This window comes from Myodes glareolus, chromosome 10, assembly GCF_982192425.1.
Source record: "Myodes glareolus chromosome 10, mMyoGla1.1, whole genome shotgun sequence".
Classification (NCBI taxonomy): Eukaryota; Metazoa; Chordata; class Mammalia; order Rodentia; family Cricetidae; genus Myodes; species Myodes glareolus.
Genome location: NC_142035.1, coordinates 61,949,922 through 62,072,580, shown reverse-complemented (window position 1 = coordinate 62,072,580; position 122,659 = coordinate 61,949,922). Strand labels below are relative to the sequence as shown.

Below are 122,659 nucleotides of genomic sequence, written 5' to 3'. Positions count from 1 at the left end.
AAGGTGAATAGCACTGCTGCTGGGTAATCTTGGTGGAATTAAATTACATTAAATGGTCTCTGTAGCTTTTATTTGTAAAGTCAATATGACAAAGCATTCACTGAAGCCCAATAGGCCCCTAATATCTCTAGGGTAGAAATGAAACCAATATATCTCCGTGGGTGCCAGACACCAGGGCAACTCCAACTTGAAAATCCCAGCTGGGAACAATCACACCCAAGTGAGGTTGCCACCAGAAGTGATGATGCATGTCGGAGGAAGAACAGAATGTTCAAACTGTAGCTGGAACCATGACAAGGCATTGCCATCTGCCATAGAAGCCCCATCTCCTGAGCCTTCAGACCATCTGCACACCTGCTCAGGCCTGTCACGTGGGTCAGAGGGGTGATCATGCCATCATTAAAGCCATAGCAAAAAAAAAAAAAAAAAAAAAAAAAAAGAGCAAAGGTTCCAGAAATAGCTTTTAGCTGCGTCATGTCGTGACACTGATACTGCCTTAAATTTCCTTTCCAGGAAAACACACACACACACACATTTGGAGGAGAGATTCATCAGTTGGGAGCTTCGATCTACATCGGGCTGAAGTGTCAGTGTGATCCGAATTCCTAGACCACCCGGTCACACATAGAATATCAATAAGTTGTTAAAGGGGTGTCATAGCGCATGCTAAGCAGACCATGTAGACCTGAAAGCATAACAATTTCTGTTTGAACCATGATCAGTGTAGGAACCAGACCTTCTCAAACCTATTCGTATTTCACCTTAAGACTCCCCTTCCCCAAGTTACCAGAAAAGAGAAGGCAAACCCAAACAGAAGCAACTCTGAGACCAGTACAGTAAGTTCTCACAGAAAGCCTTGCACGTGAGGGACAACTTTGCCCCTCCTGGCCCTCAGTCCTTCAACTAGAGATGTAGAATGCCATAAAACTCATAGGCCTGCCCAGGGTGTTTTAGGAAGATGTATCCTCTACTTAGTGGATCTCCTCTAGAAACAGGATCTTCCATGCTGAATATTACAAAAGGTCTCCCCAACTCAAGGTGACTCCCCTTAAGAATAACTAAGTGATTGACCGCATTCTAGGTAACAAAGCAAATCTCAGATACAAAAAAAAAAAAACTTGGAATAACCTCATGTATCTTATCTGATCATCATGGTTTAAAATTGGAATTCAACAGTAACACCAATTTCAGAAAGCCCACAAACAGATGGAAATTAAACAATACTTGCCTGAATCATCAATGGGTCAAAAAAGAAATAAAGGAAGAAATTAGAGACTTCCTAAAATTCAATTAATATGACTACAACACACCCAAATTTATGGGACACAATGAAAGTAGTATTAAGAGGAAAGCGCATAGCACTAAATGCCTACATTAAAAAAAGCTAGAAAAATCCCACACTAGTGAATTAATAGAACACCTGAAAACTCTAGAACAAAAAGAAGCAAATTAACCCAGGAGGACTAGACGGCAGGAAATAATCAAATTGAGAGCTGAAATCAACAAAATAGAAAGAAAGAAAACAATACAAAAATATCAATGAGACCGAATTAGTTCTTTGAGAAACTCAACAAAATAGGCAAACCTTTATCCAAACTAACCAAAAAGCAGAGTAAAAATATACAAATTACCAAAATCAGAAATGAATAGGGGGACATAACAACAGATATGGAGGAAATCCAAAGAATCATCAGGTCATACTTTGAAAACCTGTACTCCACAAAATTGGAAAACTTAAAGGAAATGGACAACTTTCTGGATAAATATCACTTATCAAAATTAAATCAAGACCAGATAAGCAAATTAAATAAACCTATAACTGCTAAAGAAATAGAAACAGTCATCAAAAGTATCCTAACCAAAAAGAGCCCATGACCAGATGGTTTCAGCTCAGAATTCTACAAGATTTTCAAAGAAGAACTAATACCAAAACTCCTCAAATTATTCCATACAATAGAAACAGAAAGAACATTGTCAAACTCTTTTTATGAGGTTACAATTACCCTGATATGCAAACCATACAAAGACATTACTAAGAAAAAAAATTACAGACCAGTCTCACTTATGAACATTGATCCAAAAATACTCAAAAAAATACTGGCAAACTAAATCCAAGAATACATCATAAAAATCATCCACCATGACGAAGTAGATTTCATACCAGAAATGTAGGGATGGTTTGACATACAAAACTTTGTCAACAAACTGAAAAAAAAACAATGATTATCGTGTTAGATGCTGAAAAAGTCTTCAACAAAATACAACATCCCTTCATGATAAAGGTCTTGGAGAAAGCAGGGATACAAGGAACATACCTAAATATAATAAAGGCAATATACAACAAACCAACAGCCAACATCAAACTAAATGGAGAGGAACCCACAGTGATCCCACTGAAATCAGGAACAAGACAAGGTTGTTCACTCTTTTCATATCTACCATATCTATTCAATAAAGTACTTGAGGATCTAGCTAGAACAAAAAGACAACCAAAGGAGATCAAGAAGATGCAAATCAGAAATGAAGAAGCTAAATTCTCACTATTTGCTAATGATATGATAATTTACATAAGAGATGCCAAAAAAATCTATCAAGGAACTGCTCCAACTCATAAACATCTTCAGAAATGTAGCAGGATACAAAATTAACTCAAAAAATCAGTAGCCCTCTTTTATAGAGATGATAAATGGACTGATAAAGAAATCAGAGAAATATCAGCCTTCACAATAGCCACAAATAACATAAAATATCTTGGGGCAACTCTAACTAATCAAGTAAAAGACCTATATGACAAGAACTTTAAATCTTTGAAGAAAGAAATTGAAGAAGATACCAGAAAATGGAAAGATCTTCTATGCTTTTGGATAGGTAGAATTAACATAGTAAAAATGGCAATCTTATCAAATGCAAGCTACAGATTCAATGCAATGCCCATCAAAATCCCAAAAAAATTCTTCACAGACCTTTAAGGAACAATACTCAACTTCATATAGAAAAACAAAAAAAAACCAGGATAGTCAAAACAATCCTGTACAATAAAGAAAGTTCTGGAGGTATCACAATCCCTGACTTCAAACTCTGCTAAGAGCTACAATACTGAAAACAGTCTGGTATTGGCATACAAACAGACAGGAGGACCAATGGAATTGATTTGAAGATCCAGATTTCAATAACACACCTACAAACACCTGATTTTTGACAAAGAAGCAAAAAAATTGAAATGGAAAAATGAAAGCATGTTCAATAAATGGTTTTGGTATAACTGGTTATGTCATGTTATCAACATGTAGAAGAATGAAAACAGATCCATATCTATTGCCATGCACAAAACTCAAATCCAAGTGGATCAAAGGCTTCAACATAAAACCAACCACACTGAATTCATAGAAGAGAAAGTGGCAAGTACACTTGAACGCATTGGCACAGGAGACCACTTCCTAAATATAACCCCAGTAGCACAGACACTAAGAGAAACAATTAATAAATGGGACCTCCTGAAACTGAGAAGCTTCTGTACAGCAAAGGACATGTTCAGCAGGACAAAATGTCAGGCTACAGAATGGGAAAAGATATTCACCAACCCCATATGTGACAGAGGACTGAGCTCCAAAATAGAGAAAGAACTTAAGAAATTGGTCATCAAAAGAACAAATAATCCAATAAAAAAATGGGATACAGACCAAAACAGAGAACTTTCAACAAAGAAGTCTAAAATGACTAGAAAAAAATACTCAACATCCTTAGCCATCACAGATATGCAAATCAAAACAACTCTGAGATTCCATCTTACACCTATCAGAATGGCCAACATCAAAAACATAAATGACAACTTATGCTGGAGAGGATGTGGGATAAAGGGAACACTCCTCCATTGTTGGTGGGAGTGCAAACTGGTACAATCTCTTTGGAATTCAATATGGTGACTTCTCAGAAAATTAGGAAACAACCTACCTCAAAACCCAGCACTACCACTTTTGGGTATGTACCCAAAGGATGCTCAATCATACCAAAAGGACATGTGCTCAACTATGTTAATAGCACCATTGTTTGTCATAGTCAGAATGTAAAAACAACCTAAATGCCCCTCCACCAAAGAATGGATAAAGAAGATGTGGTACATTTACACAATGGTGAACTACACAGCAGAAAAAAATAATAACATCTTGAAATTGCAGGCAAATGGATGGATCTAGGAAATGTAATATTGAGTGAGGTAATCCAGACCCAAAAAGACAGATATATGTAATCACTCATAAGTAGTTTTTAGACATAAAGCAAAGAAAAACCAGCCTACAATTCACAAGCTCAGAGAACCTAGACAACAATGAGGACCGTAAGAGAGACATACATGGATCTAATCTACATGGGAAGTAGAAAAATACAAGATCTCCTGAGTAAATTGGGAGCATGGGGATCATGGAAGAGTGTAGAAGGGAAGGGGGGAGAAAGGGAGGGGAGCAGAGAAAAATATATAGCTCAATAAAAATTTTAAAAAGTGAGTTCTTAGTTTCCCCTGCCAAAAAAGAATAACTGAGTCTTTTAACTTGGGCATCGGAGAAATAACAACAGATATGCTACTTGTAAAGATTCGTTGAAATGTTTATACAAAGAGTAATATACAGCACTTTTCTATTCACCCAAGTGTTTGATAGAAAGACAATACAGCAGGTCATGCTCTGAAGTCAGCCATGTAACCTGAGCCTATGTAACCTGCCTATGTAACCTGAGCCAAGTCCCTCAAGCTTCCTAAGATACTCTTGTGTATAAACGGAGAGTGATAACACACATAAATCAATGCATATAAGTGAAAACACACATGAAGTGTCTCTTGTGATATCTAGAGCATAGTAAGACCTGGAAATTATAGCTGCTTATAATAGACAAATAAAAACAAATGTTTTCCCCAAGAACCACTAGACCCTAGAAATGTTGTCAAACATGGCACAAGTATCTTTGACCATTTAACTAAGCTAATGATCTTTAGATGGAAGAGGGGAGTTGGGGTCTTGATTATCACAGTGCACCCTAATGCAATTGCAGGTCTATTTATGAGGAGAGCAGAGAACCAGTCTACGTACACCCACAGGCACACTACCGTTCACACACATGTGGGCACACATACTCACACAAAGGTCATGGGAAGATGGACACAGATAGAAATGTAAAGTTCTGGCCTTGAAGTCTAGGATATTATCACAGACCAAAGCACTTCTGGGAAAAGAAAGAAAAAGACTCTGGAGTTGTAGTCTAGTCAACACCCTGATTTCAGCTTCATAATATTGATCATTGAACCTAGCTACTCCAGAACTGCAAGAGAATAAATTTTTGTCATTTCGAATCATGCAGCTTAATGTTACAACATCCTTGGAAGCTAACAGAACATTGGGTATGGTGTTCTTTTTTTATTTTATTTTTTTTATTTTTTTAAGTAATTTTATTAAATTATAAAAGTTTCCATTTACGCCCCTCTTCCCAACACCCTCCCACTCCCCCCCCCTCTCCTCCTCCCTCTTTGTCCCTAAGGTCAGTCAGGGTTTCAAGCCCTGTGGGAAGTTCAAGATCGTCCCCCCTCCCTCCAGGTCCAGGAAGGTGAGTATCCAAACAGACTGGATCCCAAAAATCCAGTATATGCAGAGGAAACTAGTCCCAGTGACATTGTCAATGGCTTCTCAGAAAGACTCCGGGCCAGCCACATTCAGAAAATCCGGCGACATTCAGAGAATCTGGTTGGATCCCGTGCTCGTTCAGTCGCAGTCCAACTGCCCTTGGTAAACTCTCATTAGATCCGACCCCTTGTATCAGTGGGTGATAGCATCCCTCGCAGTCCTTCGTCATTTTCTTCCTCCTTCTGCTCCTCATTTGGACCTTGGGGGGCTCAGTCCGGTGCTCCAATGTGGGTCTCCGTCTGTATCGCCATCCATCGCCAGATGAAGGATCTATGGTGATAAGCAAAATATTCATCAGTATGGTTATGGGCCAAGGCCGGTTCAGGCACCCTCTCCTCTGTCCAGAGAACAATCTGGGGATCTCTCCTTGGACCTGGGATCCCATATATAATCAAGTTTCCTATAAACCCTAAAATGACTCCCTTAGTTGAAATATATTCTTCCCTGATCCCATATTCATCCTTCCTCCCTTCCCCCCATCCCGGTCAACCAAGCTTTCTCCATTCCTCCCCTACTCCCTTCTCTCTAACCCTCTCCCCTTCCAACAACCCTCCCTCCCACCCCCCCATGCACCCAAGGTTACCTGGGACTCTTGACTATTTCCTACCTCCTGGCGGATAGCTAAATAATCTTCATCAGGTTCATCTTCTTATTTAGCTTCTCTAGGATCACGAATAATAGGCTCAAAGACCTTTAAATTATGGTTAGAATCCACTTATGAGTGAATACATACCGTGTTCCTCTTTTTGGGTCTGGCTTACCTCACTCAGTAAAGCGTTTTCTATGTCCATCCATTTGCATGCAAAATTCAAGATGTCATTATTTTTTACCGCTGAGTAAAACTCTAATGTGTATATGTTCCACACCTTTTTTAACCATTCTTCTATTGAGGGGCACCTAGGCTGTTTCCAGGTTCTGGCTATTACAAATAGTGCTGCTATGAACATAGTTGAACAAATGCTTTTGTAGTATGCTAGGGAATCTCTAGGGTATATTCCCAAGAGTGGAATTGCTGGGTCCTGAGGGAGATTGACTCCAGTTTCCTGAGAAACCGCCACACTGATTTCCACAGTGGCTGCACAAGTTTGCATTCCCACCAACAATGGATGAGTGTTCCCCTCACCCCACATCATCTCCAGCATAGGCTATCATTGGTGTTTTTGACTTTAGCTATTCTGACAGGTGTAAGATGGTATCTCAAAGTGGTTTTAATTTGCATTTCCCTGATCGCTAAGGAGGTTGAGCATGACCTTCTTATATATTTGTATTGAGTATCTGCTAATGTATAGAATAACATAGACACAAACATACCTGGGTAAGGAATTTCGTCTGTTGTGTGACTTTTCCTAGGGACCAACAAACCACTGCTCACAGGCACAGGCAACAGAGCAAAACACACACACACACACACACACACACACACACACATCATAATTTCTGGCTGAGTGGCTGTCCTGGAACTCACTCTATAGACCAGGCTGACCTCAAACTCAAAGATCCATCTGCCTCTGCCAGCCAAGTGCTGGAATTAAAGGTGTGTGCCACCACTGCCAGGTATGAAGTAAAGAAATTTAGAAACCTCCGGAAGCTCTCCAAACTTCCAAAATCCATAAGGCCCTGCTCTGAGGTTACATTTTCAGTAACTTTAGCTGGAGAGAGGAGGCTGTCCCACCTACACTGCTGCCAAGTTCCCCGGGAGCTCCAGGGATGTTACTTCCGTGAGCAGTCATCCATGCTGGGCTGGGTCCTTTGGAGAAACAGCTGACTTTGAGTCAACCATGTTCATGAAGGAAACATTCACCCATTCTCCCATATGTGACCCGAATCTACTTCATGAACCCTGAAAGTTTTGTATACTTTCTTCTGGAACAGAATGCTCCCATTTAGGGGATAGAGTCATACAGCATAGGCATAGTTTATCTGTGTGTCTCTGCCTCAAGATGCAAGTCTGCAATCAAGCAGGCTCAGGGCTGTGTTTTCGTCCTGAGGCTTGACTGAGAAAGAAGCTCAGCAAGACTCAGTTGTCACAAGTCACTGGGTTGAGGGCCTCTGATTACAATGGATGTTGGCAAATCCACCCTCAGTTCCTTGTGTCCTATGCCTCTCCACAGAACTCTCCACAAGGCAACTGGCAGCCTCAGGTGTGTGAGGGAATGAAGGTACAGTCAACTACTTTGGTGACTTCATCCCAGACTGCCCACATTTTCTTCCCTTTTTTTTTCCTTTGCACCATATGAATACAGAGAAATTGGGGTACATAATTAATGCTAGGTCACTTCAAGATTCTAAAAAGGAGGAAAGTTGTCAATTAGAGGAGAGCATACCTCATGAATCTAGGAGGCAATGGTTATGACTTATTAGAAAGGCAAAACCCCAGCACACCGGCAATGACAACTGCTAACAAGGAGCCATGGGAACTTTCATTCATCACAAATTGTAACAGAAAACGGTTCTGCCTGGTCAAATGCCTTAGTTAGGGTTTTTCTATTGCTGTGACAATATACCGTGACCAAAAGTAACTGGTGAAGAAAAGAGTTTATTTGGCTTACACTTCCTGGGCTGGCCATTTTTACATCAACTTGACACAAGCCAGAGTCATTTTGGAAGAGGGAACTTCAGGTGAGGAAACAGCACCACAAGACTGCCTTGTACATTGTGGTCCATTGTCTTGATTGATGATTGACATGGGAGGGTCCATCTCACTGTAGATGGTGTCATCCCTGGGTTGGTGGTCCTAGGTACTATAAGGAAGCAGGCTGAGTACAGTGGTATATTATTTGTGTTTTAATGAATAAACCTTGCCTAAAGATCAGAGTACAAAGTTAGCCACACTTTAGTCCGCCATACAGGCTGGGCAGTGGTGGCACACACCTTTAATCCCAGCAGCCATACTAATTAGCCATAGAGGCCAAGCAGTGGTGATGCACAGCTTTAATCCCAGCACTAGAGAGGACTAAAAACGAGAGGAGACAGGTCTCACTCTGAGGATTTGGGAAGGCAGGATTGCCCATTTTTGTTTGGAGGTAGAGGTAAGAGCCAGTGGCTGGCTGCTTTGCTTTTCTGATCTTCAGGTTGAACCCCAATATCGGTCTCTGGTTTTTTTTTTTATTAATCATGCTATATTTGGTGCCCAACAGTTTAGGTACAAATTCACAAAAAAGCCATTTGCCTGTGACGTTACAGCCACCAGCAATAAACCTTATATCTTCTTCAATATCAGCAGGAAATTTGGTAAGACAGTTGGGAATTCTTAAAGGAAAGAATTAGTTTAAAAAGAAAGTTTTCCCCATATTAAAAAATTGTAAATACCATTACATTGGAGGGATTTGTGTCTCTGTATGATAGTATGCCGGACAGTTTGAAAATGGAATGATTAAACGAGAGAATAACTAATATAGGTAGATTTATGTAATGTCAACTGTAAACATTATCAGCTTTATCATTTTGTTGTATCACTAAAAATGATATAGGCCTTAAAAAAACAAAAAACAGAACACAGAGATATTCAAATCCAGGCAGAGGACTTTAGTGGAGAACCAATTTTAGCGTTACATTATAAGAATAGAGAGGAACAGCCTAAGGATTTCAAATAACCAACCTTAATATATCCAGTAACCATACAGGAATTGCCAAATGATAGGGTAAGAGCCATTTGGCTCCTGTGTCAATGTTAGATTTAAGAAGATTCAAGGAAACATAGTCCCATATGGCATGCATTCACCTTAAACTCATGGTCAGTTTGTAAAAGAATTATCCCTAATGAGTGGATAGAGTTGGTTAAAACTGTTTTAGAGCCTGGTCCACAGTTACAATGGAGTAACTGGTTCGGAGAAGAGGCCAAGACTATTAAACAATAGAGTAAAGCTAGGAGTATGGAAATCTCACTAGATCAAATTATCAGAGAAGAAAATTATGCTACTGTAGAAAGGCAACCTCTATATGATGGTCACATCCTGACCTTATGACATGCAACAGCTCTGAATGTTTGGGACAGAACTGACAAAGTAGGAAAGAAGATTGAATCATTTACTAAAGTTAGACAGGGTCTAAAAGAAACCTTCATAAATTTCATACAAAGATTGATATCAGCAGTAAATAGAATGATACCAAATTCAAAAGCTAGACAAATAATAATTGAATCTCTGGTTTTGAAAATGCCAATTTTCTATGCAGAAAGATAATTGGACCATTAAAAGCAAGGTCAGCACCTTTGGAGGAATGGATGCGAAATACAAATAATATTGAATCTCATGACCATGATGATACTTGGATAGGAGAGGCGATTTCCAGAGACTTAAGGAAAAATCAAAATGTTAAATGTTTGAATTGTGGCAAAAAAAAAAGGTCACCTTAAAGGGGACTGTAAACAGAGCAGTCCTAGAAACAATGTTTTTCTAAGCATAATCCATTCAGAATGCCCCTCTTTTCTGGATTATGTAGAAGGTGAGGCAAAAGCAGGCATTGGATTAATGAATATAGTCAACGAGGAATACGCAAGGTAATCCTTTGTCATTGGAAAAGTCCATGTGGGGCCTCTTGCAGGTCCCTATCCCAAATCTGGTTCAGTCATTCTCTGCCATCATAGAGAAAACTTCTTCTCAGAGCTATTAAGGAACCTGATGCCTATTGTACAAAACCATACTGCTTTGGATAATAGAAGAGCTATAGAAGAGAGAACAAAAATTTCAGGAAAAACCATAAACTTCTATAAATGAACAAAAACCAAAATTTAAAAAAACAAACAAATGATATTGTCATCGAATGTCCAGTAGACACAGGTGCGGATGTAATAATAATTTCATCAGAAGCTTGGCATCCAAATTGGCCTCTTTAGGATGTAAATTGTTTAGGAATCATAACTTTATCTCAGGTAAAGCAGAACACAAGATGGGTCAAATGCATTGGGCCAGAAAGACAGATAAGAATATTAAAACCATATGTGGCTAACATAGCAATGAATTTGTGGGAACATGATTTGTTAGAGCAATGGAATACTCAAATTAACATTCCCTCTATCTTAGAAACAAACCATAAATTAATGTATGTTTCTGGGAAAAATTTAGAAGGTTTTATAAAGAACAGTCACTGACCATTCAACTTGTACAAGAACTGGGTACAACAGCTGTCAATATTCAAAAGGCATCAACAGCCCTATCTTTAAAGTGGTTGGCAGACAAACCTGTATGGGCTGCACAATGGTCTTTAACAAGAGAGAAACTGCGGGCTTTAGAACAGCTGATACAGGAGCAACTAAATTCCCAGCATATTGAAGAATCAACCAGCCCTTGGAATTCTCTGGTATTTGTTTTTAAAAAGAAATTTGGAAATTGGAGAATGGTAACAGATCTAAGAGTTGTTAATAAGGTGATTCAGCCAATGGGCTCTCTACAGTCTGTCATTCTTTTGCCTTCTCAATTACCTAAAGGATGGCCTCATATAGTTATTGATTTAAAGGTTGTTTCTTCACTATACCTTTACAACAAAAAGATAGAGAAAAATGTGCCTTCATGGTGCCTATTTATATTAATTCTCGGCCTGCTAAGAGATATCAAAGAAAGATTCTCCCATAGAGAATGTTAAATAGCCCCACATTGTGCCAATAATTTGCAAGACAGACATTGGAAATGATAATATAAGCAATTTCTTCAATCTAAAGTTTACCATTACATGGATGACATTTTATTATCTGATTCAAATGTAGATATTATAGAAACAGTGTTTGAAGAAGTAAAGAAAGTTTTGCACTATTGTAGATTACAACTTGCTCCTAGAAAAAAATGCAAAGAGGAGATATTATTGAATATTTAGGTTATAAAATCGTTTTACAAAAAATTAGATCCAAAAAGGTATAAATTAGGAAAGATCAATTGCAAGCTCCAAAGATTGCTAGGAGACATTTCCCATGTAGGACATACTATTGGGATAGAACCTGATGACTTGATTAATTTAAACAAAACCTTAGATGGTGACAAGGACTTAAATAGTCCCAGGAAATTACCAGCTGAAGCTGAGAGAGAATTGGATTTGATTGAAAAGAAATTACAGAAGGCACATGTGGATTGGGTGGATCCAAATCTTAACTGCATTCTGGTCATGTTACTCTCCAATCATTCCCCTACAAAAATTTTAATGCAGAGAGAAGATACTATCTTAGAAGGGATCTTTTTATCACATAAACAGAGTAAAAAAATAAAAATTTATGTGGAAAAGTCTCTGAGTTAATTCTAAAAGGAAAATTGAGACTTCGTCAATTAGCAGGAATAGACCCAGCAGAAATCATAGAACCTTTTAATAATGATGAAATCGGCAAATTATGGGAAGAAAGTGATCCCTGGCAAAGACCTTGTAGTAATTTTTCAGGAGAGATTAAGAACAACCATCCCAAAAGCTAAAGAATCCAATTTATAAAGAGAATTAACTGTATCCTTCCTCACAGTGAAGCCCCTACATTCTATATTAATGCAAATAAATTAGGAAAGTCAGGTTACAAATCAGAAGATTTAAGAAAAGTGGATCAAACCCCTTATGATTCTGTCCAAAAGTCCGAATTATATGCTATTCTCATAATACTAAGGAATTTTAAAGATCCTCTCAACATAGGTACCAATTCACAACATAAGAAAGAGTTGCTTTGCATATTGAATCACTGTATTTATACCAGATGATACAGAATTGACCTTATTATTTATTCAGTTACAAAACACAATCAGTAATAGGAATCATCCCATACATATAACACACATCAGAGCCCATACTGGTCTGCCATATCCTCTAGAACAAGAATAAATGCAGAAATCGATCAATTGTTGATTGGAAATGTGCTGAAGGCCACAGGATTTTATTTTTAAAAAATCATGTCAATAGCAAAGGTTTAAAAAAAAACTTTACCATTACATGGCAACAAGCCAAGAAAATTATAAGAAAATGTCCTACTTGTTCTTTATACAACCAGACATCACTGCTTGCAGGAAGTAAGCCAAAAGGTACTCAAAGGAATGAAATCTGGCAGATGGATGTGTTCCATTTTGTAGAATTTAGAAATTAAAGTATGTACACCACACGATTGATGGCTATACAGGTTTTCAATGGGTAAGTGCTTTGAGTTCAGAAAAGGCTGATTCAGTAATCACACCTTAGTTAGAAATTATGGCCATCATGAGTACACATAAAGACAAATATTGCTCCACCATATGTCCGTAAGAAAATAAAAGTTTTTTGCTTATTGTAATAAAAAGCACATTACAGGTATACCAAACAATACTACAGGGCAGGCAGTTATGAAAAGATCAAATTAAACTCTGAAGGATATGTTAAACAAACAGAAAGGAAGGATAAGATCCCCAGAAATAGACTGCATAATGCTTTCTTAACTTTGAATTTTCTAAATGTTAATGAGAAAGGAGCAACAGTTACAAAGAAACATTAGATAGTAGAAAAGCTACAGAATTAAATCAGCCAATATACTTTAAAGATGTGTTGATCTTAGAAAGGAAACCAAGACATGTGTTACATTGGGTAAGGGATATTGCTTTTGTTTCCACAGGAGAAGAAAAGCTACAGATACCAACAAAATTGATAAATATTTGATTTGAACAAGAGACACTTTTTCATTAGAAGGGATGATAGTTCATCAAACACTATGACCATTTAATCTAAAGTAACCTACAAAACTAACAAATGCTTTTCATTTGATAAGATATAACTTGCCAAAAGAGAATCTCCCCAAAGTTAGGACTGAGAAAGGATTTTCTTTCTGTCTTTTCAGGAGAATATAGATATCCAGCTAAGGAATCTGAAAATCATTGAACAAAGATATCTGAAGAAAAAGAACAAATCATTCAGAAAAAAATGCCCTAAGAAAAAGAGTAAATTGATCCATCGGTGAATCACGTTTCCAACAGGATAAAATTTTATAAATCTTCCCAAGTGTTTGTTTCTGCTGTTCTCTACAGACATATAATGCAAATTGTCTTGTAGTCTCAGTCCAACTAAAGTTTAAAGGTGGCTTTGAGGTTAGAGTGTGGCTTTCTCCTTCTCTAAACCCAAGCATGCTTACTTACTAAAGTGAAATCCAAAATCTCAGTCTCGTATCAGAAGAGCCACCTGATATGGGGCAGAAAAAAAACAAATATTTAAGGACTACTTCATTGTCTTTAATCTCATAATTCTTTGGTTTTATATTGACTCTTTAACAGCTTTTCTTAAGGTATAAATTTTATAAGATTAATACATATGTAAATATTAAACTTTTTGACATAATATTAATGGTCATATCGAGTGCTAATTAATTCTAAAAAAGGTTTAATCTACCTTCCTGTGCACAATTTTGGGTTTGAGTCTTTATCAGTTCTCTGCAGTGAACCATGAGCATGCCTAACAGTGACCTTTGAAATCTTCATGAGGAGGATGGGGTCCTACAATGATTGTAACATGAGGGGCCAGCTTGTTGGGGTTTCTGTCCCTCCCAGTACCCCAACAGCCATCAAACAACAAAGAAAATAACACAGAGTCTACATTAGGTTATAAACTGATTGGCCATTAGCTCTGGCTACTTATTAGTTCTTATAACTTATGTTACCCCATTATCCTTATCTACTTTAGCACATGGCTCCATACCTTTCTCAGCTGGGCAAGTTACATGCTGCCTCTTCAATGATCTGTGCAGGAGTGGCAGAAGAACCTCCTTGTTTCCCAGAATTCTCCTGTTCTCATTGCATCACCTCTACTTCCTGTCTGGTTTTCCCACCTATACTGCCTGCCTGGCCAATCAGCGTTTTATTAAAATATGATTGACAGAATACAGACAATTCTCCCGCATCAAATGATGATTTCTCCAGGACTATAACAGCACTCAGCTGAAAAGCACCACCTAAAGATCAGCTTTGGACTACAAATTGCTCAGAACAACTTCGAGGTGACTAGCTGAGATGATCCAGCCTAATAGCTGCTCTAGCCACAGGACTTGAGACAAACCCGGAACTTTTCCATGAGCAGAGACTGGACAGCAAACAGTACAGCTACCTTTCCCAGGAATTGACAATTAAACCAATTTTTTCTTTTTAGGATTCCCCTAAAGATAACACCAGCCCTAGACAACAGAAAGTAAATTTAGGACTATAACACCCACATTCCAAAGGGGGGCTAGTTTTTTTTGATCATTCAATTGAATATTTGTCATTGTTTAGGGGGGTTGGTTATAAATTGTTATTGGTTATGGTCAGGAAGATAGGTGAAGAAAGAAGATTAGATGCAGAGTTCTTGTTTTGAAGAGAAAACGGGGGAATATAGATATAATAAGAAAAAAGGGTAAATTGTTGAAACTACTTTGAAAAGAAAAAAGGAGAATACAGATATAATAAAATTAAAGGGGAAACTGGAGAAGGTAAAGAAGCATGAAGAAAGTGAAGGGACAGCGCTAACTCCTGCTGGGGTCCTCTACTAGTCACTGAAGTTGGGTCACAGGATCCCCAGGAGACTATTCCATCCTTCGACTCAGGGAAATGGACCCCAGATCCAGATCCCAGCACAGTGCCTGATGTTTGGTACCCTTCCCTGATCACCCTTGGACTGTGATCTTTCCGAAGAACAAGGGGTGCACTGGGACCCACAATCTGGTGCCCATACCACCCATCTAGAATAGTCTAGGTAGCCAGGATTCCCCAGTTCTCCAATCGCAGGCTCATCCCAGGTCCTGCTTGGTCTCTTTTCCAGGGCAGCGTCTCCAAATGAGGCCTGAGTCAAGAGTGTCCTGTGCCCGAGACATCAGTGGCAGACCAAGGCAGCTGTCTCTTTAGAAGACAAAGCTCAGATATAGGGTTAGAGATTCCTCAAGAGTCTTCTTAGCGCTAAGTGAAACCAAATCTGGGGCGACAAGGAGTGACGTGAGGATGAAGGCTTCCGTCTGACACCAGGCCCCACAAATGTAAGAAGCGAGCCTTTCTGGAGAGAGGCCCCAGCGTTGCCCAGGCTGGCTGCACTCCCGACCAAACGCTGACCCAGCTGCTTGGACGGAGTACCACTGTACCCGTCATCTGCCGCCAGAATGCGCCAGGCCATAAACAACAAATGCCACCCTGCCTCAGACGCTGCCAGGGCAAATGCCTCTGTTAGCCTGAAGCCATTGGCTAGCAGGCATCCTGTCGGCACCTTGTAGCCAGCCAGCTCCTCCAGTCCACCTGTCACGACCACCATAAGTCCTTCAACGGTGTGAGAAACACAAGCCTCCCCGGGCCTGTCCTTCCTTCTAATCTTACTCCAGCTTGGTTCTGCCTCTTCCCGGAAGTCCTCTTGACCAAGTCACCCACCCTTCTCAGATTCTGTCCGCAATCCCCATTCACGTAGACGGTCTTCAGTGCCACAGCTTCCCCCCTCAACCCCTCCCAACCATAGGTGGCTGACGGTCCTGCCACCCACATAACAGGGAGTGGATACACATCACTTTTTTTTTCTGTCAGTTGCTGCCACAGACCACCACCCTCTCCCCTCTGTATCAACGATCCTCCCCTGAGGTCTTCAGACCATCGTCCGGAGCACCGCCTCTCCTGGTTCCTGCTGTCTGTCGTGTGCTTTCTGAGTGTTTCTCACAGGTTTCAGCCCTAGCTCGTCCTTGTTAACGGACTTTCTTCTCTAGCTCTGTTCAGGAAAATTGTTAGATTCTAGACGACCCCCGAGAGCCATTGTGACGATCTACCACGCATTATAGCCCCTTGGCTTCCACCCTCATTCAGCAAATTGGATTCCGCATCCAGTCCTCCGTAGTCCCCGCAGCTGTTCTCTCCTTTATTTACACTGTGATTGGCCAGCCTACAATTGCTCCATCCCAAAGGTGCTTTGCAGCTCCTCACTATTTCAACCCAGCTTCCAGTCACCCCTGGTTAGCATTAGCAACAAAACACTCGACTGCGTCACCTTTCCATTTCTTCAAAATCTTGTAATTCCTGGAAATTTTCAGTCACTTGAAGGAAGTCCCTCATAATTTGGCCTTGGCTAACCTCTTATTTTCCAGGCTGATACATACACCTTGCTTTTCAGTCTTTACTATCCAACTACCCAGAGGGCCCGTCTCTCCTCTTTCCTGACCTCCATAACTCAACCTTGAAAATAATTTGACTTTTTAATTAGTTTTTCTATTTTAAAATAACCATACCGTTTCATACAGTTCTCAAAAATACAGAGATCACATGTGTCCTTTAGCCGGTTTCTCCCAGCAGTAACTTTCGTCAGAGCAATAGTTCACACAGCATCATGCAGCACACTGTCACAGAGCCCAGGACAGGCAGTAGTAGCAGAACCAAGTTGCCAGCAGTGCTACGGTCAACACTTAGAAGACTTACGTCACTGCGGGATTCCTCCTGCACCGCGTTCCTATGTTCGGAAGCCATTAGCCTTTTCGCATCTCAAGAAGGCTATAGGGACCAGCGGTTAAGAGCACTGGCTGCTCTTCCAGAGGACCCAGGTGGGAATCACAGCAACCACTTAGCAGCTCACAGCTGTCTATAACCACCATCCCGAAGGATGCAATGCTCTCTTCTAGTCTCTGCAGGCACTGCACACATGGGATACATATATACATAGTCTTACACACAAAGCAACTTTTTAAAGAATGTTATATAAAGGCTGCTGAGACAGCTTATCCATTAAAAGCCTATATTGTCCTTACAGAGGACCCAAGTTCAATACCCATATCAGACAGGTTACAAATGCCTATAACTTGAGCTCCAGGGGATCTGACACCCCTCTGACCAAATTAGGTATGTGCACAGAAATACACATATACTATATATGAATAATAACAAAGTACCTTTTAAAAATACTATTAGATAAATAATACAGGCTTGTGACCTTTGAAGGTGTTTTTCTTTTTCTCTTAGTAAGAGTCTTAGGAGAATCTTCTGAGTTGCTAAGTATCAAGAGCTCATTCTTTTGCCGCCAAACAGTGCTCCATAGAGATAATCTCTGGGATTCTGTATATGAATAAAGTTACAACAAACAACTATATAAAAATTTTTGTGTGGGTGTGAGCTTTCATATATTAGGTATTAGGGCCCAGGGGCAGGAATGGGCGGTTCTTCCTTGTCCTTCTGGGAGCTAATGGAGGCAGGAAAGAGTTCTTTCACCCTCTACAACGCTTGACCAAAGCGAAGTAAGTAGTGACTAAATGCTTTTTACCTAGTTAAATTGATTGCCCGTTTCCAGCTGGGGCAAGCTGGCTTGTTCTGTTGTTTAGTTTGTTTGGTTCCCTTTGGAGTTTCCAGGTTGCTGACTTCTTCATATCTGTGACGCGCTCCCTGACCAGCAGGAATGGACGGTCACAAAATCAAGAATCCTTCTCAATCACAATTTATTAGAGCTCCTTGCTTGAAAGGGGGAATGGGGAACAGGGATGACGAGAGAGCGAAAAATCCAAAGACAGCCGCTTTTCTAGGGTGAGAGGCTCGAATGCTGATTGGTTGATGCCATTCTACTAGGATCCAAGGCCACGGGACAGGTCAGGAGACCGAGTCTCTTGAAATGCAAAACAAGGCTCCAGCACACCGGCCTAAGGCGGCAACATCAAAGGATATGTATACCTCCAGGCTGTAGGAGTGCTGGCACTATCTGGCCAAGGCCACATCCAGGCGGCTCCCTACAGCTCCTCCTTTTATTGTCTTTTAGAGCAATAAGGCAAAACTATTTTCCAATCTGGTCCCCACCTCATGATGTGTGGACTGATTAAAGAAAAGAAAAGCAAGACACACCCTTCCCGTGCAATGGGACAATTACTTCCCTGGGAGTGCTAGGGCTGTGTCTGCACACCCTCCGCCTATGCATACCTTCCTCTGTGCCGTGGGACTATCTGGTCCCTAGAGGGTGCAAAGGCTATGCATGGCTAATTGCCTGTGAGCTCTTTTGAGGCTGAGAGCCAAACCTGGGGTGAGGATACACATTCCAAGACTGCCAAGGCTTGTGCCACAAAGACCTTGTCCCTCCTCACTTGGGCTAGCAGGTAGCACACCAATCAAAGACATACAGCACTTCCACCTAGACACAGCATGCCAAGGATATCTCTGCTCCCACCCATCCCCAAGGAGGGAGAAAGGCAGAATAGAGTCAGTCAGAAAATTGTTAAGAGATAAGAGGTTGCACAGGGTGCTGCTCAAGGTGATAACGTGAAACAGTTGCTCTTGACACCGCCCAGAGGGTCATCACTGGCACGAATCTTCCACAGCAGGACACTCAGCATCCACTGGATCATCTTTCTTCTTTATTTCTCTTGTCAGTCTCGTTGGCACCCAGATTGGATCTTCACGATTCTGAGGGAAAATGCAAATTGCTCCCCTGGATCTGGTAATTACCTGATCCGGTCCACACCATTTATTAATCAATACATCCTTCCACATGACCAAATCTCGCTCTGTAGAGCTTTCAAACAGGGCATGCCTGTCTGCTGCTGTTTTTCCAGCAATATTTTGAATTAAAAAATTAAGTGTAAAGAGTGCAAGAGAAATCCTTTCTCTGGGGGAAGCTGCTATAGCTATTCCCCCTTTTTGCTTTCGCAAAATTTCCTTTAAATTTCTATTTGCTCTTTCTACGATACCCTGGCTTTGAGGATTGTATGGTAGGCCAGTGGTATGTTCAACTTGTAATTGCTTGCAAAAGGCTTTAAAGCCCTGTGAGGCATATGCTGGGCCATTGTCGGTTTTTAAACGACTTGGCTTTCCCCAAGCTGCCCAGGCCTCTAAGCAATGCATTTTTACATGAGTTACCTTTTCCCCTGCCAGTGGGGTGGCATGAATTATTCCAGAGCATGTGTCCACCGACACATGAACATACTTTTGTCTGCCAAACTCCGAGATGTGAGTCACATCCATTTGCCAGAGTGAGTTTGGCTTTAACCCCCTGGGATTTACCCCAATATGTGGGGGATGTAACATGGTCACGCAGGAGGGACAGGCTTTTACTATCCTCCTGGCATTTTCCCTAGAGATCTTAAACTTTAAGCGAAGTGTATTCGCTGGAACATGATAAAGCTGATGGAAATCTCTAGCTAGCTGGAGTGAATCTGTAGCCACAAGGGCGAGTGCTCGAGTAGCACCATCAGCTTGAGCATTAGCCTCTGCCATAGGTCCTGGCAAGAGAGAATGGGCTCGAATATGAGCAACATAAAAGGGATTTTCTCTTTTTAAAATATGTTTTTGTATTTGTAAAAGAATATTAGACACTGTACTTGAGCTGCGAATTGAGGCTGCAACCTCAAGAGAGGCCACAGCATTGACCACATATTGTGAATCTGAAATTAAATTAAATGGCTCAAGAAATCTCTGAAACACCTCCAAAACCACCAAGCACTCAGTGACTTGGGGGGAATCAGGCCGAAATTGAAAGACCACAGGTTTAGCATTTCCTGCCACCAGAGCCCCTTTTCCGGTCTTTGAGCCATCTGTATAGATAGTTAAGGCTCCTTCTAATGGGTGGGGTGAGGTAATCCTGGGAAAATACACCAAATTTTTCTCCACAAAATTTATTAAGGGGTGCCTTGGCACATGATTGTCAATAACATTAGGGAATGCACAAAGCAGGATAGCCCAGCCATCTACTGTGGCTGTCAAAACTTCTACCTGTTCCCTCGTATAGGGAATTATCAACTTGTCAGGCATTCTCGCAAAGTGGGCTAAGCAAAGCTTTATTCCCATTAATGCTTGGCCAGCCACCAATTCTGGATAATATTGAACAGATCTTGCTCCTATGGAATTTCCATGCATCCACCAGAGGGGTCCATCTTGCCATAACACTCCAGTGGGATAATTTTTTGTTTTGAGAATGCATAGCAAAATTGGTAAGGATGGATTCACTCGCTGTAATTGAGCTGTAGTAATAGCAGATTCTACCCTCTTAAGGGTCTGCATTGCAGCCGGGGTCATGGCTCTAGGTGAACAGATATCAGGATTGCCTTCTAAGATGGAAAATAAAGGCAAGAGCTCAGATCGAGGTATATTTAGATATCCTCTAATCCAATTTATATCTCCCAGCAACTGCTGGAAATCATTAAGAGTTTTAAGGTGATGGGTGCGAATAAGCACTTTCTGAGGCCTGATGCTTTCAGGGGTGATTATAGTCCCCAAAAATTTCACCATGGAAGATGTTTGTACTTTATTTGAGGCTATGTGGAGTCCTTGCTCCTCCAAAAGGGATGTAACCTTTTGGAAAACTTCCTTCAGGGTCTCCTGATGTGGGGCAGATAATAATAAATCATCCATGTAGTGAACAATTTTTACCGTAGGAAATTGTCTCCTAACAGGACTCAATGCTGCATCTACATATAACTGACATATGAGGGCGCTATTGGCCATTCCCTGAGGCAAAGTTTTCCATTGAAACCGAGCATTGGGTTGCTCATTGTTAACAGATGGAAGAGTAAATGCAAACCTTTCCCGGTCCTGGGGACACACGGGAATTGAAAAGAAACAGTCCTTGATGTCCAAGGAAATTACAGGCCAATTCTTTGGTATTGCTGAAAGCAATGGAAGACCCTGCTGGGCTGGGCCCATGACCTGCATCTGAGCATTGACTGCCCTAAGGTCATGCAGTAACCTCCAACCTCCAGAAGCCTTTTTAATCACAAAAATAGGCGTATTCCAACGCGATACAGAATGTTCTAAATGTCCTAGTTCTAACTGTTCTTGTACTAATTGTCTTGCAGCTTCCAGCTTTTCCAAGGAAAGGGGCCACTGAGGGACCCATACCGGCTTATCTACTAGCCAAGGGATGGGCATTGTCTTTTGTGTGGAAGCTACAGCTTCAGTGGCCCCTATGAAAAACCCAAGCCTTTTCTATCTAACTTGGAGACAGTCTCAATAGGATTCTGTCTACCTTGGAGACATTTACCAAGTCCCTTATTGGGAACATAGCCCTGACGTGCCATCATTTGCTTACTGGTATCAGAATAATCATTTGTAAGTCTCAATCTCATTTGAGACTGCACATCCCTGCCCCATAGGTTGATGGGCAAATCAACCACAAAAGGCTGAAAAGTCCCTCTCTGATCTTCTGTTCTCCAGACTAACTCCTTAGCACTTATATGCGGTGTTTGTGCATACCCCAGCCCTTGAAGGGACTGGGAGGCCTGTTGTAAGGGCCAGCGTTTTGGCCATGCTTGGGATCTGATGATACTTTTATCTGCTCCAGTATCCACTAGGCCTGAAAAAATCTTTCCTTCTATTTCTAAATTTAAGATTGGTCGCTGATCAAGCTCCAAGGATAAACAAGCCAAATCTACTCCCATGGGAGCAAGGCTTTTGTCCTTTAAGACAAGCCCCTCCGCTGGAAGCTTATTACGCCCTGAAGGCAGAACTAAGAGTTGAGCTATTCTGTCTCCTGGGGCGATGGAAACTACCCCGTATGGAGAATGGCAAAGAATTTTAATGCAGCCTTCATAGGCAGGGTCTATGACTCCAGGATGGACTATCAGGCCTTTCATAATTGAGGATGAATGTCCCAAGACTATGCCAACATTATCTTTTTCTAATGGCCCAAACACGTCAGTTTCTATGACCTGAACTCCCATATCCTGAGTTAATAGCAGTTTGGAGGTGGCACAGAGGTCCAGCCCTCCGGAGCCTTTGGCTGTCCTTCTTGTTGGGACGATGGAGTCATCTCGGGGACTGCCATCGTGTTCTGAATTGCCCCAAATATTTTTGGGCCCTGGGTGCATGGGCCCCTCAATCCGTTTTTTGACAATGACTGAATAGGCATAGGAATAAGTTGTCCATTTATATCCCTAGCTGATCTGCACTCATTAGCCCAATGTTTCCCTTTCTTGCATCTGGGACAAATGTCTGGCTGCCTCTGCGATGTTGCAGCTGAGAGCCCTGAAGAATCTGAGGCATTATGACTATTGGGACATTGTTTTTTGAAATGCCCCAACTGTCCACATTTAAAGCATGCCTTTCCCTTATCTCCTCTGACACCTCTGGCAGCAGCAAGCACAGCAGCCGCCAGCCCTGCATTGGTTAGAGGCCCCCCAACTTCACGGCAGGCTTTGATCCAGGCTTCTAATCCCTTTCCCTTTACTGGACCTATTGCTCTTTGACATTCCTTGGTGCTCTGCTCAAATATTATTTGCTGGACAAAAGGCAATGAAATATCTAAATTCCCAAACATTCTTTCAGCTGCCTCTGTCATCCTAGCCACATAATCAGAGAATGGCTCTGCAGCACCTTGAATAATCTTGGTTAAGTTACCAGCTGTTTCACCTTTATTAGGGAGTGATTTCCATGCTCTATAATGAATCTCACTAACCTGCCTATAAACCTCCCAAGGATAATGATTCTGATTTCCAGCAAATGCCCCCTGTCCAAGAAGCATATCAGCCGTCCACTCTGGGTGGCCACTTTGTATGTTAATGCGCTCTTGGGTCTGAGCCTTGTCCTGGACTATAGATTTAAAATCCAGGAACTGCCCTGCTGGAAGAGCTGCTCTTGCAATCTCCTGCCAGTCTGTAGGAGTCAGTGCTACTGTAACAATCCTTCTCAATAATGCGATTGTATAACTGGCATTTGCTCCATAATTTCTCGCAGCTTCAACCAAATCCTTCAGCTGTCTGTATGGGATTGGTTCATACCACCTATTGTAATTCTGTGGCTCCTCAAAAACAGGAAAGGCAGCAGCCAGTTGCGACCAAGTTTGCCTTCCTATGAAGCTGTGACCTTCTGTAGCTACCTGCTGGTACATGGGTGGAGGGGCGGATGGGGGAAGGGCAGCAGGAACTGGCGCCTCGTCTCTTCTGCCCTTTGTAGTAAACACATCAACATCGCCCCGCCTCCGGCTACCTTGCTGCTCTTTCTCGGATTTAGCCGTTCCCTCTAGTTGTTCTTCCTCCTCTGATAAATCTAAATCTACAAATTCTTTCACTACTAAAGCTATGGGGCTTCTCTTCCCCTTTTCTCCTTTTTTTATTTCCGGATCCTTATCTTTTAATTTTTCCTTTTTCTTTCTAGGCCTACACTCTTGTTCCTCCTTCTGATCTGATTCTGAAAAGCTGTCCTGATGTTTCTGTAATGCCTTGCGACCCTGTTTTAATATCTCTATATTACGTTCTTCCTTCAAGCAGTCCCGCACCATCCTCCAAAAAGGAAGTGTGCCTCTCCCAATATTTCCTTCTGCTTGTTCCAAATCCCTGCCTAGCTTATTCCAAGATGGTAAAGTTAGGTCACCTGAAGCTGCAAACCAAGGTGAGACATCAATAATGTCTTTTACGATGTTAGCGACAGTGCTAGAAGAGATCTTTAAATCACGCTGTCGCAAAAGTGCCTGGATTGAGCGATAAATCTCCCTGGGGTTCGAACTGGCTCCATAAGAATTGCCCATGGTGCGTACTTACCCCCTGGGCTAAAGAAAAAAAACCTCCTTTTTACTTACAAGGAAGTCCTTTTAGAAAAATGCTGCTTGATCTACTGCGGACTTAGTTTTACTTTTGACTAGAGCTGTAGTCGCAGCAGCAAAGGCACTCACCACCTGGTTAATCACAGCGCAACCCAAAGCAACAGAGAAGAACAAATGCACACATTACCACTCTGGACCAGCCTTAGCAATCAGCTTACATCTGGAGGATTTCCTGACGTCAGTCACCGCTCTTTGTGTTGAGTTCTGAATTCTGCTCCCTCCTTGGCTTGTTCAAATCCGGCGTCCCGGTTTTCAGCACCAAAATGCGACGCGCTCCCTGACCAGCAGGAATGGACGGTCACAAAATCAAGAATCCTTCTCAATCACAATTTATTAGAGCTCCTTGCTTGAAAGGGGGAATGGGGAACAGGGATGACGAGAGAGCGAAAAATCCAAAGACAGCCGCTTTTCTAGGGTGAGAGGCTCGAATGCTGATTGGTTGATGCCATTCTACTAGGATCCAAGGCCACGGGACAGGTCAGGAGACCGAGTCTCTTGAAATGCAAAACAAGGCTCCAGCACACCGGCCTAAGGCGGCAACATCAAAGGATATGTATACCTCCAGGCTGTAGGAGTGCTGGCACTATCTGGCCAAGGCCACATCCAGGCGGCTCCCTACACATATCCAGAAACAAATTTTTAAAAAAAGCCATGAAAAGTATTACCAAGTCACCATTTCTGGAGTCATTGGCCACTGTGCCTTCTCTCCATCTTCCAAAGTTTCTTTGGGACATAATGTCCTGGAATTGTGTTGCTTGCCACGCCCATGCATATGTGCATGTGTGCATGCATCTGTGTGTGTTTGTGCATGCGCACATGAATTCAATTCCAGGGATCAAGTCCAGGGTTTCATTCCTGAAAGGCAAGCCCACTGAGGTACAGTTCAAACCCATGTGTGTAGTTTTTAATTGAACTTAGCAGAGGAATGGGGGTAAATACAATTATTCCATTGACTTTGCAAAAAATCTGGTGCTTAAAATACATGTGTGTTACATTTCTATCAGAAAAAAATACATTTTTCAGAGACTTAGCTCAACCATAAGCTCCTCCAGAAAGCTCTTCCAGGTCTCTCTGCCCCAGGTTAGACTCCCTTCCTCTCTGTGTCCCCAGAGTCACCAGTGCCTCTTGACAAAATTGTCATACTGTTTTGTAAATGCCTGTCAAGTTGTCCATCTGCACTAAACTGCCACCTTGGTGACTGCATGGACAGGGCTTCTTTTGGTATTGAAACCCCACGGCCTGCAGTCATGTCTGACATGTGATTGCCACTTCATTTGGAAAAGCACACATGCACGTTTTCCTAATTAAAATCTTCATGAGCGTGACTGGTAACTCTCATAGAAAAGTGGTCACTTGGTTTGTTACTAGAGATTGTGCAGCCAGGGTTGTCAGCCTCTGGAAATAAAGCTCTCACAAACCGTCCTTTGGTAAAACCATCACACGTCTCCAGCACCTTCCACCAACCTGCATTTCCACCCACCAGAAGACACACGCATCCCACTAAGATGAGACAAGGACAGATCCTAACTCATGTCACACCTTGCCTTCCTCCACAATCTTTTCTTTGACCACCTTAGCCCATTTCCCACAGTAAGAAGGCAATTTACCTTTCAAATAAGAGGGTTTTGCTTTTTCTTCCTAAGCATGCCGTTGTTGCCAAATTTCCACACCTATATGTTACAAGTAAGTAGAAATAGTGTCTCTCCTTAAGATATGTCATAATGTCTTATGTATATACTTGGTCTCAGTAAACACTCATTCTTGGAAAAATTAAAATTTAAATGAAGAGTGTTTGGGAAGGACATTGTTAAGTCATGAATTAAGATGCTCGACTTGAGGTTGGAGAGATGGCTCAGATTGTCTGTCCTTCTAGAGGAGCTGGATTGATTCTCATCACCTACACAATAGCTTACAACCACCTAAACTCCAGTCCCAAGGAATCTGATACCCTCTTCTGGCCTCTGTAAACACCAGGCGTGCATGTGGTTCACATAAATACATTTGGACGAAACGCTCAAACACATAAAATAAAAACACTTTTTTAAACTAAAAAGATGGTTGACTTCTCCTTCCAGCTCAGCTCCTTACTCAGTACTCACGTTGACTCGGTACTGAGTCCTCCATTCTTTGCTTTCTCCATTGGCAAACCGGGAAGAAAATATGACCATTACAAATGCCTTAACATAGACTTAAGCTTCGTGGCAATGAGTTAAGTGGTGTGTAACGGAATTGCTTGTCTATGCATTTATCAAGGGCAGCTCAAATTATAAGGTGCGTGGGGAGCAGGCTAATCAAGTGACTTCAAGAGCTCAGAAGCAAATCACTAGCTCCAGACTAGTTCAGTCTGTATAAGGCTCCTCTGGTGGGAGCTGCCCTCTGAGTTATGCCTGTCTTAGGCACGTTGGCTGGTGCTGATGCTGTAATCAGCAACTTTCACAAACTACATCTCTCTGCCTGCCCAGACTTGGTTTATTCCCAGACTGATTTCTCCATGAAATGCCTTAAATCTAAGTACTTAGGAAGAGAGGATAGCACAGGTTCTGTTTGTGGCGTCATTTTCTTAAGAAACAGAATAAACAGAGTCAGGGTCATTTGCAGATGCATGGAAAACATCCTTCAGAATGGCAGGGAGTTGGGTATCAAGAGTCAAGGAGAGCTGGGCAGTGAGATGACTCACAACTAAAGGCATCTGCTGCCAAGGGTGAGGGCCCAAGTTCAATCCCAGGAACCCGTGTAGTAGAAAGCAAAAACCGATTCCCGCAGTTGTCTTCTGACCTCCACATGCAAACTGTGGCACCGCATATTCACACAGGGGTAGAGATGTGGTGATGGGACAATTGGCAAAGCATTCACTGCATAAACGTGAGAACCTGAATTTGATCCCAGAACCCACATCAAAAAGCAGTTGGCAGCATGCACATAGCACTCGGGAAGCAGAGACAGGAGGATCCCTGGGGCTTGCTGGCTAGTAAGTCTAGTCAAACCAGTGAGCACCAGGCTCAGTAGTGACTCTGCCAATAATAATAATAATAGTAATAATTACAATAATAATATAGTAAATATGGAGACACTTTTGAGGAAGACACCAACATCAACTCAACCTCTGGCCTCTGCACATATGCACAGACATGCACAAATGCTTACCGCAGAGAGAGTCAGTCCCTAAAGCATGGATAGGGACGCAATGAACCAAAAACTGGTTGGGAGACAGTTCCAGAAATCTGCTAGCCCTGACAGAAAGGGCTCTGCAGCTCAGCTGGAACAAAACGGTGAGGCCTCTGGTCTCAAAAACCTTCCTCCACAAGGATCACAGAACTGGGGTTAGAGAGCTGACTCAGCAGTTAAGAGCATTGGCTGCTTTTCCAGGAGATGTAGGTTCAATTCTCAGCACCCGCATGGTGGGTCACAACTAGCTGTAACTCTAGTTCCAGAAGAACTGAAGTTGTTTTCTGGCCCCTGTGGACACACACAAGGCATGCATGTGGTGTATAGACATGCCTGAAGGGAAAACAACCATATACATAAAGTAAAAGTCTCCAAAAAGTTTTTAAGTCTTTTTTTTTTTAATAAATCACAGAATCACAAGAGGTTTCCTCCTCGATGAACAAAAGGAAGTTCAAAAGCCCTTCCAGAATAAAGACTTGACTCTGAGCCTGTGCTCAATGGAAGCAAGCTTTGGGGCTGGGGATGTAGAGAAACCTTGTCATTATTCAACAGAAAACAATTTTAGCAGCTTCTGTGGGAGGCAAGGAGGGAAGAGGGGCTGATGAATCAGAGGAGCTTGGGTTTATAAAATGGCGGTGGGAGGAGTGATGATCCGGGAGAGAGCAGCAAAGGCGAAGCTGCTCAGCTCTCTGCTTTTGACTTTAATTCTTGAACCCCAGTGTCATTCATTAGGCGACCCCTAGAGTTTGTCATTATGTAAACATTATCTGCAGTACAACAACTCGTGTGTACACACAGTGGCTACCTGCCGACGATTCACAGTTTCAAAGAGTGGAATCCAAGAAAACAGTATCTTAAAAATGGAACACATTACTAGCTCAACTCTCCCTGAATAGAGACATTTGACAAGTGCATGGGGCATTAGCATGCATTTTTAAACAGGAAGCTTTTATACCAATAAAGAGGATGTATTGAGTGGTTGTTTTGTTTTGTTCAGGTAGATTTGCAATCATGGAATGTTTTGGGTAAAATAGTGACTACTTTTCCTTTACCACCTCATAAAAGTCTCCATAGGCGTCCCACTGCCCGCCCCCCTCGACTATTGCCTTCTGGGATGGGTAAGAGTTCATGTTTATAATCCCTAGGAACTGATTCATTTCCTACCTTCCAGCCTCTATGCCCAGAAAGATTCAATCCATGTTTTTAAGTTCCCCTCTCCTCAGGACCAGACCACTTGAAGCTAAATCAACTTCGCTCCTCCTATTATTGTTACTTAGTTTCATTAGCAAGGCTCAAGGAGTTCCTACCCGGACCTTACAGCTGAGCTTTGACCGGCCCATCCCTGTCTGTCTGTTACTGGTCCATTCTGATCACTGTCAGAGCTCATTTTGCTGAAGACTTTGTCATCCACTGCTGGCTGAATCAGTCTCAAGTTCTAGCCTCCTCTCATCCTAAAGAGCTCTTGGCTTCTATTCTCATTAATTCCTGTTTGAGTCACCACTGATTCAATTTTAACATCTTGATCTCTAAATGCTTCTCCCAGCCTCCAGACATGCTGCTCTCTGAAAGTATGCTCTACTTTGCCACCGTAGCAATCATCCAAGCAACCCATCCACTTTTAAAGCCCTCTATTACCTTCCTCTTGCTCCTCAAATAAAACTTAAACACCTTAACAAGAACAAAAGGCTCGCCTTGACGGGACACCATTACCGCACTGTGTGCTTCCTCCCGACCCACAGCCCTCTCCATCCTAGACCCCAGACACATTTGTTCTCTACAAACACATCAGCTTCCTTTTCACTGAACTCCTGCCTGGAAAACTGCCTATTACCTCTCCTCCCGTCACATTCCGGATAAGATGGAACATTTTCAAAGAATCCTTTCCCTGATTTACTGAAACGTGTGCTTTTCTATGTGAATGTGTATAGACCCATATATAAGCGGAGACTGCACTTTCATTTCCCGGCCACCCAGACTTGAATAATCACACAAAAAATTGTATCAATTACACACTGCTTGGCCAATGGCTCAGGCATATTTCTAGTTAGCTCTTACATCTTAAATTAATCCATTTCTATTATTATATATTTTACCATGAGGCTTGTAGTTTGTTCTCTCTTGCATCTTGGGCACCTGGATGGCATCTCCCTGACTCTGCCTTCTTTCCTCCTCTCTCTCTGCTTGGATTTCCCGACTTGCTATATTCTGCCCTGCCATAGGCCAAAGCAGCTTCTTTATTAACCAATAGTAATAAAACATGTTCACAGCATACAGAGGGGAATCCCACATCACCTGTACTTGACGCTAATGCATTAGTCGTTTTTCTTGTCATTGCTCTAAAGATAGGAGTAACTTGGAGGAAAGAGTGGTTTACACTCACAGCTCCAGAGGGACAGTCCATCATGGTAGGAAGGGAATAGCAGAACAGCCCTGGTACATGCCAGCAGAAGCTTGTGGCTGCTGCTTCATGTGACAGCAGATAAGGAACAGAGACAGACCTAACCTTATAGGTCCTCTCCTAGGTGCTTACATCCACTAATGAGATCCCATATCCCGGAGGTTTGGTCATCTGCCCAAAGAGGACTGACAGATGAAAATCAGGCACTCAAATGTGAGCCTGTAGAGGATGTCCAGGTTTGTGACAGCAGTGATGCTGATAAGATGCTACCAGTTTATTTGCCTCTATTTGGTCCTTATAACCCAGGCCACATCCAGCTACAACCTGCACAGAAAGCTACAACAGAAGGCCTTCAGTCCACTGTTGCCATGAGGGTGATAAATCTGGGAGCAGCTCTCTTTTCAGTTATCTATCTTTACTGTAAAATGAATGAATCCAACAACATGATCATTCAAACCCTTTTCAAACAGTGTTTATTTGAAATCCTTCCAAATGAAAGCCTTAGGATTAGCTGCTCCCACTGTGTTAGAACAGAACACTTAAGTTTAAACAACAATTAAAGAAACAGACATGCCTGTTGACAGAGCTTTCTGTCCTGCCTGGTTCCCGCAGTCGTTAAGTCCCAAAGAAATCACATAGAGGTCTACGTTAATTATAGACTGATTGGCCTAGTAGCTCTGGCTTTTCTTATTAACTAATTCTTACATCTTGTATTAGCCCATTATTCTTGTCTGTGTTAGCCACATGGCCTGGTACCTTGTTTGGCGAGGCAGTCACATCTTGCTTCCTCTGCATCTGGGTAACAACTGCAGACTGAAACTTCCCTCTTCCCAGAATTCTCATTGCTCCACCTCTACTTCCTGCCTAGTCACCATGCCTATACTTCCTGCCTGGCTACTGGCCAATCAGTGTTTTATTAAAAATAATACAAGCGACAGGATAAAAGACCATTGTCCCACAGCACCCCCCCTTTTTAAAAAAAAACAAAAACAAGAACTCTGAATCTAATATTCTTTGTTTAGCTTTTCTCCTGACCATTATCCATAACAACCTGTAACCAACATTCTAAACAGAGAATGTGGGCGTAGTTTTCCAGGCTACTTCTTGCTGATTGGGGGTGCTGATAATCTTATGGGGACCTAAAGAAAACTTATAATTATGACCAAGTCATGATTAAAGTATCCTGTGAGTCTTGTTCATCTCAGGCAACAGTCTTGAGTCTATTCTGGATGTAGAACTCAGACATCTGGGCCATCCACTCCTATCGGAGATTTCTCAGGGGGTCATCCTTGATCAAATCTTATTTTTCTTAACCCAGAATGAATCCACAGCCTCTCATCTCCTGTGGAAACAAAAGCAAAACCTCTTCTCCAAAGTAACATACCTTTTGACTTCAATTTTGAAGTCAAAGTATTTTCAAAATACCTATCTTAGATTAATTCAGAAGCATTTATAAACAAATATCTTTTAGTAGCTATTTCTCCTTCCTCAGCATTCAAACAATTCAAAGAGAACATAATAACACACAGTATCCAGATTCTCTGTGTGTTTTCCATCTTTACATGACTTTATTTTAACCTCTATTTCTTTTATTTTTATTTTTTGGCTTTTTGAAACAGAGTTTTTTTGTGTATCTTTGGCTGTTCTGGAACTCACTCTGTAAACCAGGATGTCCTTGAAGTCACAGAGATCTGCCTGCACCTGCCTCCCAAGTGCTGGGATTACAGGTACGTCCCACCACACCTTGAACTCTCAGAAATCTGTATGTCTCTGCCTCCAAAGTGTTGGGATTAAAGGTATGTACCACCATGCCTAGAAATGTTTAGTTGTTATGGTTTGGACAAGAGATGTTCACCAAAAAGGTTTATGTGTAGGAGGTTTGGTTCCCAGCTGATGGAACTATTGGGAGGTGGTTGGATTATAAATGCTTTCACACCTATTTGGTCAGAATGAACTATTGGGAAGAGGAAGCTGTTTAGAGACAGATATCTGGGAACATGCTTTTGAAGGCACATACCTTTTCTCTCTGTCCCCTGACTGTCACGAGGTCAGCAGATTTTGTCCTACCTTATTCTTCCACCACGTTGTTTAGCCAGTTCTGCCACACCCTTCTGCCACAGTGTTCAGCTTCAACACAGTCCAAAAACAATGGCACCAACTGACAGGAAAATGAAATTTCTGAAGCCACACAACAAAATAAATCTTTCTTATTTTAAATTGTTTCTCTCAGTTATTTGTTACCGGGGGGAAAAAAAGGCTGACACAGGAAAACTGGTAGACCAAGAAATGATCTATTGTGCATACATCTGACCCGGGATGGAAAGAAATGAGGGCCACCAGGACTTGGACTGGAGGCCATTTGTATTACAGTGGTAGCAATTCTACTTATATTTGTCCAGGTCTTGAGACTTTGTAGGAGGCCAAATTTAAAGATTATGAACTAAACAGTATTGTGAAGGAGATTTCAAGATTGCAAAGCAGAGTGCTGTTCAGGTGGCCGCATGGTTGATGCTGACAGCCTTTGTCCAAATCGATGGCAAAAGTAGGGCAGATGGATTTTGAAAATTTGTAGTGGGGTCAGATAAAGTATGGTTCCTGAAGAGATTAATTCACAGAGCAATAGAAAAAAAATGCCTTAAGGACATCCCAGGAATTGGTTGAGCCCTATTCAACGTGGACTCAAAGATACAATCATTTGGCAGACCCACTTTTAAGAAGATAGCATAGGGGCACCCTGCTTCCCCAGGACTCATTTCTTCATGCTCAACTCCAAACATGCAGAGGCCGCCATGTTCTGAGAGGGTCCCGCTACTTCTTGAGTTAGTAGAAAACTTGCTTCCCCCATGAGATTTTAGATTGGCATGAAGCACCAGGAATTAACATTTATTTTGCTGGATTCTGGTTCAACATCAGTTCCACCCCCTCTTTTCTATGCCCCGTTACTCTCTATCAGAGTGTGCTTTTCCACATTGGGTGAATATAAGTAATTTTTATTTTTACGGGGACTTATAAAGAAGCATCTCAGATGAGCTGTGGAATGTAAACTTTGTCTCAAGTGTCATGAATTCTGTACTTGACCTTTGGAGCTGGAACTGTTAAGGCCATGAGGACTTTTGTATTGGGAGATTGACATGAGACCCAGGAGTGGAATGCTGCATTAGTTACTTTTGCAGTTTCTCTAATAAAAATACTCTCACAAAAGCAATTTAAGGGGGAGATGATTCATTCTGGCTTGCAGTTCAAGGATACAGTCTATCCTGGCAGGGAAGTCATGGCAGTGGAACTAGAGGTTGACTGGTCTCATTACAACCACAATCAGGAGACAGGAAGCAGAGAGCTTTCTTTCTCTTTTATTTCTCATTCTTTTTAGGACCCCAGCCCAGGGAATGGCACTACCCACAGTGAAGATAGATCTTCTCACCTTGCTGAACTTAACCTAGATAATCCCTCAAAGGCTTGAGCAGAGGCAAACTCATTGGTGGTTCTGGCAGTTTGTTTCCTGGGTGAGTCTAGAGAGCATCATGGTAAAAACAGACATTAACCATCACAGATATTATGATTTTAATATGAGCGTCCCACCAAAAAAAGGCTTGGGTTGAAGGTTTGGTCTCTGATTGGTGACACAATTGAGATGATCAGATTATAAAGGCTCTAATTTCATGAATGGACTGAGTTATTGATGAATATTTATCTGAATGGACTCTTAGAAAGTAGGGCTTCGTCAGAAAATGGAACCGGGATGTCTCTGAGAGGTAGTTCTTGCCTCTGATCGCTTCTATCTTTTTCTGCCCCTCGGCCCGTGAGGAGAGTAAATTTCCTCTGCCACACCTGTCTGCCATGGTGAACTTCCTCTTCACCACAGGTCCAGGAACAAGAGAGCCAGCTATTGGGGTACCTTAAATCTTCAGAAGCCTGAACAAGATACGTTATCCCTTCTTGAAACTGCTTCCCTTAGCAAGAGACAAAAAGAAAAATAAACTTTTGCAATGTGAGAAACTTTTCTCCAAAATTTCTCAAACTTTTTTCCAACATTTCATACTCATGCTTCAGAAAGGCACTGTGTTCCTCTCCAAGTGCCTTTGACCTTGGTGCCAGGTCCCTTACGAGACCCAAATTCTCATCACTCTGGAAAGGGAAAGATTAAGACACTAACAGATTCAGAGTCTAGGCAGGGCTTGGTCTCTGCCTCCAAGATGACTGCTGTTTTGTTTGCCAGAGGGACAATCACTGGGTTCTCACATGGCAGAAGGAGTAGAAGGGCAGAAGGAGCCTAGCTAGGCCATGCCAGTCAGTTTATGAGGTCACCAATCCCACTGATTAGAACTCCATCCTCATGACTCAATCTCCTAAAATCCCCACTTCCCAACATCATCACATAGTAATTTTCAGCACAGTTCAAGGGACCACATTCAGATCACAGCTCTGGATAAGACTGTGTTTTACGTGGACAGAGAACACAATGCTCTTAAAGTAAGTCCTTGCTCTCAAAGTCTCGGACAGCTTAGTGAGCACAGTGTGACTGGCAATGTAGGAAGAGTCACCACACCTAGGCTATTGGGTGAGCACCAAGGGAGAACACATCACTATGGCGTTGCTTCCGGAATCCGTTTGTGTTGCCTCGTTAGTGTGGAAGGGTGAAACTCCTCCTAAACATCAAGATGGAACACTGAGTCACTTGCAAAGCCTCTTTCCCTGGCTCTGCCTCCCCAGACACCCCCAGGGTGCTGTTCTTAGACCTCCAGTCATTCCACCTCGCTTTCCCAGCTGAATCCACTTACTCCTACTGTTCAGTGTCTACCCAAATGGCACCAACTGCAAATGCTTGCATCAAGTTCCAGTTCCCAAAGACAATGTCCATGGTACCCGCCAGAGGACTGTCAGGAGGTGCTATGGATTCACAACAGGAAAAACTGCCAAAGGGCCCCTCCGCTCTACAGGATCTGCCCAAGCCTGACATAGCCATACCCAGGTACCATCTGGAGCCTACATAAGCTTCCTTTCTAGTTGATTCTCTAGAGGAAAAGCTGAGCCACTTTGTACATACCCCAAGGTGTGAAGGTAGCTCTTCGTTGAACTATAGACTGTAAGGGGCCACCAGGAAGTCGCCGTGGCGAGTTGGTGCCAGCGGTCCTACAGCCTGGAGGTATACAGATCCTTTGATGCTGCCACTGGGCCAGAGAGCCTGGGGCCTGTGTTTTGCATTTCAGAGCCTTGGTTCCCTGACCTGTCCTGTGGCCTAGGGCCCTAGCAGAATGGCATCAACCAATCAGCATTCGAGCCTCTCCACCCTAGAAAAACGGTTTGGTTTCTCGCTCTCTCTCGCTTCCTGCTCTCTCACCCTCTCTCCCTTTCTCTCCCTCTCTCTCTCTCTCCCTCTTTCGTTCCCCCGCATTCCCCCATTCAACCGAGGGCTCCAAATAAAGGCGTGATATGGGAAGGATTCTCGATTTCGTGGTCGTCCATTCCTGCTGGTCAGGAAGCGCGCCACAATAGACCATCCTGTAGGTGGCTATCCTCAGCATATATCAGGAATGGGGAGGACTGTACAGGCCTGAGCATTTTCGTGTAATTCTGGCATGAAGCTTGGAGGATACCATGAAAATACATTCTAACACAGGTAGGTACATGGGAGACTACAGCACTTGACTGAACTATGTAGTAGTTTGATGAATGACTTTTAAATATTGAGACATAAGGGGTATGAGATCTCATTGATACCCTTTAATCAAGTGTTAGAAATAGAAGCAGAGAGCCCGGACACCACAGACTCCCACGTTCCTTGTCTGTCTTAGCTTGGTGTGTTTAAAAGGTAGAGACAGAAATATGAAATAACACACAGTCTTCATGAGAGATGATTGCAGGAAAACAGTGCAGATAAGAGAGAGAAAAAGAGAGAAGTGGGGGTGGTGGAGGAAAACCAGAAAGCCGACGAAGAGGTGAGATGCTTTGGGGTACCTGGTTCTGCCAGAACATCTGAAGGTCTGAAGGCCTTGGGCCACCCAAAGTGTGGAAATGGGAGCGACTGCCCTACATTTCTTTCCTCTATTGGTGGACGATTTGTACTGCTACTGCTGATTCTCAAAAAATTGGTGCTTGGATCCAGAATGCCTCAAAGCAGAAGGCAAAGACCAGGACATTTAGAGACAGGCCAAAGTGAATGGAAAGTGTCCCGGAAGGAATGGTCTGCTCCAGCCCTGGTGAGAAACAGAGGTCCAGAAGAGAGGAAGCAAGTCAGATGTGTTCTGCCCCCTCCCTCTTTCCCAGCAAATATTCGGTAATTATCCGATTTCTTGTCTTTATTAGCAATGTCACTAATGACTCCGGCTTCCAAGAGGATCCTGGAGTTGTCCTCCCTTCTAGTACCCATGTTCTTAGCCTGTCAGTCTCAAAGCCTTGACAAAGCAGCCTCTCTAGAGTTCCTCAACTGGGGCCCTCCCTCTGCATTTGCCTCCCTCTGACTTCGCATAGGCAATTGTCAGTCCATTGAAGGCGCTTTCTCCAGGCCAATCATAATGGAAGACCACATGGTGATGTCTCCTGCAGGCAGCATGAGCTGTCTTGTCTAGAGCATCCCTCTGAGCCATCTTCCTCAACTCCGGTCTCATCCATGGACCACTACCTTTGCAATCTATGACCTAAGTACTCTTCTGTCTTAGGACACTTGTGCATGTGCCCCCTTACTATGAAGTCAGGTCAAAATTCCATACTTACTCATAGAACCCTTCCCTCTTCCCAAACTTCCCTCGCATCAAGTTCATCACACTCACACACGCATGCACACACACATACATACACATGCCCGCACACTGCTCCAGCCATATCCAGCTTCTCAGCATTCCCCCATATGCTTACAAACCTATATACTAGTCTTCACACTACTTAGCAACCTACATATCATCTCTGCAACGTGAACCCCCTCATTCCTACACACCAAGAAATCCCGATCTAACCAAAATGCCACCTTCTCTGCCTCCTCGGAGATGATTCAGTGCTAGCCCCAGTGGAGCACTTGGCTCATGGTATAATTATGTACGTCGATGACTCTTTCCATCTTTGGGAGAGCCTCCCAGTCAGGACTAATGTTTTCTTCATCCGTGTATTCTTGGTAAGCAGCCAGTGGCGAGCACAAAACAGGGCGGCATGACTGTCAGATGAGTGAGTGCAGGAGAGATCGAATGCTGAGTCAGCCTAACACACTGCTGCACACACCTCCGTACACCTGCCTCACTGAAGACACATGGAAACGGAGACACTGCGGAGGAGATGTCAGAAGATAAACACCGCTCAAGGGTCTAATGCCTGGACACGCTCTAGAGGCGAATCGGGTTGAAAGTGAGCTAAGTCACTGGTGTCTCTTGTGGCAACACCAGAGGTGTTAATGTGCTGTTCAGCACATGTACCACAAGTAATAGCACAAAATGAACTGGAATAGGCAGGCCCAATGCTCCAAAAATTGTCTGGTACAGGCTACACTTAAAAGGGAAGAAGCCAACAAGATGTTCAGAATCAGCTGTCTCAGTTTTATCCCTTTCACCGTCTATGCGTTTTTACCATATTTATTCCAAACCCCGCTCCACAAAACATCCTGTACTTCAGACTGATAAATGTAAAATTAGCTACGTTTCTGTTTGTCTGACAGTCAAATACTTTTCTTAGTGTTAAGAAAACATGTAGGGGGCTCGGAAGGACTGCTTCTTGCTCTTGCAGAGTTTGTGTCCTCACCCCAGGTACAACGGCTGCAACTGTCTGACACTGTCTTCTGGCCTCTGAGTGTCCCACGAGACGCATGGCAGACACACACGTGCACACACACACACCTTTAAAAGAAAACAGTGAAGCATTAAATACCCTAAACTCACTTGTGGGTTGTGAAGTGAGCATGAGGGTGTCTGTGAGTGTGAGGGTGTCTGCGGGTATGAGTGTGAGGGTGTCTGCGGGTGTGAGTGTGGGTGTGAGTGTGGGGGTATTTGTGGGTGTGAGGGTATCTGTGGGTATGAGCGAGTCTGTGGCAGTGAGTTTTAGGGCATCTGCAGAGATTAACTGATGAAGGGCAGACCTTCCCTGAATGTGGGCAGCACTATCGCATAGCCTGGGTCCACGGCTGGAGGAAAAGAGAAGGAAAGACAGAGAGTTGACGCTCCCGTTCTTTACTTCCTGGTCTGTGGAAATGTCGGCATGGAGTTCACACCTACTCCCATGTGTCTCCACGCTGCCAGGCTTCCCTGCCACGAGAGACTGCAGCTCCTAAAGCCGGAAGCCCAATTAAACCCCGCCTGCCTTAAGCTGCTTCTGGTACCAGTGATGAGAAAACTGATACCAAGAGCACATGTGACGTGTTGCAGATGACAGCCACAGAACAAGGACCAGCCGAGGGAGAGTCTCAACCCAAGGCCAAGAACCAGCCACCAGACAAACAGCTGCCGTCCAGAAAATTCCAGCCGTGGGGCCAAGAGGCATGGCTGTAGACCAGCACATAGAGAATTAGCAGCTTCTCCTGTACGATCGGAGACCAAGCAATGGGGTGTCTTTCCACCACCATGTTCCAGCTTCACAGAGGTAGAACTCTCTTGTTAACATAACATAATAATTAACACCAAAAAAATGGAAGCCCTTTGCAATATGTAAATTCCCCTGCAGCTCTGTTTGCTCTGTGAGTGTAGCCATGGTTCCTTTAAATGATATGCAAAATAGATGCAAAGAGAATGAGTGAATTCCCTTTTATAGGAAGAGTTTCCCTGCCCCTGATGATGCCCACATCATCTTGGTTTGTGTCTTTGTAAGATCGTTGTACGATATGCAACACCTAAAACAGTGTTCCACCCTCCATTTTGTCCGCCCGCCACTACTAGACCGTGTCTCTGCTGTGAGCAAGAAGAAACACAGCTGACTCCATCCTCAGCGAAATGGAGTTTTGCTTTCTGATGAAAATACGAGTGTGAGCCATGGGTGATGGAAATGTCACTGATGTCTCAATCTTCCATTACCGACTACTAGACTCCCATTTCCCGTCAGTTTCGAATTGTTTCCTTCTCCTAACTAGAAAAGACTTTCAAGTCTTCTGCGATAAGCCTGGGTGGGTTAGTTGACGTACGAATCCTCTTATTACTTACTGCACACTGAGTCATAGCCACAGCGTTAGAAATTAAAGTCAGACCACGGAGGAAGCAAAGAGGACTCCACACTCATGTGTGTGTGCGTGTGCATGTGTGTGCGTGTGTGTGTGTGTGTGTGTGTGTGTGTGCACATGCGCGCGCCTTGAGGATAATGTCCGGCTCATCCTCCTCATGTAAGTCAGCCAAGAGCGAAGGGGAGCGAAACTGAAAGGCATGCCAAGGGCTGCCGAGACATCCACATCACCAGGTGGCCCCATCTGCCCCGTGACTGGTAGGAGACAGCACAATAAGAGGCGTAAGAGCTGTGAGTTAGAAAGTCTGAGTGTAAGGCCCATTAAATATAAAAAGGGATGACTAAGAGAGACAGAACGATCCCGGGCACATTCCTGAAATAGAAGTGGTATTCATCCGGCTGACATTGCTCAGTTATTACCTGGCTAAAGAAACATCCGGGGAAGTATCGAGCAGCAGCTTTTGTCTGCAAGGTGGCTCAGACAAATTACAACTCTTTCACAAGCTCTGTCCGAGGACAGCTTCAACTTCTGGTATTTCCTCTCCCTCCTCCAGTCCCCGGGATGTAGAAGCACTCATCATTCTGTTATCATTGTTTCATTCTGATTACTTAGGGATGCTTCCTGGAACAGGGCGTCTAGGGAAGCATTAAGCAAGCAAAATAGAACTCTGTCTCTTACTTCTTTTTCCATTCTGAAAATTATGCTCCAGAGACACAGAGTACCCGGCAGTTACCGAGCCCATACCTAAACTGCTGGGCAGTCTGTTGTTAGGGAAATCGCACTGATGGCCAGGAGAGCTGCCTGAACAAGGGAACTCGCTAGCCCTGGCCACATTACATAATGGAACCAAATCCGACATGTCTGGATTAGTGCTCTATTTCTACATAACAGATTGCCACAAAGCTAGGCTCACAAATCGTTCCATATTCATTATGTCTGTTTTCATGGGCAGGCTTAGTGGAGGCTTCTTCGGGGCTCACAGTCAAGACATCATCTGGCCTGTACTCTCATCGAAGGATCCACTGGGGAAAATCTCCTTTCCAAGTTCACTCCCCCTGTTGACAGATTCATTTTCTTCCAGCTGCAGGACTGTAGCTATCCTCAGATAAGCAGCAACAGCTCCTCGGCAAGGGAGTTCCTTCTCTCTTCCAAATACTACCCGGGCTTTGTCATACTTAGATTGCAAGATCAGTGGTGATTGGGCGCATTTGGGATGGTATGGCCAGCGATCACACGAGTTTCTTTAAAATAACTGCATGTATCATAAAGGGAGGGCATCCAGTCTGCTAAAATGTAACCTTAGAAAATGCTACAATTACCAAGGTGACATTTCATTTACATTTTATATCTGACTCATTAGAAGTAAGTCACAGGCTCACGTGGTGGTAGCCTCGCAACCCAGGTACTTCAAGGCATAGCTGGCAGTACCCACCCCTGTGCCCTGTGCCACCAAGAGGCTCAAGTAGAAAGCCAGTTCCAGTGAAGAGATAAAGAGGCAGTGAGGGAGGCACCCAAGAGAGTGTCAGAGTTGTCTGCTATTCCTGTTCCCGCAAAAGTAGAGAGAAAGACTACATAGTCACACCACACACCGTGGTGTGACATGGGCCTCCCACAAACCATCTTACAATGTCAACACATTATCCTTTGGGCATAAAAAGAAAAAGTAGAAAAGAAGCCCCCAAAAAAGTCAGGAGGAAAAGATCTATCTTCAGACCAAAAAGAGAAAGGGAAGGCAAGAGTGGAAGTGGCTTCCCGGGAAACTGAAGGACATCTACCTGCAAAATGGAAGCATTTAAAGCCTGGGGAGACAGGCACAGCCTCTGGTGAAGCAGAGGAGAAAGAGCCCAAGTCTGATTGGCTATTTACCATGTCTATCAGTGGCCCCGTCTCTCCTTCTTGTACAAATCGAGAGGAATGGTTTTTGACCAACTGCACTGTGAGTTTTTAGTAGCTCCACAAAGACGTTTAAAGTATGGTGGGGGGACTCCCCGCTTCGTCCCATTTTTAAGTGTATATGCTACTTTAAAGAGGTGAAATCAAGGCCAGTGAGATGGGTCTAGCAGGTGAATGTGCTTGTAGTTCAAACTTGACACTTGAGTTCAACCTCCAGATCCCATAATAGAGAGGGAGAATCAACTCCCAAAAGTTGTCTCCCAACCTCCCCATGGGAGATGCTTTTTACATATTCATTCTCTGTCTCTGTCTCTGTCTCTCTCTCTCTCTCATCTCTCATACACATACACCCTAAAATAAAATGAAAATAAATTAATTAATTTTTAAAAAGAAGTGAAATCACCCAATCATTTATTTTTTAGTAGTACCAGATAATATTGGGATGTTGAACTATAGAAGTCATTGGCTGTGTTGGGCGCCATCTTAACATTTCATAAGGGAGAAGTCTATTTTATACCCTATAATTAATACATGGCATAGTAAATAGCAATGTGGGGCCATAGAGATACATTCAATACTTTAAATTGAATTTTTGATGTATTCTTTAGTGATGGAGGAGGGATATCTGTCTATTGTGTTATTTTCATTGGTCAATAAAGAGACTGCCTTGGCCCCTTGATAGGACAGAAAATTAGGTAGGCGGAGTAAACAGAACAAAATGCTGGGAAGAGGGCTATGAGGCAGACGCCATGGAACCAGCCACCAGGTCAGACATGCTGAATCTTTTCCGGCAAGCCACCACCTCGTGGTGCTACACAGATTATTAGAAATGGGTTAATCAAGATGTGAGAGTTAGCCAGTAACTAACTCTCTAGAGATAATGGGCCAGGCAGTGTTTAAATGAATACAATTTGTGTGTTGTTATTTCTGGGGCTAAGCTAGCCGTGCAGGAGCTGGGCGGGATGAAAGCAGACCTACCCGCAGCTCCTCACTACACTTTAGGAATCTCATACACTGTATTTTTACCATTTTGTTTTCCATTTTGTTTTCCATCCCCAACTCCTTCCAGATCCATCCTCGACCTCTCTACCCACCCAACTTCATCTTGTTTCTCTCTTGAAAAGAACTTTTTTAAGAAAGAAAATCACTAAAAAAAAAAAAAAAAAACATGGAGTTCAATGAGGAACTACTCCTGAACAAGGTACCTATCATGAAGTGAGGTTAATATACCCTGATATACCTGCATCATTCGCTCCTTTCCCCTCGCCCAGTGTTATTATTTGTAGACAGCTTCTTAGCGGTAGAACTTTCTACCCACTTCCTTTGTGCTGGGTTGCCTGGTTTGAGCTGATATACGCTGTGTGCAAGCTGTCATAGTCTCTGTGAGTACACATGTGTATCTGCTCTATTGCATCTTGGAAATGTTCTTTCTCTGTGGCCCTTCCACAGTCAGAGTCTGTGTTGATGTCCTTGGCTCCTATTGCCATCGAGTGTCATGTTGATTCCAGGGGCGTAGACTGCTCTCCGGGACCTTGTTGGTGTTCAGAAGCCATACTGTCACTGGTGCCATGCCGATCTGGGTGGCCTTGGCTGCCACCTGGGGCCATGGTGACATCTAAACCCAGGTGCTGCCAAAGACCACATGTGAGTCCATGGTCCTACCACAGTCAGGGTCTGAGTTTAAGTCCATGCATGGCCTGTGTCCCCACCAAAGACCATATGGAAGCCTGGGGTCTGGGCCACAACCTTTGGCCTTGCTGGTGTCCGGGCCCATGCTGTTGCCAGAGCCATTCTGATCTGAGTGGCCGGTGCTTCCACCTGGAGCCAGGATACCATCCAGGCAGAGCTACTGCCTAGGGTCATGCCTAGTTCTATGGATAAGCTGCAGCTGGGGTCTGCATTGAAGTCTGTGGCCCAGGCTGCCACTAAGGGCCTACATGGAGGCCTGGAATATGGGACACACACTGTTGCCTTATTGGAATCTTTGTTCCTTGCTGCAGCCAGGACCATACAGATCTGGGTAGCTTGTCCCTTAAGGACATTGTGTCATCTGGGCCCAAGCTGCTGCCCAGGGCCATGTCTGGGTCTATGGTCCTACAGCAATCAGAGTCTGGGTTGACATATGTGACTCCAGTTGCCACCAAAGGACCATGTAGATGCCCAAGGTCAGGTCAGCCACCTGAGTTCATATTGGTGCCCAAGAGCCATGCTGCAGTCGGGGCCATGCAGGTCAGAGCGGCCTACACAGCTACCCAATGCCCTGGTGATGTTTGGGCCAGAGCTGCAGTTGAGGCTATGTCTGGGTTCATGGCCCTATTATAGCCAAGGTCTATATGATGTCCGAGGCTCCTGTTACCATCGAAGGCCACGCTGAGGCTATGTTGGTGTCCGAGGGTCATGATGCTGCTAGAGTGGCCTGCACTGCCATCTGGAGCACTGGTGACATTCACATCCTGCTTCTGCTGAGGACCATGTCTGGGTCCATAGTCTTACTACAGCTGGGGTCTGTGCTGGTCCTACTACAATTGGAGTCCCTGCTGAAGTCCAAGCCCACACTAACACCAAAGGCCACACAGAAGCCCAGGGTTGGGGCCACAACCTGAGGTCTTGGTGGTGTCTAGGGGCCATGGTGCCACCAGAGCTATACTGATCTGAGTGGCCAGGGTTTCATACCTGGAACCATTGCTGGCAAGGGCCATGTCTGGGTCTGTGGTCCAGCTGCAACTGGGGTCTGTGTTGATGTCTGTGACTTTTGTCACCTCATGGGCCATAGGAACTAGTCATGATGCAGAGGGCCATACTGAGCCAGCCCTGCCCTTTCACTGGCCCTGAGAAAGACGGCCCTGTCTCTCACTAGACACTGCAGCAAGAGAATTGGCCTGTGACCTATCCAGTCTCAAGTTTTTGGCCTAATTAAAAATATCAAACACAAATTCTAGCTCAAGAAGTGAACTTAAAATCCATCCAATCATAAAGTAGATGGTTACTCCCATATACCTGTGCCACTATTGCATCAATGGGCATATCTTGTAGGCAGGTGATTAATATAGCTTGCAGGGTTTGTATCTGGGTGAGATTCATGATTACAACAAAAGACATCATCATTTAAACAAAGAGCCCTCAGAGTGGGGATAAAATCCTTACCAACTGTATTTCTCACAGAGGGTATTTAGAATATAAAAATAACTCCCCCCCCCAATTAAAACTGAACAAAGAGGGGGAAAAGTCAGTTAAAAATAAGATACAAAACTAAGCAGAAAGCTCTGAAAAGATGAAATTAAGATGACTGAAAAACACTTTTAAGAAATTTAAGCATCCTTAGCCATCAGGGAAATTCAAATTAAAAGTACTTTGAGATTATATCTTACCTCAGTCAGAATGGCCAAGATTGATAAAAGAAATGCCAGCAGATGTCGGTGAGCGTGTGAGATAAGGTGAACACTCAAACATTTCTGGTGGCTGCAGGCGGAAGTTCTCTTGTCCCTTCCACCTGCTCCCAAATAACCAACGCAGAGACATAAGATTACTTATAAATGTTCAGCCAATAGCTCAGGCTTGACACTAGCTAACTCTTACATTCTAATTTAACCCATATTCCTTATTTATGCTCTTCCATGTGGCAGCACCTTTATTAGCATGACATGTTCGTCTCCTGATGACTCCCAACAACCCCCTTCTTCCTCCCAGCATTCTACTAGTCTGGCTCTCCTGCCATTAGCTAATCAGCTTGCTTATTAAACCAATCATAGCAATAAATCTTCATAGTGTACAGAAGGATTATTCCACGGCAGGTGGGAATTCAAACTTGCACAACACCATGGAAAGCAGTATGATACTTCCTCAAAAAGCTGAAAACATATCTCCTACTAAAGATCCAGATATACCATGCTTTGTATGGACAATGGACTTCGTATCTTACTAAAGAGATTCTGGCTCATTCACCCATGCTCATTGCTGCTTTATCCATAATACTCAGAAATTAGAAAAACCCTAGATGTCCATCAATGGATAAAGGGAGAATAAAGGTATTATACATTCACACAATGGAATATGATTCAGCTATTAAGGAAAAGGAAATTGTGAAAGGTTTAGGTAAATAGAAATAGAAGCAATCATCCTAAATGGTTTGAACCCAGAAGATAAATATCGCATATTTTCTCTTATGTGGATGTTAGTTTTTATGCATTAGATATGTGTGTTTAGTTTAGAATGCTCACAGAGGTTAAGTAGGAACTAAGCAGGGATCAGGGAAGAGCAGGGGTTCTTCTAAGGACGGGACAAGGAGACAGAGTATATTGTTTTAATGGGATGGGGAAAACTAGAAGAGGAAGATTAAAGAGGGTAGGAGATGGGAGGGGAGGAAGAAAGGAAATATGGGGAGAGACAACTCTCAAGGCCTTCTAGACTGTATACTTTAAATTCCATCTTGTCCCAGGTCATTTCTAGTAGATCTGTTTCCTAAAGAAAATCACCCTTTGACCATTGCCTGGTTGGAGCTGTGCTCTGGATAACATGAGAATTCTGTTAATGTGCACAAAAGATGGAAAGTTTGAGAACATGGTACCTATGATGCGAGTGGGTGGAAAGCATCAGCATGGGAAGCGCCGTGTGTGTTTTCCTCTTAAGGAAGGTTAGCTCCACGGCTGAATTTGGAGTGACTTTAGACAAGAAATCCAATACATGCTTTTAGATTTTCGACTTGTCTACAAACTGACATACCTGAGTGCTGATACAAATTCTCAATTTTAGGAGGGTAAGAAGCAAGTACCAGTCCCTGTCCAACTCAGAAAAGAAATTACACAAACAATGGAAGACAGGCACCACCAAGGTCACACTAGGGTCTTTATATCACAACATCTATAGTGGCATCTGCACCGTGAGAGTTCCACAACCACTGAACTCAGGCCGCATGGCCTGGCCTTCATAAGAAATCAACCCTACACATTCTGAGAGCATCCATGGTTACCACATGGCCCTAAAAGTCCACTCTTAGGAGCACTCACAAGAGAAATAAAAATGAATGTCCAAACGAAAGTGTGGATAGAGATACAGCAATGTTATTCAAAATAGCCAGAAAGTGGAAACAACCCAAATACCCATCAACAACAAATGAACGTTTACAGGTGTAGGACAAAGCACATGGAAATTAAAAAAAAAAAAATACTGAGATATGCTTCCACAGTCGACCTTCATAACTGACATGCTAGAAGAAAGAAGACAGTCACAGAGGCTCATATATCAATCGTATTGTTTTACGTATGTCCACAGTACGGAAGTCTACAAAGACAGAAAGCACAGCCGCGGTTGCCCAGAGCTGGGAGGACAGAAGGGAGAATGGAGGGGCTTTCTTCAAAGGATAATGAAATACATCACGCTTACATTTTGGTGATGCTTGCACAATTCTGCAAACATACTAAACATTTTAAGCTGACGAACATTGTGTTACATGAATCCTATCTCCATAAAACTTTACTAAATAAGGCTTGCAAGTTGTGTCATGCAAGAAAACCAATTTAAACATACTGCTTACACACCAAAATATTTGCACAGTGGTATTTCTCTGATATGTAGATGATTTATAGAGTCCATAAATATTCAAAACGCATGCATCTCAGAAGGTCTAGGCTAGAGCTTTCTCCACAGTACCGACGTGGAAAAGCAAAAACAATGTGTACAGGTGGTAAGAGATTTTCCCCAACAGCTCAGCCAAAATCATTTAGCTTCTCCAAAACTTTAGTCTAAATCCATTTCTGTCTTCTCTGGTTAAAACCTCTTTGTTTCCCCCACGTTCTCTAACACTTGGACACCAATATAGTTTAAGAGAAGTAGTAATATCCTAAACATTTTCGTCCTCTGAGTTCTAACATACAATAATTCTGATCGCTCTGTGCAGAATAATAGGTACTCCAGCCATCTTTATCCAAGAGGATGCCTGTTTCTCAAGGGAGGAGGGTATTTTCAGCAGAAACTTGGGAAGCCAACAGAGCTGGCCAGGTCCACCTTCTGGTACCAGTTCACAGGGAAATGTGAACCGATGCTTGTTTGGAGTTCTATTTCCCACATTCGTCAACTTAGGCACTCCCAAGCTTCCTCACCATCCTACTTAGCATTGCTCTATTGCCCAGACTCACGTGGACAGGAGCTCTGAGGAAACCCCGGAGGCTTGCCCGAGTCACCTGACCACTGCACACATGTCCCTCCCTGACCAAGCAGTTTTTCCTGTTACCCATTCATCTCTTACGGCTTTGTGGAAGCAGAAAAACTAAAATAAATATAAATAAATGAGTGATATCCTTCAATACTGTATAGGGCTTCAAAGATTACGATATGACTTCTCATTCAGAGCTGTTGCTAATACCAATGTAACTCTTAAGATTTCCCCAGAAGGAGAGATACGCCTTTCTTCAGACGGCACAGAACCCTTCAGAACCCCCTCCCGCCTATAGGAACCTTCTTTGCAAAGATCCAGCAGGTACGGACAGCATGAAGGCTCAGTCTCAGGGCCCAAAGACCCTCAGCAGTCACCTAAGACGTCACTGGGCTTAGCCTTTTGGAGAAAAACGCTGTCATTCTGCCCGGGTCTCTAACAAGAAGTTACCCTCAGGCCTGTTCTAACCCAGTTTCAAAGAAGTCTACAACCACCAGGGTGGTTTCTCTAGCCTAATCTCCAGGACAAGGTCAGGAATTTTTCTACTCAAAACTGGGCCCCCTGGGCTGGGTTTGCTTCTCCAACCCAGTTAGTTCCCCACTGCACCCACCGAGGTGCCCGGCCAAAGAGGCTTCCTCACTCCCAGCCACTGCGCTCTCCAGACCCACCCCAAGCCCTTGGAGCTTAACCTCATTCTTGGGCTTTGTGGTGGTGGGGTTTGTTTTGCTTTTAATCTCCAAAATATATAACCAAAAGTAAGTAAAAGCAAATGCTCTGATATGTTCGCATTGTGAGTCCCCTCTGCAGAGTCACAGATTATAGTCATACTGAGCCTTTAAAAAAAAAAAAATTAGAAAGGACCATTTTTTTTTTCTGGTGCAGACGATCTCTTCCTTAGAAAACGCATTTCCCCAGCGTTTGGCACAGAGGTAGGACAGAGCTGGGAAGGAAAATGGCGGGGAAGCAGAGCTTTAGCTGTCCCTCAGCAGTTCTCTGAGGTCTAACCTTCCCCAGGGCTTCCAGGATGCAGGTGCCCAACAGCGTCGGGAACCAGGAACCCAGTTCCCCTTCACTGTGACTGTCCAGGCCGGCTGCTTCAAAAATTATGTCTACTCTCGCACTTTCCTCTGTCAGTACTTCCTCCAGCGGCCAAAACAAACACCCGGGATATGGCAACACACCAATCCTAGACATGGGGGTTGAGCGGGATATCTCACTGCATACGTGTGTCGCAGAAAACACTTCTCAGAAAAAAGGGAAGAGGTCCCTCTTTTCCTCCCTCTTTCTGACCTCATGTACCTTCCTCGTCCCACACCCAAACTTCTGAGGTTCTTCAGCCTGCAGTCCCTGCCAAGCCTTCCCTGACCTCAGGCTCGGCAGGACGATGCAGCTGTGTTGCAAGACCAGCCTCACACAGCAAGGAGTGTGGCTATTCTGGGCGATAGTGTTAACGCTACAGGCTTCACAAACCCTGCTCATCAAAAATGTTTGTTGGGTGTGGTGACTCAATCTTTAATCCTTCTCTGGGGAGGCAGAGGCCAGAGAAGCCATGAATCAAGGACCAACCTGGGCTACAGAGTGATACTGCCTTTTAAAAAAAAATGGAGATCTGGAGAAAGGGGGAAGACTCAGCAAGTCCCAACCTCAGCTCCCTCTTCTGGCTCCACTGGCAGGCATCCATGCACATGTGTTACTTCTGAGTGCCCAAAAGCTACTTGGGAAGGAATGGTTTGTTTCATCTCACAGATTACACTCTGCTGTGGAATAATCTTTTTGTACACTGTGAAGATGTGTCACTTGGATTGGTTTAATAAAACACTGAACAGTCAATAGTTAGGCAGGTTTTTCAGAGCAGAGAAAAAACAGACTTCAGGGGGTGCAGAGCAAGCAGCATGGACATTACAAAGTAAAGGTAACCAACCAAGTAAAAACACATAGATTAAAAGAAATGGGTTGATTTAAGTTATAAGAACTAGTTAGGGACTGGAGAGATGGCTCAGTGGTTAAGAGCATTGCCTGCTCTTCCAAAGGTTCTGAGTTCAATTCCCGGCAACCACATAGTGGCTCACAACCATCTGTAATGAGGTCTGGTGCTCTCTTCTGGCCTGCAGACATACACACAGACAGAATATTGTATACATATTATATATATAATATATGTATTATATATATAATATATGTAATATATATATATATATATATATATATAAAAGAACTAGTTAGAAACAAGTCTAAGCTATCAACCAAGCTTTCATAATGAATAAGAAGTCTCCGTGTGGTTATTTGAGAGCAGGCTAGCAAGATGGGGAAAAACTCATAACAAGGTTCTATCATAAGGGAAAAACAGGGCAAGACCCAAGACCAGAAACTGGAGGTTGGAAGTGAATGAAGCAGAGATCACAGAGTAAGGCAGCATCCTGACTTCCTATTGTTTCAGCCCCAGACCACCTGCCCAGGGCTGGCACCACCTCCAGTGGGCTAGGTCTTCACATGTCAGTTGTTAATAAAGAAAATGCTGAGCAGCCTGGCCAACAGGCCAGTCCCATAGAGATATGTCTCAATTGAGGCTTCCTCTTTTCAGATGAACATAGCTTGTGTCTCGCTGACAAAAAACTAAGCAGCTTAGATGGAGAACATTGATTAAGGGACATGGCTCAGCAAAGAGGATCTGGCTGGGAGTCAAAACCTTCAACACAATGGGGAAGAAATCTACACAGATTATGGAGATAAGGCCATCTCCAACAAGGATATGCAAAAATAAGATAAACTATGTTTACTTAGGGCCAGAATGTTTGTGACTGTGAGTGTAACCACACGTGTGATGATAATTTGCTGTTGTCAACTTGATGGGACTTTGAATCATCCAGAAGACAACCCTCTGGGCATGTCTGTGAGGGTGTTTACAGAAATGTTTAACAGTGAAAGGAAGATGCACCCTGACATGGGCAACACAATCCACTGGGCTGGGTCCCTGCCCAAGCAAAGAGGAGAACAGTTGCATTCACGTCTCTGCTTCCTGACTACAGAGCCAACATGAAGACATGAACGATGCTCTCCCTCCTGCTCCTGTGACCATGCCTTCAGCATCCAGATGGACTCTGCCTCAAATGGTGAACGGGAATAAACCTTCCCTTTCTGGAGTTGCTTTTTATCATCACATAGAGAAAAGTACATACTAACACACTGTATTAGTGTTCCTTCCTTCCTTAAACCTGAGCAATACACCTTATAAAAACACCTCACACGTTCATTTGCAAAGGTAAACTCTTTAGGACAACAGAGATAAGTCGGCAAGTTCACATATTATTAACTTAATTTTTAAACTTTGCTTAATCTTTACAAGTTACAGCCTTTCAGCAAGAAATCTCTACCTCAAAATCAAACATATAGCTATGTGAACATGCCTAAGGAACTCTTTCAATGTCTCTCACCCCTTAAACTTTTCTCCCATGTCTACTTCATAAACTCACTAACTCTGTTTACTCCGACTTGTCCTGAAGTTCTTTTTGGCAACATGGTCAGGGATCCGCCATCTTTAACCCGAATGGAAGACCCTAAGGGAAGAGACTGTGTGGGCTACTAGAGGCAGTGCTGGTCTGCATCTCTCCTCCCCACTAAGATCATCTTTGGTGGGTTGCTGGCAAGGTGATGTCATCTAGAGAATGCAAACTGTGTCTGAAGGACCGCCTGAATTTTGGCATATAAGAATGTAAACTTGTTTTTATCAAGATCGTGTTTTACAAGAGGTGTATGTATTACAGTGTTCTTGTGTGTGTGTGTGTGTGTGAGAGAGAGAGAGAGAGAGAGAGAGAGAGAGAGAAGAGAAGAGTAAGGTGGGAAGAAGAAGAAAAAATAAAATGAATTATATCTCAGAGCAATCATGTTGTCCCTTACCCAAGTCACATAACTGACACTTGAGTGTGGAACTCCATCCAAGGTCTCCAGGAATAAAACTCATCAGAGCCCCTGGTTGCACACCCACACACTTCCCTGTGACAGTCCAGCCCACGCTCCCCCTTCTAGGCCCTTGTTTGTCCTGCTGCACCAATGGTTTTCCCAAGCCTGACATGACGCCTCATAGGCAAAACGTTAGGACTTCAAGATACTACCACTAGGAGCACATCCAGCTAGACCCTCACCCATGGTGACGGTAGAGGGTTTCCAAAAGAAACAAGATCTCCCTGGATGCAAAAGGCAACAGAGGGGAAAATTGAAATAGGGATTTGACAGGGGATTCATTCAGGGGATCAGATTTGGGACTTGGAAGAGAAGTCATAGGGACTCCCACTGGATGAGTGGATTGGTGCAGGCCACTCACCACGGCCAGGCCGGAGGTCAGCATTGAGCCTCTTCCTTCCTTTCTCTCTACTCTGTCTTTCGATAGAGTCTCTCACTGATCCTGGTGTTCACTGATCAGCTAGACGTGGTGGCCAGTGAACTACGGAGCTCTCCCTTCTCTGCCTGCCCCCTCTAGGATTTTAGGAGCATGCTGCCAGATAAGGTGCCGGAGATCTGACACACCCTGAAATTTTTAACTTTGCTTTTCTTCATTGCAAAGCCCTCCTGTGGTTGTCAGTCTTTCAGCAACAATGTTTAGATGCTTTAAGCTTGCTTCCTTTACTTCCTTTTTAAAAACATTTCCAAGGATCAGACTGGGGATACCTACTTACACTTGGAGAAAAGTGACTTCAGGAAAACCGAAGACATGATTCTGGAAGTCTACCACTGATTTTTCTTACTTTCAAATTCTCACCTTCAAATTCTGCTGCCATCATCAAAAAGTGTTGGTATCACCGACCACAGCTTTTAGCCCACAGCACAGACCTGGTCCTCTCCTCACCTTGAACCACTCTGAAGCACAGTCTGCCAGGCAGGGGCTCCTATTTAGTTGGGGGTCACAGCCAGAGTCTATAACCAGCTAAGGATTCAGCAACCTTTTGCTTAGAAACTCACCCCTATCCAGACTTATGTTGTGGAAATTGTTTTAACTGGACAAAGATGTGTTACATTTGTTTCTGTTGCAGAATAATACTTTACCTGTGTAAAGGTATGTTACTTTTGTTTATGCTGCCTTTGTTCAATAAGGTAAAGGTGTGTTGCATTTGTCCTACTTTGACTGCCTAAGGCACATGATTGGTCCAGTGAAAAGCTGAATGACCCTAGGCAGGAAAAGGATGGGCAGGACTGAGAGGGATAGAGAATAAATAGGAGAAGAAATCTAGAGAAACTAGGGGAGGAGGAGGAGGAGGAAAGAATAAGGGAGATGCTTGGGACCAGAAGTCATGCAGACACCAGACAGCTAGACAGAAGAAGCAATGAAAGTAAGTTATACAGAAAGAAAGAAAAGTAAAAGTCTCAAAGCAAAAGGCAGATAAAGAGAAATGGGTTAATTTAAGTTTTAAAAAAGCCAGAAAGGAGCCTAACCTAGGCCAAGCACTTTTAACTAATAAGAAGTCTCTGTGCCATGATTTGGGAGCCCAAAAAGAAGAGGCCTGGTACAGACTGACTTGAAGGTATCAGGGAAATAACACTCACTTCTACCATGCACAGCTGGGGTCTCCTGAGCCTGCGCTGGGCTCTCGTCACTCTCTTCATGCTATTCGGGTGGGCACCTGTTCCCCGGGAGCTCCTCACTGGCACAAGCATGTCACCTTTGCTGCTGGGAAACTTTCACGCCAGGAAGAGTCAGTAGTGGCGACACACACACCCATGTAAGCGACACCCCATGGAGAGAACATGACATTTCCACCACTCCAACATTTCTCTCAGGCTCTCAGAACTGCCTCATCTAACCAGTAGATATGATCACTTTTTAGAAAAGTGAAAAAGTCTCAGGACAAGTTTTGACTCAGTAACACTGACTTATAACAAGCCAAAAGACTGATGAACTTGATGGGTTTTCTTCATATAGGGCCAAGGAAACACAAGAGGGAGAGTTGGGAAGTGATGGGGCTCCCTAGAATCGACTGGAATAAAAGGCTCACACTTGTTTTGAGGCATACACCATAGGTTAGGGCAACTTGGTGCAAGGGACCTGTATTCAGACACTGGGGTCATACATAGGTCACTGCCCTGCGTATCAAGGTCTCAGTCATTCAGAAGTGTGTGGATGAGACATGCATCTGTGGTCGCCACTGCTGAGCAGCCTGGCCGGGCACAGGACCTCTCTCTGACGAAGGAAGATGCTAGTCCTGGGAGATCAACTCAAAGATGTACATTTTCTTGGGAAGCTCCAGAGAAGTCCCCTTGGCAAAGGCTTGATGGAGGAGAATTCATGATAGCTAAACTAGCCGTGGGGTTAGCAGTATAAAACACAATAATGTGGTAGGGGAATGAACTTAGAAAATGGCTGGGTCACAGTACAATGGTCAGTGCTAAGAACTCAGAGAACTGAGTGCCCATTTCTAAGACAATGACATATGAAATTACTTCAAAACAAGCCTAGCTAGTGTTGGGTTAGAGCTGGTTTTCCTGAACAACATATGCCTTATATAGATGTGCTGGCTCATTTTATGTCAACGTGACACAATCTAAAATCATCTAAGAAAAGGGACCCTCAATTGAGAAAAAAACTCCTTAAGGTGGGACTGTAGGCAAGTCTGTAGGGCACTTTCTTAGTGGTTGATGTGGGAGGGCCCAGCCCATTGTGGGTGGGGCCATCCCTGGGCTGGGGTGGTCCTTAATTCTAGAAGAAAGCAGGCTGAGCAAGCCATGGGAAACAAGCCAGTAAGCAACCCCCTTCCCTGGCCTCTGCATCAGCTCCTGCCTCGAGGTTCCTGGCTTGTTTAAGTTCCTGTCCTTGCTTTCTTCAGTGATGGACAGCGATGTGGAATTGTAATAAACCCTTTCCTCCCCAACTTGTTTTGGTCATCGTGTTTCATGACAACAATGGTAACCCTAACTAGCACAATAGACTGGAAAGATCAATAGATATTCCATAAAAGGAAATTCAAGTTCGCCTCTTGTTTGACCAAGTGAAAAAGGCTCTAAAACTACAAGGAAGGTTTATAAGATTAAGAGAAATCATAAGACACAGAACCTGGAGCCAGAGCAGTGAGCATGATTTTATCACGTTCCTTGATATCTTCAAATAAAGTTGGATCAGGCACAATTTTTAATCAAGAGATCGCCAAGTCTTTGGCGGCTAGCAAACTCTGGTAGTGTCTCCCTGCCAAACAGGAACTCTTGGCAGCCTGCAGACAGACCCCAGAAGGGTTCAAGGTGAGGCCCAGACTCCACGCTGGATGGAGCCTCCAGGGTATGCTATAAACAGCAGTGAGCTCTGAAGAGAGCCACACAGGCTTTGAAGTGAAGTAGTGCCGCTTAGAAAGAAGGTTTGAAAAGACAACATACAATGTCTTGCAAGGATAAAAGGAGTCATTGGTGGACAGACACAGTGAACGCTGTGCTATGGGTTCTGAAACCTTGGCCCCTGATCTTGAGAGGCTCACAGTGAAAACATTCTCTTTCATTTTACCATCCGCAACCATCATCAGCACCAGCGGGCCACCCACGGATGTTTATGAGTTAGCGAATGCATTACAATGACGCATACTGTGTAAGTATTCCATATGTGGAGCTGAGATAAAATTCCTATTTTGTTAGGAGACCCATGGTATTTCTGTCTCTTCTTCAATCTCCTTCTTGAGAGAAGGCCCCTCAGACAGCTGTCACTGGCTGCTTGCTCTGTAACATCTCCTCTGCCCTTCTAGGCGAACAGAAAGCCTGATTTCTCTTGGGGCAGCAGGAGATTAGGACTGAGTTTCTAAAGTAGAACCCATTCTCTTCTATTCTGTGATTTCTGTTTCTCAATTTATAAGCAGCCGTTGCTATTCCACCCAAATATGGCCAGTGGGAGATAAGAGCATGTCTGAAATCCCTTTCTGCAAAATACAGACACCTAATGAAAAGAGAGATCCTCTTCGTTCCTCTTCCCAGTATTATGGTTTAGTGGTAGAGCTGTGGTAGGCATCTCAGGGGCTTGAGAAGACAAGCAGAAAGCCCCAACTCTGTGGAAGACCCACGAAGTAAAATGCCAGAAAGAAATGAGATCCTTTACAAGGAAGTTGATAATAGTGTTTGTTTTGAGAGAGAACCAGTGGGAGGAGCAGAGAGAAAGGAAACTTTTTCCACCGTGTGGGCTCTTAAATTTTGTACCCTATGCATATATTACCTTATGTACTTCAAACTAGTCCAATTTAATGTGCACATGCCAAAGACTTCATGATAACTGGTTTCATAGGACTGGGGAGGGTTCTTTTTTAAATATTTAGAGTACTGGTAGATGTCTATGAGACAATTGTCTTTTGTTACCAATATTGACTTCATCTGGGAGTTCACTAGTGATGGCCAAGGGGACAGATAAGCATCCACCAAATTGTAAAAATAGAAAAGAAAGAAAAAAAAGAAAGGAAGGAAGAAAGAAAGAATATATTAGATTCTCAATGACAAACACAGCAAACCTCCTGCCTCCAATCTTCTTATTCAGTAAATAATAGCTGGTCTTACAGTTCACCCTTAATTAATAAGTTATAATACTGTCTACCATTAATGACAAGTTCTCATGGTTTTTTTGAAAGACAGTGTCCCAACACTGATTTCCATCATAGCTTGGCTATCCGAGTCATTGTTGTTACTGATTAACAGTGTGTATTTAGTTCAAGATGACTATTCTATACATATAAAATATAAACCTGGTCTTAAGATTTAGTCCAAAAAAAAAGAAAATGTAACTATTTCATTAGTTTTCTGTTACTAATGATGATAATATACTTTGGAGATATATTGAGCTAAAAATCATGGGGTTGTTTTGTCTTTCTGGGTTTTATTTATTTTGTAATGTGGCTACTAAAAGTGAAACTCGGGTGTGATGGTGCACATCTTCCCACAGGCTAGTGCATACAAAAACAGAATGAAACCGAGCTTCAAAAAGGTATTCATTTTAGAGAATGCAGGGGCATGTAAGGGATGGGGTAAAGATACTCCATTGCTTGAGGCCATTAGGGATTCTGTGTATTTCCTGAATTTCTGGGATCACTCTTTATGTCTATGTATTTGAAGAATGATAAAATCAGAACTTCTACTTCCTCACATACATAGCTAATTTGTCTTAATTTGGCTCTTTCTGGGTTTATTTTGTCTCAGTAGTCAACCCTTTGGAAGTATTTTATGAATTAACTATTAACTGATGATTCTCACTATATAAGCCTGGCTAGCCTGGAACATGGGTATAACTCTGGTGGGCCTTGATGTGATAATCCAGCTGCCACTCTCTGAGACAGGAAACTAGAAGCCAACCATAAAGCAAGGCTTAGCCAGCTACAACTTGTGAGCCAAATGTGGTCCCAGGGTCTGCTTAAGTAAATACAATTCTATTGGAACGCAGCCTGCCTATTTGTTTACATAGTTGTCCATGGCCACTTGAGCCACACAACAGTCTTGCTACATAATTCTGACAGAATCCATCTGTCCTATAAAGCCTAAACTGTGCACTGCATGACCTTTTACAAGCAAGGTTTGCTAATTCCTGGCCCAAGACAATATATCAAAAAACATTTAGCTCACCAATAAATGGAATAAAGTTATTAAGCAATAAAGGCCTTGAAGAGATGAGTCAAACAGTTCTTCATAGAGCAATGGAATATTTAACACTATGAGGTATGAAGTTGCTAGGCACCAAAGAATTAGTTAGTTAGTTAGTTAATTAGTTAGTTACATACCTGCTGAAGCAAGGTAGCTTCAAACTTGAGTTCCTCCTGCCTCATTCTGGAAGCTGAAGTGTACTACTGTGCCTGCCCCCGAAAGAAAGGTTTTAAACAATAGGGTGAGTCCCCCAGGAATTTCTCAATCGTCTTAGTAAAGGATGGCCACCGCCTAGCCATCCCTGCAAGCGTTCAGACAGCACCAAGAAGGAAGGAAAGCAATGAAGATGCTGTTGGTGACATTTGAACTTGAAAGATTCCCAGCCAGACTAAACGCTGAAACATACGCTACAGTTGCTGAGTCAGCGATCATTAGGAAAGGAACAGCGCCTGAAGTGGGCGTGACTTACCAGGAAAGGCATCAGTAGCCCTGTGGCTCACACAGTCAGCTTTCCTGGAACTCACAGAATTCATTATGCATGTGTTTTGACTTTCTTTTGCAGCAAGCCCTTCCTTCAGCTTCCTCAGCCTCTCCCTGCTCCACGTGCCCTTCCACAGTCCTCCACAGTCCACTTTCCACTGGACCGTCCCCTGCAGCATTAGGACCAACACCAGCACTTTGCGTTAGTGGCTGTGACTCAGTTTCTCCAGAGCAGCAAGTCTCAACCTTCCTGAGGCTGTGACCTTTTAATACAGTTCCTCGTGTTGTGGGGATCCCAACCATAAAAAATTATTTTCATTGCTACATCATAACTGCAATTTTGCTGCTGTTATGAATCGCAATATAAATATCAGGGTTCACCGATGGTCTTCGGTGTGAACTGTGAAAGGGAGGTTTGAACCCCAAGGGATCACCACCCACAGGTTGAGAACAGCTGCCCCAGAGAGGGCTGCTTTTGCTGGCAGAAAGATGGATTCCAGGAAATTGTCTACCACAACTATGTACCAACTTACTCTGTGACCTTCACATTCAAGGTCAGAGGTTATAATACAAGAATCTGTCTTCATCAGGTCAGGACTATGTGGTTAATAGACGAGGAAAGGGTCGTAAAGGAATAGAATCCAAAGTTTCACTGGAGGGCTGGAGAGATGGCTCAGAGGTTAAGAGCATTGCCTGCTCTTCCAAACGTCCTGAGTTCAATTCCCAGCAACCACATGGTGGATCACAACCATCTGTAATGAGGTCTGGTGCCCTCTTCTGGCCTGCAGGCTTACATGCAGACAGAATGTTGTATACATAATAAATAAATAAAATATTTTTTTAAAAAAAAAAGTTTCACTGGTGGCCTTTTACAAAATCTCTTCTGGCTGAAGACTTTTTATTTTTGAGATGAGATCTTAGGATGTAGGCCAGGATTCCCTCACACTCACGGTGACTTTCCTTTCCCTGCATCTTCAGTACTACAGTCTCAGGCATGTGCAGGGGGTGGCTTACAGATTGTGCAGTTCATAGGAAAGGGAAATCTGGGGAAAGTTTTCCCAGAGGAAAACAATCCTTAAAACTGCTCACAAAACGACCAATAAACACTGAACGTTGTAAAACTGAAGGGATTGTTTTCCTAGCTTTGTTTATCTTTCTGAGACAGAACCTCGTGCAGTCAAGGCCTGAACATCTTGCTCTTACATTTCCCATCTTCCAAGTGCTGGTGTTACAGGCCCGCACCACCATGACTGGCTAAAGGATTTCCGTCTGATAAATAATAAAAGGACAAGTGATAATCAAAGAAACTAAATATCGAATTATATGTTTATGCTTCCTCTGTAAAATAACATTATCAAATAATAGGAAGAAGCAATCAGTGAGATTTTATCCTGTGTTTATAAAATGAAAAAAAGTAATACATGGAGGTAACTTAATTAGTAAAAGTATATTGTTATTTCTATTTCACTTTGGTGGCTTGTTTAGAATTTCCCATCATTTTGTGTGTATTCCATTTATATTTAATTGTATAGTCCTTTACACATAGAAGGCCCTAATATAAAGAGTCAACCACCACAAATCCTTGGATTGCTTCTCTGATGTCCTCATGACCGATCTCCAAGCCCAGCAGGATGGATGCTTGCTTCCTAATAGTCCATCTCTGGCCCTGCTCTCTCTCTCCCCACACTCCACTTTGGCCATTTGCAGCTCCCAGTTCACACCCCACACACTCTTGCCACAGGACGTGAGCACTGGCTGTTGGCTCTGTGAACACTCTCTTCCAGATCTTACCACGGTTTTTCCCACTTCAGATATTTGCCGAGCTATTACCTTAGCTGGCACCCATGCTTCTGAAAGCACACCCTCACCCCCATGCCTATAAACCATTCTGATGAAGTTACTGGTTCACAGACATACAGAGACACACGCACACACACGCAAACATACAACATGGAAGTGGAGGAGGTCACACAGACACAGAGGCACACACAGACACACACATACATACAACATGGAAGTGGAGGGGGTCACAGACACATGCTTACATACAGCATGGAAGTACAGAGGGTCACAGACACACAGAGACACACACAGACACATGCATAAATACAACATGTAAATAGAGAGGGGAGCCAGCTGGGAAGGGGGGGCATTATCCAGAGTGGGAGAGATGAGAGAGGAACAGAGGTGGGTATGAACACAATGCTTTATATATGTGTATTAATATGTCATAACAAAATCTACTACTGTGTCTAACTAACATATGTATAATAAAATACATTAAAGCACCTTAGCACAGGAGTCTTTCTTGACCCCCATATGAGCTAGGCTAGTACTGACCTCCAGATTCCTTGACCTTCTATTGACCTCCAGATTCCTTGCCCTTCTATCTGCTTACCTTGCAGTATTTCACCTTATCAGTTCCCTTTAATATCTTTTTTTTTTTTTTTGAGACAGGATCTCTTTATGTAGCCCAGGCTATTCTGGAGCTCACTATGTACACCAAACCAGCCTTGAACTCACAGAGACCTGCCTGTCTCTGTCTCCAGAGTGCTGAGATTGAAGGTGTGTGTCACCATGCCCCAGCCAGCATCCATTAATAATTTAGTTGCTTAGTATGACCAACTCATGTTCAGTTTCTCCAAGGAGAATGTAAGCATCAGCCATGGACTTATTCACTGCCCGTTCGCTGGAGCAATGCTTCCAGGGCATGCAACTGATATCGGAAAATTAGTGAGTAGGTGAAATGAAATGAACACAAATGAGTAAATGAAACCATTAATACTGAAGTCAAAAGTTTAAAGTAGTTAGTAATAAATACAAGAACAGGCTGTGGCCAGTGGTGGGGGGGGCATGCATGCGTGTGCATGTATGAATGAAAATATATTCATACAAATAATAGTTTTTTTACATAAGTAGAAATCATATATACTTTGAGAAACTGATTCATCTGTGTTATGAATTTGCTGCAGGTCCCCACAAACCAAGGTGGCTGGTCCCCCGGGCGTCCCCGGCGGCTAGCTATGTGGGCGGCGGGTGGGCAAGGGACAGATAGTTAGGTTCACCATGCAGATGGGTTTGGTACAAGCTGCCGGGATCCCAAGTAGGGACGGTGCACGAGACTTTGCGACAGGCTCCATGTGACTGCGCGGCAGGCGAGAGAGATGGATAAACGTGCCGGCAGGCGAGAGAGATGGATAAACGTGCCATACAGAGTAAAGTTAAGTTAGATATTTATTTTGGTGTTCATGGTCTGTGATGCCTTCTGGGGCCATGTTAGTGTCCGTGTCTATGTTCCCTCAAGAGGCCGTGTGGATGACCATGGTCTATGCGGTTGCCTGAAGTCATGTTGGTGTCCGTGTCGCCATCTGAAGCCACATTAGTGTCCTTGGTCTGTGCTCCCACAGGAGGCCACATTGAGGTCAGTGATCTATACTGCCACCAGAGACCATGTGGAGGTCCGTGGTCCACGCTGACGCTGGAGATCATGTGGATGTCTGTTGTCAGTGCTGTGGCCAGAAACCATAGGGAAGTCCATGACCCGCGCTGCTGCTGACTAAAGGCAAGGAAGCTTCTTTTGAGGTGGGATTGCCGACTGCAGACTACCTAGAAAGCTTCTGTGACATCTCCTCCCCCACCTCTCCACTCCCCCGCCCCCCTCACCTCCCCCAAGGAAAGAACCAGTCTAGGCAGGAAGCCATTAAAGAGAACTCTTTAAAATTGCGATAGGGATCCTTGAAGAATAACTCTTCACACTTGATGGCTTCTGATGGGGTTGAGGGTGGGGACAGACTCAACATTGTTTTTTTAAGAGGTTGGCCCCTGGGAGTTTGATTGCTCTTCAGTGAGTATGTGGGCAACACAAATTGGACTCAGCAATTTTTTTCTTTTCTTTCTTTTCCTTTCTTTTATAGCAGGGGAGGTCATAAGGGTAGGGGTGTGAACCTGGGGAGATGGGGAAGTACATGTGATCAAGGTGCATTATGTAAAACTCTCAAATAATCAATGAAAATATTGTTGGGCGAAAAAAAGAAGAAGCTGACTCATTTGAAGACGAGGTTTTGCTATTTTTAACTAGAGCTTGTGGCCAAGTGTGAAAAGGCTGAGTGAAGTCAGGAATCCCCAGATATTATGGAGAATAAAAAATTAAACAGCCTGGGCATTTGATTGCAAGTTTTTCTGAAGGGCAAAGCAGGAAAGCAACAGTTTTACGAAACAACATCTACCTGAGGTCCATCCTTTGGCTCAGGGCGCCCCTTTCATTGATCCCTAGAACTGGAGCACAAACTGCTGCCCTTTTGTGATTGGCTTAGACCTATGACTTATTCCTCACAAAATTAATCATAAGCCCTCACATCCTCCAAGTGGGGAGGTCAGAGATCACCGGGTTTCTGGCTTCCAATCCAGCTCTGTGTGCTAGGACAACCTGAGGCATTTTTTGTTGTGCTGGTTTGTATCCCAGGCTGGCCTCAATCACGTGGAACTTGCTGTGTAAGCTGGAGATCAACTTGAAATTTTAAGTGTGTGTGTGCGCGCATGTATATACATACATACAGTTTATACTTTAAATATAACGATATATTTAAAACTTCAAGTTTGTCCTCAACTGTAGTGTGTGGGTGTATGTGTGTCTGTCTGTCTGTCTGTGTGTGTGTGTGTGTGTGTGTGCACATGTATATACATACATATAGTTTATACTTTAAATATAACGATATATTTAAAACTTCAAGTTTGTCCTCAACTGTAGTGTGTGGGTGTATGTGTGTGTGTGTGTCTGTCTGTCTGTCTGTCTGTGTGTGTGTGTGTGTGTCCTAACAAGTCTCTAGATGTCATCAGGTTTACCTCAGACAAACACCTAATCTCCCTCTCCCACCTCCCCTCAGACATTTACTGGTCTCTGGCCTTAAACTTCTGATCCTCCCGTCCCTACTTAACTTACCCAGCAAGCACCACCACACCCAATCTTACTCCATGCTAGGCCTTGAACCCAGGACTACACACGTGCCCAGGAAGCCCTCCATCCACTGGGCTATATTCCCAGCCAAAGGTAAAAATATTCCTTACCGGGGCTGGAGAGATGGCTCAGAGGTTAAGAGCACTGTTCCAAAGGTCCTGAGTTCAATTCCCAACAACCACATGGTGGCTCACAACCATCTGTAGTAAGATCTAGTGCCCTCATCTGAGCTACAGGCACACATGCAAACAGAATACTGTATACATAATGAATAAATAAATCTTTAAAAAAAATATTCCTTGCCTGGTTTACTTACCACCTTAGAAAGGGCTGTAACCCAATACGAAGACTCCCAGACCCAAGACCTGATTATCAAAATCCAGAGGTGGAGACGTTGCAGAGCAAGTTCCTCAGCCCTCTGCTGAAAATATACAGCCTTCCTGCTCGTTGGTATTTGGGAATTATTGACCTTCCTCATTCCTCTTAATTGTGTCTTCCACAGACGGTGAAACTAGTGTGCTGACCCTAGAACAGGAGATAGATAAGACGAATCCATGCCTCGCCTATCTGACTGGACAGGGAACCACCTCAAACATCTTCTCTTTAAGGCTTATTCAGTCAGATTCCCAGTGTTGGACCTGTGCCGTTGGCGCTTATAGAGGATCTGTAACAAGTTCTCAGGTACCAGGATTGAGGAACCTTAATACAGAAGAACAGAGTATCAATCATGCCACTCCAAAGAAACTTGGAAATGGCTCAGCCCATTGATGAAGTAATTTTGTTTCGCTGTTTGATTTTTTTTTTTTTCCTGTTGTTTTTGGTTGTTGGGGATAGAGTCTTACAATGCAGCTCAGGGAGACCTTGAAATTGCTAAGTAATCCAGACTGGTCTTAACTCGTGATCTTTTTTCCTTTATCCTCCCTAGTTCCAGGTGGCAGGTATGTGTCACTGAGTCCTGACCTACTGAGAGCTTAGTGGTGATAGAGAGAAACTCGTCTGAGGTCAGCTAATAAGTGAGAGGCTAATTTAAGGCCTGGATGCCGATGTCTCATTTCCAGAATTGACACCAGTAAAATCCTCTGATCCGTGGCACTTCATGCCCTAAGCGCCTTCCAGAGACCTCACAGTCTTTCTCAAACTCTTGACCACTCTGGGGACCCTGCAGTCAATCTAGACAGGAACTGGTTTCAGTTTAATGGTGGGTCAGATAAGCAGGCAAAAGAATCCCAGGGAAATGGTTAACAGCATGTCTTACTGGTCCCTCCTCGGCAGATTCCAGCCGACATGCAGGCAGGGCCTGCAGTACGTGAGGACAAGGGCTGTGGATAATTCATGTGGGCTGGGCCCTATTTAGGCAAAACTCCCACGACATGATTTAAAATCAGGGGATAGCCCAGTGGATAAAGGCGCTTGCCATCAACCATGAAAGCCCGAGTTCGATCCCAGAGCCTCGCATGGTGAAACGGGAGAAATCATTCCCGAAAGTTTTCCTCTGATCTCCGGAAGTGTGCTGTGGCACATGTGGATTTTTTTTAATAAAATTAAATATTACTAAAATAAACGAAATGTTTATCTCACTTACCTCTGATTTCTACAAGCAACTCTTTAGGTGTGACAGCTTAACCATCTTGGTTTGGACCAGAGATAATGTCATGTTTTGTTTTTGTATATTTACCTAATTTTCTTTTATTCAATTGACAGTTCTCACTGTACAGCTCAGGCTCACTGTCTTCCCGTGTTCAATTACAGACATTTACCATTGCGCCTGTTCAGATCACGTCTTATACAGATGGAAGTTTCTCTAAGAAAAACCAGACTATCTCCTTCCAAAATACCTAGTATATAATGATTGAAAAATACAAAACTAAAAACGATTAATTTCTTGCCCTCTCAGGGGAGAGTCTTTGATTGGTCCGTCTCTCACTTCCTCGTTTTATTATTTATAAAGCGCTCCCTCTGGCCCTTTCCTGGCCTCAGGTAAGATATGATATGCTATTGCTTCTCAATCGCTTTCAGTGCCTCTATCTGAAGCAAGTATTTCGGAGAAAGTTGTTAGCTAGTTTTAGCAACCCCTGCACATTTGTACAAGTTTGCATAGCCAGGGATTGTCTTTGGGTTTGGGTAATTACACGCCATTGTTGGCGAGCCTTAAGGTATCTTTCACCGTAAAGTGCCTCTCAAAGATTCAGTAGATCTGTGTATTTGCTTCTGGTCGATTCTCTGCATTAGTAACCACAGCTCAAGATCTTGTCTAGACACAGTCTTTGAGGCTAAGAATTCTTGTCGCCCTCCTGCTAGACCCGTACTCTTCCAAATCCTCTAGCATTTAGCTCACACAATTAGGGCTTTGTGTTGGGAAGCTCTGGTCTTATCAGCACCACTTTCCCACCTCCGCTTGTATTAACTTGGACTACCAAGGACTCCTTCAGCCCTGCAAAACTTCAAAGAATGAGATTCCATTCACTGGGGCCAAAGGTCATACATACATGAGAAAGACCTTCCTAAATAAAATCATACCTTCTCCCCTCTTTGATTGCAGGTAAACCATCTAGCTTAAGTTGGTATTTCATCGTAGGATTTTTTTTTCTAACAGTCATTACAATAAGCCAACATATGCAGACACCCTAGATGTTTCTCCCCATTTTCTGTACCACAGCAGCCCCCGCCAATTCAGGATCTATCGTCAAAGACAGATGAGCCAACAGAGAGCTTAAGTGTTTCTTCTGGCAAATGCTTCCAGTTTAAGGGAGATGGGTCCTCACGCTCCACCTGAACCTAACATTTTAAAGTTTTGTCTTTTTTAATCTATTTCCGTTCTTAAAACCCAAATTCTGACAGTCAGATATGCTGTCAGCTGCAGTTCATTCAAAAAACAAACCCTGATTGTGATTTGGGTGAGGCTCGTGTGTTCCTCGAAAGTTCATTGTGATTGAAATCTAGGTCCCTAGGGTGGCTCTGCTTAGTGTTGGTGTGGCGTTTTAAAGAGGTACAGCCTAGTGGGAGACCCTTCGGTTTTTCAGATATATTCTGAGGAGCATTGTCACTCAAACAAAGCTAGACTCCCCATCCATTCTCTACTTCGAGCTCAAGACGTAATTATCTGTTTGCGCTGGCTCAGCACTGCCACCATGGCTGTTGTTCACGCCAAGACGAAGGAAGAGCCTCACCAAAGAACCTATAGAAACCGCTTGTTGATAAAGAAAAAGAAGTAAGTATCAGGTATTATTATGGCTAGTGTGTGTGCCTGTGTTGTTATGTAGGTGTGGCCATCGATATCATGCACGTAGAGGTCAGAAGACTTTGACAATAAGTCCTTTCCTTCAACTTTTATGTGGGCTCTGGGGATCCCATTTGGGTCTTCAGGTTTGCACAGCAAGCTGGTAAAGCACCTCCCTGGCTCCCACATCAGGTATTGCGAACAGTGACATTGGCTTAAGCCAGGCAGGTCCTTGCTCATTATCTCTGGGGTTCTTTTGGCCTCCTCTTCACGGTCACAAGGCTATGCTTCACACCTTCACACCACAGGCCAAGGCAAAGGTGACAAGGGTCACTGAGAACACTTTCCGCCAGCTCATATCTGTTAAGAAGGGGAGCTTTTCCTCAAACTATCCAGATAGATTTCCACTTACATCGCACTGGCCAGAACTGGTTCTCAAACTAGCCTGCCTACGTGTCTGTGGCTGTGCCTACCAGCTGTGGAATGGAAGGTTCTTTGTTGGGGGAATGGGAGGTTGAGGGGAGGGGAGAGGGAGATCCTGTTAGCAAGGAATATTATCTGTGGGAATTCTATCAATAGTACCACCCACAGTAGTGTTCCCAACAGAAGGGATGGAAATCTAAATGGAAAAATTTTTTAATTAAAATAAAAATAAATAAAGCCTCCTGAACCTTTTCTCATGATGCCACCAATTACACAATGCACTCGGTGGGGGTGGGGCTGCAGTAAAACTGCCGAAACAAGAGAAATCAGTTTTCTATTGCAGTCTGACAAGTGGCCAACTGGAAACTCACGCACGCGCATGCACGCACGCGCACACAACACACATGCGCACAGCACCCTCCTTTTTCATGATCTGAAGACCTGTAGTCCCAGGGACTGATTCTCCTGTGCCAGAACTCACAAGGTCAAACCAAGACAGGGCTCTGGGAAGAATTCACTAATGGGTTCATGCATACAGTTGGTTGAGTTGAAGTTCTCATGCCGAGGACCGAGACTCCTTCCAGGAGTTTCCTTCAAGGCTGTCATGTCGCTCACGTCTCCAGAAGGCTGTTCTCTGACCCTTGCCTTGGTTTCTTCCAAATTCAGAGAGCAACAGACATGCCAAGTCTTCCTTTTGATACAAATCTCTGACTTTATATGAATGTGAGTAGATTAGCCCGACTCTAATCCCCCCACGTGCTGACCAGCTTTATAGATCAATTTGACAGAAACTAGAGTCATTTTGGAAGAGGGAACCGCAACTGAGAAAACGCCCCCACCAAAGTGGCCTGTACTCAAGTGTGTGGTGTGGTTTTTGATTGACGACTGATGTGGGAGGGTGGGAAGGAGAAGGTCCACCCTACGGGTAGTGCCGCCCCTGGGCTGGTGGTCCTGGGTGTAGTAAGAAAGCAGGTTGAGCAAGCCCTGAGAAGCAAGCCAGGAAGCAGTGATCCTCCACCTCCATGGTTTCTGCTCTCATCCCTACCCTCAGGTTTGTGCCCTGACTTCCCTCCGTGACAGACTGTGACTTGGAAGTATAAGATGCCCTAAACCCTTTTCCTCCCGAAGTTGCTTTGGGTCATGGTGTTTCATCACAGCAATAGAAACCCTAATGAAGACACCCCATGTCATAGTCTACAGATTAACCTCCATAATGATATCTCCAAATTCTCTTGCGCTGTGTAAAGTACTAGATGTACTGGAAGAATGATAGTGGGCAAAAGGTCACAGAGCCGTTTTGGAATTCCGCCTGCCATAGTCACTGCCACCCCCGTATAAAATCTGAAATGACATTAGTTAGGGAAAATTATATTACTTTGTCTAATTTCAAAATGATCAAATTTGTTTCCCAAGGTGTCTGTTTCAGAAAATTATAAAAAAGAAAGGTGAAGAAAGAGATGAAATAAAAATGTTTCTGTAAGAAATATTTTCAGGTCAAAACTTTAAATTAAAAAAGTTTTAAATATAGCTTGGTGTATATTTAAATATAGCTTGGGGATGGTGGCACACAGTTTTTGTCCCAGCACTTGGGAGGCAGAGGCAGGCGGATCTCTGTGAGTTTGAGGCCAGCCTGGTTTACAGAGTGAATTCCAGGACAGGCTCTAAATCTATACCGAGAAACCCTGTCTCAAAAAAACAAAACAAAACAAAACAAAAAAACAAAAACAAAATAAAACAAAAATTCAAGTCAAAGCTTTAGAATAAAAGTTTTAAATATAGCTGGGCATGGTGGCACAAAATTTTAGCCCCAACACTCAAGAGGCAGAGGCAGGTGGATTTTTGTGAGTTTAGGCCAACTTGCCTAGACGACACAGAGAGATCCTGTCTCTAAAGAAAAGAAAAATGCTTTGCTACACAGCATGTCACCATTCTGGATGATAAATATACTGTGTTAGTCACGCGTGGGGAAGCATACCTGTAATGCCAGCCCTGGGACACACAGGCAGGTGTCAGAAGTTCAAGGTCATCCCTTAGTGTTGCACAGCAATTTCCTCTAAATTGAAGGAAACCTGCTAGACCCAGGAGGTAAACAAAACTCACAGGCTTCAGGAAGCTCCTAAAACTTACAAGGCTCACAAGCCCTTCCCCTCTGGCTCCTGCTCCCAAGATATTACAAATGCAGAGACAACTGCAGGCCAGAGGAGATGGAGCAGAACTGACTGCAAACTGCACCGCTAGCTCCAGAGATGCATCTTCCAGAGAACATCAGTCAGGCTGGGATGGGCTTTCTGATGCTGTGGCTTCCTTTGAATTACTGGTGCATTCATCAACCTCTTGTCACACTCCTGGAAGAACCCCAATAAACGCACTGGTTCACTAAGCCAGATTGGGTGGAACCATTTCTTTGGTCTCTCATCCGTGTCCTGGATGCTTGTGGATGTGTCCGCAGGAAAAGCCACGCAACACTTGACTGTGCAGCAAGTTCCGGGCAAGCCTGGGCTTCATGAGACTCTGCCTCTAAGGGGGTAGGGGGATGAGCGTAAAGAGGGCGGTTTATCAACAGAAAATAAAATACTTTCCTTACTCCAGTTACATACCTAGAAAAAAAAGTAAATATAACCGGTCTGTAGGGCTGAGAAGATGGTTGGTGGGGAAAAAAAAGAAACTAATAGTTCAAACATACAGAGTGGAGAAGGTGTTCACACTTTAAAATGGCTGAAAAAGCTGGTGTGGGTGTGCTGTGCTGCACGGGGGCTATAACCTGTCGCCTGTTACATGCGACCTGTTAGGCACAGAGACAGGAGGATTACTGGAGCTTGGTGACTGCCAGCTAGCTTCAGAGTCAGTGAGAGACGCTGTCTCGAGTGAAAAAGGCAGACAACGACACAGCAGATCAGCAGGTGCTCTCCTTTGGTCTCCTTACATGTGCGTGGATTGGATACACACACACAAAGGAAACAAAGAGTTTTCAAAAGATTATCAGTCTGAGGTCACCAGCACAAACGAGTCACATTTCATAATTCAGAGGCTGAACTTGGCGCAGAAACACATGCTTTAAGCAAAGATTTACCGCTCACTGTAATGAAAGCCACAGACAGGAGAAGGCTCCCACTGGTGGGCAAGCAGAGCACAGAGCACAGTGGCCAAACCCTGTGCTTCACAGAGCCAAGGCCACAGAGTCAACGCACGGGGGACAGACAGAGTAAGAACTGGAAGGCCAAGGGGGATAACACAGGCACACTGCCGAAGGAACCAGAGATGCAAGAACTGACCCAACTCTGAATGTCAGCATATTTCAGACAGTCCCTAATAGTTCACCTTCCCCAATCTCACAAGAAAACACAGGCTGTTACTTCCCCAGAGTCTCAGGCAGCAGTCTGACCTTTGGGAAGCCCCTCTCCCTGCCCTTTGAATTATGACATTTAACAAAATTATGCTCACTGGGCTTTTCCCTGGTCCTGCACTTCCCTAAGCATCTGAGCCATTTTCCCAAGAAGAAATGTCCCACGTTACCCTCATCCTCTACCATCTTTCTCTGTAGATCCCCCATGCCTACACACGCCCACTCTCTCTCCTCCATGTCCAGCCATGGCCTACCTTTAAATACCCTTTTTCTAGTGCCTTCTGCTCCAGCACGTATTCTAGAAGGTGGAGGGAGTTTCTGGCTTTATACAGTCTTTCTGTTTCCATAACCATGAACCTGTTCCCTGAGGTATATGAAAATCTATGCATCTCCTGAGTGTGTGTGTGTGTGTGTGTGTGTGTGTGTGCGTGTGCGTGTGCGTGTGCGTGTGCGTGTGTGTTTTCCCTCATCGTTCAATATCTTGCCATGAAATTACCAGGACTACCCATAAGTCTCTCCTCCAACCTTCTGAGGATCCCTTTACATAAGAAAACACTTTCCTTCGCAAGTTAGACTGAGGGCAGGGAACCACTCTTGGCTCTGTGGGATGCATGGTCCATTCTCAGGAACTCTTTAAACGGATGCTGTCTCTGAGCTTTTGAAATGAAGCAAAAGTGAAGGCGACTGGCATTTGGGAGAGAGGCCAGATGTTGGCAGAGCACTGACAGCAGCTCGCTCAGTCGTCTCAAGTAGAGAGGAGGACAGAGGGGTGAGATCATCGACCAATGGAAAGTGTTGTGGCTTAGATGGGCCTTGTCTCCCAGTGGTCAGGGAAGCTTTCACCCTAGACTGGGAAGCAGAGGTGGGATGTTCAAGAGGTGGCGCATATTAGCTCACAGTAACTTCAGCCTCAGGAGTGGATTATTATGCATGGTAGGTCTGGGAGGAATGGGTTCGTTAGCTCTACCTTGGAAGCAAGGGGTAACAAAAAGAGCAAGGTCCTCCCAGTCTGGTTCATCCTGGAGCTAGCCCATCGTGGGACCTCTATCTGTCCCTCTCACGACTTTCTGTCATGATGCCATCTGTGATGTTGTGATCTCACCAAGAAGGCCCTGACCAAGGTCAGCCAATCTTAGGCTTTTGGTTCCCCAAAGGGTTTGCTAAAATGCATCTTTTCCCTGGACAAACGCCTTGGGTGATTTGTTAGAGTAATTCAGAAACAGCTGCAAGAGGGAAACCAGTTCAACAGAAAAGTGATGTGCTGGAAACCAAAATCTCTTCCTCCAGACACTCACAAAAGCACACAAATTCTGTTCCTCTCAGCCAGAAGCCATGGATCTATTAAAGTGGCCCGCCTTGGAGTTTTATCTTTTAAAATCCTCCATGCATAAATTTTTCTGTCATTAAGACTTACAGCCACTGAATTAAGCCCAAGGGACTTTGGTCGACTGTGCCCGTGTCTCTGTGGAATGCATCGTCCATTCCCAGGAACTCCTTAAATAAGTGCTGGCCTCTGAGCTATTTCTTGATTTCACTTGCAGATCCTTTTTAGACCCACACACTAAAAAGATGACCCAGAAAAATTCACAGAGCCAGTATGCATGTGAATACTAGGCGAAGAGTGAGGATCCCTGTGGTTTTCAGAAGCTAGCGGAAATGGTACTGAGCAATGAACGCTGCTAGATGGAATCCAAGAACTTGGACGTTTTAAGAGATGGATGCAAAAACCGGAGGGGGGAGGAAATATCATAGAGTTGTGGCTTTCTATTATTTTAGAAACAAGGAAAACCCAAATAGAAAAGAAATAAAAGTGTGTCTTATGTCTGTAATCCCAGCACTAGGGAGATATAGGCAGTATTGCCAGGAATTTGGGGCCATCCTGGCCTCTGGGGTGAGATTGTATCTTTGGAAATATTTTATTTTACTTTATTTTATTTTTGTGGTTGTTGTTTTCAAGATAGGGTTTCTCTATGGTTTTGGAGCCTGTCCTGGAACTCGTTCTATAGACCAGGCTGGCCTTGAACTCACAGAGATCTACCTGCCCCATCCTTCTGAGTGCTGGGTTTAAAGGCGTGTACCACCACTGCCTGGCTCTTTGGCAATAAATCAGTTTTTATAATAAAGGAGATGAATTTGGAGCTCCACGACTTGAAATAAAGCAGTGGGACCCAGGGTCCCACCTCTGTTTGATCTCCATTTATCCCTAAATTGGTCCTGGTTTAACTTGACTTGCAAAAGTCCTTAGAGCAAAGTTTGGAAATCACAAGTTGAAAACATGAGGGCAAATTGCCCAAAACTTTGAAGGCATGTAAGCTATACAACCTTTGACTTATGACTAACTCTAAAGTCACCTCAAGCCCACTGCCCCTCATCGGTTGCTCCAGTGACACGGAGGCAGAATGTCAACATCAAGAAGGCCAATGAGTAGCCAGTGTTACAGGAAAAAAAAAATCAGCATACTTAGCCATACACAGGAAAATCCGTGTCAAGAGCTAGAGTCTGTTTTCTCCTCCAAAGGGAGTGAAACTGAATCTGAAAAAGAAAATGTCCCTGACTGCCTTGTTTATGTTTTATGCTGTTGAATAATACATGGACATTTATACATATGTATATATTTGCAAACCACCTTAATTCTTTATAGAATGCCATGAAAAATGAGGCAGCAGAGATGTGATCATGGTAAGATGGAAAAGAGAGAAAGAGCTTTGGGTGACAGATAAAGATCCAGGGTCAACATGGTAAAACCTGGGGAAATCAGTCATTCATTCACCCCATTCATGAGACACTTATTAAACATCAACTTGCTATGAATGGCCTGCAGCCAGGCCTTGGGGATTCGGTGTCAGAGTTCTACCTGGTAGAGCTGCTGAGAGTCTCCATATTTGGAAAAAAGAAAAAGAAAAGAAAAGGGAAGAAAAGAAAGGAAAAGAAAAGAAAAAGACCAATAATAGTAACCACCCTTGGGGTACTGTGAGAAAGAAAGGAGGTCATCTGTGTAAATGGCTGCCTTAACTACTTTAATCAACCTTCTCTCGTGGGGGGAGAGGGACTAATTTTCTTTCTGATATATCCATCTGAGTTAGCTGTAGGAAAAAAATGAGACTCGGTCGTTTGAAAACACCCACACTTGGGTTTATCTTGAGTTAGCTGTTCACTCTAATAGCAACAAAACAGTTCGTTTACTATTTCTAGCTTTTGAAGCAGTAGGACACAGGGGCAAATATGTATAATGCCAGCACTGGGAAAGTAGAGGGAGGCAAGGGGATCAAGCGCTCAAACCAGCCTTGGTCACAAAGCAAATGGGAGGCAAGCCTGGGCTCCATAAGACCCTGCCATAAGAAAATAGAGAAAGAGAAACACCCTGAAGCTGGATATGTGCATGTATCTGTATCCTAGAGACTCTGTAAGAGTCGGGAGGATTGAGAGTTGTTGTTGTTGTTTTTCAATGGAGTAATTGTGGCTGTGTAGAGTGTTCGGCACAAGGAATAACATGGAAAATGAAGGTCACAAGACTTCTCAAGACACCTCAGAAACATCCAGTAGGTTCAGGACAATGCCTTAATTGCTCCTAACAATTTGCTGTTGTTTGTTTTGCTTATCTTTTCTTTTTTTAATTTATTTTTATTTTAGATGCATTAGTGTTTTGCCTACATGAATGTCTGTGTGAGGTTGCCAGATCCCCCAGAACTGGAGTTATAGACAGTTGTGAGTTGCCATGTGGGTGTTGGGAATTGAACCCAGATCCCCTAGAAGAACAGCCAGTGTTCCTAATCTCTGAACCATCTCTCCCGCCCCCTGCTTATTTTTGCTCTATGTAGCCCTGGCTGTTCTGGAACTGACTCTGTAGACCAGATTGGCCTCGAACTCAGAGATCGACCTGCCCCTGCCTACCATAGACTGGGATTAATGATGTGCGCTGCCACCACCACCCAGCTATCCACAACAGATATTAAACAAGGAGAGACATTTCACTAAGCAGAAGGATCCCAGTCTAGAGCCACTCCACAGGTCAAAGCACACTGCTGAGATCGGCAACAGGGATCGGTGCTTGCAGCAGTGAGACCCGCAGTGCATCCACATCTCCATCAGACCACCTGGTGTAGGGCGATGGTCCAGAATCTAGATGAATTCAGGTACAGGGTAAACACATGAAGATTTCAATAAACAAATGAAAAGAAGAAAAGCGGTCATTTGAGGCAATGAAGTCAGAAAAACAAAGAAAATAACCTCATCAATTGTAACCAGTTTGCCACGGCCTGCTGACCTACTTTCTTGCTTTTCTTTTACTCTTTAGGTCGTTAGTTGGGTTTTTTGTTTGTTTGTTGTTTTGCTTTGGTTTTTCTGGTTTGGATTTTGGTTTTGGTTGGTGTTGGAGCTGGTGGTGGTGGTGGTAGCTTTTTGAAACAGGTCTCCTTACATAGCCCTGGCTGGCCAAAAACTCACTACTTCATTATAGGACCCAACCATGATAAGCTTGGTAGGAACAGACCACCCAAAGGAAGTTCTTAAATTCCAACCATTATCACCTGCCAGTGTATGACCGACCTAGCCAGGATAAGCTCAATGGAGGCCTGAGTCTCAGTAGTTTACCCTGAAGCAATACCTGGTTGCAGGAAGAACCACAAACTGAGATTACCTGAGCACCACCCCAGAACAGACCATCCAAAGGAAATGCCTAACGTTCCAACCCTTGTAGATAGGATCACCTGCCAGCACACTCACCAGGACACCCCTAGACAAACTGTCAGTCAATCAGGGGTCCTGAACCTTAGAAATTCTTCACCCCCACCTTTAGTACTATAAAAACCCAACTCTAACTGAGCTCATGGCTCTCCGAGTTTGCAAACTTGTATAAAATAAAGGCTCTTTGCTTTAACATATGGGACTCTGCCTTTTTGTCGGTTTTGGGGGGATTTTGTAGATCTGGGCATAACACTTAGGCCATCAACTTTGAATTTGTGGTGATCCTCTAGGCTCTGCCTCCTGAGTGCTCAGAGACCAGGCATGCTCAGCTTTGTCTGCTGTCCTTAATTTTAATTTATTTTTTTTCCCAGTGAGAAACTGTCTCCTTGTGGAAGACATCACTGTGACACAAGGAAGGTCCTTGATTAGTAACCCATGACTCCCCCCTGTAGCCATAGTGTAGACTTGTTTCTTTAAACAAACTTCTAGAAAGTTCTACCTAAAGCTGTGGTTTGAGTTCAAAAGAAACCAAGAAACAGGATGGGTGGGTGGGAAGCCACAGAGAGAATCTCTGTCTTCAGTCTGACTAGACTCGTCCCTGAGGAGTACCCAGCATGGTGGTACTCCCCTGTGAGTCTAACATTCAGACTAACGCAGGAGGATTGTTCAAGGAGGTGAGTTCAAGGCTCATCTATGTTCCACAGCCAGACATCATCTCAAAGGTTCAAGTTCAGCAAAACTAGTTTCTACAAGGCTACGGACTGCTCAGTGCTTAGAGAGGAAGCAACTCATTTCTCCTGTTTTCTTCAGCTATGACTCACCGTGAGATGTGGACAAGGATTCAAAACAAAAACAAAAACAAACAAAAAAAAAAGCACCTTCCTTGGTGTCCCAAACTGTTAGTCTTCTGCTACCACTTTAAGAACTAACCACGTCCACCCAACCACTTCTGACCTCCCCCTTTGCCATCCTCTCTCTCTCTTGTGTGGTTGTCTCCTGTCGTGTGCACACGTTTCTCTCTGTCTCTGTGTCTTTATGTCTTTATATTTGTCTATCTCTGTCTTTCTGTTTTTCTATTTCTTTTTAAGTAATAAATGTTTACCCTTATGTTTATTTACTATGTCTTATGAGCCTTTTATCCGCCGTAACTGCCCGCCTGACGCCCCCGGCCACATGGCATTGCAGGGACTCACGGCCATCCTTGCCGGACTCCACGAGCCGCCCTGGACATCCCATCATCATATTCTTTTTAAAAGAACAAAACAAACTGTCTATAAAGACTTGCGAAGGGGGCAAGCCCACATCACATCTGATGTGCTTTCAGGTGCTCATGATACAAATCACAGTGCACATTGAAACAAAGCTGAGGGGCTCTCTGCTGAGCACTGCTGAAGGAGGGACGGTAAACAGCCATATTTATATATTAATTGTCTGTTCCAGATTAAAGCAATTTGCTAAAAGAATTTGGGGAGCAAATTCTGTGCTTTCATGCTAAAACAGGAAAGATTTCTGGGAGACAGATAGCATCAGGGATGCTGAGTGATTCGGTCACTCAGCCAAATTAAGATGCTTTCAGCATACAAAGCAAAGCCTTGAGTCTGAGGACTGTCACCACCTGTTCGGCTCAACTAGAGTCAACAGAATATTTCCCACATGCTAGGGGTTGTGTTTTAATTTGCCATACGGAAGTTAATCTTTTCCTAGTCAGAATGTCTTACTGTAACCACTGTCGGAGGGAGTTAACAGAATCTCTCTGGGTTTTGTTTATTTGATTTGGTTTTGTGGTGCTGTGGATTGAAGTCAAGGCCTCATGCATACCACTTCCAGTGGAAAGCCAGGTAAGCAGGCTGGAGAGATGTCTCAGAGGTTAAGAGGACTGGCTGTTCTTCCAGAGGACCTGAGTTTAATTCCCAGCAACCACATGAAGGCTCACAACCATCTATAATGAGATCTGGTGTCCTCTTCTGGCCTGCCGGCATACATGCAGGCAGAACGCTGTATTCATATAAATCTTTAAACAAACAAACAAACAAAAAACTCTGTTTACATCCCACCTCTATCCTAGTCCATTCCCACTACTAAGTTGTATGCAAATGTTTCATTTTTGAGTGTGTGATATGTGTAAGTGTGTGTGTGTGTGTGTGTGTGTGTGTGAGAGAGAGAGAGAGAGAGAGAGAGAGAGAGAGAGAGAGAGAGAGAGAGAGAGACGCGACAATATTCACGTGGAAGTCAGAAGACAACTTTTTGGAGTTGTTTCTCTTTTTCCATCTTTTGATCTTCTGCTCTGAGTATCCAACCTGGATAATCTTCAGTTTTCTGGACAATTCTCCTGTCTCTGCCTCCCGTCTCACCATAGGAGTGCTGGGATTGCAGTGTTAGCACCACATGCAGATTTTTTAATGGGATCTGGGGATCAAACTCAAGTCATCAGGCTTGCATGGGAAGACTTTTGCCTGATGAGCAAATCGTAACTAATTTAGGTTTCATAATACTTAAAACCATCCTAATACTTAAGACCAATTTTGTGTGACTACAGAGTCCTGCATCTCTTCATTTTCCTCATGAGAAGCCCCATCATCAACTTAATCAACGTCAGTAATGCTATCATCACTGAATACACAGTCTTGGCAGTGTCAAACACGCACATCACCCTCATCCTGCTTGTTCACCTCTCATCTTCTGATTATGCCCCAGCAACCAGGCTATGGTTGGCCTATCAAGTCCTAGCTCTGTCTAGCACCACATCAGATACAAAAGAACATTGATGATAGTCTTAGACTATTGCTCTCTAATGACATGATGAAGATGGGGTGGGGCGTGTCTCCACTGTTTACCTGTATCTTCTCTTCCAAGTTTGTAAATGGGCCCAGCAAGAAGGCAGCGAACTTTTAATCTCTCATTAAAAGTCTAGCTCCCAATTTTAGCAGTTCCTTTAAGTCACGCTCAGTTATATAATATTCATTTCCAAAACATCTTAACTCTTATAAAAGAATTCCCTCACCCATTAGCTGTTTTGTAGCTCTGGGGAAAACTTGATCCATATGTAATTTTTGATAAAAATCACTAGTACTCTAAAAATGTAGATATATTCCTACCTAGTTCTAATACCCAGACTAATACTCTGTAGTCACACAAAAATGGTATAATAGATGTGCTGAGAGGCATTTTGTTATTTTTAGACAGGTAGCTTGAGATCTACAGAAAATATACATTAGAATAACTGTCATGGACTGAATTATGTTCCCACATTAATTCACATGTTGAAGACCTGACTTCCAATACCTAGCATGTAACTATATTTATATATGGGGGTCTTTAAAAAAAATTAAGCTAAAATAAATCAGTAATCTGGATCTTAATCAATGTGGCCAGTGTCCTTATGGAAAGAGGAAATTTGTACACTGTTAAAGCTAGATATGAATATTCCTCACAGGTTCCTGTTTGGAATGTGAGATCATTATTTTGGAAGATTGTGGGAACTTTAGGAGATTGGGCCTAGCTGGAGAAAATAGGTCAGCAGGCCAGGTCTTTGGGAGGTCTATTATACCTAGCCACTTCCTGCCTTGATTGCTGACTCCTAATCAGCCATGAAGTGAATGGCTGTTTGCCACATAGTCTCATTACCATACTATTCTGTTCAAGTACAGCAGGCCAATCAACTGCCAACTGCACACTTTGAAACCATAAGCCAAAATAAAGAATCCCATTGAAAAGTTTCTGTACCCTGCTAAGCCTCTCCGCCGACACAATAGTCCAAATTAGACCAAGTAAAATTAAATTAGAAAAAGCCCAGGTTTAATGGATACCACCAGCACACCTGTGTGGCTCTCCAGCTCCCCAAGGAGACTGGGAAGAAAGACAGGAAAACCATTTGTTTGTTCTCTGGGGTAACTTTAAATACCCTGTGGGAGTGGTCTTGAGCATCTCAGGGAAGGGGTTGTTGTTTGGTGGGCTGCTTCAGAGGGGGAATCTGGACTGAGGTAACTCCCAGGGGAGGGGGCTTGGGATGGAACTTCCACCTGAACATTCCAGACTCTTTGGATATATGGATGCCAGGGGCTGGAATGACGCTTCCAACCAAACACCCATCCCTAAGCTGTTTTGGTAAGGCGTTTGATCATGCCAACACAAAAACAAGCAATATAGATACACACAGGTGCAAAGGGAAGATTACCAATGGAGAAGATGATTACCTCCAAGTCAAGGAAAGAAAATGCAAAAGGAACCAGCCCTGAAGACACCTTGGCCTAAGCAAGACTTTTGATCAAGTAAAGCTTTGTTGCAGCTACCCAGTCTGTAGTAGCTCATATGATAAATCTATGGTATGGGGCAAGCAGGCAGTACCATATTTTCCCTTAGCAATGGTGCCGCTTAAGTTCATAAGAAGGGCTTAGCATTTTAAGAAGCACTTCTGGTCAGAAAATAATTACAGATATGCAATAAAGACAAATCCAGATGGAAAAGACCTCTAAATTGTTGCAAAAGGAGCAGCGGGCTGCATTCTGCCACCCGGCTAGCTTTACCCGAAATAATTACACGGAAATTATATTCATTTAAACACTGCTTGGCCCATTATCTACAGCCTCTTATTGGTTAACTCTCACATCTTGGTTAACCCATTTCTAATATCTGTGTAGCACCACGAGGTGGTGGCTTACCGGGAAAGATTCTAACCTACGTCCATCTCGGGCCGGAGCTTCCTGGCGCCTGCCTCATTGCCTTCTTCCCAGCATTCTGTTATGTCTACTCCACCCACCTAAGGGCTGGCCTATCAAAAAGGACAAGGCAGTCTCTTTATTAACCAATGAAAGTAACACATAGACAGATGATCCTCCTCCATCACTAAATGGGTCACAGTGTTGGATAAATGTGTGTAGACTTGGGAGAAATAAGAAAAAGAATATAGACAGTTATAAAAAGAAGTAAATGGTTTAATAAAAAGTAAAGTCTTTAAAGAGACAGAATACCGACAGTCATAGATAAAAGGAGTAAAGAAAAAAAGTCATGTAAAGACGGAGAATACAAAGACAGTCTGGATTATGTATATTATTGTGTTTCCTTTGAATTTTTTGACTGTGAATGAGCTAAGTACAAAGAGACATTTCATTGGATGGACTGCTAAGCTAAACATATATATGTGTGTGTGTGTGTGTGTGTGTGTGTGTATGTGTGTGTGTGTGTACACTTTAAAGGTATCTTGATTTTAAAATATGGATCTAAGGATGTTACTTTGGAAAAGAGATTCTTCTTTTGTTTCGACAGAGGATAAGAGAGGATAAGAACCTGTGGAAGTTTTCCAAACTAATATGGTTTGATGGACCAAGAGCCCCTGAAAGGTCACCTTGAACACCCCTCAAAAAATTACTTTTCCCAATAAACAACAGGGAGCAGTATGGAGAGAACTATACATATATTTCCAAATATTGTTTATAAATGTTTGTTTACCTTTAATGGGGGATATGCTATAGAGATTTGCATTGGCATGAATCTTAGTTTGTTGATAAAAATTTAAGGTCAATTTTGTATTTTATGTGTGTGTGTGTGTGTGTATGTATGTATGTATATATATATTCTGCTCTTGATTAAGGTATTGTGACTGTATTATTCATTTTAAAATATAATGTATAATAATCAAACTTGTAGTCATGTTAGTTAGATTTTCTAGATATACAGAGATGTATTTCAGATGAATAGGCATCCTTCAAACCTTTCAGAGACTACAGAATAAAATGAGATACATCTGCTCCTGGCAGCACCAATTACTTCAAGAGGAAGAAGGGCATCAAAGAGTCTCCTTATGGACTTTGTTAGCCATTTGGGCAAGAAACTGCTCTTGCCTGGACTGCTTGATGAACTGGACATGCAGGACCCACAGAGAAGTAACTGTTGAACTTGCCTAAAGGTGAAGTGATCCTTAAGGGGTCCTTCTTTATGAAAGAGTATGCCAGACATTGTGCAAGACACAAAAGAAAGTGACTGACAAACTGTCAATATAGGTGAGACTGTCTTTGAAATTTCCTGCTTCATGGAAAAGTCTGCTGCATATTATGGGCTTGTAGGCTGAATATGGATGCCTCAACAGTACAGAAGATCTTTGGGTGACTGTTCAGGCAGCAAGATGTCTCTGTCATTTCTAGATTTTTGTAAGTTGCTACAATGTACTTCCTATTTACTTGGGTAATATTATATCCGCCTGGAGTCTTTGATGGAGTTGAATAATTTATAGTTATAGTTTTCCTTAGTTATATGTAATTTTGTTATGTTAAAGTTAAAACCTTCCTTTTTATTTAAACAGAAAAGGGGAGGTGATGTGGGATTTCTCTCTGTATGCTATGATTACCATTAATGAATAAAGAAACTGCTTTGGACCTATAGAAAGGCAGAATTTAGCTAGGCAGGGAAAACTAAACTGAATGCTAGGAAGAAGAAGGTGGAGTCAGGGAGAAGACATGTAGCCCCATTGGAGATGGATGCCAGAACTTTACTCAGTAAGCCACAGCTTCATGGCAATACTCAGATTACTAGAAACGGGTTAAATTAAGATATAAGAGTTATCAAATAAGAAGCTAGAGCTAATGGGCCAAGCAGTGATTTAAATAATACAGTTTCTGTGTGATTATTTTGGATCTGAGCTGCCAAGCAGCAGGGAACCAACTAGCGGCCTTCTTATAACACAGGACTACCAAACTAATACAAGAAGTAGACTCTATAAGCATTTCTCCATGGATGGTACAAGGACAGAGGACTTAGGTCTATGACTCTGTGCTATTTGACCCCTATAAGCTCATAGGAAGTGATGCTCTTAGGAGGTGTGGCTTTGTTGGAGTAGGTGTGGCCTTGTTGGAGGAAGTGTGTCACTGGGGGGACAAGATTTGAGGTTTCCTATGTTCAAGATACCACCCACAGTCCATTTTCCTGTTGCCTTCTGATAACGATGTAGCCAGCATCATGTCTGCCTTCTCCTCGCCATGATGATAATGGACTAAACCTCTGAACTGTAAACGAGTCATCACAGTTAATATTTTCCTTTATAAGAGTTGCCATGGTCGCTCACGCAGTCTCGAGTTGGCATCCGCTGGGAAGGTGGAGCTGGGACTCACTGATGGCCCCATTGCCCCAAGCAGAGCTTGTTAGACACCTCTGCAGCTGTACCATTGCTTGTACCATTAATTGTTGCCAGCAGCTGCCAACCAAGGGCATCGAGGAGCACTACAAGCATGCCGTCAGACAGGGTTTGCGGGTTCCCCAGGAACATCCTGCACACTCATTGAAGATGTCAACTGGATCACAAACAAGTACAGAAAACAAAACTGAGAATCCAGAGCTCACAGCATGACTGTCCTGGAGACGTTTAGAACTGAAAAGCATCTCTGCTTTCGGAGCTAAGCAGCAGCAGCAACATAGTTCTGGAATATTCTTTGACATTGTTGGCTGAAAGCAAGAACTCATAGCTGATGTTTGGTCAGGTGACTCTTGTCAGAACAGCCATGTTTCCAGCATTATTTTGTATACTCTTCCAGCCTGGAATGATATCCAATTTGGGGAGAACTTGGTGGTTTTTTCCTTCTTCTCTGTGTTTCTCATTTTTGTCTATCTGTTCTTTTACGTTGCTCTGAAGGCAGTTAATTTATTCTGGAGGTCCTTGCACCATTGTCCAAGCCCCAAAGCAGATGTCCCCTCAGACGGCCGCCGGTGCACAAGAAAGAGACCAGGCTTGAGAACCAGGCAGCTGTGGGTCTGAATCCCAGCCAGCATCCACAGCTTCAGGTGCTGCCTGGGTGAGCCTGGCTGAGGTGCCGATGATCTGTCCATTATGTGCCGCACACTGGCTCCGTGCATAGGCATGAAGGAAGCCACTGTGCTGCCCTTCCCCGGCTCCAGCTCTGACTCCCATACGCCGCATCCTCTTTCAGTGACTTGTCTGTTTGTCCTGTGCTGTCTCAGAGCCCCACCACCTCCAGCTGTGCTGTGTGGTGTCCGGCAATCTGCTAAGGAGCTGCTCCTCCTGTCACTGTCTCTCCCAGCATGCTCCGAGCAGAAATCCCGGCCCTCGACGTGGTGAACTGTATACCACGTGAGACTGGGAAAAACGTGCAAGCAGCCAGAGTCGACACCAGCAGGTCCAGGCTTCTGTGACTCCACAGTGTGTCCTCACTGGCCCTCTCGGGCTTTGACTCCCAGGGAAGGAGAGAAGGGAAGCGGGTCCAGGGAGAAGCGGGTGAAGTAGCTGGAAGGTAGAGAAGCCACACTGAGAGTTGAATATTCCCGGGGCACTCAGCCAGCAGGATGAGTTAGTGCCTGCGTGTGTCCTTGCAGCTGTATGAGTAGGCGTGATCTCTGTCTACACAGAAGTGCCTGACAATACTGAAGCGTGTGTGCCAGTTTGTGAAAGCTCACATTTTCCTTCCCTCTCTTTTTGTCTATTTATTTTAGATAGGATCTCACTGTGTAGCCCTGGCAGGCCTTGGACTTTTGAACTTTCAGCAATCCTGTCTCAGCCTGCCAACCACTTAGATTATGCGTGTACTCTCCCCAAAACAAAAAACAAAAAAAGAGTTGCTATAGTCATAATGTCTCTTCACAGCTATACAAACCCTAACTAAAACAGACTCATACTGACATTTGGCATTTTATACATTTCAGGGGTACCTGGAGTAATTAATGTTTGATAATATTTATTAAACTAATGAATCAATATTTAAATTTTAGTTAATTCAAGGTACAATTTCAGCTATTCAGTATAAGCATGGTGTTGCATGTTTATACTTTCAGTAATTGGGAAGCTGAGATAGGAGGATTACAAGTTAAAGAACAACCTGGCTATGTAGTAAGGCCCTGTCTTGAGGGGAAAAGAAATACAGGCTGTTGACCCAAAAGGAATATTAACCTGAGAAAATTAACTCACTTATTATTTAAAAATTATGCGCAGGATTGAAGAGCTAGCTCAGCAGTTAAGAGCACTAGTGTCTCTTCCAAAGGACGCAGGTTCAATTCCCACCTCCCATACAGCAGCTCCTAACTGTCTATAACTCCACTTCCAGGGAACCCAGCACTCTCACACAGACATACAAACAGGCAAAACACCAATGCACATTAAAAAACAAAATCGCGTGCAGGGCTCCATGGTTAAGAGCTCTGGCTGCTCCTGCGAGAACCCAGATTCAGTTCCCAGCACCCTCATGGTGGCTCACAACCTTCTATAACTATGGTTCCAGGGGATCTCACCCCCTTTTCTTGGCCTTCTCAAGTACCGGGAATGAATGTGATGTACATATATGCAGGAAAGCAAAACACCCGTATACACAAAATAAAAAATAATAGTTTTTTTAGAGTCATATGTACTTACAGTTTAGGTAAATTTATAGTTATAGCTTAAAACTTATAAAGATCAAAACAGCAAATAGCAAAAAAAGTTATCATTTTTCTAAATGCTAATGAGTCGCTTCAACAATATAAAAGATTCGAACTATAAAGAGGTAAAATTACGGAGTAATAAAAAAATTTTTACCTAAATATTGATGCAAGCTTCTAATATTAAAACTTCTCTCTTATGATTTGTTTCTCAAGAGTTTTTCCTATGAGCTCAACAATCTCTTCTAAACCCCACTGAAGTTGTTTGAAATATAGTTCTCTCAAATGTGAGGTGTTTGGACGATGACATTCGTCACCCCCTTGTTTTCAAGGGTTGACGGAGCTGATCTGGCTGGGTAGGAAGATGTTCTCCATGGCCATTCTGTGTGTGTTCTTCTGAAATCACTGATCTCTGTCAGTGACTCCCTCCCCCTAAAAAGGAAGACCGTGATTCAGCTAGGTGTGTAGAAGAAGCTACCATGACTAGAACCTCTCAGACGAGCTTTCAAGGTAACAGTTTTCTTCATTTTCTAAATGGCAAAGGTGGCCTTGCAAATAAAGAAATCTAATCGGGGAGCAAGCTCATGAGGAAGGCACGGATACCAGAGTGGAGACAATTAAACTTACCCACGGGAAAGGCAGCGAAGATGGGAAAGGAGGACCAGGATAGGACTCCGGTGTGTGAGGTTTTTTGGGACTGTGTATCTTCATTGTCGACTTGACTTTATTTAGAATCACCATGGAAACGCACTTCTGAGCATGTCTATGATTCCCAAAAAGGTTGAACTGTGGAGGGAAGACATACCACGAGTGTGAGCAGCACCATTCCATGGGCTAGGATTGTGGACTAACTATAAAGAGAAAGGCGAGCTGCGCTGCAGCGCTCATCTCTCTGTTTCCTATCTGCAGGTGCCACGTGATTCGCTGTGCGTGCTCCCACTAATGCGTCTCGCTGCCGCCTTCCTGCCGGGATGCACTGCACCCTTAAACTGGAGCCCAAATAAATTCTTTCGTAATTTGCTTTGTCAGGTATTTTGGCATTGCAGCCTTGAAGAGTAACTAACGCAATCCCCCAGTAAGTGTTTGAGCCTTTTCACACTATCCAAAGGGCCGTGTGTTTCCACGGAGTGGAAATCTTGGAGTGTTTCCGGGATTAAGCATCTTCAGCCTCCTCCAGGAGAACAGGATGGCTGCGCTCTCGGCAGGCCTTCGCTGTCTAGGGACGTATGGCCTCTTCTTTTTATCCTGTTGAAACTTAACAGAGAACTTGGATCTCTCATGGCTAGTTAACGAAAATTTAAACGGCAGCTTCTCTTCTGCTTAAAGGAGTTGGGGAAGGAAACTGGAAACGGAGAAAAAAAAGACAGAATCTGAAGTGTTACCAAAGTAACTTCTGGGACACGAAGAACTTCTGGCATCCTGCCCTCTATGCCAGCCACCCCACACATTCTTTCTCAGGAATTACTTGTGGAGCACCTACTTCGTGCAATGGATAAGTCCCTGAAAATTCAGTAGCAAGTAACACAGACAGAAATACATCTGCCCCCAAGAAACTGACACTCCATTTTTTAAAGTAACTGAATATATAACATGCTACACAGCAGTTGGGTCCAGTGAAGCACACCTGTATTCTTATTACTTAAGAAGCTAAGATAAAAGGACCACAATTCAAGGCCTGCATAAGCAACTTATGGAGACCTATCTCGAAACTTACTTGGAAAAGGTGGAGGGAATGAGCATGAATGTAGCAACCCCTAGCTCTGCCTCCCCCGCCCCACCTCCGCTACCCAAGGAAAGATAAAAGAAACATACTAGATAGTACTGGGGGAGGGGAGGAGGAAACGTAAAATGGGGCAAAGGTATGAAATGTGATAATGGGTTGAACTATTAGCATCTCTAGGAAAGAAGCTGTGGATCTGGAGCCGAAGACTTGGGAGAGAACACCAGCTCACACTCAGACTTTCTCAAAAGCCCCTGAGCCCTAAATCTTAACTGCGCAGTTTCACAGAGGACTGAAAGCCCCCGAGGAAGCAAGACTGCAGTAAAGGTTGCGTAGCCTGCTTCAGCCGAATGGAGTACACTCTGGGCAGCTATAGGTTCAGAACCCAGACTGCCTTGGACTCTGGTCTTTTTTCATTGCCCTGTATCCTTAACCTCTTTAGCTGACCTAACGTCCTCTTCACTTTAAGATAATAACTCTTGGGATGTAGGGCTAAGCTGGACTCACCTAGCATCCTCAACCCTAAATGAGAGAGTCAACTCCCTTCTCTGAGACTTACATACATGTAAACTTTCCTATAACACAAATCGTCTAGCATAACTCTAATTCCCATTCACTCATATTTGACTCAGAACAAACTGTTCCAAAGTCAATGCCTTTCAATGCTCATTCTTTATTTTGCGGGTTTGAGCAAATCACCCAAGTTTTCTGTTTTGAATGTTACTTTGAAATGAGAATGACTACACTTAACTTGTAGAAAATTAATGACGCAATCCAAAAGAACTCACTAGCCACTAAGCTTTAAAGATTCTCTTGAAAAAAAAAATCCTTTCTGCCCTTTGACTTCAACACTGAAATGAAACTGAGGATGCTAGACTACCTCACTGGCTTGTGGTGAGAACTAGATGAGACCCAACACAGAGCTCCTCATGGAAGGAGCAAAGGTGTGATTTTTGCTCTGTTGTCATAGCTACTAGGTACTGCTGTTACTTTCTTAAGAATTGCAGCAGCAGCCTCACTGGGGAAATAGCCATTGGTACAAGATGGTATGACCCCGAAGACATGAGCAGCTAACTAATCTTAGTATAAAAGAAGGAGAGGCAAGTAAAATCCTCTGCACTTGGGACTTGGGATGTAGCTCGGTTGGTAGAATGTTACTCTATTATCCACAAAGGCATAGGTTCAATGCCCAGGGATGCATAAACCAGGAGACGCAGGTAAGAGGATCAGATATGCAAGGTCATCTTCAGCTACATAGCAAACCTAGGACTAGCTTGGGCTTCATAAGACCCTATCTATCTGAAAAGAAGGAGGAAGTGGCGGGGGGGAGAGGAGCAGAAGTAAAGAGGGAATAAAGAGGACAAAGAGGTGAAGGGAGGGGAGGGGAGGGGAGGGAAGGGGAGGGGAGGGGAGGGGAGGGGAGGGGAGGGGAGGAGAGGAGAGGGGAGGGGAGGGGAGGGGAGGAGACCTCAGCAGCAAAGAGCGCAGTAGCACTGAGGAGAAAGGCAAGTGGGGGGAAAACGCGGGAGGAGTGGCTGTACATGGGGATTTTACAGGGTGAGGGAATTGTGGTTATTCTCTGAGGACAAGCCAGTGGAGAAACAGCTAGAAAAGAAGGATCCATGAAATTAAATTTGCTTAGTAGCAACATGAATGCTTGCCTGGTCACATCTCCAAAATCTTTAGCAGACAATTACACCCCTAAGGGTTTTATGATTCCTTCATGCAAATTTGGGGAAGAGTTTGATGAGCCACAAGTGACCAGGAAAATATAAATTCCATGAGAATTTGGAGAAATCTTACAGGACATGGACACGGTAGGAAGGGAGGGAGGAGGGAAAGAGGGAGAAAACACAGAGTTGATGGAGGGAGAAAGAGAGAAAGAGACTGTGTGTGTGTGTGTGTGTGGACAGGGGAAGGGCTTAGGTTCATAGCAGAGCTTAAAGCTCATACAATACTGAGGCCTGGGTAAGCAGTCTGTGTGAGTCCATTATTCTACAGCCAAAGCAAAGTGGTGAACCAAGGTGTACAAGTCAGTCAGAAAAGGAAGATGGTGCGCAGCTCTTAACTTGTGGATGCGATGTTACAGACCTGCATCTCACCCAGAAGACGAACTGATTCACCTTCAACTCTATCCCAGTAACAGTAAGAACCAAAACAGCCCTCATCGCCAGATGTGGCTCGAACCCTCCTAGCACCGGGTTCTACGTCTTTTTTAGGTCCCAAGAATGGGAAGAAACAGCTGTGCAATCTAAAAGGCGTCAGCTGCCAGGACCCTCCATTCTTTGAGAGACTTAAAATTCTGAGTACTGTGACTAGGGTTGGCAAGATGGCTCACTGGGTACAGTATCTGTAGCCGACCTTGACAGCCTGCGTTTGATCCTTAGGATCCACATGGTGGAAGCAGAGAACTGACTCTCACAGGTTATCTCCTGATCCCCACAAGTTTCCAGGAGGTAATAAAGCTCACTGCCTATCTTTGCTCAAGTTCAACCATGGGCTGAAACCTCTAAAACCATTTAATACCTATGGAAATAAAAGTAGAATCACTTACAAACCTCCTTTCAAGTTGCTTGTGTCCGTTATCTAGTCAAACCAGCAGAAAAGTAACCCATGAACACATAAAAGTGAGTAGAATATAAAGTATACAAAAAAGAAAGTTGTTAACACAGAATCATTTTAAGGTGACTAATGTGTGGCAGGCAATATCGAAAAGCGTGAATACAGTTAAAGTGGGCAGGTGGGGAGCCACACGAAATGAAATCAGAAGGATAATTTGGAACTGGATTGTGGTAGACCTCAGACATCTTCATAAGGAATCTGAAATTTGTTTGCAGGCAAACAATGAAGAGTTAGGAGACAACACGGAACACACCAATGAGCTTCCTTAGAGAGATTTAAGGAAAGCAAGCTTTCACGACTGTGTATTTCTTTTCAACCTTAAGTATCAGGTAAAGTATGAGATAAGGTTTGTTAGTCTTTTTAAATCAAAGGTAATATATAGTCCTTGGGTCCCTGGTTAATTCTTTTCTTGAAGATGGAAACCTGGGATGGGGTAGAGGCATGGGAAGAGATCGAAAAGACAAAAGTCCTGTTGGCAGCTAGATCCAGAGTTTAGCTTCATTTCTTCAGAGCTGCAGGATGATACGCCTTGTTGGTATCAACTATTGTTTTCTATAGCTTTTGACTGTAGGCGCAACCCCCAGTCCATCTGTAGCCTCTAGTCTCCGGGAAAAAAAAAAAAAGAGCAGAAAGAACAGCAGAACAGCACCCAATTTTCTGATAGAAAAAAAGTCCATTACAAGGCTGGCTGTCCCTGAATTATCTCAATGGGCATCATGTCAAATCTCTTCATTCTCTTTAGTAGACTACACTTGGGCTAGACAACTCATGAAACTGCACGCCCATGCCCCATCCATCAGTCACCTGATAATGTTACCAGCTGCAGTGACTGACTACATAATATTCATATAAAACCTCAGCCTCTTGGGAGATAAGAAATCATGTAGTCACATTAACAATGTTTCCTACTAAAAATGCCTCAGCCTGAGATTGTGAAAGAACAAGAGGTTTAAATTGTTTCTGGAAATAGCTACTGCTATATGCATAAATATATATATATATATATATATATATATATATATATGTATCTTAAGTATATTTTTTAATTAAAATACTTTCCCCGATCAACTGAATGTTTAGAGCTGGGTGATTAAGTTGAAAGACAAAGGAAGTTTATCATATAACATAAACTATGTCTTCCATGGGATGACTTTAAAGAAAAATTCTGAATTAGTAGTAGGACAAGCAAGTACTGTTCTTGCCATCTTGCAAAGAAGTCACTGCCCATTCCACAGCTCACAGGAAAATACCCAATTATCCTGACTGTCTTTCTGTTTTTCTCAAAAGAAACAGAATTTGTAACTGAGCCTACTTGGCTCCAGTCTGCTACAGTATAAGTGGTAATAGTATTACTAATGGGAATAGCGAAGATGGTGACGATGCTGATAGCGATGGTGTTGATGATGGTGAGCAATTAGGATGCTGATCACACTTTAGATGCACCACTGCCATCTTCTATGGATAGAAAGAGACAGAGAACCCCAAGTATGAATGGAATGGGAAGCACTCCAGGAGAGGAAGGAAAGATACATAGAGTTAAGGAGTCGGTATCAGGCAGAGGTCAGAGATTGGTCCTCTTGTCCCCCAACTATTCTTGTCTCTCCAGGAACGAGTAAACCCACTCCATTAGCCTTTTACATTTTGATTTAATCTTTCTCACTCCTCTGGTGTGGGAACGATACCCTGACAATGAATTCTTCTCATCATATCCATGGAACTTACATGGATGTTGAAAGCAAATGAAAACAAGTCTCCCCCAGTGGCGAAGCTTGAACTCCATGAGGAGCCCCGGCAGTAGGACCAGGATCTGTCATTGGTGCATGAGCTGCCTTGTTAGAGCCCATTCCCTATGGTGGGATGCCATGCTCAGCCTTAATGAAGCAGGAAGGGGCTTGATCCTGCCCCAAACTTAATGTGCCAGGCTTTGTTGACTCCCAATTGGAGCCCATACCCCATTGGGAGGAATAGATAGAAAGTAGATTAGGAGAGGAGGAACGGGAGGAGGGGTGGGACAGAGAACTGTGGTTGGAATGTAAAACGAAATTTAAAAAATAAATTAATTAGAAGAAAAAAGTCTCCCCCTAGCAAAAAAAAACTGTTGGCACCCTTTAAAACAGGCTCCTCTGACTTTTTCTTTTCTATTTTTGCTGTTTTGTTTTTGTGTTTTGAGGTTTGGTTTTGGTTTTGGTGGCAGCAAAGGCTGTGTCTATCTCAAGCTTCCCCTAACTCTCTGCAATCCATGTACATCCATCCCCAAAGGCCCCGGGGCCTCTGAGAAGCTGGTAGCAAATGGAACGAAAATGGAACAAATGATCCACAGCCCCAGAGCTTCGTTTCCAGAAGCATCTGGTGGCTCCTACCAGATCTCTGAGGCTGGAAATGACAGGAAGCAGTAAAGGCAGCTATGTGGTCCAAGGGAAAAAAAATAAAAAACCAAAAATAAAAAACTTACAGACCTGAATGTCTTGCCATTATTAAATTTCCCACTGGACCAGCGTCTCCAAAGTTTGCCAGGTTTTGCCTAACCTCCTCCACATTTAAAAGTCTCCGGAAAACCAGGAAGGCCTTTTAGGGGGAGATTCATTCATGTTTGGACTCAGGCAGACTTAGGAACCTATGATAGCACTGTCATTACCCTGCCCAGGCACACCACAGAGCAGCCAGAAAGCTCTCCCTCAATGGACACAGAATTTCCCCTGGAATTTACAGGGCAGAAACCTTAAACACATATCACCAGAAGAACCAGATTACATAATGTCTCCATCACCCTCCTGACAGCTACAATTATGAGTCAATCCTGGTTTAAATATGAAACCGGAAACTCCACATCCCCCCCCCCCCCCCCGACTATGTGGCAGGCTAAGTTAGAGCTCTCCCGGCCTGTCAGGTTGGAGATCTGAGCTGCTTCCACAGTCACTAATCTAGCAAGAGACCAAATGACCCAGTAATTAAAAGCAGTACTGCAGAGAGCCCCACTCCGGGCCAGATGTTGCAGAGCCCGGCTCCAGGCCAGATGTTCTCTTTGCTTAGCCATTATTCACAGAAGTAACAGAAATGCCCGCACCTCCCCCCACCCCAAACCCCTTTAAATTCTCCTTTTCTTTATCCTTTCCAGCTAATTTCCGGCTTCTGATCTTTCAATCCCACAAAATAAAGTAAAAATAAAAGCCCCATTACGAAAAGATGGCCTGTGATTGAACACGAGACTGTAAGTTGTAATGCACTCCGCAGTCTCCTCTTTGTACTTCTTAAAGCATTCCAGCGCCGGGGAGACATTAAGTTACCCTGGCAACCTCACATGACTAAGGCTCCAGAGAGCCCCACCTAGCTGCAGGGACTCATTTAAGTCAACAAGGGCCACCCCTACACTTAGTAGCCCAGAGACTAAGTAAATAGCACTGCTGGTGGGGGAGTGGGGTTATTTTAGGGACCAAAGACTGCTGAATGAGGCAGCCCCTCCCTCCCCCCCAACACAAGACAAATAAAACTCTCTATCCTACCCTTGAGAGAAGCCTCATTAAGGTCATGGGTCAGCTGGTAAATAAAGGAGAGGTCTCCTGGGCATTTTTCTAGCTAATGGTCAAATTACAAGGCTCTAAAAACAAAAGCTAATAATTCATACCTGCAAAAAAAAACCGGCAAGGCAACGTGTGCTCGAGCTACAATGGTCTTATCAGGTTGGGGAAGAATGTAGTTTGCATCTGTCTCCCAGTATTTAGAGTCTGGTCACCCACTATACTGTAGGCTGCCCCAGCTTTAGAACCTCAGAGGCCTGAAGGAGAGTTCTGGGACAAGGAGACTAAAGAAACAATCCTCTAATTAGTGGCCGTAAATAAATTGCCTTACAGTTTAGAGGAGTTTACTCCCTTTCGAGACAGAGTTTCCATGTGTCCCTGAACGGGCCTTAAACCTCATTACATAACTGAGGATAAAACCTTGAACCCACAATTCACTTATCAAGTGCTAAGATGGCTGGTGTGTGCCGCCCACCACACCTGGCAGGAACAGTCTACTCTTGCCTGTAGCAGTCTCCTTCGAATCATTAATATTTGCTAAAACCACTGCCTGCTCATGACCAAGCTGAAAGACAAAAAATACTGCTATAAACAAGAAGAAACAGGATTACTAGAGGATTTAGAGAAAACTCACCAGCTCTGCCCTGTGAGGGGCATTGTTCTCACGCTAGTGTGTGGCCTGCCTGCCAGCCCCGAGCCATCTCATCTGGGCGGCTCTAAGCTGTGTTGTTTGTGTCTATGTGGTTAAACAGAATGAAACAAGGGGGCAAAGAATCTCAGCTGTCAGGCCTGATGCCCATATGAAAGCAAAATGGCGACCAGATGACAGCCAAATGAAGCCCCAGGACGAGAGAGGAAGTTATTTCGCACAGCACTGTGCTTGTGTTTAAACTCTACCCTACTAAATGAGGAAACCATCAGGGCACCCCTTTAAAGTGGGCTTTCTGCTACCCATTGCTTGATCGGTGTATGAGACAGACAGACAGACAGACAATAGAAGAAGAGTTTGCATTTGCTTCCCAGGCCATCACTTGATGGTATCACTGCGTCATTGCCCAGGTATCCTTGAGGTAGGGCATCCTTTTCCAGTTCATGTTCATTTGCTTCATAACTGATTGTGTGTGTGTGTGTGTGTGTGTGTGTGTGTGTGTATAAAAATTCACATATTCCAGGCCTCAGGAAAAGCAAATAGAAGAACAAGACAAGCCCCAAGTAACAATCACCATGGAGACATACTGATGATTGGACATATGGAGCAGCATAGGAAGCAATGATGCTTGCTATGCACAGCCACTGCTCTGGCCATCCTGTTTCCATGGCATGCTTAGAGGATGAATGATGGACTGAACACACTCCTTATTGACATAAAACATGATTCACATTAGCCAGAACTAACCATCCCCAAAGTTGGAAAGAATGACTCCTTCACCTGAGTGCTCCCCACTCGTTTGGGTCATTTCAGGAAACACTTGAGACATGCCTGGGCTCTCAAAAATATTTCCTAACCTTCCCTTCAAACTTCTCAACATTTCCCTAGCCTTTAGTCCTCAGGACTAAAGATCCTCCTTGTCCTCCCTATTTCTTGTTTGGAATTATAAAGTTCAAATAGACAAACAAAACAAAAACAAAAACCCCAGAGCTTCCAGCTTCATTCATGCAGTCATTGAATATATCTGCTAAGCACTGACAGGCCTTGCGAAGGATCTCCCCGGAACACAGAATCTTTGCCCTCATTTCCAAAAACAAAACAAAACAATGGAATCATGAAAGCCAAGGCAGCACAAGCCTGTAAACCCCAGCACTTGGGAGGTGGAGGCAATCAGATCTGGAATACAGTATCATTTTTGACTACAGAGGGAATTCACGACCCTGTCTCAAAAGCATACAACAAATTGAGCCACAACAAAGGCACCATGTTCTCTAGGAAGCACCTGCGGGAGTACAGGCAGACTTTAACAACCAGTCCCGGGGAAAGGGGTATAACCAGAGAACGCAGTGAAATCTTTTTTCATGGGTGTTATGGGGCTCCGGTCTACACACTTGCCACGTGTGGATACGTAAGTGCCCACCTCTAATTTAGAAAGAATTTCGCAAGCACTCCCGTTTTTAGGGCGTCAGTCCTCTGACCTTAGGATTTTTCACTGTAACAGATGAAAACTGCTTTACCCCCGGAGCAGTTTTGTGAGCCCTCCACAGTCACCCACTTGTCTCCAGGGAGGAAGGAAGAAACTCAAGAGTCTCAAAATAGCCGCCCGGCCTTAGTCTTTCAACATGTACAGGTTACATCACTTCACGGGGCTGGCTGTGACATCACTTCTAGACCTGAACACAGCCCGCCACCCAACCGCTGAGAAAATGGAAAATGCTGAGCCATAGCCTCAGGACTTCCTTGTCTAGAGGCAATTTCTTGTCCCGCCCAAACCTGACAGCAGGGCAGGTGGGTGTAGAGCCCAGCAATGGAGCCTTTGAAAGCAAGAACCCAGACTCTGCAGGTCAGCTTACAACAGCTCCAAACTGGGTTCCACCCCGCCACACACCCCCACCCCCTGGTGACAAGCAATCTGTTTATGGGGACGCTTTTGTGAGGTTACAGAATCTCTGCATGAGAGGGAGCTGGTTCTGGCATGGTCTCTAGGTAACCCGCCACACCAAGGTGCACAAACACGGTAGGGCCGAGAAGGGGGGTAAAAAGAGAAGCTGGCCGACCCGGGCCCCCTCCCGGGCTGCCGTGAAACGCGCTTTAATTGCTTCAAAGAACCCTTCTCAATGGGGTTTCAGAGGCGCGGGAGCGGGTCCCCGGCGAGGGCTCCTTTCCGGCTGGCCAGCATTCCTGGGCGCTGCGAGGGGAGAGCCCGCGGCTCATTTCCATGCCTGTCGCATACTGCCTCCGTTGTGCCTGGCCGGGCCGCGAGGGGAGCGCGGCTGGCAGCGAACAAAGCCCCATTCATCCCCGAGGACGGCTTCCTCCCGGACCAGCCGTGGCCGCAGATGGGCTGGCTAGGGCATGCCATCCTTCCCCAGGCTGGGGAGCAGGGCCCCGCCCGCGCACAGAGTGCTGATGTAGGGCGCCCCCGGGCTGCGGTACCCAGGCCTCCGCGGCAGGGGAGAGGCTGGGCCGGGACTGGCAGACACTGAGGCTTTTCAGCCGGGAAATCCCGTGTCCTCGCCGGCTCCTTGAGAGCAAGGATGTCAGTTTCCACCGCCCTCTTCCCTACTCCAGCCCCCTGGGATGGTACGGTCCGTCTTCCCAGTTGTGAGGAGACTTTGTTTCTCCTCTGTGGCCTCTGCAGTCCCCACGAAAGGGGTCACTTCCTGACTTTTGTGTTTCTTCAATCCAGTGCCTTCAAAGTTCCTCCCCTCTGGTTGTGACTAAGTACATAATTGCGAGGCTTATCCATACGGTTTTCCAGAATTCAAACATCCCTCTGGGTTAAAGTCTGGAATTGGAGTTTCGCAATTACCATCGTTTGTTGTTGTTTGTTTCTCTCTCCACTGTACTACTCCTGGGGTGTGGGGGGAGGGCGGAGGGGGTGAGGCGGGTGTATGCGCAAAGAAAACGCAGTTCTGCAACCGTGTTTGCAGACTCCCAGAGCTTTTCCTTTACTCCCACATGTTAGACCAGACCAGAGAAAGCTACAGAACTCTAACGTTGACCAGAAGAAGCGAGTCTGGGTCACTTTTCCTTCACATCACACTGAAGAAGCCCCTCCAGGCTGGCTTCCGCAGCCCAAGAAAGAAACAGGTTCCAGACACATTCCTCCCCAGCGGATGCAACAGGGCATGGCAGGATCAAACAGCCACCAGACACAGGGGAGACTGGCCCCAATCTATCCATCTTACAGATAAGAAGCCGATAAGATCTGAGAAGGGAAAGGACTTGTTCACCTCAGGCGGAAGCTAGTTCTTGGTGGGGTGGGGGTGGGGGACGACACCCTCAAATAAAAATACAACGACCATTTTCTAAAAGAAAATCACCAAGAAAAATTGTTATTCACCAAGTAAATTTACTTTTCTGTTTGTGTCAAAAGAGGCCTCCCCGCCAGTGCGTGAGAATTGCTCCTGAGCTTCTTTTACTTCCTGTGTTTTGAACACCCCTGGCCTCTCGCCAAGAAGCCTTCTTTCCTCTCCTTCAAAATGTTCACGTGCAGATAGAGTGACTCTGTACTGGTTATTTCGGAAGATACTGGGGGTGGGGTTCTAAGTCCCCTACACACCTCCTCCCTCGTTCCTCACGGCAGACTCCGAATTAGATTCTAGAACTTTCCCCCATTTCATTGAAAAAGAAACCAAAGTTGTGAGAGACAGATTAACCTTTTCAAGATCACACATTGGTTTATTAGCCAAAGCTGACCTTCTGATCTCTTCCACACAGAGGCTTTCGCTTACTAAAAGACACTACACAGTCACAGGGCAACAAACTGTGGCAAAGGGAGGCTCTCCCCTTGCACCCCTGCTGCAGGAGAGGAGGTGGGTGGGGGAGGTCTCCGGCTACCTGGAGAGGAGAGTCCACTGAGGACTTGACAATTTACCCGGGAATGTTTCTTCCAGAATACAAAGTAGTGAGTTAATTGTCACTCCCTGAGCCACCTTAGCCTTCCAAGAAAAGCTCTGGAAATAATACTATCTTGGTTTTCTCTCAGGAAAAAAAAAAAAAAAAAAAAAAAAAAACTGGAATTCAAAGTTCAGACTTACGATTTCCAAGGTATGAGACTTTTGAAAAATTATTTAAACACTTTAATGGTGTCTCCTCCTCTATTAACCAGAGAAAATAAGCCCGTTTATCACACTGTGTTCTTGGCAGGGTTTAAACGAGCCGGTCCACATGAATGTTCAGCTCCGTGTTTTCTTCATATCAAGTCAGACAGACTACATTATGTTTAGTTTAAAACAAGATTTTCTTTATAACACAGTTACTGCCCGCCCCTGTACATATCCATCCTAAATTCGCTGAAAATTCGCTCTACACCGCGTCTCTTCACTGGTTCAGGAGTGATTGTCTCAAACCTTACCAGCCACCATAGCAGAAGGGACAGGAGAGCGTTGGAAAGTAATCACCTTGGTAACGAGTGGTCAGTCTGGAAATACCGGATGATATCATTCCTCCACAGTTCGTCATCACTAATACATGCTCCAGCTACTACCCCCAGGTATGATAAAGCCAGGGCTAGGACCTGTCATTCTGCTCTGTCCCTATTTCGGGGGACATCAAGGCTTAAGGTTAGGTCTGAAAATGCATTGAGATCAGCATTAATGACGACCATCAATTAACCCAGCTTTCTTTCCACAGGATAGAAAACAACAACTTTTTTTTTTTTACCTCCAATGTCACAGTTAGTCCATCACACTACACAGAAGGGTCTATCTCCTCCGGAGTCGGGTTATGGTGAAAATTCAACAATCGCTTCAGCTACAACAGGCAGCAGAAGGTCTGTTTCTCCATATTCCACCTTCCCATAAAAGAGCGTAGCGTGAGGTTTCTCTTCTGTACACTAAGACTGAGGATCGTGGTGGGAAGGACAGAAAACTTGGGAATAAACGCAAAGCCAAGTTCCGGATCAGGGAACTAAGACACCTGTTTGCTGGCCCTGCAGTCCTAGCGCTGGGAAGGTAGAGGGAGGATCTGGAGCTCAAGGCCAGCCCTAGTGAGTTCAAGGCCAGCCCAGGGCTCTAGAAGAACCCATTGTTCTCTAGTACCCTAAATCGAAGGAATCAAAGGACTCTCCAAAAGGAGCCATGGTGACAGAGAAGTCCTTTGGCGTCCTCCCTCCTCTGTGATCTGACCAGCTGTGTCTTGCAGAAGCGGTTCCACACAATCCCCTTGCCTTTGTTCTGGTGTTTGGAGTGCATCTGGAGTTCATTTGATGCGTGCTTTGCTCGTAACCTAACGTCCATTTCTCCTCTTCGGCTCATCTGTCTCCCTTCTCCACTTATCCAACACTGTTCTTTTGTGTGTGTGCCCGTTCCTGGGGTCTTGCTGTGATGGTTAGGATGTTGTTCTCTAGAGGTCCCTGCACTGGTCGTTGGATGGGAAGGATCGCAATGCTGAGTAGGCAGGCAGGGCTTGGTGTGTGTGTGGGGGGGGTGATGCGGTCCACCCTCATTGAAGGGTTAAGGCTGGTTGTGAAAGCTGGGTGGGGCCTCACAGAATTGCTTCTTGGGGAAGGAAAGTACTGAATGCGCAGGAGCTTGATCTTCCTTTCTTTTTTTTTTTAAATATTTATTTATTATGTATACAATATTCTGTCCATGTGTATGTCTGCAGGCCAGAAGAGGGCACCAGACCCCATTACAGATGGTTGTGAGCCACCATGTGGTTGCTGGGAATTGAACTCAGGATCTTTGGAAGAGCAGGCAATGCTCTTAACCACTGAGCCATCTCTCCAGCCCCTTGATCTTCCTTTCTTAAGGGCCCTCCTCTTCCTCCTCTGCTCCACTGTGCAAGTGTCAAGGGGTGGGAATGGGAGGGGCTGACAGAACTGGAGGCTGATAGTCTTCTGCTTGAACCTTCCACTTTTTTTTTTAACCACATTTTTTTTAAGAAGGTGGTCATATCAGGATCAGGAGTCTCGTAAACCTGTTTTTACTCATTAAGTACTCAAAACAGACTAAGACATTTAGGTATCTTGGACTTTTAGTCATTGTTAATAGCATACATATTTTCTTTTTTAAAATATATATTTATTTGTTTTGTATACAATATTCTATCTGCGTGTATGCCTGCAGGCCAGAAGAGGGCACCAGACCTCATTACAGATGGTTGTGAGCCACCATGTGGTTGCTGGGAATTGAACTCAGGACCTTTGGAAGAGCAGGCAATGCTCTTAACCTCTGAGCCATCTCTCCAGCCCCAATAGTGTACATACTTTCAAAAGCATAAATCCATAGCAGAGCATGAAATCTCCAGCTGCATATCTAGTTATCTCTCAAGGCTCCCTTCCCTTCCATTACTCAATTAAAGGGCAGACGTTTCGCCCCGGAAAAGCAGCTTGACTCATGGGAAGGCCAAACACAGGTAGCAACTCTTCCACAGAAACAACCTGATTACCTGGCATTGTCCGAACTCCCTGGGCCACAGGCTTCCCCAGGGCAACAGAAAACCAAATTCTTGAATAGCATTTCTCAAAAGGATAAATAAAACTTGTGATGTCCCCCAATGAGAAAATAGAACCCCAAAGTGTCTTGGTGGAAAATGACAGTGTCGGAGCACTTGGGGGCCGGTAAGTAAGAAGAGCAGGAACTACCCAAATCACATTAAAAAAAAAAAAAATCAGCCGAGAGAGACCATCTGAAGATATGGAGTGATGAGAAGCTGCTTTTCTCAATTATAATTTAAACGTTTAGAGTATGGCTCTATCAGTTATGGTCATCCATAAAAATAAATTTAAAAACCCAAATCTGGTGGTATAGGCCTGGAATTCCAGCTACTTGGGAGGCTGAGACAGGAGAATCACCAAGTTTAAGAACTTCCTGTGGTGCGACAGAGGTAGTTCAAGACTGGCTGGCTGACTTGGTGAGACCGGCTCAGAATTTAGGAGAAAGGTGGGTACGTAGCTCAGTGGAGAATGCTTGCCTCGTGGTATGAGGCTTTAGGTTCAAGCCATAGTACTAAAAACAAAACAAAACAAAAAAACCAAAAAAAAAAAACCAAAAAATGTGGGGGCGGGATGAATAGAAAGCCCACAGCTGAAGAGTTTGCCTTCCGGGAAAGACGTGTAGCAGCTGCCCTTGAAGAAGGCCCCCGTCCTAGCTACACTTTGAGCCAGCACCAGCTGCCTGGATGGAGAGGCCACATTTGGGCTCCCCAGGGTTTTCTTTTAGCTGCTTCCTCTGCTTGCAAAGTGGGAACCACCCAGGCGGCTAAGCAAACAATGGAATAGAGTGCATTACCTCCAGCCTGGACCGGGAGGCCCCCTGAAGGCTGAGACCTCCTGCAAAAGGGACTGAACTTGCAGGGAGGGGTGGGGGGTGGGGAGACGGACTTCAGAGCAAAAGGATTTCAGACCAAAAAACCGTTTAAAAGAAACAGGAAATGAGTCCCTTAAAGCCAAACCATGTGGAAAGACAGGCCACATCGTTTAAATAAAACAACAATACAAGTCTATATAAATGCCGTTAGTCCCACATTCCTGAAAGTCATTGGTCCAATGAGGAGTAATCTGTTTATTTAACAAACATCTCTTAAAAACCTGACTGTGGTCATCTTAAAGTTTTGAATTAAACACCATCTCAGCCCTCCTGGGACATCATACATTCTAATGAAAGAGATAGACATGGGGGGAAAAAAATCTATTAAATCTGGCATTGAAAAAAATAAAGGAAGCTGGAGGGAAAGAGAGAGAGAGAGAGAGAGAGAGAGAGAGAGAGAGGAGGGGGGAATCCACTAGATTTAGCAGTTGCAGCAAAAAAAAAAAAAAAAAAAAATCCCCAGGCTAGGAGATGACAGATAAGACCGCTAGTTGAAGAGATAAGGGAGGACACCAAAGAAAGGCTATTATCTTCTGAAACTCTGCCGAGAGGAACCAGGAGTGAAGGGGGTGGGGGGAGGAATTCAGCCCTGAGGCGTGTGGTTTCCCAGGTGAAAGGCCTGGACGCGCAGAGAGTGAGGAGTGCGGAAGAGCCACCGTGGAGACGCGAGATAGCGAGGGCTGGGGAGAGGAGGCTTCAGCACCACTCCTCACCGCTATCTTCCTCTCGGAATTCACTTCCTATCAACAAGCTGCCACAGGCTACTCCTCTCTAAGAGCCTGCTTCTCCCTGCGGTGTTGGAACAGAACCCAATAGCTGATCTTGTATAAATCTGGTGCTTTTTAAAACAATGATCGTTTAGAATTTGTAGATTTCTGTCAACCCCAAAGGCATCAGATTATGGTTTCATGCATCCTTTACGTCTCTTCCTTTCTTCACAATTATTCTAGGAAACATGACCTAAAAGTGTCAAACCCAAGAAATACAGATGCCCTGCCAATCACTGGAGTTGGAGAAATGGGTTTTCCTTTTTTTTTTTTAATAAAGCAGTTTTGGGTTGATTTATGTGATTGTTGTGTTTGTTCTCAGGGTCTCCCTCACCCCGATGGGTATGTAGCTCAATGGGAGAATGCTTTGCTTGCCTAGCGGTTGGGAGGGTTTTGGATCCATCCTTAGCCCAACAGTGGTTGGCCGAGAAATCACTAGGTAGTCTTGGCTGATTTGGAATTCCTGGCAATCCTTCTGCCTCCACTGAGTGCTAGGACTATAGGTGTGGGCCACCATGCCCAACACAAAAGATTTTAGTTTTCAATTATATTTCCTTTTAATCCATTCAAAGTTGTCTGTTTTTATCGAAACTCATTATTTTATCACATATAAATCTGCTCACAAAACATGGGGAAGTTAAACAGGATGAAAAAAATTTTAATGGCAATACATTTTTCATTTTTTTACATTTTATTCTTTTTCTTCAGTGTATCAAAATGAATGCCAGTTTTCTAAAACATATTTGAATAGAAAGGACAACAATGAAATCAAATAACTCTTTGCAATAAATTTTTTTAAACCTTCAAGTATAAAACATTCTACAATATTCTAGAGGTAAGGGAAAATAACAAGAAGCAGGGTCAAGATAACTTGAGAAGAAGATCTGATCATGCACATGCTTAATTTTCTAATAATAATGTTCCAAATAGGAATACTCGATGCTGCTGAACATGAGGTACTGCTGCTATGTGAGAGCCAGCTTATGATATGTACCTATGTGTGCTACATGTACATATGTGTGCTACATGAGAGCTAGCTTATGTTATGTACCTATGTGTTTTCAAGCAAGACCAGAGGCCAGAACAGAACAGATAACTGTGAGACTGGAGAAACTGGAGGGGATGCAAATCTAAAAATGCCAATGTGGTTTGTTTTTGTTTTTGTTTTGCTTTGTTTTTTTTTTTTTTTTTTTTTTTGAGACAGGGTTTCTCTGCATAGCCCTGGCTGTCCTGGAATTTACTCTGCAGATCAGACTGATCTCAAACTCACAGAGATGGCTCTGTTTCTGCCTCCCGAGTGCTGGGATCAAAGGTGTGAGCCACCAACACATGGCTGCCAATGTGTTTTAATGTTCAGGCCATAACTGTATTTTGGTTAGGAATACAAATATTCCTAGGAAATTAAATATTGCCAGAAAAGTAAATACTGCTTTTCCCTTTAATGGTCAAACTGCTTTAAGAACAATTCATCAGTTTGAGCTTCAAGTACACGATTTTGAAAATAATTTAGCTAAATTTTCTCTACCTAGTTCCTTCTTCCAGTATTAGTAAGAAATTATCTGGAATCAAGTTTGTGGAGCCAGAGAGGGGCAGGATTGATGAAAACCACCCAGGAGTTACTTACTGTGCAAAGAATGAATGTTCTTATAAGGTTAATAGCAACCCCAATATTTACTCTTTTTAAATTTGACCCTTTTGTTTTAGCTTTTCTTCCTTTATCTTTCTTTTTTTTAAAAAAATGTGTGTGTGTGTGTGTGTGTGTGTGTGTGTGTGTGTATTCAAGTATGGATGTGCCTTTTTTGAAATAGAATATTCCTGAATAGAAGAGGCCTACCATAGAGAAACTATCAACCCTGTCATTTCTGAAAATGTTTTTAAAAAGTATATGTAAAGGATTTATTCAGATTGATCATAATATAAGAAAAGTAGAGATATTTCTCGATATACCACTAATCACCAAGTTGATATGCTTGTCAGCTCCTCCTGCCGCCCTGATAAGCCTTTCCAGTTCTCAAATCCTGTGAGTTTGCCTTTCTATTAAGAAAAGACACTGAGCTAACTAACCATATTATTGTAATAAGTGCATTATGTTACTAATTAAGGACTTCAAAGAGGTTTAGGAAACTTGCATTCAAAGCAGGCATAAGAAAAAGATAGCGCTCTTCCTGTGTGAGCCTGTGGGTTCTCAACACAGTGAGAAGTAGCAGTCTGTGACGTAAGAAGTCCTCTGGGAATACCTATCAAATCCCATGGAAGCTGCTCAGAGCTACCTGTGACTCAGCACTCACACCTAAACCAACGGCAGCTCGTGAGCTGAAGACTCTAAGCATCCTCAGAGGTGGTAAGAAACACTTGCAGATGTTGTCGCTTGCAAGGCATCTTTCTGGACACTCTGCAGGACTCAAAGGCAGAGAAAATGCCCTTCTAATTTCCTAAACCACTCTTACATCCAGAGTCTGGATAAAAAAATAGAAGACAAAAAGCCAAGATATGGAAAAGACCCTTTTTATGGAAAGGAAATAGGGAGGAGGTGGTAAGCGGTAGGGACAAATGTCATCTGCTAATGGAAATACAAACTTGAATGTAGCCATGGAAACTAAGTGTAAAGTATCACCAGAGATATCATAGGAGATAAACATTGTAATTTGACAAAATCAAGTGGTATCTCTACAGATCAACCCAAGAAAGCCATAATCCCAAGAAAAGAATGTCAATCTACCTGCCAATATAGTAATATTCTTAGCCCCTGCCATTTCCCCCAACCAAAAAAAAAATGAATTTTACTCCATTTGGTTCTAGTTATCACAAAATTGGACTCAGAGGTAGACCATACCTCTTATAAAGCTGCTAAGAGGAGACGTTACTCTCTAAATTCTCCGTGGTGCCACTGGGCTAAAGGCCTCCAGAAGATGTCACTGGGTGATCTGAATGTCAAGATCTGGTGATTTAGGGGCTGGGATTTCCTTAAGTTGAGTTAAGTATCTAGCTTAGAAACCCAGAGAATATCACTGTGTTATGTCACTTGGACAAAAACTAAAGTCAGCTAAGAGAAGGGAACCGCAGTTGAGAAAATGCCTCTGTAAGATCGGGCTGTAAGGCTCTGGTACCAATAAAATACATGGTTAAAATAAAATCATACAAAAGTGTGTTGATTGTTTGAGGTGAAAGTAAAAGAAAGCCTGCTGAATCGTTGGGCAAATTGGGAAATCATTTTGAATAAATGGATCACATCATTACACAGAAGAAAAGATTGGGCTGTAGGCAAGCTTGTAAAGCCTTCTCTTAATTAGCGATGGATGGGGGAGGGCCCAGCCCATTGTGGGTGGTGCCATCCCTGGGCTGGTGGTCCTAGGTTCTATAAGAAGCAGGTTGAGCAAGTCATGAGGAGCAAGACAATAAGCAGCGTTCCTCTACAGACTCTGTATCCTGCCTCCAGGTTCCTGCGCTGTTTGAGTTTCTGTCCTGACCTCCTTCATTGGTGAAGAGTGATTTGGAAGTGGAGGCCAAATAAATTCTTTTCCTCCCCAACTTTCTTTCTGTGTTTGTTTGTTTTTTCAAGACAGAGTTTCTCTATGTACCTTTGGAGCCTGCTCTGGTACTCTCTCTGCACACCAGGCTGGCCTTGAACACAGAGAAATCTGCCTGCCTCTGCCTCCCCAGTGTGGGATTAAAGGCGTGTGTTAGTTAACACTGCCTTGTCCCGCGCTCGGCCTCGCCGGCAAGAACGACGCGGGACACTTAGGATTCTTCTGCAGTAAAGCTTTATGCGTCTTGAGAGGGAGAGCATAAGCTTACATGGCGGAGACCCCGAATGAGGGGAACCCAGCCCTTATAAAGGAAACAGTCCTCGCTTCTGACGTGTCACTCTTGGATTGGTCCACTGCCCATTATCCCAGATGATGCCTCGGGAGTAGGCAGGGACGCAGCGGTAGAGAGTTACCAAGCACGTGCGCTGGGATTAAAGGCGTGTGCTGCATCACCTTGAACTCACAGAGATCTGCCTGTCTCTGCTTCCCAGGCATTGGGACCAAAGGCGTATACTACCACGCCTTGAGGTCACAGAGGTCAATCTGCCTCTGCCGCCCAGGCATCAGGACTAAAGGCGTGTACTGCCACACCTTGGGGTCACAGAGATCAATCTCTACCTTTGTTCCTAGAAGCAATGGAGAATGTGGTCCGGCCCTCCACACTGCCTGGCTCTCAATTTGCTTTCGGATCATGGTGTTTTGTTAAAACAATAATTGCCCTAACTAAGACAGTCATTTTTACTGAAATGCAGAAACCATTAGGTTTTGAACACTAAATATATATGTCATTAATATGTCTAGTACATTGAAGCTTTCTCTGAGAAAGCGAGCCAGCATGATTCAGAAGAGGTGTGTACTCCCTGAAAGGACTTTGCTCACCTGGCTCACTGAAAACAAAGCAACATTATAACATTATGAAGATTGATGATAACCACTCTTTTTAAAAAGTATTTTTTATAATTTATTTAACTTTATTTTGTGTACATTGGTGTGAAGGTGTCAGATCCCCTGGAACTGGAGTTACAGACAGTTGTGAGCTGCCATGTGGGTGCTGGGAATTGAACTCTGGGTCCTCTGGAAGAGCAGTCAGTGTTCTTAACCACTGAGTGGTCTCTCCAGCCTGATGATAATGACTCTTTTTCTTAGATGATCAGAATACATATCAAGTCTCAACTACTTACCACCAGGAAGCAGTCCTAAGGTTTGCAGGAAAGCAATTGAGCAAGCATTGCTACACTCTATCCCAGGAGCCAAGTACAGCCTCTTGTTGCTGTAGAATAATCCTTCTGTACACTATGTGAATATGTCACTATGATTGGCTTAATAGGCAAGCTGACTGGCCAATAGCTGAACAGGAAAAAGTTAGGCAGGTTGCGGGGGGCCATCCTGTCCCGCAGGAATGAACGCCACCAAAAACGAGAATTCCTTCTCTGGTCACATCTTTATTTGGAGCATTCCCTTGAGGAAAATTGGGGGAAGGGAAGATAGAGCAGGGACGAGAGAAAGCTTAGAGAGAGAGCGTTGGGCCCCGAGGCAGCTGCTTTTAAACGGTGGAGCAGCTTGAACGCTGTCCTGATTGGTTAATGCCATTCTGCTGGTCTGAGCATGTGCAGGCAAGGGTGCAGGCAGGGTTGCTCAGCCCCACGTGGCTACCTCCAAACTGCAGGACCACCTGTGCCTCCAGGTGGCTCCCAACATCTCCCCCTAATTATTGTCTTTAAGAGCAATAAGGCAAAACTATTTTCCAATCTGGTCCCCACCTAGACGCAGCATGCCAAGGATATCTCTGCTCCCACCCATTCCTAAGGAAGGAAAAGGCAAAATAGAGTAAGAGATAAGAGGTTGCACAGGGTGTTGCTCAAGTCGATGGTGTGAAACAGCTGCTCTTGGCACTGCCCAGAAGGTCATCTCTGCTGTCTCCGCACGAATCTTCCACAGCAGGACACTCAGCATCCACTGGGTCATCTTTCTTCTTTACTTCTCTCGTCAGTCTTGCTGGCATCCAGATGTATGTCAGCATTCCTAGAAAAACATAAACAAAACTCTCCTCCCAAATTAACATTTAAGAGTATTAAAAACTCTCAGTGTAAAAATTCAGCACAATCAGTACTGGAAGTAGGCTGGTTTTGAACTTAGAGATCTGCAGGTCTCTGCTTCAAAAAGCAAATCTTGTTTGCCTGTACCAGCAAAATTTTGAATTAAAAATTAAGTGTATAGAATGCAAGAGAAATCCTTTCTCTGGGGGAAGCTGTCACTGGTAGTGTAGTCCCCCTCTATTGTTTAAAAACCAAAGCAGTTGTCACTGGGAATTGAACTTAGGACCTTTGGAAGAGCAGTCAGTGCTCTTAACCTCTGAGCCATCTCTCCAGCTCCCTATTCAGATGGAAAAACCTCTAGGTAGCATTATCTTATTCCACCCGTTGCCTCAGGCAAAAGGTAATGGTAACCAGGTTGACGCGCCTTTATTATGATAATTAGGACCAGTTCTTTGAGGGAGAATGGGCGTAGACCATCGATCTGGCTACTTCCTGCTGACGAAGGGACGTTGTTTAGGGGATAAATGTTTTTATCTGACTGAATTTTTGGCGACAAATGTTTTTATCTGACTGAATTCTTGGCGACCTTGGCTGAGGGCGGCAGCAGCGGACGGCGGCGGCTCCGCCTCTGAGGCGCGGCCCACCGTGGCGCGCTCCGCATGGCCCAAAGGCATGGCTCCGCCCCGGGCCGTGCGCGGGCTCGCCGGTTATCCCGTAACTGCGAACTGTACCTCAGCCTCACCTCAGGCATTGAATTCGCACCGCCAAGCTCCGGCGAGGGGGGGCATCCGCCCACCCGTGGGGGGGCTTCTCCTGCCCGGTCCGCCTGCGCGCAGAGCCCCGTTCTCTGGGAACTCACCTCCCGGCTCGCCCATGTTGCTATGGAAACACAGTTTTTCCGCAGAGCCGATTCAGCTCCTCTCTGCCTTCTATGGCGCCGCTGCTCACCATGCAGCTTCCGCCTCAGTCAGGCGAGTCCGCTCAGGTGTTGAAAAAGTCCTCCAAAAACCATAGCCCCGCCAGAAGGCCGGGACATATAGCCTCTGATGTCACACGGACTTTAGCCCGCCCGTCGCCATGGCAACCTGGCTGTTCGTAGGCCTCCGGCAAACTCCCCGCCAGCAACTGGTTAGCATGGCCACGCCTACAGGTGTGCACCACCGTGCCTGGCCCACTTCCGTGTTTTTAATCAGGCATTACCGCTCAAAGGCGGCCGGCTGCCGCCAGCACTCTCAGCACGATCAAGCAGCTTGTCTTTCTCAGTCAAAAATTAAAGTTTTTTGTACGTGAGAGCCAGAGACTGAGCTCTCTTATCAAAATTAGGCGAAAATCACCTCCAAAAGCTCTGTGGCTCTTTAAGAATAGGGAAGGCAGTGATCAAGCTCGCCTCCCTACGAGACTGTTGCCTCCAGTCTCTAACAGCGAGTACGCAGGTGGACGGAAAGGGAGCGGAAGCCGCGGTCTCCCGTACCCCATCGTCCTCAAAGTCCCGCCTTAGTTACCTCGCCTTTTTTGCTGCTGTTTTTATTTACATTCCTCCTGCACTGAACTTAAGGGATTTTTCTTCCCCGTTGCTTTCTGTACCTTCTTTCAGATACCTTAACTTTGATTTTTTTTTTTTTTGTATTTTCTTTTCTATTTAGGCCTATCCTTTGAAATTCTTTTCCCTCCCCTTTCTGGAGGAATTTAACCGACGTCACTCACCGCTCCACGTGTTCAGAGTTCTGAAATTCAAGGCTCTCTGTGCTGGTGTCTGATTTCAGCTTTTTCTTCCGGGCTTTCAGGGTCCCCCGGCGTAGTTGTCAGGGTCCCTCAGCGTCCGGGGTTTCGAGCACCAGTTGCGGGGGGCCATCCTGTCCCGCAGGAATGAACGCCACCAAAAACGAGAATTCCTTCTCTGGTCACATCTTTATTTGGAGCATTCCCTTGAGGAAAATTGGGGGAAGGGAAGATAGAGCAGGGACGAGAGAAAGCTTAGAGAGAGAGCGTTGGGCCCCGAGGCAGCTGCTTTTAAACGGTGGAGCAGCTTGAACGCTGTCCTGATTGGTTAATGCCATTCTGCTGGTCTGAGCATGTGCAGGCAAGGGTGCAGGCAGGGTTGCTCAGCCCCACGTGGCTACCTCCAAACTGCAGGACCACCTGTGCCTCCAGGTGGCTCCCAACAGCAGGTTAACCAAACTGAGAATGATGGGATGAGGAAAAGTGAAGTCAGAGAAGTCACCAGTCAAATGCAGAGAGGAGAGGGAGCAAGAGATGAACATGCCATGCTAATGAAGGTACTACCATATGACAGAGTGTAAATACAGAAAATGGATTAATTTAAATGTAAGAGTTAGCTAGTCATAAGCCTGAGCTATTGGCTGAACATTTGTAATTAACATAAGCCTCAGTGTGTTTATTTGAGAGCTGCTGGACAGAAAAACCCTGCCTATATCTTATTTTTGTAAATAAAGCTTTATTGGAACCCCACCACACTCATTCATTCACTTATGGAATGCTTACGGCTGTTTTTGTGCCACCATGACAAATTTGGGATTCTACAAGAGTGACCAAATGGCTTGCCAAACCTTCAACATTTACTACGTGGTGGACATTGGTCTAACTTGGGCTACAAAGGCTTAGATCTATTTGCAATGTTAAATAAACAATAGCATAATCTTTATAGCCAATGACTTAAAAGAATATCTGTAGCTTTATACTCTGCCCCTCCCCTTGTAAAAAAAAATTAATGATTTAATGAAGAGTTTCTAAAACTCCCCAGGTGTTTGTTGGTGTCCGTTATGGGACGACGTGGTGACTCCCATCTATCACACTCAGAAAATGTCTCCGGATCCTCCCTTTAATAGCTTACCCGGCCGCCCCATGCCACTTTATAAATTCTCAGTGCCTGAGTTATCACTATACACACAGGCTTTGGTTAGCATTTTCCCCCACCGATTTAGTTCTATTTTTCCACACCTCTCTTCCTGAGTGGGGCTTTTCCTCTGGACAACAGATAGCATCTCAGCCCACTGGACCATTGTCTCTCTCCTTGGATAGCCCTCAGTACATCTGGATCTGGGTTTTTCCTCGCGTGTCTCTGGAAAAGTGCTTGTCTATATTTATTCTGCACATGACTGCTTCCGTGTGCTTCATTTGACTTCCTTCCTTAATAAACCATTTTGTTAACAGTGTTTATTTTTTCCTCCTGTCCCTTATCCTGTTGCAGTTATTTTTAAGGTGCCACTGACTCCCTGACACCCCAAAGACAAGGCAAGAGAGTGTCAGTTCTGCTTCCCACACAGGCTGCTAAAGCAAAACAGGGGTCTCTGCTCAGGCGAGGATAATTCCCACTCCTTTGATATATTTTGAAAACCTTGCCTTATCATGCAAGGTCCTTTCCTACTGGCCACAAGCCACCGCTTTGATAAACTATCTCACTGGATCACATACATGTTTTTTTGGAAATCCCTATCAGTGTTTTGTGTGTTGCTACTACAAAGCAAAAGTCCCAGCTATGAAGGAGAACCAGCAAATCCACTTGCTCTCGTATCTTACCATAAACAAAATCAGAGAGAAACAACTAGTTTTGCCTTTAAGGCCGCACAGGCTGGATTGGAGTTTTTATTTTATTGTTTTATCCAGAGTCTGACAATACAGCATGGGATGGTCTGGCACTCACATCAGCCTCCCAAGTGCTGGGGTGGCCGGTCCATGCTACCATACCTGACTTTTACAGGACACGATGTCCTTTAAAATACACTCACGGACAGCTAACTGGGGATACGAAGAGGATATTGATTGATCGCTGGATGTCAGTCCATTCCAAGTGTGTCATCCCTTCAGACCGATCACAGGGTCCACAATCAAAGCCACTCCTGACTGAAAAGGAAGCGTCACCCACTCCACTGGCTACACTGACGTCATGCTGAAAGAAACAAGGGGAAATCAATGTGCTTTAAGCAATCAGTTACCTGGTGTGTGGACCCTGTTGGTCGTTTCAGTGGGGACCGTGTTTCAGATGCACAAATGTCTCACCACAATGGAAAGTACACATGGCAACATTTTGTTGTGGCTTACAAAACAAAAGACAGCTCTTTATCGCTAACACTCGGGTATTCTCTTTGATATTGGAGTAGCCTGGGATGGAGTTATTCCCATGTATCACCCCTAGAAATAGAATAAAAATCTTTCTGTCCCATTGAATTCAGTCTTGGTCCTGGTCATGTAACTTGAACATCTGAGCCAAAAGCAAATTGAGTCCCTCATTAATTCAAGAAGGCAGACCTCATGTGGAAGGGATCTAGTATGTGCTTAGACACATGTTCTTTCTCTCCCACCATTGTGATCAGGAAGAAGTGTACAATAGCTTTCTGATCTGTCTGGATGCCCAAGCAGGGGACACAGTGACACCCTGGAGCTGCCCATCAGTCCAGTGGAAAGAACCCCTGACATTTCAGAGTTCTTTCATGGAATCATAACATTGCCTGTATTTTCTATTAGCAGAGGAGACCATTTACATGGTGTGATCTTCTCATCTTTTAAATACACAAGTTACGCTCTAAAAAGACAGTGAGAAAAGACTCACATAAAAAGAAGTCTGGCTCATTTGAAACAGTCCAAAGAGCGGATGAAAGCAAAGGTCTGAATTTATTAAACAGGCTAGATCTGCAAGGCAAAGGCTCTCAAAGACAGAATGCAGTGTCTTATCAAGTGGTCACTTCCTTTTCAACAGAACTGTGCACAGAGTAGCGAGATAATCAGATATCCAGATATCCCCGGAAGACACTATAGCCTTAGGACCAAGGCTAGTGAGATAGCTCCAATGTCCTCACGATTTCTGAGATTACAAGAGCAAAACAGATCTAACAATATTCAAGTCACGTGTTATCATTTCCAAGGCCAGAAAGACGCGTTCCCCACACCCTTATACCCTGCCGTGTTGGACGGAAATGAGTACCTACGCTGTGATTTCGTCAAGGTCAGTAATTCTCACAGTGGCTTTCAGAAATCTAAACTTGCCCACGCTTGGAAAAGTCACCAAATCATAGCTTTCAAGACTTGAAAGTTTGCTCCTGTGGATCTGTGAGTCCCAACAGAGAGATAGTTTTACAAAGATCTCTGTCACCTCCACCTCTGTGGGGTTTGGGGGATGATGACTTTGTTTTATTCCTGATAGATACTTTAATTTGAAACCAAATACTTACATACTAAAATCTCTTAAGTAATGAAGGTCATATTTCAGAACTCAGGAAAATCACCGCAGAAAAGCAACCACGTGCCTCCCGGATAAGGAAGCCTAGGAGATGCCCACACACAGTCCTGAAGCAATTTCCTGATTTTCAGAATGAAAATTCTTGTGCTGATAGAACAATCAACCCACCCCAATGCGTTTCAGAAAGATAAGAGCTTCTTTACTTCCTCCAAGATGCCGATAGCACATGAATGTTGCGAGACTGTGTGGCCTTTCCAGACCATAATTCACTGTAGTGCTAGGCACACTAGCTGCAGGGATGCGAAGAGGCAATGCTTTATTCAGTGGTAGAATCTGCTATTTATAGTGCTATCAGTTTAAATTGTTATCAGTTTACTTTATTCCACTCGCCTCTACTACTCCTCATGTTTCTTCCTTGTTCTCTTCTTCTTTCTTCTTTCTTTTCTTCTTTGGAGACTAGGTCCCATGAAGCCCAAGATTCTAACTCAGCCATTTTAGAAGAAGATGACCTTGGATTTCTGAACGCTAAGACTCCACCTCCCATGCGCTGGAATTAGGGATACCCCTGCCTGTTTTTACATGGTGCTGAAGAGCAAACACAGCCTCATGCAACTGCTCTACCCTCCCAACCTTGTCTGTACTATTTAACGACAGTCTATAATTGCTAAAATAATAATGAAAATAATAGAAGACTACCTTCTTTGTGCCCTCTGACAAATATTGACAGAGGTTTCTGTCCTGCCCGGTCCTGTAGCCGTTAAGTCCCAAAGAATCATACAGAGGTCTACATTAATTATAAACTGATTGGCCTATTAGCTCAGGCTTCTTATGAACTCTTATAACTTATATTAGCCCATAATTCTTGTCTGTGCTAGCCACATGGCTTGGTACCCTTTTCAGCAAGGCAGTCACATTTGCGTGCTCTGTGTCTAGTTTCCGCTGTGTCTGAGTAATGACTGCAGACTGAAACTTCCCTCGTCCCAGAATTCTCATTGCCCCACCTCTACTTCCTGCCTCTTCGCCCTGCTTATACTTCCTGCCTGGCTACTGGCCAACAGCGTTTATTAAAAATACAAGTGACAGGGTACAGACCATTCTCTCACAGCAGACAAATCCTGGGATTATTCATCAAATAAATTATTCAGATACTTCATCTCAGGTTGATGTATATCAATCGATATACAAAAGCAACTCAAGTGTCAGAGATTGGTAATTGTTTATTGCAGCAAGCACAAACCCCTAGCAAGTCCACGTGTACAACAGGTCCTTTTACAGAAGCAAGCACTGAAAAATTCCCAGATATAGTCAGATGGCAAAGGTTATCACAAAGTCAATATAGGACTCCAGAATCAAGCAAACCTGGTTTACATCCTTGTTCCATCACTAACACAGGTACTGACTTGAGCAAGTTTATGTCAAGACAGAGATGATAATGAATGCCTGAGTTAATCTTGTAAGTGAAGTAAGAGAAAAAAACTGGTTACCTCAGTGCCTTAAGCGTAATAACTCTATCAATTACTTCATATTGCAGGCAAAGTCACTCTAAAACTTAATAGCACAATGCACCAGCCATTTGTCTGCTCAAGAGGCTATGGACTGGCAGTTTGGGCTGAGATCCTCTTGGAATAGCTGAACCCAATGATGCATTTAGAACATTGACTTAGTCTGGAGAAGTTCATTCTTGGACAGCCTCATGCATGAATCTTGAGACTATAGTGAAATTGTTGGGAAAGCTGGAATGGTGGGAGACCTCCCTTGTTTTCCAAATGCACTGCTCTCTACAGAGATTCTCGTTCTAATTGAGAAGGGCCTGGACTTCTTCAGCATTCTAGATGGCAAGGCCCAATGCACAGTACTTCCTTCACCAAGCCGCTAGCCCCATTGTACTTTCTCAAAGCTTATTGGGCCAAAACAAGTCGCATGGTGCAGACCAGCACTCATGATTTGTTAAGAGCTATTTCTTTTGAACTGCAATGACCTTGTGAACCACTTTAACTTAAATGTTAATCATCATCATCATCATCATCATCATCATCATCAGTTATGTAAGGTATCTTAATCTGATTTGAGCTAACTATCATTTTACTGTGTTGCTTTTTCTTTGAAAGAACAAATTAAGAGTTTCAGATTTCCAGGTCAGCAGCCAGCAGGCAGACACATAATCCATGCGCATTTCCTGTGTGCTTATATGTATAGCTCTTCCCTAGATGCTGAATATCCATTGCTGAGTGTGAGCAGTCCCTGACCTCATAAAACTCATTTCCTACTGGACAGAGAAGAAGCTCTGTAAAGAATGCTAGGCTTGGTACTGGAGAGGTAACTCAGGTCAGTCAAGTGCCTGCATCTCACGCACAAGGACCTGAAAAAAGCCAAGTGTAGTGGCACAAGATTGTAACCTCAGTGCTGGGGACGTGGACATGATCTATAAGCCCTAGGTCCCAATGAGACCTTGTCTCAAACAAACAAATAAACAAACACCACAACCAAGGTAGATGACGTCTGAGCAATGACACCTGATGTTGACCTATGCCCTCCATACACATGAATGCGCACACACTGAATATATAAAAGATTATTTTTATCATTTCAGAAATATAATCTCCATTAAGTACCAGCCTTGATAGTGAGTTGAGTTTCCCTTGAGGCTAGACTGGGTTTTAGCAGGAGATCCCCCTACTCTTGTCAGGCACTCATAGAAGGGATCATCAGCTTATAACATGATATGATTGGTTTCATCATTCCCGAAAGCTCCATTAGGCATTTTTTCACAGGGCAGGATAACATGTCAAAGTTTCAGATTTTAAAGTGTCATTCTGGAGTAGTAATCATGGTGTCTGGTTCTAATGCTGTCTGAGGAACCCTGGACATCATGAGAATATTCTAAGGACCAGTTGACATTTTAAAGGAGAATCCCACAGGACAATGGAGGGACCTAGCACAGTGCCTGGTATCAGGAAATAGTAAGATAGCAGGGACTCAGGGTCATTGACCATACACAGGATTCTATCTAAAACGGGGAAGTGAAAAAACTTAAAGCTATTTTGAGACTAAACACAAAAAGAAAGGTCCCTTTACACATAAAGAAACAAGGCTGAAGGCCCTTTAAAACCAGGAGCCATAGCCCTATAGGTACACATCGATCTGACAACTATTATGTTCTTGGCACACAATGTTTTCTCGATTCCGGGATTGAAGATGAATGGACTATAATCTTCAGGTGAACTCTCCCACCCAAAGTAATGCTCAGAAGCAAAAGCTGGGTCTGTCAGAAAACAAAATCCAGGAAGCAGGTTGGTGTCATACCGCAAAGCGTCTTCTGCCATAGTGTGGAGTCAGTTCCTCTGCTTGAGCCTTCCTGGACCACAGGCGATGAGTCACAGCTTCCTCCATCCCTGCAGTTTCCTCTTCTTCCCACCCCTGTAAAGCTTGCCCTGGTCACTTGGCATTGTCTGCTCTGCTCTTCCCCAGATTGCACCCATAACTCCCCAGCACAAAGCCTGGTGCACAGGAGGCAGTTAAGAGATGTGCTTCGACGACCCACTAGATCAAACGAGTAAGAGGGTGAAGGAACTGGCCTTGATCGAAGCCTTTCATTAGGGCCTTGCCCTAGTGCATTAAAAAGGACCCAGGTCAACACTGGGTTGACACAGATCCTTCACTCAACAAAACCCTCTTTCAGCCTCTTCAGTGTGGAACTTGATATGATGATACAGAAGAACTTTATATCAAGAATTACTCCGGCTTAGTGATTTGAAGAGTGAAGAAATCCATGGAAAATTCGTCTTTTTATTGTAGTGACAACTTTCTTGCCTGCTCAAGCTTCTCGGGGGCAAAGTTAAAACTTATATTTAAGGAAAAGTAAAATAGGCCCCTCAGGAAACAGTTCTACAGTCTCTCTCTCTCCCTCCTTCCCCCTTCCTATTATTTTCAGATAGAGTTTCACATTGCCCAGGTTGGCCTTAAACTCTTCATCCTCAGGGCATTCATCTTCCCATATGATTGGACACCCGTGCCAAGGACCACACACACACACACACACACACACACACACACACACACACACACACACACACCATGTTACTTCAGGCTTTTTAGCAGGTGTCTTTCTGTGACTTCCTTTTTTCTAAAACAAGAAGTACTGAGTCAGCGATTTAGCCAAAGGGAAATCCCTGGACCAGAACTATGAATAACGAAAGCTTGCCAGTGTTGGTAAGATCCATTTCCTCTTTAGAGGTCTGAGACCAGAAGTTAGTATCATTCTCAGAAGCCCAAAAGATTTAGGAAAGATTGCTTCTAGAAATCTTGTGGCGGTTAATACTCCAAAGTCAATTTTTGAGATGTCTCAGAGTTCCTTAGTGGACGAAGGCAGCTTTGGGTTCAAAATAAAAACTAGCCAAGTAGTGGGGAAGGGGTGAGAGCTTGATGAATAAGGCCCTTGCCGAGGAAGTGTGAGGATCCGAGTTCAGATCCCCAGAGCCCAAATAAACATGGGGGGTGTGATCACACATTTGAGGCCAGGGTGTGCTTCCTAACGAGACCCTACTTAAACAAACAAGCCAACTGACCCAGCAAATAAATAAAGTCTTAGTAAAGATCATGGTAGCGTGAGTCAGAGAGACCAGACATCTGCTCCCAACTTCACTCTTAAGATGACTGGAGGGTCTAACAACAAAGCTCAGCAAGGTACTTGGAACAGAATAAATACTTAATGACACTTGAATTTCATGGGTGTGCGTGTGTGTGTGTATGTGTGTGTGTGTGTGTGTGTGTGTGTGTGGTATGTTTTCATGTGTATGGATACACATATGTGCACACAGAGGCCTGAGGTTGCCATTTGATATCTCCCTCAGTCATCTCTACTGAAGTGGGTCTCTCAGCTGCACTCAGAGTTAGCTGATTGGCTAGTCGAAGGAGGGAACTAGCCGGAGACATCCCCTGTCTCTGTCTCCCAAATGCTGGGACTGAAAGCATGTATTACCACATCTGGTTTATATATCCTACAGGATGCTGGGGATCAAACCCAGGACTTTGTGTACCCTAGGCAAACACTATGTCAATGAAGTTGTCTCTCTAGCCTGGAGTCTTTATTCTGTAGAACTATGTCCTACAAATTTCTCCTCAAAGAGAGGAGAGGGAGAAGGAAAGGGATGGGGGAGGGAAAGCAAGGGAAGCTGGGAGGGAAGGAGGAGGGAGAAAACAAAAAGGAATTTCCCTTTGCTTTCCCTACAGGTCCAGAAATTGAATTCAAGGCTCAGGATGGTCAGATGACCCATTTCACGTTTCCTCTTTCTGCTTGCGATTAGGAGTTGTTGGTTCATCTCTGAGAGACAATGCCATTTAAACTACCTCACCAACTCGTTCTGGCCCAAACCACCGCATTCATTTGAAACAAGAAGTGTGTTCAGTGGGTTCAGGGTGACCCAGTTAAAAGCAGTTCCATTTAAAACTATTAAGTGTGGTTTCTTTTTCAGTGAGGTCATCCTGTGTAATCCCTCTGGACTGAAGCAGCCTATAAAACAGTCTCTCACAGATGTTGTCAGCCCAGTTCTTGGTGGACTAAAGGGCTCAACTTTTTAAGAAAACTGTCTTGAAGTGAGAAGGAAGAGGCTGGTGGTGAGGGGGAGGGACAGCTAAAGCCAACAGTAAGATGCCAATCACTTGGGGAACGGACTCAAGGGACTGCAAAGGACCAACTGGAAGCACTGCCAAGGAGGAAGCGAGAAGACTCCCCATTGACTTCCTCACCGGTCAGTGGTTCTGTTCTTGCTTAGTAACAACTGTGAGAAAGAGAACATCTAATACATTTGTAACAGAGAATGTGATTCTGTGCTCCACCATGGAAAACACAAGAGCTCTAAGGACTCCGTGCAATTGCAGCCTGTTTGCAGAGTGGTCCCAATGCTACCTACCCTTCGAGAAACAAGAACGGAATAAATAGTATGTTCCTTCTTTAAAACATGCGCTAGAAGGCTCTAGTCAGACATACTAGGTGGAGTGGCAAAGATGTCATCAGTGACCTTTCTTGGACCAAGCCCTCTAAGCTAGAGAACCACACTCTTGGGGGCCTTTATTTCTTCCACACATCTCCAACAGGACCGTATAGTCAAAGCGCGGGTTATAAGCTTTGCAAGTCCTTTAGTTCAGACTGAGACAAAATAGGAATCTATGTTCTGATTGGTGAAGTGAAAAATAAGATGCAGAATATACCACTTAGGCAATAGAATTATTTTTCTATTATATATATAGATATACATATATATCTATATATATCTGTTTTGTCTATCAATGGGAAATTCTTTAAAGAACTTTTAAGTTACTTATATGGATGAAGACATTTGGTAATGTATGCATTTATGGTCATGTGTGTGTGTATGTGTGTATACATATACATATATGTTGGCCATATGCATCCCTTGAATTACACTTTATTTGTACAGCTTCACAGTTGATCCTGAGGAGCAGCCAAAATTCAGAACCATTGGAAACAACCAGCTGTTAGTTTATATGAGTTTAGTGGCCGTTAAGGAACTGTTTAAACATGTGTTTGTTGACTCTGTGGATTCAAACTAACTGCGCTCTCCGGCTTCTCTTGAAATCTTGCTCCAGTAAATATGCACATACAAGATAGGACCATCCTTGGGATAGCATTGGTCTTCTGAAACTAGATATAGAGCCCTGATTTGCTCTGCAAATCTTGGATCTGAGGCACCTGACCAGTCCAATGCTGTCCACACACAAACACGGTAGCTGGAGCCACACTCAGGAAGATTTAACATGGCGGAGTCCAAGTGGCAAACATGAAAGCCATTTGTCCTGTGGGGGTTCAGCTTGTGCCTTCCACAGAGATCAATATGTATGTTAGAATCAGGAAGGAAAATAATATCCACAAGCAGAGCAAGCCTGTGCAGAGGCGCTCACAGGCTCCTCATTACAATCACCTACAGCCAAAAGAGCCCCCAGCCTACCGCAATAACTGTTCCCTCATCTAAACTTACCTGCAGATCTTTGCTTTCTTTACTTCCCAGGTCTCTCTGGTGTTCCTGTTTCTGCTGCTGGAGGCTGAACCCTGACACCTGTGCCCTAGAGTCCCGAAAATGGACAGTAGTCCGCTCAGGAATTCTGCTGCCTGGCCACCACGGAGCACCATTTTTTCAATTACAATTTTTTCAGAACTGTTTATCCCTGTGTCAGAATTATAGCTTTCTCCTTCCTTACCCATCTAAATGCTTAGCCCCGTGATATTCCAATCTTACTTAGCTGCAACTGAAGAAAGCAACCCCAAAACTTGCACTGACGGTTGCAGCAGTGGTTTGTAACATTGAGAACCCCCCCCACACACACACACACACACACATACACCAGGGTGCATTGACAAGTGAATTAGTGGGCAAGGGAGAAACCTGAGGGAAAGTATCAGAATTTTGTGCAACACAAAGCTTGTCTTTAAGAGTCCGGGATTCTGATCCATCATGCTGCAATGACTTCTTTTGAGCCAACGTGTTAGTTAGATATTAATTTCATAGCTAACTCCCAGGGCTATTTATATGTTAATGGAATGACTCTTTAAACCAAAATGTAATCTCTAATTATGGAACGACAGGTACACTGTTGGTTGGGAAGATATTTTTGGAGAAGGGAGTCTTCTTGGGTTTCCCCAAATACATCAAATGAGTGAGTAAGGAACTTACCTGAACACTGCATTTGCTCTCCTGCTCGGAATACGGGAAGGTTCCCTCAGAATCCTGCCGAGCCTTCGGGGTCTGTCACTTGACATTCCTCTCATTAGGTTGGCCTCTCCCGAGTGAGGCAAGAGAGGGAAACTCTGCGTTCCACCACCTCTCCGTTCTTAACAGTGTTGACTGTGCAAACCCAAAGAAATGCTGGCTTTCGTGCACTCTCTCCATAGGTGGATATTTCCAGTCTGGAATGCTGAGGGCTAACAACCTTCGCTCTGTCTTTGTGGATCGGACACGCGTGGCTACTCGGCCTGACCGACAGTGGCTCCTTCTGTTTTCCCAATGGAAAATGTCTTGACGACGTATGTGGAAAACAAGATGGCAACAACTTCACAAAGAAAAGACACACCCACCCAGAAACGCAGTTGACACATAACACAGCATAGCTCTTTGCCTTCATTTTAAGCGGTCACTGTGCCTTTCCTGGGACCCTTGGGAAGTACCCACTTCTAGAACCCTCTAACTGAAAAGGAACTCTCCTCTCGAGTGTGTTCACCATCTACAAACACCATCTCCAAACTCTGTGGCCACCACAAAAACAGGCAATGACATCACTATGGCAGAAAGGAACACCTCTCCTTCAGCGAAGTGCAAAAATATCTTTGTCATACAAGTGTGCTGGCTTAAAATAATTCGACTGGGATCCCAAAGACTAAGACTAACCCAGATGATCATCTTTGTCAGAGGGAAGGACTTAGTCCCATTGCTTCTCTAACGAGATTTACCACAGGAAACCTGATTATGAAAGATTCGGTTAAATCCCCAGCACAAGACCCAGACGACCATCTTCTACCCTTTTACCCAAAACAGCTGTAGTTATTTACTAGAAGTCCAGAGGTGACCAAAACCTCTGAGTGTATTTCAGCTCAAATTTTGGCCCCTTTAAGAACTATAACCATGGACCATCTAACGGGAATTCAACAAATACAGATGTTTTCTCTTTCAACGGGTTTCAATAGTTAATAGCAGCAGTCCATTCAACTAAAGATGACTGATAGTAAGAAATTAGTAGAGAGGTCATTACTGTCTCACAGAGGGCAACACGTGTAGAAAGACAGGCCCCACGAGAACCAAGCAAGCTGGGCGAGAATTCTCCAGAAGGATTCCACATTACATGTAGTGCTCATGCCGATAATCCCAGCACTCAGGAAGCTGAGACAGGAGGATTGCCGTGAATTCGAGATCAACCTCAGCTACATAGTAAGTTCATTGGGCTGTAGAGTAAGACCCTCTCTCACAAACAACAAACAAACAAAAACAAACCAGGGCTTCTCAACAATTATCTCTCTACTCCCTTTTCTTTCTACCTTAGCCTAGTACTCCTCCCCAACCCCAACCCTGTGCTCACTAAACCCTCTCTCATTCCTCTAGTCTGCCTTTGAAGCTTTCTTTCCATTTTGCCTCTCAGCAGGAGAGCTTCCTTAGGAACTGTGCCTCCTGATATTGTGTAATCCAAAGTTCTTTGCAAACTCTACAAAGAGTCAAGCCCCCCCGCCCCCCCCCGCCCCCGCCCCTGTCGTGGGAGGATGCCCCTCTGGTGGAGTCAATGGAGGTATACAAGAGTAAAGCCTCGAAGCATACACGCAGCTTCTGGAGTTCATTCTTGAAGAAAGCAAATCTAGTAGAAATGGGGTTATTCTGTGCCGGAATCATATTAGCAACCTCTCTCATAGAAGAAAGCTTAAGAATCTTAAAATCAGTAAGTTAGCAAATAAACACACACACACACACACACACACACAAACTTCCAGGCTAAAGGTTTGAGGATTTTGTTCTATTTGTTTCTACTAACATAAAAATATCCTTCAGTGTCCTTTCTTGGAGAAAACCACATATATGCCAACAAGGGCAGAGTGGCAGAGAAATCAGTTAACTGTAAAGATTCTGGAAACTCGGGCTCTACCACTAATAGCCACAAGTTGCAATGTAGCCTAGGATGACCTTGGACTTCCCTAAGATGACATTCTCCCTGGCAGCTGCTGGGGTGACAGACACGCACCACTGGGCCCAGTTTATTGAACCTAGGACTTCCTCCCCAGCCTTCTAAGACATTTGTGTCTATTCGTATAACTATGAACTGGGGACGGGAGAAAAAGAGCCTCTGATTTGTGTGCTACCTTTGGAGCATTTACTCAGTACAAAGATCAATCAAATGTGCATCTTTCACTCTCTAAACCTGGAGGCGGGGGTTGCTGGAGCCGGAGGTCGCCAACCTCCGTAGCGTCCTTCACTCTAGCCATCTAGGTACCGATTATAGACATCTCCAAAGGAATTAGAATATCAAAAGTAAGTTAATTTACCTTATAGTCACAAACAAAATCAGCCTTCAGGGCATTGAAACACACTCCTGTTGAACTGGGTGTTTTTAGTGTCCTTTAAATGTCAATTCCCATTCAAAATAATAACCCCAAGGACAATGCACCAGGCCTGATTAAACGCTGCTTTGAGGATGCGCACAGGAGCGCTGGTGAGAGCACATTAAGCGTAGCAGGAAAGCGTCTCAAGGCTGCTTCCTCCTTCCCTCGGATGGAAATCAATAAGCTTCTGACCACCACGCTCTCAAAAAGCAGAAGCTCAGCAGACCAGACGCACCTGAGACTTCGCATCCTTCCCCATCAGAACTGCTGATGGCAGCTTTTGTTTGAATGAGGCTGGATCAATCAGATACAAAAGATATATCCCGTCTTCTCCAGCACACATTTCCGCTCTCAAAGGAAAGTGGGCCGTTGTTTGGAAAGGGTAGCTTTAAAAAGAATCGGGGAAGTAGGGCTGGCATCCAAAGAACCAAGCATAGATTTCTTCTTTGTGTCTTCTACTTTGTGGCTGATGAAACTTAGAAGATTTTAAAAAACTTCGGACTTGGGGCTAGAGAGAAGGCTCAGGGGTAAAGGGCTCTTGCTGCTCATGTGGACCAGAATTCAGATCCCAGGACCCAAGTAAAAAAGCTAGGTGTTTGCAAATACCCTGTAACTCCAACACCTGCACCCATGTACTCTCGCTCTCTCTCTCTTTCTCTCTCTCTCTCTCTCTCTCTCTCTCACACACACACACACAAACATACACACACACACTCACACACACATTTGCGTGGCATTTTACTGGCCGAACCATCTCCTTAGTTTCTAGATTATATTATTTAGATGATAGGTCACCAATATTAAACACAGAAAAATAGAAATTAATAGCCAATTTGAATCTTTTTCTCCCTCACCCTGTCCCCACTTTCTCTGGATATTTCTCATTGTCAGGTATACATTTCACACATATGAACATTATATACAATATATGATTATATAATATACAATAATAATATATACTATTGTTCTATATGATGTGCATAATATGTATGTGCAAACACCTACTCCCAGAATCACATAAGGAAAGAATTTCAGTTGTAAAAAATATCATGTAAGTTTAAATATAAAATGAATGAGATTTTTATTAAAATGTGCCATTCATACTGCAATCTCATCTCAGGACCCAATCTGCATGATACCCTTTGGTTGGCATCTTTCAGAGTGAGCCAAAACAGGACAGAATTTTAACTTAGAAGAAAATGGAAACTGGAAGGAGACAAGGGAGGAGAACAATGATCAGAGTACATACTGTCTTAAAAAATTATTTTCAGTCAGGCAGTGGTGGCACACGCCTTTAATCCTAACACTTGGGAGGCAGAGGCAGGCAGATCTCTATGAGTTTGAGGCCAGCCTGGGCTACAAGAGCAAGTTCCAGGACAGGCTCCAAAGCTACAGAGAAACCCTGTCTCAAAAAAGCAAAACAACAAAAAAATATTTTCAATTTTAAAAAAGGAGAAGAAAAGAAAGAAAATGGGAACTGTCTCGACAGCTGATTATGTTGAGGGATGCTTTTTGAAAACTTGTAGAGTGTCCGAAGATGAGTCAGAGGCCACATGTACCTCAGTGGCTCAGAAAAGTTAGACTGCTGCCATTGTGATCCTTCCCTCTTTGCCACATGCCCAACACACTGAGTCGGATACGAAGCAGCAGGTGTGGCCTGTTCCCTGGGGAAAACATCTCGGGCAACCCTACCCTACAGTGTGACTGTAGAAATGAGTGTGTCCTTCAGCATGATCTCAAATCCACTCAGCTTCTCCTGTGTGACACTTTATAGCAGGGATGGGTCCCACATTCCCAGGCACGGCAGAGCTAAGACTCTTGAACCTGAATTTGTCCACAGACACTGGGAGTAGAGGAAATGAAGCTTTTGCCTCCAGGTGTCAGTCACAGCTGAGATCTGGCTACCTTCCTATTCTGTTATATGCACACATACATCTGTCTGTCCGTCTGTCTCTCTCTGTCTGTGTGTGCACATACACATGCATGCACACATTCTATATTGTCATTTGTTTTCATCATCAGTTCCTTAGCTAAAAATTTAAATTTCATTTTTTAAAAAATTGTATATGTATCGCCCAAGTTTGCTTTCTGTTGCTGTGATAGTCGCTATGATCAAACGTGACTTGGGGAGGAAAGGGTTATTTAGCTTGCAGGTTACAGCCAATCATCAGGGGAAGCCAAGCAGGACCCTGAGCAGGAACCTGGAGGCAGGAGCTGCAGCAGAGGTTGTGGAGGGACTCCGCTTGCTGCTCAGCCTGCTTTCTTATACCATCTGGGATCAACTGCCCAGGTGGCTCCGCCCATAATGATTTGGGCCCTCCCACATCAATCATTCATCAAGAAGAGGCCCTATACAGTTGCATAGAGGGC

The 122,659-nt window shown here is 43.9% G+C and overlaps 2 long non-coding RNA genes across 2 annotated transcripts; one reads left to right on the top strand and one right to left on the bottom strand.

Annotated features, from left to right (window-relative positions):
• The first annotated feature begins 18,657 nt into the window (after positions 1–18,657).
• On the top strand, positions 18,658–105,113 carry LOC148120663 (uncharacterized). Its single transcript, XR_015739109.1, has 2 exons — positions 18,658–18,784; positions 104,808–105,113. It is a non-coding gene; the product is annotated as an uncharacterized LOC148120663 (long non-coding RNA).
• Positions 104,389–107,161, bottom strand: LOC148120662 (uncharacterized). The gene is made up of 2 exons (XR_015739108.1): positions 105,862–107,161; positions 104,389–104,988 (listed from the first exon to the last, which is right to left on the bottom strand). It is a non-coding gene; the product is annotated as an uncharacterized LOC148120662 (long non-coding RNA).
• Between the last annotated feature and the right edge of the window lie 15,498 nt (positions 107,162–122,659).